Genomic DNA, 128,240 nt, shown 5'->3' with positions numbered 1-128,240 from the left:
TCATATTCATTGGTGGGTGTATAAATTCTTGATAACAACCATTTAGAGGAAATTTCTTAGGATTAGACAACTCAGGTCTCATAGTGTGACTTTCATGAATTTAGTCTTCATATGGTGAAAGATAACATATGCAATAATTTTAACTGCAGTTTTATTTTTATCAATAAAAACCAGAAACAGCTAATGCCCATAGAAGAGAGGTAGTTGAATATATTACCATACTCTGATGTGTCAGAAAGCTGTAAACAGCCATTAACCTTGTGAAGGAAAAGCAGGCTGGTCTAACAATATAACTCACAAGTCTAGGAATGTGAAGGAGAGGCTGGGCTGGGCTAACAAGATAACTCACAAATCTAAGTATTGGAATACTGATCTGAGTTCTGTGGACTAACTTGTAAATCTAAGTTAATTAGTGTTGGTTTGCTGTTCTTTTTTTTTTTTTTTTTTTTTTTTTTTTGCTAGCCAGCTGGATTTTCAAAGATATATATCTGGCTTTGGAGTGTTGGTTTGCTGCCTCCCTGCCTCCACTTTTGTGATAATGATGCTGCTAAAGCTGTTCCATGCCTATTGGCTGAATACCCCAAGCTTGTACTTTACCCTATAAAACCTCATGTGCACATCTTGGAGGTGCTCAGAGCTTTGGACCAGAAGCCCCTCTGAGCCTGCTGGCATAATACATCTGAGTACTCCAACCCTCCGAGTGGTGCTTGTTTCTTGGCTGGCCTGTCATTTCCGTAACAACCTGAATGCACTTTCTGACCTGTTCTGAGAAATGTTCATAATATATTGTTAAATGAAAGGCAATTGCAAAAAGTTATGTACCATTTTAATAGAAAGAGCATGTGTTTAAATACATGGAAGTGCAGTCATGGAATTGTTAACAACAGTTACTTCTGGGATGTAGAATTGAGGTTTGAGGAATAGACACTGACCTTTTATAAACAGTTATCAACTTTTTCTTGTTGTTTTTACATTTTAAAATTAACAAAAAGGGGGGAGGGTATAGCACAGTGGTAGTGTGTGTGCTTAGCATGCTCAAGGTCCTAGGTTCAACCTCTAGTACTCCCATAAAAATTAATAATAATTAATAAATAAATCAATTACCTTCCCCAAAATAAATTAAATTACAAAAAAAATAAATTTGCTTTATAGATTCAATCCATTTTAATGACTTTAATTACAAGTGTGTTGGAATGACAGGCAAAGAACTGTGTTAAAAAATAAGACTATAACTAGGATATAAGGGAACATTGTCAGAGTTTTTATTCTTAGGCACTTTCCTTATAAAAATTTAAAATTAGAAATGAGCATGATATAGTTTCATTCAGTTTTCATATAATCTTGGGGTTTTAAAATTTTGAAGTCAAGGACAAGACATCTACAGTCCACCAAAGTTTAGCAGATACACAGCACACAGCACCACCATTCATGAAGGTAATTAGACCATTTTGGTTGTTGTTCAAAAAAGCAGTAATTTTCAAGTTATTAAAACAACCTTCAAAATCTGTTTTCTGTTGTTGGCTAATTTTTTCCATCTTTGCATTTATGATAAAAGATTAATAGTCTATGTAATCATAATACTTACAATTCTCCTGAATGCCAAGCTTGTCTTTCCACTAGTCTATTATTTTCCTCTTTTCACCCCGACAATCTACACCTGCTGATGTCTTCTTATGTTAATAATAGCATCCAACCAAGCTAGAAGCCTGGTGGTCAACTATGATTTGTCCATCTTCTCTCACCTCTCACATCCATTAATCACCAAAATGCTGTTGATCCAGCCTCTTAAGTGTGGGTTCATCACCAGTTGTGGGTTCTGGTCAGCAGAAGTCCCACCGAGATGGAGTGAATTACTCAAGACTTTGTGGAAAAAGTCAAGAGAGCAAGAGGGAGTTGGAAGCCAACTCCAGGAGCCTCTCAAATGCTCCCATATTTATTGAGTACAGTTGAAGGAGGAATGCAGGAATTCAGGGAAGGATAGGGTGGGATCACAATGAGTACAAAGGCTTTGTTTATTGTTGGTGTTTGGCTCAAGGTCAGAAGACCCTTTTTGGTGAATTATGTTCATGTTGAGCCTTTCAGCTTATCAGAGCAGAATTTATGATAGTCAGCTGCTTAGCAACTTGGACTCAGGCAGCTGTGCCTGTCTTAGGTTGCCTGAGGATCTTACCCGTCATTGGCTAACCAGCCTTCTCACATTCTGAGTCTGCAGCTTTTTACCATTCCAGCCCAAGGCTGTTTTGGGGATAGAAGACTATCTAACAGCAGGCAAGCCCAGCACTTATAGCCAAGGGCCTGAGTCATTGCTAAAACCTCAACTATGCAAGCAAGGTGGTTACTAAGCACATCTTTAAGGAGATAAGCAGCTTGGGTCTGTTACATTTTGTTAACCCAATCATGGGCTCTCACAATTAAGTGTTTCTTAAATTATTAACTATAATTATTTATTGCCTAGATTACTCTACTAAATGCTTATTTAGTCTCTTTGCCTTTAGTTTTGCTACTTTTAGTCCAGCCTCCAGACAGCCACCCACTGGATTGTCTAAAATGTACTAGTGTATTGTCAAGACTTCTGCCGTGGTACATAGGTCATCTTGTCTGTGGCATGCTGCCTACCATTTTTCTGTTCTCATCTTTCAGTGTGCCACCTCCTGTGTCCCCTTACCCACCTCGTGTCTTGGTATTTTAAAATCCTGTCAAACAAGACTGCTTATAGCTCTTGAGCTCTCTAAAGGCTGGTGTTTCATGACCCTGTCAGATTGTTCATGCTGTGTGTTTGCTCTCCCATTCCCTGGAATGCTTTTCCTGACTTCTTACATGTTTTGCCACCACACCTAGTACCTCTAACATAATATCAAAACGGTTTCAGAAACTTAGTTCTTTGTGTATCTCTTTCCAATATACTGAAAACATTCAGATTATTTATATTTATCTTTATATATTTAGAACTTATATGGGGCCAAGTATATGAAAGGAACTCAGCAAACATTTAATAAATGAATAAGGTTTATCCTGTAGCAGAAATAAAAGACTGTGAACCTCAAGCCATTAGAACCCTAAGTCAGCATGTGACCTATTGACTTTTTTTTAGTATAGTTAGTTGTCTTTAAAGAGTTTCTTTATACTGATTGATGCAAGTATAGGGCCAAGTGTTGGTTTCCTAGCCTTTGATTATTGTTGTGTCTTAGCCTTATTCTTCACATTGAAAATAAACATTTTAAATTCTAGAATCTTAATGAATTTTTTGTGAGTGGTGGTTGTATCTTTGGGGAGTGTTTTCTATATAGCCAACTGATACGGATGTGTTATTTCTGTATTTAGGGGTCTCTTTTGCAGGACAGGATCAGACATTGAGAGTTTGGACAAACTCATGAAAACAAAAAACATACCTGAAGTTCACAAAGATGCATTTAAAACTGGTTTTGCAGAAGCTTTTCTGGAAGCTCAAGCACTAACACAGAAAACCAACGGTAAATTGATTTGACACCATCCACATCTGGGGAAGAAAATCTGAAAGGAGGTCCTAGACCTACCATTAAGTGTTATAATCCCTTTTCTAACAATTATCCAACTTTTTATTGGTTATGTTTTATTATACTTATATCTTCAGCTGTGTGGAAGTGGAAATATCCGCAGCACTCTCACTTTTTCAAGTGAGAACACAGAGTCAATGATAGAAGCATGAATGGCTTCATGAAGATTTTGGTAATAGGTGCTGAAAATTCCAAAATTATATGTGATGAAATGTGATTACCATCAAAAACTTACTATTTGCGTTTCACGGAGCTGTCATTTCTCATTGCTGTCACTTGATTTAAGGTGTTTTTCTTTTTTCTCCAGATTCTCCAAAAAGAACTCACTTGATTGTGTTTATTTTGCTGCTAATTGGCACTTATGGTCTCAAAACTATTTTTATCTGGTAAAGTTTCTTTTTGTTTATCTGGCTTTTTGTATCTTTTATATGCTTATTTCTTTTTCATAGTCTAAGGCTTAGAGATAAGGAAACATTCATGTTTATAGTTCGCAGATCTAGGTCTTTTACACATAAGTCAAGACTTCTGAGATTGGGTTGCTTTGAAATTGTTTTTTGCACTGAAATAGAAAAGTTTTAATCTCTTATGATTCTGTACCATCTGTATTGTCAGATGGCTTATTATATTTGCATTGTTTTGTGTATTACAAGAAAAATTCCTTCAGACACTGAAAAATTCAAGTTACACTTGTTTTGAGAAAATAAGTGATTTTTTTAGAGTTCCAAGTATTATGTTAGAGTGAAAATGTTATATCTACTTCTAGTAATGGTTGGTTCCCCAGATATTTAGAAAATGATATCTGTCCAATAATAAAATTCTAAAAACATGTAGAAGAATTTTATGATAGCAATACAAAATGAAATAGTCATCTATTTCAAAGACACAATAATAAACTGAATTTTTAAAAAATGATCTTATGTAGAAATTTACTTTAAATGGAGTCCCATATTTTCTGTTTACCAGTCTAAAATGTATAGAGTCAGGTTTAATCCATTCCCATTGGTTTTTCAACTACCATTCATGTTTTCAACTTTTTTATGATGGATTACCTTGAGAGAAAAAACTGATATACAGTTAAGAACATTGGGTGACCTGGATCAGGAATTTTCCCCAGAATTTTCATGTAGCCTTAGTTATTTTAAAAGTTATTAGTGGCATCAAAACTGAGATGAGGTTTTAACATTCAGGAATAGCCTTTTTATAGCTAGATCTGCCTTCTCTTGTCTCCTTTTTTTCCTTAAAAAAAAGAAAAAAAAAGAACCAGTAAAGGGGTGATAGGTGGTATCAGCAGGGTAGTGGAGGGGTAGGATGAGTTCTGATTATTCATTTATGATTCTTAATTATGTACAATGAAGTTTGAGAACCATTGGTTTAAATTTCTATTATTAGATATAAGGAGAAGAGGAAAATTCTTAGTTTTAATTGGAAAGGCAAAGACATCATTTTAATGTGAACATAGTCTCAAAATCCAGAAGACCTAATTTCTACTCGTCATGATGATTAAATATATGTGAAGGCTTTCTTGCATCTGAAAAATAAGGTGGCTAAAATTTTATGAATCTATCAACTATGTAAATAGTTTTTTTCTTCCCTTTAGTCTGCTTCCAGACAACAATGGGGCTTGATTCTGCTGTGGATCCTGTGCAGATGAAAAATGCTACCTTTGAATGTGTTAAAGGAATAAGTAAAAAAGTTTACCTTGACCACTTTAAACATTATCTTCATTGATTTTTTTTATTCTGAAGGTTGAAATAATAGAAAATATGTTTTGACCTCTGCCCTCAGTTCCTGAAGAGTCTCTGCTTTTAGGCAGTGAACTCTAGCTTTTTTTTTTTTTAAGTGTAGCATTTGATATTGTTCAGAATTTCTTCCGGATTCATCTCTCTACTTGCTTCCATGTATTTTGTACTTTTCCTTCCAAGTTCCTCGGGTACACCGAGATGCCCTGTGCCTAATCTTTGTGCTCACATTCTCATCTCTAAATAGAATCATTTCCTCCCATTTCTTTTCCTCATGACCGCCTGTTTATTTCCCTTCTTCTGTAAAGTAAAGCCTTCCTTATGCTCTCTTACTACTTTCCATATGTCAGCTCTTACATATCACATTGTATCATAATTGTATATCTGTCTTTGAAATAAGAATTTGTATTTCCTTGCATATCGTTGGTACTTCATAACTGTTTTCTGAATTAATAAATGACATAAGAGGATTAAGACTTGGAATTTTCAAAAACTGTGTTTTTTTTTTAACATATCAGTAGAATTATTTAAAAACATCGTTTTTTTCTTTTTTTCTTTTTTTTAAGTTTATTTTGTTGAGTTATAGTCAGTTTACAATGTTGTGTCAATTTCCAGTGTAGAGCACAATTTTTCAGTTATACATGAATATACATACATTCATTGTCATTCTTTTTTATGGTGAGTTACCACAAGATCTTGTATATATTTCCCTGTGCTATACAATATAATTTTGTTTATCTATTCTATATATGCCTGTCAGTATCTACAAGTTTTGAACTCCCAGTCTGTCGCTTTCCACCTCCCTCCCCCCTGGCAACCGCAAGTTTGTATTCTATGTATATGAGTCTGTTTCTGTTTTGTATTTATGTTCATTTGTCTTTTTCTTTTCTTTTCTTTTCTATTCTTTTCTTTTCTTTTTGATTCCACATATGAGCAATAACATATGGTATTTTTGTTTCTTTTTCTGGTTTACTTCACTTAGAATGACATTCTCCAGGGACATCCACGTTGCTGCAAATGGCATTGTGTTGTCTTTTATATGGCTGAATAGTATTCTATTGTATAAATATACCCAAACTTCTTTATCGATCGACATTTAGGCTGTTTCCACGTATTGGCTACTGTAAATACTGCTGCTATGAACATTGGAGTGCAGGTGTCTTTTTGAAGTAGGGTTCCTTCTGGATATATGCCCAGGAGTGGGATTACTGGGTCATATGGTAAGTCAGTTCCTAGTCTTTTGAGGAATCTCCATACTGTTTTCCACAGTGGTTACACTAAACTGCATTCCCACCAGCAGTGTAGGAGGGTTCCCTTTTCTCCACAGCTTCTCCAGCATTTAACATTTGTGGACTTTTGAATAATGGCTTTCTGACTGATGTGAGATGATACCTCATTGTAGTTTTGATTTGATTTTTCTGATAATTAGTGATATTGAGCATTTTTTCTTGTGCCTATTGATCATCCATATGTCTTCATTGGAGAATTGCTTGTTTAGGTCTTCTGCTCATTTTTTGGTTGAGTTGTTTGTTTTTTTCTTTTTAAGTCATATGAGCTGCTTATATATTCTGGAGATCAAGCCTTTGTCAGGAGAAGAGGAAAATTTTCTTTTGCAAATATTTTCTCCCATTCTGTAGGTTGTCTTTTTATTTTCTCGATGGCATTCATTGAAGGATAAAAAATTTTAACTTTGATGAAGTCTAATTTACCTGTTTTTCTTTTTCACTTGTGCTTTTGGTGATATTGAACTTTATTCTTAAAGAATGTCTCAAAGCATCAAAGCATTTTTGAATTGTTAATGCTTAAAAATTCATTGCATTTTTCCTGCAATTTGATGTATTTACTATACTTTTAGGGAAGAATTTCTAATGGCAGACCAGTCAACATTTTTCTATATGCTTTAAAAATATATTTTATTTATTTTGTTTGTGGGCCTTTTGTTTTATTTCATTTTGGGTTTTTTAGGGGGGAGGTAATCAGGTTTACTTATTTACTTAGCTATTTTAATGGAAGTACTGGGCATCGAACCCAGGACCTTGTGCATGCTAAGCATGTACACTAACCACTGAGCTATACGCTCCCCCTTTTCTATATGTTTTGAGGAGGGTGCAATTCATACTTATTGCTTAGGGCTGGTTTGAATTTAAAAATCTTTAAAAGAAATACAATGGATTTTTTTTTTTCTAACAAGAAAAACAAGAGTGACCAGGAAATGCATGACCTTGGAATCAATCTCAGAAAAAAAATGTTTGGTTGCTGATTGGCATCTGATTATCTTGGGTAGTCAGCCTAGTAATACTTACTAATCTGGGCCCCAGGCTGGGCTAAGTACTGTGGGAGGCTGACAAGCAGGAAGAGCTCTGTTCTGTTTATGATCTTACAAAGTAGGTGGAAAGGCTTATCTAACACTCAGGAAGCAATTTATGAACAATCTTTCTAATGCCCAGAGTACCCAGTTTAATGTGCTTTGAATAAGTCTTAAATAAAAATTTAGACAATTAGCTAAAAGATATCATAGAATCAAGGACTAAATATGTGATATGGATTATAATCATGGTGTGACCCTGGGCAAGTCTCTTCACCTTTCCGAGCTTCCATTTATTTATCTGTAAATGGGGACCATAATTACGCTTACTCAGAAGGTCATAAGTAGGGGCAGAGGAGACCTTGCTGATGCCAGAAGCACTTAAGTGTCACGACTCATGGTTGCTATGAATGTGGGAACAGAGGAGTGGTTCTGACCTGGGGTTTGTAATAAAATAGAATTGGGTGAAAATTTAGTATGTGTGCTCTGGGACAAGTCCTTATCTGTAAAAATGACTTTATTAGATTGTTGTGTAGAGTATTTTAAAGGAGGTAAGATATCCTCAGGACTAACACAGGAGGATTTTCTAGATGAAGGAGGCAAGAGGTACAAAGCATAGTTCTCCCAGAAGGAAAGCATAGGTTCTGAACTAGCAAAGTAGGGTTGAGAATACATTTGGGGAAGGACTAAAGACACAGAAAGCTTAAACTGGGCCCAATAGGGTGACGCCGAAGGACTTTGATCAACAACTATTTTGCCTGACACTAGAAAGAAGGCAAAGAGGACATTGGGAGAAAAACAAAAAACATTTCTGGGAAACTGGAGGCCAGGTTTAGGTCTGGTCCTGCTATGAGTTGGCTGCAGGTCTCAGACAAGTCATGTAGAGTCCCCGGACCTTATCCCAAGTAAGCTCCCCAAAGTGCACAGTGAAAAACAGTAGGCTCCAGATTGACAGATCTGGTTTTCCTATTGATGCTGCCATCAGACTGCTGCCAGAGTTTAGGGAACAAAGACTGTTTGGTCATCAGGGACTCACGGCAGTTTTCTAACACAGGCTGACTTGGTGCTTTGGAATATCCTTGATGGTTTGTAGCAAAACATACATACTCAGCATATATAGACACTCAAATCCAATCCAAATTTCTGCTTGGAAAAGCATACCAGATTGTTCATGTGCCTTTCTGTAGTGTGGCAGCCATTCCCATGAAACTTCTGCAGCACTTTTCTTGGTTTGTTGATGATGACAGACATAGAGAAAAGCTCTCTAATCTGGAGCAACCTGCTCTCAAACTGAGCACATCTGATGAATCAGGTTTCCAAATCAACAAACAGAACATAACCATGAGGCACAGAACAGAGCTTGCCAGGTCCTTATTTAGAGACCTTCACATGTAATTCAGAAATCTAATCCTTTGCTGGTGCCTGGGTAAACAGGTGCTATACTTTTGGAAAATAGTTTGGTACTGTGTCTCAAGATCTCTCAACACATTTATTCTTCTGTTCTTAGAAATTTAGCCAAGGAAAATCTGCTTAAGAAAGGGTGATTTCATATTCTTGAATATTTTTACTTTACAGTTTTCTATAATGATTAAACCAGAAAGTAGCTCAGACGTTCAACAATGGGTGAATCACTAACTAGCTTATATACACAAACCATGAAACATTAAGCAGATGTTAAAAGGGAAGACTATAACAGAGAAAGTATTTATCTCATAATGTCTAGTAAAAAAATGAAAGTTCAAAATTGCACTATGCTAGAACTATATCTTTATAAAACCCAAATGCATATGAACAGATACTGGAAAGTGGTTATGGAGAGATGTTGGTTGCTTTCTGTATCTATTGTGTTGTAAAATTGTTATTGTAATAGAAACCTGATGAGCAAAACAAGAACATGTAAGCTTTCTATTTAAAATTAGTACATGAGGACTTTTGAAGCATTAAGGATTAAGAAATTACAAATCTATCTTTTTAAATCTAAAAGTCAACCAACAGCTATGAGAATGACAAAAATATTAAAGTACATCCAATGTTGGCAATGATTCAAGAAAATAGGTACTTTCATACATTTTCATGATTGGTTTCCATGATGACACTAAACAAGTCCCAACTGCCTTGTCCACCCCTGCTGTGTCCACCTGACTCCCAATCTTTTTGGCTGCTCAAGAGTTGACAGTCCAGATGTGCAGATGTGATGGGCAGGTCACACATCTCAAGATGAGCAGCCCTGTCTTAGGGAGGAAGCCCAAGGGGCTTGGACATGGGGAGGGGAGACTCTGAGTTCTGGGCCTGGGAACCTGGGGATCAGGGTAGTTGTGATGTGGAGAACAGGAGACGGGGTCTAAGAAGCATAGATGGGGGTACAGGGATGGAGACATGCCAGAGGGAGACTTGATGTTCCTGTGTCCCCAGGGGCCAAAACTAGGACCGGCCCAGGAAAGAGACAAGAGAGGAATAAATGGGGCTCCATCTATATAGCAGGCTTTTGTTGGAGGAGTTGTCTTACAGTTGTTAATTTATGGAATTAGTCTGCAGACTAGATGATTCTTCCAAGTGTCTAACTTGGGCTTTTGTCCTTCAATCTTGTCTGCCATAGACACGTTGAATTTTTTCCTTGCAAGGCAGTATTAAGATTATTGAGTATTAGACAAATAAACAAGACTGTTTAATTCCAGCCTCAAAGTCAGAACCAAACTTGGTACTGACCTTTTGGAAACACTGAGTTCATACCATGGTTCAAACCTCCTGCACAGACACTAACAGATGCTTATGATCAGTTTCCACATTATCACCTGCAAAAGAGGATAGTGTTGAATTATTAGCCTCGATGGAGTTCATATGTCTTACTGTTTTTCCAAGCACACTGTTTAGTTCAACTGAATTTTTTCTTTTTTATAATAAGACTCTTTCAGTGAAGAAAACAGTACTTGATTTGCAATCTGGACAAACTCCTTACCCTGGATAATTATTGAAGAACATGGTCCTACTGCATTCAACAGTTATGTAGTGCCTACCTTCTGGGTCTCATCACATGAGTCCCTCAACACCCAGTCTATACCTGGTTCAGGAAGGCAGGGCCATCCACTTAGATGCTGTAGCACAAATAGCTATGAAAATTTCTAAACAATTACTGTATTTGTCTCATTCCACATATGTAATGAAAATTCACTGGTCAGCAGTGGTGCACAGACCACACTTTGAAACTTATGTAGACATTATTTTCTCCCCAAAGATGGAGAACCTCTAGGAGTGACAGTTAGGTCATTTTCACAGCTTGCACACGTCACACTATGGCATCCTGCACTGCTTTTGGCTTGCTTTCAGTATTTATCACGTAGAGTTCTACAGTAAGGCTATGTCATACTATACTCATGATAGGTCACGACCTTCTACATCCAAAGAGTCTTTTTCCATGGCTGCCTTTCTTTGGATTTAAATCCAAATGAAAATTTGTGTTGTTTTTGTATCACTTTGAGTGTGTCTTTTCTTGATGGGGACTCGGCAGCAGGAGGTTGAATTTATCTGAAGCTCCACTCAAAGCACAGTATAATTATTGATCCCTCAAAGTCTATTTTCTTATTTTATTCATTTATTTCAATTTGCCACCCCCTTTTCTCCTTATCTCCTCCATAGGAAATCATTATATATTTAATATTTTTTTTTGTATGAGTTCATTTAAAATGTGTAGAGTTATAACATATGCCTATGTTTTAATTTTAGTAAATGCTACTGTGTTTGATCTCATTTTGTTTCTTGCTCTTTTAGTCTTAACATCCTCTAGACAATGCCAAGAACATGGGCCTGGCTGGCACATTAATGTTCTTTTTTATTAAACAAACGAACAAAACAAAACAAACATACAAACAAAACCAAAAGGATCCAACTAGATTAGTGGTCAGGCAACCAGTGCTGGCAGGTCAGATTTGACCCAATGCTTTTTTCTTGAAAATAACTTCTGTTGGGACACAGCCATGCCCATTTGCTTATATATTGTCCGTAGATGTTTCATGCTTCCACAGTCAAGTCTAGCAGTCAGCACAGAAATCATATGAACTTGGTGTATGTTCTTCCTGATCCTTTACAGAAAGTTCACAGAGCCCTGAGCTGGGTGATCCATTACAATCGCCACACTCTCCTTTTCCAAAGTCTTCCTTTCTACTAACATTCTTACTGAGGAGGATTTGAGCCAATGGAAGGAGGACAAACAATGAAATCTTTACCATGACTGCAGAGATTTTCTGAAGGCAGCTTTCCATTTCAGAAACCCCACTTGTGATTATGTGACGGAGCCTCAGTGCTGGCAGAACACATCACACATTGGAAATGCTCCTTCAGCAACAAGCTTCATGCTTGGAGCATGTGAGCTAGAATGTGGCATCTAAGACTGCTTTTCAAATCGGTCCCTTAACTTATGCTGGCTGGAAAGAGGAGCTGATCTCAGTGAGAACTGTTTCTCATTCTTTATTGTCATCTTTTATTAATGATAGATGGCCTTGTTATCTGTATTATAGATTATTGTAAAAGGCTCCAGGTTATCAGGAAAAAAAGCATTTGAAAATACAGAAGGCACAAATGCTTGGGTATTAAAGTAGGGCTGGTGAGGACCTGAAGCTCTGAGCATCAAACAAAGGTCTATCAAAGCATCATTGCTCCTCATAGTGCCCTAGTGCTCTTTTGTCTTTCTATCCTGGTCTAGGCAGCATCTCTTATTGGGGTAGTTTAATAAAGACTCAATTGACAGCGGTTGTAGTACAGTGCTGGGCACACAGTGGGCACTTATTAAATGTCTGTTGGATGAATGAATGGGCTGTGATGGGTGCTTTCAACCAAATCCCAGCCCTCTAAAAACTTTAAATGGTAAAGAAAATATTGCCATGGTCATTTGGCAATGGACAACCAGACCACAATATAAAAAGAGTCCAGGCATAAATGGACAATGCATTATAATAAAGACCTGCACATTGGCCATGGGGGAGAGTGTTGGTGGACACAGCAAAAAAATGAAAAGCGCTAGCTTCACTGCAGTCGTATTCACACTCAGGTGGTGTAATTAGCTTCAAGTACACTGTCTTGCTATCATCAACCCTAGGAGTGTCTGTTAGTACGTACTTGCTCCATGAATTTTCACAGTGCATTTGGATTTCACTTGTGTTCAATTCCTTTGCAAGGATTCAAATGGAATCAAGACTTCATTACATAAAACTTTTATGTCCAAGTCCAAGGGCCAGCTTGCAAAGTTAAGAGATAACTATTTTTCCCAATAAATATATGAAAACCTGATCCATGCATATGGTATTTATCCTTCACTCTTGCTATTTGTTGCTTTTTTTATTTTGTTGTACAGTATTTCATATTTGCTAAATGGTATAAAGACTGATAGGACAAACACACATTTACACACTACCCACATTAACAAGTGAAACACTTTCAGTCCACTTGAAGCCCCTCATGATTTCATCCCTGATGACAGAATTCTTTCTCCCCATTAGATGTAACAGCTCTCTAGACTTGGGTATTACTCCCATGAGTCTCTTTATTCTTTTCTACATATATATTCACCCCTAAAAATATACTGTATTGTCTACACAGTTATAACCTACAGGTAACTGGTATCATTTAGGTATTTTTTGTAAATCATTTTACCTTAATCAGTATTATATTTTTTAGCTTTATCCATATTGATACAGGTAGCTGTTATATAATATTCCACTGTGTGAACATAGCATGATATTTTTACCCATTCCATTTCTGAATATTTACGTTATTTCCTTTTTTTTTTCTATTACAAACAATATTTTTGTGAGCATTCATGTACCTGACTCCTTGTGTACATGTGCGAGAGTATCTCTAGGGTGATATCTGATAAGAATAACATTGATAACTGCTAAAAACAAAATCTGCAATTTATAGAGAGCTAAAAACATAATTTCTAAGTATTTTACATACATGAAATGATTTATCCTCACATCAGTCCTATAAAATAGATTATTAGCTTCATTTTACATATTAGAAAGCATAAGTGGGCATGTGATTTGCAAAATTTCAATTTCAGCAGATACAGCAAATTATCTTTCAAAGTGTTATAATAATGTCCATTCCTATTAGAGGTATATGTAAGTCCCCATTGGTCCACATTCTTGAATCATTAAATAATGTCAGATTTTCAAAATTGGGTTTCAAAAATCTTTACAGAGATAAATAACATATATTCATTTCTGATTTGTGCCAGTAACTCAAATGAGAAAGAAAGAGATCAAAGTAATTTTTGTCTTAAGAGTGTGGATGAGTACAGAGGTCACAGAGGTTGGTAGTTGAGAACACAGTAAAATGCCCCTAAGAGAGTCAGACATTATTGATCATTCGGTACAACCCTGTCCAAAGGATGCAGCCATACACCTGCGAAGTCTTTGTTTTCCCAATGCTCACAGGACTATTGAACACTAAAGGGAAAGTTCAAACTAAAAATCAGAGTATAGAAAATCTCATCTCTAAATTTCAATTCTTTCTCAGCTTGAATATTATAACTTTATAGTGAGTAATGAGTCCTAAACACCCTCACAATCTCTTTAGTTGTGAATGATTCAAATAACACAGAGAAAACCAGTACTTTTTTTTTTAGTAGACTATTCACAGAAGCTGAACTTCACTGTTAATGAATGGTGATATAAATCCATATTTCAAAGAGTCTTCTAATAATTTCAAAATTGTTCTATCCTTTTCTTTCAGTTAATTATATTTACTTTTTGTAAACACCATTATTGTGGTATGGTTCTTGTATAGTAAACTACACATATTTCAGATGTACACTGCGATGAATTTTGATAGATGTATACATCAATGAAACCACTACCACAATCAAGATTGTTAACATTTCCATAACTCCCCAAGAGATGCAGTTTTCAAACTCCCAATGTATCCCTTCCCACCCCCTTTACCCACTGGTAACCATAAGTTTGTTCTTTATGTCTGTGAGTCTGTAGGTGAGTTTGTGTCATGTCCTTTTTTTTTAGATTCCACATGTAAGTTGTATTATATGGTATTTTTCTTTCTCTTTCTGGCTATTTCACTTAGAATAATAATCTCTAGGGATATCTATGTTGCTGCAAATGGTATTATTTTATTCTTTTTATGGCTGAGTAGTATTCTAGTCGTATAACTATACCATGTCTTCTTTATCTAGTCATTTGTCTATGGACATTTGGGTTGTTTCCATGTCTTGGCTATTGTAAATAGTGCTGTTGTGAACATTGGGGTGCATGTGTCTTTTTGAATTTTATTTTTCTCCAGATACATGCCCAGGAGTGGGATTGCTGGATCATATGGTAAGTCTATTTTTAGTGTTTTAAGGAACCTCCATGCTGTCCTCCATAGTTGCTGCACCAACTTACATTCCCAACTGTGTAGGAGGGTTCCTTTTTCTCCACACCCTCTCCAGCATTTATCATTTACATAATGTTGAATGATGGCCATTCTGACCTATGTGAGGTGATAATCCCATTATAGTTTTGATTTGCATTTCTCTAAAAATTAGTGATGTTGAGCATTTTTTCATGTGCTTTTTGGCTATCTGCATGTATTCTTTGGAGAGATGTCTATTTAGATCTTCTGCCCATTTTTTTATTGGCTTGCTTTTGTTTTTAATATTAAGATGTATGAGCTGTTTGTATATTTTAGAAATTAGTTCCTTGTCAGCCACATCATTTGCAAATATTTTCTCCCATTCTGTAGGTTGTCTTTTTATTTTGTTGATGGTATCCTTAGCTGTGCAAAAGCTTTTAAGTTTAATTAGATCCCATTTGTTTATTTTTGCTTTTATTTCCATTACTCCAGAAGCTGGTTCAAAAAAATATATTACTATGATTTCTGTCTAAGTGTATTTTGCCTATGTTTTCCTCTAGGAATTTTATAGTATCTAGTCTTATATTTCAGTCTTTAGTCCTTTTTGTGTTCATTTTTTTTATATAGTGTTAGAGAATTTCTAATTTCAGTCTTTTACAGGCAGCCGTCCAGTTTTCCCAGCACCACTTATTGAACAGACTGTCTTTTCTCCATTGTATTTTTGTGCCTTTTTTGTTATAGAGTAATTGCCTGTAAGTGCATGGGTTTATTTCTGGACTTTTTATCCTGTTCTGTTGATCTATGTGTCTGTTTTTGTGTCAGCACCATGCTGTTTTGATTACTATAACTTTAATCAGTACCTTTTTAAAACCAAAAATGTTTACTTTTCCCCTATAATTGATTCACTTTTCTTATCTCTCCTACAAAAAAAAAAAAAAAAAAGGTTTGTTATGTATATTTGATTGATGGAGTGTTCTACTCAAATAATGAACACAAGGAGATTAAGGACCTTTAAAACTGTATTCAAAGTAGGTGAAAATAAAATTTTCCAGTTCATGGAGGTTGTGGGAAATGCTATTTTCCACAAACACACTTATATTAACACTTTAAAGCACATGAAGACCTTAAAATCCAACCAAATGGAAAATTCCCACAGTGTGGGACATGGTCTTCTCACCACAGGGACTGCAGATTCCTCACTCATCAGAGGGCCCCTATGTGCTCAGTAGACTTAATAAACCCCAGCATTTTTTGTTAGAGAGCTGGGCAAACACACTCAAATGAGCAGGAGTATTAAGACTTACTTTGCAAAGAAATAAAAATGCAGGCCATAAAAAGTCAGGATATGCTCACAGCAACAAAACAAACTATTCTATCACACATCCTATGTTTTTATGATAAATCCCTTTCCTATGGAAAACTTTGAGGTACTATGACCTCCATAAACTGCTAGCCCCCAGTCCTCAGAACATTTAAGAACTCTGAGAATTCTAATTCCCTATTGAATTTTACAAAAGGTTTATGGGGCCATGGACCACACCTCCTGATTCTGCAAAATCCGGAGAAAACATCAACAGTAGCAACAAAAGCTCCCTCCTTTGTTTCTCAGTCCCACCCAGTTTGAAAAGGTCTCTGACTTCTTCCAACATCAACCTGGATTATCTAGTAGGCAAAATTAGAGAAATTAGTATCTCTTCCTGGTATTTGAGTTATAAAGAGGGGCCCAGGTTTAATGTCTGTGCTATTGACCAAATCTCCTGGCCTCAGGGATGGAATGTTTTATCTTCCTTTTGCCTAAAACAAAGAAAAAATATTTCATGGTAGAATTTTGGTTATGGAGGGCTTGGTTGCCAAGTGATTTAGAGATTATAAGCCAGTCCTTATTCTCCCATAAAACTACTTGAAGGTAGACGCAGTCTGCCATGATACTCAAATTGGAAAAGAAATGTGGTTCCTTTTTTTTTTTTTTTAAATACTGCTCTTTGCCTTGATTAAGGCATAGTCTCCATTGGGACATCTGTTTATGAGCTGTCTAAGGTATCTGAGGTCTCAGACTATAACACATGACTCCCAGAGAGCCCGTCTCACTAAAGAATATTCTAATAGCAAGACTTTGGCTCATGAAGCCCTTAGAAGCCAATGTCTATAATTAACTGAGTATTAAAAAAACAAAAACAAAAACAAAACAAAAAGAAAAAACCTTGCAAGGCTCATTGTTATCTGAGTATGATACTTATCTTAAAGTCAGGTGGGAAGTTGGAGTCCACAGAAAGAAAAAAGGAAGAATGTGGAGAGATAAAAGGAAGGGAAAGAAAGTGGGGAAGGGTGGATGGGAGAGACAGAAGAATTGCACAGTAGAATGAATCTCATCTTTTAAATGATTTCATTCCTCCCTGATAAATCAGTACAGTAGGAAATCTATTTTCCTTAAGGAAACAAACATCTTTGTTACCTTTAACACATTCTAAATTCTAAAGTTCTTTCTTTGGGGTTATAGTGAGTTCCAAAGAATTGGTATTTTGGGAAGGTGAAGCAACCTAAATGATGCTAAACAGTAACAATTCATTTTAGAAAGCATGTGAGTGAATATATGCATGTATCAACCAAGATAAACTAACACCCCATTTCCAACCCAGTCTTATCTCCTTTGATCCTTGGTCTGGAGCAAAGACAGCAGAGGAAATTACTATTGTAATGAGGCAATAATCCAACTTTAAGTCAGAAATTGAAGCCAACATTGTTCATCATTTTCTTGGCTTGGGACCCCCCAGAGGTGGACACTGAGACAGCAATTAGTGTATCTGAGAGGTGAAGGAAACATGGGTTGAACAGTCAGGAAGTGGGACAGAGAATGGAACCAACCCCAGAACAATATCAACCAGTTATTGCTGGAGTAACTAGTGTTCATTCCCACTGGAGAGCTCTAGGAGGCAACAGAGAACCCAAACCTCAGTGTCCTCTCTCTTCAGGGGCCAGGGAGATGAGACACTGAATGAGTGCTCCTTCCAGTCCCTTCCATGAGCAGGCAAAGCCAGTCTCACTCACTAGAGAAAGCCCCCCAGCACAGTGACACAGGAGCTGGGAGTTGGAATTTATGGGTGTGCCCTGAAGTGGTGGGAGAGAGGGAATCATAGACATGAACCAATGTCAGCTACAGTTGTGCAAGGCTGAATGTAAACAAAGGATTATTGCACTCCTTCCTTGTATCATCCCCAGAACAGTTGAATTCTACTTAGCACAGTCAATTTTATAGACACATCGCTTTGTGTCACATATTATTAAGCATCATTAATCAGGGGCCAATTGAGCATTAACATTACCAACACTGCTTCTTTAGACCTTCTATCAAAGTTCCAAAACCCCAGAAATATGAGGTTACCATGGAGTCACAGAGCACGTATATGTGCTGTCTTTCTTGTCTCGTATTCTGTCTTCTTTGGTGATCTGCAATCACCAAGAGGTGTCTCATAAGTGCAGTTGGAATGTCCTTTATTCTCACAAGGCTGAGGGGTGGTCAGATGTGAGGATTATCTCACTGGTGAGGAAGTAGCCTGAGCCATTGTGTTGTTCACCTTACAACTGCTAAGAACTACAGACCTGACCCACCTTCTTCCTTCTCTTTTCTCCTTTCCACTAGACCTTGCCATATCATGAGACTAATGTCAGTTTGGGGAAGATTTTAGACAAGGTTCATTTAAGACCTCCAAGGACATTGGAAACTATGTGACAGTTCCAAAAATATGACAAAATAACAATAAAATAAAGAAATGAATTTCAACTACTGACATGTATAGTATGATAGTACAGGTGTATCCCATATTATTGGTCTCCACAGATGCTGCATTTTTTGCAAATTGAAGGTTTACAGCAACCCTGCATTGAGCAAGTCTATCAGCACCATTTTTCCAACAGCATTTGCTCACTTCATGTCTTTGTGTCACATTTTGGTAATTCTCCCAATATTTCAAATTTCCTTCATTATTGTTATATTTGTGTGTGTGTGATCTGTGATGAAGCAATCCTTGATGTTACCACTGCAGAAAGATAAAGACTTACTCCAGGCTCAGATGATGCTTAGCAGGTTTTAGCAATGAAGCATTTTAAATTAAAGTACTGTTTTTAGGTGTGATGCTATTTCACATTTAATAGACTACAGTCTAGTGTAAGCATAGCTTTTATATTCACTGAAAAACCAGAAAAATCAGTGTGACTTGCCTTATTGCCTTGGTCTAAAACCAAACCTGCATTATCTCCAAGGTATGTTTGTATGCAGATATGATAACTGATCTCATCTTCATTTTCTGTCACCTGAAATCGATCCTATTGAACTTACCTCTCTAGAGAGTATTAAATATAGAACTAGCCCGAGTTTTTTTCTTATTGTATCCCTGCCACTGTATCTGCAGAGTCTTCCAGGTCTGGGGATCTTTTGACCCACTTTCTTTATTGACAGCACATGAAATGAAATCACACATTTACTCACAGTGTACTCAAATGTATGGAGAAAGGTAGCATCTTAATTTCTTTAAAAATGACTTTTTGCTTCTCACTAGCGCCCCCCGCTGGGTCGTGCCTCTGCTTGCGAATGTGCATGGAAGTTCAGAGGCACTAGAATTTTCAAGCAAACTTTTGTGTTGAAGTATAATGTACATAACAAAATGAACAAATATTTTAAGTGTACAGCTGCATGGATTTTCACAAAGTAAACATACCTATGGAGTGAGCAGCCAGATGAAGAAATAGAACATTACCAGGACCGCAAAACTACCTCCCTCATGCCACCTCCTTCTTACTAAACCTGGTAATTGATATGATCCAATCTGCTAACCTCAGTTCAATTCCATAATGGCTGCAACAAACTGCATTCCCACCAGCAGTGTAAAAGTGTTTCTTTTTCTCCACAACCTTTCCGGCATTTATCATCTGTGGACTTTTGAATGATGGCCATTCTGAATGGTGTGAGGTGATACCTCATTGTAGTTTTGATTTGCACTTCTCTGATAATTAGTGAAAATGAACATTTTTTTCATGTGCCTATTGGCCATTTGTATGTCTTCATTGGAGAATTGCTTGTTTAGGTCTTCTGTCCATTTTTGGATTGGATTGTTTGTTTGTTTGTTTTTTCTTATTAAGTTGTATGAGCTATTTATATATTCTGGAAATTAAGCCTTTGTCAGTTGCATCACTTGCAAATATTTTCTCCCATTCCATAGTCTGTTGTTTTGTTTTGCTTATAGTTTCCTTTGCTGTGCAAAAGCTTGTAAGTTTAACTAGGTCCAAGTTGTTTATTTTTGCTCTATTTCTATTGCCTGGGTAGACTGCCCTAGGAAAACATTGCTAAGATTTATGTCAGAGGATGTTTTGCCTATGTTTTCTTCTAGGAAGTTTAACATGTCTTATGTTTAAGTCTTTAAGCCATTTTTGAGTTCATTTTTGTGTATGGTGTGAGGGGATGTTCTAACTTCATTGATTTATATGCTGATGTCCAGTTTTATAACACCACTTGCTGAAGAGGCTGCTTTTTGTCCATTTTATGTTCTTGCCTCATTTGTTGAAGATTAACGGACCATAGGTCTGTGGATTTATTTCCAGGGTCTCTATTCTGTTCCATTGAACCGTATGTCTGTTTTTATGCCAATGCCATGCTGTTTTGATTACAGTAGCTCTCTAGTATTGTCTGAAGTCTGGAAGAGTTATTCCTCCAGTTTCATTCTTTTTCTTCAATATTGCTTTGACAATTCTGGGTCTTTTGTGATTCCATATAAATTTTAGGACTATTTGTTCAGGTGCTATAAAAAAAAATGTCCTGGGTAATTTGATAGGGGTCACATTAAATCTGTAGTTTGCCTTGGGCAGTATGACCATTTTAACAATATTGAGTCTTCCAATCCAAGAGCATGGGCTGTCTTTCCATTTCTTTAAGTCGTCTTTAATTTCCTTAATAAATGTTCTGTGGTTCTCCATGTATAAGTCTTTCACCTCCTTGGTCAGATTTATTTCTAAGCATTTTATTGTTTTGGACTTTAAAAGTGATTGTTCTTTACTTTCTTTTCCTACTGTTTAATTGTTAGTATAAAGAAATGCAACTGATTTCTGCATGTTAATCTTGTATCCTGCTACCTTGCTGAATTCTTTTATCAGCTCTAGTAGTTTTTGTGTGGAACTTTTAGGGTTTTATGTATATAGTATCATGTCATCTGCATATAGTGACAATTTTACCTCTTCTCTTCTATTTTGGATCACTTTTATTTCTCTTTCTTGCCTGATTGCTGTGGCTAGGACTTCCAAGATTATGTTGAATAGAAGTAGTGAGAGTGGGCATCCTTGTCTTATTCCAGATTTTAGTGGGAAGGCTTTCAGGTTTTCACCATTGAGTATCATGCTGGCTGTGTATCGTCATAAATAGCTTTTATTATGTTGAAATATGTTCCCTCTATACTAAGTTTGGTATGAGTTTTTATCATAAATGGGTGTTGAATTTTATCAAATGCTTTTTCTGCATCTATTGAGATAATCATGTGATTTTTGTCATTTCTTTCACTGATGTGGTGTATCACATTGATTTCCATGTATTGAACAACACTCGTGTCCCTGGAATGAATCCAACTTTATCATGGTGTATGACTTTTTTATGTGCTGTTGGATTCTGTTTGCTAATGTTTCGTTGAGGATTTTTACATTTACATTCATCAATGATATTGGCCTGTTGGAGAGTGGCCAATATGGTGGAGTAGAAGGATGCTCTTAGCTCACACTCTACCATGAATACACCAAGAGAGACATCCACAGACCCACCCAAGCACTCAGAACACCAGCTGAACTTTGACAGAACATCGCCTTCTTCAAAAGACAAAATTCCTCACAAATCTGATAGGAGAAAGAAAAAGAAGAAGAAGAAAGAAATTAGTGCAGGACCTGTCCTGCAGGGAGGAAGTAGCAAAGGAGATGAGCACTCTTAAGCTGGGACTCCTTCTCTCCAATGGAGAGGTCAGCAGGTGTGAAGGGGGAGCCTCTGAGGTTTAGATCTGTGCACAGCAGCCCTTGGCTGATAAAGCTAAGTGAAATGGGCACAGAGGGGCCCTGCAATCCCCATCCCTAGAGGTGAGCCAGCAGAGTGGGCGGGGACTGGCTGCATGAGCTGGGCAGAGGACTCAGGCCAACTTCACAGAGGCAGCCCAGGGGACTGGAGTGTGTTGTGTGCTGTGGCTGGGAGTGTATACAGGTCAGAATAGCCTGGGTCCCCCATTTTAAAAAATAGAAAAAAAGAAAGCAACACTGGTGGTGCACACTGGGGGAAGGGACACCATAGCCTTTGTCTCTACATACCCATGGCACCATTGCTGGCACATTCTCAGAAGAGAGGCAAGACTCAGAAACAGCCACCATATTCCTTGGTGTGTGGTTCCCAGGGGGAGGTGGGGTTGAGACTTGAATCTGTATCCAGGTGCTCTACCACTTCATACACAGGACTGAAGTTTGTTTACAGCCCAGGCAGAGGGGACTGTTTTGCTCCACAGGTGCCTTTGTAGATCTGTGTCTCTAAGACCAAAGAGCAACAAGTGGAGTTCTGGCACTCAGTAGGGGTGAAGGCTGATGCAGCCATTTTCTGTGAGCCTACTTACCATGAGTGGACAGAGTGCTGGATATGGCAATGATTGGTGGTGTGACCCACAGGCCTCTGGGACAAGCAAGCAGAGTTCACATAGTGGGGCAAGTGCAGAAGCAGCATTTGGTGCTGGAGACAATGCTGACTCAACAGTGCACTACAATCCAGGTGTGTGACCCAGAAGTTGGCAGAACTGCACTGGTAGCTCTGAGGGCAGAGAACCTGGGGGACACCTGAGCAGTGCACTGGCATTCCTGAGCCTGAAGTGGTGGCAAGGGCAGTCAACAAAGAGTACTTAGAGCACTCCAACTCCACCTAGTATGCACCACAGCTCAGAAATGGGCCCGGAAGCCTCATTTCCAACAAAAGGGGAATAGACCCACCCCTATCAGGGCTATGACAACCACAGAACATAAAGGAGGCCTTACTCAACAACCAGGGCAGGCTCTGATCACATCACCAGCCACACCCCCAATCAAAAGGATAAAAGCCAAGAAACTTTGAAGAAAGACATGGCAAGCATCCATACTAAAAATGGAACTCATGACAAAATTATTAGGGGCTCAGAGTCTACACAGGAATGCATCCTATTTAAAAAAAAAAAAAATCCCTTCAAGACCACAGTAGATAACTGATACTCCATAATCCATAGTGCCAGAAGATATAAGTGAAATAGAGAAGCAGAGGAGTTACTCCTAATTAAAAGAACAAGAGAAATCCCCTGAAAGAATGATCAATGAAATAGACCTCAATAGTCTACTAGAACAGGACTTCAAAAAGGGAGTGATCAAAGCACTGAATGAAATAAAATGGACTATGAATAGAGACAGAGAATACTATAAAATGGAAATTGAAACTATAAAGGGGAGCCAATTAAAAACAGAAAATTCAATGGCTGAGATAAGAGGTGAGCTAAAGGCAGTCAAAGCAGACTAGACAATGCAGAGGAACAAATAATTGACTTAGAAGACAGGACAACAGAAGTCACCCAATCAAAACAGCAGACAGAAAAGCAAGTAAAAAACTAGTGAAACTAATATAAGAGACCTATGGGATCATATAAAGCACACCAACCTACACATAATAGGGGTCTCAGAAGGAGAAGAAAGAGAAGAGGGGATTGAAAAGGTATTTGAAGAAATCATGACTGAAAACTTCCCAAGCCTAAAGAAGGAAACAGACATCCAAGTACAGGAGGCACAGAGGGTCCCCAAAAAGAAGAACCAAAATAGACCTACACCAAGAAATATTATAATTAAGATGGCCAATGTTAAAGACAAAGAAATGATTCTAAAGGCAGCAAGAGAAAAAAATAAAGACTTAGTTACAAGGGAACCCCCATAAGGCTTTCAGCTGATTTCTCTACATGAACACTGCAGGCCAGAGGGAGTGGCAAGATACATTCAAAGTTCTAAATGAGAAAATGTTGCAACCTAGGATACTCTATCCAGCAAAACTATACTTTAGAATAGAAAGAGAGATAAAGAATTTCACAGACAAGCAAAAACTAAAAAAATTCAGCAATACTAAACCTATGCTAAAATAAATATTGAAAGGTCTACTCTAAATAGAAAAGAAGCAGGACACTATAGAAAGGAGAAAACCGTAATTGGAAAGGTGATAACTACAATGAGTTGTAACAGAATAAACATGAAGGTGTAAAAGAGGACATCAAAATCATTAACGGTGGGAGAGGCGAGCAAGAAAATATAGATTTTTTTTTCCTTTTTTTAAGTTTATGTTTGAGCTTATATGACTGTCAGTTTAAAGCAAACAGATATAGTAATGGGTTAATATACTTGAAAAACAGGGTAACCACAAGTCAAAAGCATATATACTGTCACAAAAAACAAAAAGAAACCAAGATAATACAAAAGAAAATTATCAAACCACAAAAAGAAAAAGAAAAGAAAGGAACAAAGAGGAAATACTAAATCAACTGGAAAACTAAGTTCAAAATGGCAATAAATACACATCTATCAATAATTACCATAAATCTCTATGGACTAATTGCTCCAATCAAAAGACATAGAGAGGCAGACTGGATAATAAAATAAGAACCTATAATATGCTGCACACAAGAGACCCACTTTAGGGAGAAGGACACCCATAGATTAAAAGTGAGAGGATGGAAAAAGATATTTCATGCAAATGGAAATGACAAAAAAGCAGGAGTAGCAATACTGATTTCAAATGGACAACAGGCACATGAAGAAATGCTCAATATCACTAATTATCAGAGAAATGCAAATCAAAACTACAGTGAGGTATCACCTCACACCAGTCAGAATGGCCATCATTCAAAAGTCCACAAATGATAAATGCTGGAGAGGGTGGGGAGAAAAGGGAACCCTCCTACATTGCTGGTGAGAATGTAGTTTGGTGAAGCCATTATGCAAAACAGTACAGCGATTCGACTTACCATATGATCCAGAAATACCACTTTTAGGTATACATCCAGAGGGAACTCTAATTTGAAAAGATACAAGCACCCCAATGTTCACAGAAGCACTATACACAATAGCCAAGACATGGAAGCAACCTAAATGTCCATCCACATATGACTGGATAAAGGAGTTGTGGTATTTATACAACCTAATACTACTCAGCCATAAAAAAGAATAAAATAATGCCATTTGCAGCAACATGGATGGACATGGAGAATGTCATTCTAGGTAAAGTAAGCCAGAAAGAGAAAGAAAAATACCATATGATATCACTCATGTGTGGAATCTTAAAAAAAAAAAAAAAGACACTATGAACTCACCTACAAAACAGAAACAGACTTGCAGACATAATAGACAATCTTATGGTTACTGGGGAAAGGGGTTAGGGAGGGATAAATTTGGAAGTTTGAGATTTGCAAATGTTAGCCACTATATATAAAAATAGATTTTAAAAAAGTTTCTTTTGTATAGCACAGGGAACTATATTCAATATTTTATAATAACCTTTAATGGAAAAAATATGAAAACGAATATATGTATGTATATGCATGAATGGGACATTGTGCTATACACCAGAGATTGGGACATTGTGCTATACACCAGAAATTGAAACATTGTAACTGATTATACGTCAATTAAAAAATAAGATTAATAACATTGAATTTAGAGTTATTGTGAGAATTTGGGATTTTGAGAGAATCAGGGCAAGTTCCACTTTGTCCTTAGTTTTCTCAACTGTAAAATTGAAATAATAATCATCCCAGAATTGTAAGAATTTGTAAGAATTAAAATAAAAATTGTAATAAATTACTTAGCATTTTGTTTAATAAAAAGAATAAAAAGAATTAGTATAGACTCATTTGGTTTTGACAAGAATCATCTTCTGAATTACTTGTGTCATGACAGGTATAACAAACAGTGCCCCATTATTCTTTGGGTAACTGAACATTGGCAATGAAATCCAACCTGAATCCAAGTGCTTCAAAATGAGATGATAGGTTCCTTATGTTTAAACACATGACCAGCATGGCTGTGGGCAGGGCCATGACTGAAGAGCTTACGTGATGGGAATTCATGCTTCGCCTCCTCACAGAGGCAGTGTTCAGGGCCTTCCATCCTGGAGGGCATCAAAAGCTTGCACTTTTTTGGGGACAGAGCACAGGCCCCAGTACCTGGATTCAGCAGAGAAATCAAAGGGAAGGGGCGGCAGCTGATGAAGTCTAGAAAAACGGAATTTAAAATTTTCCCTTTGTGCAAGGCAGGGTCCATAAGTTATCCTCAAGTGTCAGGAAAGTCTCATTCACAGCCCCTGTAAGTTATGATTGACGGGATCACCTTTGTCCACATTCTTCGGCAGGACAGACCTGAGAGAGTAAGGACAGCGTGGCAAAGGGGTCAGAGACCAGCAGGCGGAGATGGAGGGAACTGAGCCTGAGCCTGGAGCAGGAGGTGTGAGGGGCACAGGTGGGCTGGAGGAACTTTCTAGCACTCCTTGGAGTCCCCAGAAACACCTGCTGGCACCCACAGAGGCTCGGATTAGAGATCACTGAACAGGAAAGGGGACCTCCCATATACTGGAAATTAATTGGACACAAAGTCAGTCATATTTGGGGGTAGATTTTACTTGTGTCACTTAGATTAGTCAAAAATAAATTTTAGCCTTTAAATTCAATTAAATAATATCACCATACAATCCGGAAAAAAAAAAGGGGGGGGTTTATTATTCTCTAGTCTCAGGGCACCTCTCTTCCCACGCGTTCTCCACCTGCGGGAGTCACTTCCCAGTGAAGCGCCTATTTCATAGTCAGCCACCAGATGTCAGGCCAAGCTTGGTCACCTCGGAAGTTTCCTGCCTACGAAATAAAGTTTCTTTTTTCTCTCAGTTTAGGGAGAACTTAGAGATTCCTAAAACCCTCAGCGACAAGTACAGTGACCACAGCGGCCACTGGAAGCTCTTCATGGGTGAGATCCACGCCTTCATGTCTCTAAGAAGGTGAAGACTGTCTGGATGTCGAGCACTAAGTAAATCTCCATTATTACCTTGAACTCTGGCACTTCAAAGAGCCGCCACTCACTCACCGCAGTTTGCAGCCTCAGGAGGAGCCGCCCCTCCTTCCCACCGCCTCGCGGAGTCCCGAGGCCCCTGGGCTGGGCCGAGCACCCGCCTGGCTTCCTGCGCAAGGGCGGCACCCGCCGTCCTGCCGCGGAGGGAACGCCGCGTACCTGCCTCGCGACAGGGGCGCCGAGCGGACTCCAGAGCGGGCTCAGCGATGCGTTCGCGGGGGCAAATGGCCTTCCTTCCTATAGCCCGTTCTCTTCCAATGTGTCATCAGAACTTCCCTCGTGGATGCAAGATGCCTGCGGAAGCTCCAAGAATCACGTTCTGGCCCAGCAACAAAGAAGACAAAAAAGAGGGCAAAGGACTGCTTCCACCCACTACCCCCACTCTGGTGGATTTTTGTGAGGGCAGAAATAACCTCTTCTAGACACCTCCCAGCAGATATAGCCTTACAGCTCCCTCCCGGGTCCTGGAAAGGTCACCAGCAAGAGGAACTGGGACAACCACGATAGGTGTAGATGGGGTAGAACCATCCCCAGGGGCAGGACACTACCCCAGACTCGAATAAAACAGGGCTCTGTTAATCAAGGCTGTTGGGGAGGTAGCTAGCAGAATCTGCCTCACCGGATGAAAAACGGATGCAACACAGACAAAAAGGCCTGCCAAAATTCATATGAGAATACATTCTCTTCTTCGGACATCACTTAAAAGTGTATATACTGTGTAGGTAATTTACAGTGAAACCTTTTAAATTTCTGTGTATAGCAGTATTGACTACTTGCAATGGCAATTTACAAACATTTAATTATTCGGAATGCATTTTTGCCTAGTTCGTTATATCTCAACATAGTGGGGTAAAAATAAAAGGTTTGTTTTTTTTTTTTTTTTTTCTATTTCCCACACTATTATTTTCCTTGGAGCGCTGCTGGCTTCCCTTATCTATTCTTTTAGATACGTCTTGGGTAGATTTAATGACTTTCTATTCACTTTCAATTACCAAGATTCCTTAAAAATTTTTAATCTAAAAATCTATTTAAATGTCGTCTCTCCTTTTCTCCAAGCTAAGGTTCCAACTTCAGGATGGACCAGATTGTGTTCTTTTCCTTTCTTCTACTCTGACACCTTGGAGCTGGTGGATGGGAAGACACAGTTGACGTCTGGGATTGCTCATGGTCCTCTTCTAGCTGAGAGCTACTCTAACGTTGGGTGAGGAAAAAGGGAATAGGGAAAATGGTTAAAAAGCCTTTTTATTAAGTGAGTTTGTCATGGTTTCTCTGCAGGGGCCACTGATTCTGACCTACCACGGACTGGCCACCAGCACAAAGACTTTGCAGCACCGGCTCTCTCACAGATTGCATGCACAAAATCTTTTGAAAGCCTTATTGAGGTCTCCCAACTACTCGATTTGCTGATACGATAGTTCTCTTTGACACCTTTCCTCTTCCCTTATCTTCCTTTCCTGGTGGAAAATTCCACATGCTTGTTACTGAAAGGCAGCCTTTGCTTTTAAGCAATTATCTTCAGTGGAGATTTGATAAGATGACACAAAACTGGCTCTTTGCTGTCATGCTGCCATGGGCAACTCTGCATTCCAGTTGTGGGTGTGCCAGTCTCTCCACCAGTGGTCTTTGCTTTCTATCCTGCTGCCTTGTCTTTTCTCTCCCTCTTCAGTTAGGCTCGGGCAGATAGGCCAGCCCTCTGGCCTGGGGAGATGTCCATCTGGGGAAGAGATCCAGCCTTTCACTTTTGCAGGCACCCCTAGTCCTTACAATCAGTTTTCTCAGAAACCCCATCACTTGGCTCCAGAGATGGGAAAGCATCACTGTCATGAACACTTGCTTCCCCACGCTGACACCCACACTTCTTAAGAGCCCCCCCACTTCTCTCAGTGCTTGGTTAGTAGGCTGGGAAGGGGCACTTTCATGGACAGTAGGGATGATGTGTCTCCCTCCTCATGGTAAGCTTAGGGGAGGACCTGGCCCGGCAGTTTTTATGTAACTCACTTTGTCCTTAATATATCATGCTGTATTAAAGAAAAGACAATAAATCTAACATGTTTTGAGTACTTACCTCATTTCATCTAACTGTCACAATAAGACAATGGGTTGTCATTTGATAAAGGAGGAAACTTTAAGCTCAAATTATTCAATGACTTTCCCACTGTCTTACAGCTGGTAAATGGGACAGAAACACAGGTCTGTCTGATCCCAAAACCCATACTTTTACCAATTCTGCTGTTTTTTATACCAATAGTATCTGGTGAGTGTATCTGAAAACCTCTCTGAATAACTCATTTTAAATAAGCTGACACCAAAGTAAAATTCAATTGAAAGGGAATGCCCACCACTGGTCATAAACAGCATTCACCATTTTCACTCCGACTCACTCCACTTATTCCTTCCTTCTGTTAAGAGTTATTGAGGGCCCACTGTGAGCAGAGAAGGAATGGAATATAGCATGTTCTCGCCTTCAAATGAGCTTGCAGCTGAGAAAGGACCTAAAGGCATAGAGAAAATGAACTATCATAAAAAGTGAAAGTGGAAGATCCCAGAACAAAGGCAAAAACCAAATTCTAAGTGGATTCTGAAGTTCAATGTCATGTTTGGGGGAGTGGATGTCTTAGAAAGTTACAACCTGAGCTGAATCCTGGGGAATGGGCCGTCTGTGGAGATAGGAGATGTCAGGACAACTTAAGAATAGAGAACAGCATGAAAAAAAGCAGAGAGGCAGGAAATCTTTCAGCAGGTTTGGGGAAAGCTAGTCTGGCTGGAATGTATCCAGTAGAACTTATGTATTAGAGATTGGGAGATAAAATTAGAATTTAAGTAAGGGCCAGCTCTCAAAGAACTTTCACTGTCAGGCTAAGGTGGTGACTGGGATACCACTGAAAGAATGTAAGCTGAGTATTATTTCACTAGAGTTGAGCCTGAGGACAGCAAGCCTTGAAAAACCGTGTAGGATCAATTAGATTGGGAGAAAATTAAAAAGTAAAACTAAAAGGTAGAACAATCAGGCAACTATTACAATTGTCATGGGATGCATTACAAGAGTAAATACTGGCAAAGATGTGTAGCATGTGGAATCTTGGTACACTGCTGGTTGGAGCATAAAGTGGAACAATCATTTTTCAGAGTTGTTTGGCAAATTTCTTATAAAGTTTAACCTTACCTTATGGCCCAGCAATTTAATTCCTCGGTACTTACCCAAGAGAAGTGAAAACACATGTCCACAAAAAGGGTTGTATAAGAATATTTCCAGCAGCCTTACTCAAAATACTGAAAAACTGGAAACAATGCAATGTCCAGCACCAAAAAGTAGATGAACAAATGGTAGCATTTTAATATAATGGAATGCTATTTAACAAGCAAAAAGAATGAATTCTTGATATACACAATAGCATTTTTGAATCTAAAAATATAATGTTTAGGAAGCCAGGTAAGGGTATTCACATGTGATTCCATTTACTTGAAATCCAAACTCAGGGGAAGTCAATCTATGGCAATAGAAATAAATGGTGTTGAAGGAGGAAAAGAGAGGGAGGAATGGAAAGTGGACTGGAGAAGTGCATGAGGAAACTTCCTGGATGGTGCAAATGTTCGGCATCTTATTTTTGGTGGTGGTTACACATGTTATACAATTGTCCAAAGCTCATCATCTGAATATGTGACAACTCTGCATTTTATTTTGTATTAATTATATCTCAGTTTAAAAAAATAGGGCATTGAAAATATAGAACCCACTTAACCTTCTTAAAAAAAAATCTAACAAGTCAAAACATTCAAATATATTCTCTGAGGAATCAATCAAAATAAAATGGCAGAAATAATGGTTGAAAAAGACTTAAGGGCGAGCAATAAAACCAATAAAAACCTATAGTAAAGATAAAATAATATGCTGTGATTTAAAAATCAGTCTTACGACCTGTGCTAGAGACATTGAATGTGATAAAATTAATACTTAAAATGCTAAGTTTTGGCCCAAAATTCCAAAAGATCAGTAGGAAAAGATAAAGCAATGAAATATTTAAAGAAATTTCTAATTAAAAGGACTAAAATCCTGTTGTGGAAAAAGCTAGTATTATGCTCAAATGTCATATTTATATATTCAAAAGTATTCATTCTAAACTCTTTGTAAGGAATACTCTTCAGTGAAGTTCATGGTTCATAGAATTTGCTTTAGGAATGAAACTAGTCTGGCTGCATTTATTTCTCACACTGAGAAGTAATATAGTCTTACTGAAGTGTGTCCTTCTATCTTTTGGGTAGACAGAACTCATATAAAAAGACAACATGTAGCTTTATATAACTAGCTTAGGAAGCAAAATTAAATTACTGTTAATCATCTTTCACCCAATAAGTTCTAAAAAGTGTATACTTAAGGTTACCTGTTTGAGAAGACAAAAATTGTATTTCCTGTTTGAAACCAAGATAGACATCTGTAGAATCTGTTATTGTGATTTGCTTGAGGAGTAAAAGTCAGTTAAGGGCAATAGAAAGTCCAACTGAGAAGGGTAGTGTTGCCTTGCACTGTGTCTAACTCATGTACCTCTTTTTAGAAGGAAAGCTAAGCTGTTACCTGGAGGTGTATTTTCCAGTTATAAGTAGATGATGGTTCTGTGTAGAAAGACCAGAATTCTGTGAACATACCATGTAGAAAGTTGATACAATAGAAAGCAAAACACAGAATGCAACCTCTTTTTTTTAACTGAAGTACAGTCACTTACAATGTGTCAGTTTCTGGTGCACAGTGTCACAGTCATGCATATACATACATATATTCATTTTCATATTCTTTTTCATTAAAGGTTATTACAAAATATTGAACATAGTTCCCTGTACTATACAGCAGAAACTTTTTAAAATCTATTTTTATATATAGTGGCTAATATTTGCAAATCTCAAACTCTCAAATTTATCCCTTCCCACCGCCTTTCCCCAGTAACCATAACATTGTTCACTATGTCTGTGAATGTCTGTGAGTCTGTTTCTGTTTTGTAAATTAGTTCATAGTGTCCTTTTTTTCTTAATATTGATGTCATATGGTATTTTTCCTTGTCTTTCTGGCTTCATTTAGAATGAAAATCTCTAGGTCCATCCATGTTGCTGCAAATGGCATTATTTTATTCTTTTTTATGGCTGAGTAGTATTAGGTTTCATAAATACCACAACTTCTTTACCCAGTCATATGTTGATGGACATTTAGGTTGCTTCCATGTCTTGGCTATTGTGTATAGTGCTGCTATGAACATTGGGGAGCATGTATCTTTTCAAATTAGAGTTGCCTCTGGATATATACCCAGAAGTGGTATTTCTGGATCATACGGTAAGTCTATTTTTAGTTTTTTGAGGACCCTCCATACTGTTTTCCATAAAGGCTTCCCCACACTACATTCCCATGAGCAGTGTAGTAGGGTTCCTTTTTCTCCATAGCCTCTCCAGCATTTATCATTTGTGGATTTTTGAATGAAGGCCATTCTGACTGGTGTGAGGTGATACCTCACTGTAGTTTTGATTTGCACTTCTCTGATAATTAGTAATATTGAGCATTTTCCCATGTGCCTGTTGGTCATTTGTGTGCCTTCATTGGAAAATTGCTGTTTAGATCTTCTGCCCATCTTTGGATTGGGTTGTTTGTTTGTTTTCTTATTAAATCTTATGAGCTGTTTATATATTCTGGAAATTAAGCCTTTGTCAGTCACATCATTTGCAAATATTTTTTCCCACTCTGTAGGTTGTCATTTTGTTTTGCTTGAAGTTTCCTTTGCTTATAAGTCTAATTAGGTTCAATTTGTTTATTTTTGCTCTATTTCTATTGCCTGGGTAGACTGCCCTAGAAAAACATTGCTAAGATTTATGTCAGAGGATGTTTTGCCTATGTTTTCTTCTAGGAACTTTATCATGTCTTGTCTTATACTTAAGTCTTTAAGCCATTTAAAGTTTATTTTTGTGCATGGAGTGAGGAGGTATTCTAACTTCACTGATTTACATGCTGCTGTCCAGTTTTACAACACCACTTGCTGAAGAGACTGTCTTTTCTCCATTGTATATTCTTGCTTACTTTGTCAAAGATTAACTGACCGTAAGTCTGTGGATTTATTTCCGGGATCTCTATTCTGTTCCAGTGATCCATATGTCTGTTTTTATGCCATTACTATGCTGTTTTGTTTACTGTAGCTCTATAGTATTGTCTGAAGTCTGGAAGGGTTATTCCTCCAGCTTCATTCTTTTTCTTCAATATTGCTTTGACAATTCTGAGTCTTTTGTAATTCCATATAAATTTAAGGACTATTTGTTCTAGTTCTGTGAAAAATGTCCTGGGTAATTTGATAGGGATTGAGTTAAATCTGTAGATTGCTTTAGGCAATATAGCCATTTTAACAATATTGATTCTTCCAGTCCAAAAGCATGGGATATCTTTCCATTCCTTTAAGTCATCTTTAATTTCCATAATCAATGTTTTGTGTTCTCCATGAATAAGTCTTTCACCTCCTTGGTCAGATTTACTCCTAAGTATTTTATTGTTTTGGATGCAATTTTAAAAGGGATTGTTTCTTTATCTTCTTTTCCTGATAATTCATTATTAGTATAAATAAATGCAACTGATTTCTTTACCTTAATCTTGTATCCTGCTACCTTGCCAAATTCTTTTATCCAGTTCTAGTAGTTTTTGTGTGGAATTTTTAGGGTTTTCTATATATAGTATCATGTCATCCACACATAGTGACAGTTTTGCCTCTTCTTTTCCAATTTAGATCCCTTTTATTTCTTTTTCTTGCCTGATTGCTATGGCTAGGACTTCCAAGACTATGTTGAATAGAAGTGGTGAGAGTGTTCATCCTTGTCTTGTTCCAGAATTTAGTGGGAAGATTTTCAGTTTTTCATCACTGAGTATTAAGCTGGCTGTAATTATGTTGAAATATGTTCTCCCTTTTGTAAGAGTTTTTATCATAAATGAATGTTGAATTTTAATAAATGCTTTTTCTGCATCTATTGAGATTATCATATGGTTTTTGCCCTTTTAGTTTTGTTAATGTGGTATATCACATTGACTGATTTGCATATGTTGTACCATCCTTGTGTCTCTGGCATGAAACCAATTTGATCCAGAATGCAACCTCTTGAATTACACCATGATCATTTGGGTCTCCCCAGCTCTCTGCTGTGGATACTTGTTAATTATCTTGGCTTCTACTACTCCAAGAGACTAGCACATTGTTATTGGAAATAAATGGAATAACTCTTAATGGACAAGTGGCTGAATAAATTGTGATAAATGTTTCCAAGGAAATATTAGACAGCTCAGAGGTGGAATTAATTAGATCCATATGGACATTGTGTACTTACCTCCAAGGACATAGAATCCCCATCATAAGGACATGTCCTAATGGACTTCCACTTTAGGTGAGCCTGAAGATTTGCCTCCTGTGCGCTCTTCCCCAACATACCAAACTGAGAAACTCAATTCTCCTTGTTTCTTAGAAACTCCTGGAGAAGGTCTAGCTGTAGCACTTAATCTAATTCATAGAGTTTCTGCTTACACTTCAGTTTAGAAGCCACAAATGTCTTTTTTTTTTTTTAATGCCAGCTCAATAAGGCACTTAAATTTTTAAAAAATATTCCATCCAATATTTTCCTTGTTTCAATCAGGACTGTTATTCAGTATATCTAATATAATCTGGCAAGTTATGTAACCTCACTTCTTTAATCTTTACCAAAGAGACCAGCGATGTCCAACAGAACTTTCTGTGATAATAGAAATCTTCCACATTTCTGTTGGCCAATATGGAAGCCACTAGGCACATGTGACTGCTGAGCACACAAATATGATTCATGCGATTAAAGAAGTGAATTTTAATTTTCATTTAACTTTTTGAAATTGTTTTAATTGAAATTTAAATAGCCTCTTGTGGCTAGTGGCTACCATATTAAACAGCAGAGAAATATTTCTTTATTCATCCATACATAAGTGCTATTTTATGGTATAACTATTAGAATTGTATATAAACAAGGAGATGAAATTCTTGGCTACATAATTCAGAATGCTGGAGCCAAAGAATAGTCTAAAAGGAAGTTTAAATGAGATCCAGTCATCTTCCTGAATGTACTAAGCTTCCGGCTTCATTTTCTTCTTTCTTTGTTTTCTTTTTCTTTTTCTTTTGTTTTGTTTTGTTTTGTTTATTTATTTTATTTTATTTTTTTTTTTTTGGCAAAGAAGAATTATGTTTGTATGGTATCCACCTGACTATATTACAACAAAGGGTTTAGCATAGTTTGTGGGACTGGACAAGTCAAAAACATTGGCAGTACAGGAAATGGCATGAGGCACTCCCCAGAAGGTTTCATTAGAATAATCTTATCTCAGCTGCAGTGGCCTTGCCTGCCAACCCTAATGAGTTACTCTAACTCAGACTGGCTCTTAAATTCATGCCAAAGACAGTACGTATTCACAGCTGAGCTGTCATCATGCAGCTTCTTGGTTTTATTTGTGGCACTGGATCTCTCCTTGAATGTCAGGAAATCAGCCATTTAGTGCTAGAATCATCCTTAAGGCCCATCCTTCTCCCAAAGTTGTTGCCACTAAACACACAAAATTGATATTTCCTCTTAATAATATGAAGGAATAATTAAACCCTTCCTCTTTTAGATGTATATTCTGCATAGGCTAGGCATAGTCTTGGGGAAAGAGCACTGGGCTTATGAGAAATGGATTTTAGCCCCAATTCTGTCATTAGCCAGTTGTGTTCCTCACTGCAAGTGCAAGTCACTCAACTACTCTAAGCCTCAGTTGCCCCAACTGCAAAAGCAGGGCATCCCACTCCATCTGCATTAGGATCCTTACTGCAGTCTAACTGGGAAGGTTGAGTTACCCAGAACAGACCCATGTAAATAGGTAGGAGATGCAACAGGGTGAGGGTTCTGTTTCCATGCTGCTGGGTCCCCAATTTCAGTCATCCCAGTAGAAACAAAATCAACCTTCTACCTGGTGACTTGATGGTGTTAGGGACTTCGAGGACAAAATTCTGTGTCCAGATTAAGTAATTTCTCACAGCAAGACACTAATCAATGACATGTGGAGAAAGGCAGTACAGGTCTTGTAGGCCTGATGGAGACTCTACAGGCTGAGAGCTCCTTCCCCGCTACATCTGGAGCTTCTCAGCCTGGCCATGGTTGGTGGTGGTTTTGAGCTCTCAGTGTCACTGTGGGCATCTTACTTCCACACTCATAATTAGCAACCTATTTACATTTGGTCCTTTCCCTTTTACCCTCAGTAGCCTGTTTTCAGGTATAGAGAAGACTAAACACTCATAGTTCCTAAGAATGTTTCTGAGTCAGTTTGGGGGGTGGTCCATGTCCTCTCTGTAAGGACAATATTTTATTCCCTATCCGTATGCATTACACTTCCATAAATGGAAACCCCTTGCATTTATAGGACATCTGAAAAGGTGGAAAACATGGAATAAAGAAATTTTCAAACAGCATTCTAGTTTCACTTTCAAAAAAAGTTTAGAACAATGGGTTTTTTAGTTGGAAAAATACAATAAATACACCACAGAACGTCCAAAAGTCTGGAAACAGAGGAGAAACAGTGTATTTATTGTACATTATACAGATGGGGAAATTAAATCTCTAGATGACTGAGAGCTCAGAGTTAGTAAGAAGTAGATCAGATCCAGCATCCAAGTCCATATTGATCTACCTCCAAAGCTCTGTATCTCATCCCACACTAGGTATTTATATCTCCAATTAGAACCAGCTGCCTAACACATTTGTTTTTTTTTTTTTCTCATTGAAAGCTTATAAATACCAAGACAGCAACCAGCCGACTTTGAAGGTGGTTGGATGAAGTGGTCTGGACATTTTAATGTATGGTGGAAGAATCTATTTGAGCTTTGGTGATTCAAGACTTAAAAAGATATTTATTATCTTTTTATTATTTTATTTAAGGAATTTTCTGAAAGTATTTGTATACTTTTCAAAAGAAAATTTTTTATCCTGAAGCTCATTCTATGTATAATGAATGTGTCTTCATTCTCTGACATTAAATATACATGCATGTGAATGTCCTTTGCTTAAATCAGAAAGCTAATTGCAGGATGTGTCATGTCAAACCTGTGTATACAGCATATGGCACAAAACCCAGGGCAGCTATAATGATGAAGACTTAAAGAATCTTCAAGTGTTTGGACTAAACAAGAACTTATACTAGGCTCCTCCAACCTCCTCACTTCACTAACGAATAAACTGGGCTCATTCATTCACTCAGCACACCTTTGTTGGACGTCCGTTGTGTGCCTTTCATAGGATTTAATGCTATAGATAAGAAAAAGATGAATCAGCCCAGAAAAGTCAAATGATTGCCCAAGAACACTCACAGCTACATGCCACATCTGGGGCAATGGTGATCACAACACCTAGGATTTAAATGAGCTAGCACATGCCTGACATCACTTATGAGGGAGCTAGTGATGAGTGGCTCAATGGAAACAAACTCAGTGAGTAATAATGGAAGTAAGTCTGGGGAATGTTTATAAATATTAAGATCTGAGAACTTTAAAGAAATATTTCTGAGCTCATACAGCAATGTGACTTGGGTTGGAGAGACAAGACCTAATGGAACAACTGAACATTTAACGGAGTCTTCAGAAAAAGCCAAGATTTGAGGTAGTGTGATAATGTGATATTCATAAAGTACCAGTGGAGCCCATTAGGCTCTCCAGCCTCCAGACATCAAAAAGCCATGTCTGCCCTGGGGAGAGACAGACACTCCAGACTCACATCCTTCTCCATTCTACTCTGCAAGTGAAAGCTAAGGGCATTCCTGCTGAAACAGATATCAAATTACAAATGGAATCAAGCCTCCTTGGGAAAACCAGGAGGTTATGGGGGGAAAAAATAAAAGCAAATCCAGTTCTATATCACCTCCCTGCCAAGGCAGCAAACTCACAATAAGAACATAGAACACTGAAGGTTCTAATGAAAACCTCCCACACTTATCCTAGAAACAACTAGAAGAGGCACTCCAGGCCACCATGGCCCCCAAGACATCACTGATTCCCCCATGAGATACTTGGCCTCTGGACAGACCCAATTTATCCTTCAAGAAGAATGAGATCCTTAAAAGACTGAATCACCACTGTGTGTGCATCCAAAGTCTACTCACTATTAATTCTGGGGGGCAGGGCTTCTACTAGGGAAACTCTTCCTTTAGACTATTGATGGCCTCAAGAAGGTTGCCCTTGGAACTGGAATGCTTCTAATGACTGAGACTCTAGTTCATGAAGAAGGGGCCCAGTTTGAGTTCAAGCTGTATATAATCTAAGGATCCCAGTGTATCTGAACATGTTTTGAGGGCTTTTAAGGGAGATCCACAAAGATAAATTTTAATGGAGATCTGAGCAGGTCTAAATCACCACTTTGGTTCCAGAATACTGGAATAGTATCACAGGATTGTGGCCGCACAGTGGTGACGGTGACACTTCAGTGTAGCCTCTGAGTATGCTGGGGACCTAAGGGTAGATAGAGACCCTCATAAAAGAACAAATGAAAAGATAATGTCACTGGATAAAGAAATTGTGGCATATTTATACAATGGAATACTACTCAGCCATAAAAATGACAACATAATGCCTTTTGCAGCAACAAGGATGTCCCTGGAGAATGTCATTCTAAGTGAAATAAGTCAGAAAGAGGAAGAAAAATACCATATGATATCACTCATATGTGGAATCTGAAAGAAGAAAGAAGACAAATGAACTTATATATAAAACAGAAACAGACTCAAAGACATAGAATACAGACTCGTGGTTTCCAGGGGTGAGGCATAGGGGAAGGGATTAAACTGAGAGTTTGAGATTTGCAGATACTGACAGGTATATATAAGATAGATAAACAAGCTTATACTGTGTAGCACTGGGAAATATATTCAATATCTTGTAGTAGCTCATGGTGAAAAAGAATATGAAAATGAATATATGTATATTCATGTATGACTGAAGAATTGTGCTCTACACCAGAAATTGACACAATATTGTAAACTGACTATAACTCAATAAAATAATAAACATCAAAAAAATGATAATGTCAACTCAGTGTACCATCTGTGAGACTGAGAGAACAATTAGCCAACAGTATCAGGGCCATTAGGACCAGGAACTGGCATCCTCAGCATAAACTTCGGCTCCCTTGATAGCTTGACTCAGGTGCTTCCATGAGGACATTGCCAGGCACTGGAGCAGGGCAATGCCCTGGGACAGATGAGGACTGATTACCCTAAGGAGTCAAGGCATTGGGAGAGGAAACAGGAAGTCTGTCCTCACCCTTCCCTTTCCTTGAAACAAGAGGATTTATTTGCAGAATGCATGCGAGAAACCTAGAAGAATATCCCAAAAAGATTCAGGAGAAATTTGAAAGAAGGTATTAATCTTGCAGAGACATTGGGAGGTGAAGCCAGAAAAATGCTCTTTGAAGATGATTGTCATGAACTTATTAATTCCTGTGCTGCTGTAGCCTCTAAAATACAGGTTAAGTAAGAAAAAAAAAAAAAGCTGTGCCTTTTTTTCCTTTAATAAAATGTATTTGTGTGATTCTATAGCTTGATAAATTATAAAATAGCATTTCAATCCTTCCAGTCTTCTGGTGGCTCCTCTTGCATCTTCTCTGTATGTTGCCATGTGAATTTCCTCACAAAAAGACCCAGTCTGGATGAGAACAATAATTTCTTTGAACAGAGCAAGGTCAGTAGACTTCGAAAAGAAAGTGGAGCATTTCTGCTTCATTGAGCTGCCACCAAAACAGCCACATAATTTACTCTGTCTGTTACCATCAAAACATATCTGCTGGCCTTTAAACGTTCTACTTAAAAATTACCTCTGAATACAGCCTTTACTATCTCTTTGATTAGGGTCAGTTTTTATGTGACTATAAATGTGTATACGTTTGAGTGAATAAATGCCACGTAGATGTTCCCATTTATATTTTTTCCTTTAATGAGTGGGTTTGTTCAGGCAATTTCCAATGCAAACTACACCACAAACCACCAATACATATGAACATGAAACAGAGGCATTTAGGTGTGGAATGCCATACCTTGTTGCTCCAATTCAAGACACTGATGGAGGTTCTGGGCCTTATAGACAGAGAACCAATAACCGATCGGTGTTCAGAAATGTCATTCCTTTCCCCGTAGGCTATTGTGTGGGGAAGATGACTATTCACACTCCAGGTAACAATGCATGAAACTCATTCACAGGGTGCAATCCTGGGCAATTAGCTTAACCTCTCTGGATCCAATCTTTTCTGATTTATGGAATAAAAATAAAATTTCTGCCTTTCTCTCCCTAATAGGATTGTGTAAGACATTATCACATAAAGTAGAAAATTTTGACACATGTCTTTCTGTTTTATTACAATTAGCCTCATTTTAAAAGAAGAAAGAAATGATCACTTAAAAGTTAAATGACCCTGGGAGATATCTTCATGAGTGACCTAAGTAAAAAGGCAAAATAGGAAGTCCCAGTCCTTGACTCCTCACAGAAACATATTTCACAACGGTATACAGACCAAAATACCCTTATGAAAGGTCTAAGGTATAGTACTCAAAATGCAGTAAAAGGTTACAGTACTCAAAATAAGCACACCTGTTAGAATGGCCATCATCAAAAAAATTTAAAAATAAATGTTGACAAGAGTATGGAGAAATGAAACTTCTTCTATACAATCTCACTTTTCAGTATTTATCCAAAAGGATTAAAAGCAGGATTTTGAAGAGGTTTGTGCACCCCCCCCCATTCATTGCGGCATTATTCACAACAGCCAAATGTGGAAACAACTTAAATGTCCATCAAGGGGTGAATGGATAAAGGAAATGAGGAATATGCATACAGTGGAATATTATTCAGCCATAGACCCGAAGGATATCCTGCCATATGCAACTGCATGGATGAGCCTTGAGAATAGTGTGCTAGGTAAAATAAGCCAATCTCAGAAGAACAAATACTGCATGATGCTACTTACATGAGGAATATAAGATAGTCCAACTTAAAGAGGCAGAAAGTAGAATGGAGGTTGCCAGGGGCTGGGGGGAGGGAGGACATGGGGAGTTGCTGTTCAATGGGCATAAAGTTTCAGTTATGCCAGATGAATAAGTTCCAGGGATCTGCTGTACAACATTGTGTTGATAGTTAACAATGCTGACCTGTCGACTTAAACATGTGTTAACAGAGTAGATCTCATGTTATCTGTTCTTATCACACAAAAAAATTTAAGTATCGGCCCTTTTAGGATGACTCCTCCTCACAACCTAGAATATTGTAATGCTGAATTCCAAAGTCACTAACAAATAAACTTGGAAAAACAAAATCTGTGTGGAATATTTGGTATGGCAGGAGGAAGAGGTTTAGGTCAAATGCTCCCTGAGATCCAAGGCAGTAACTCCTCTTTTTCTGTAATTCAGGCACTTCATAACTCAGTATAATGCACAACTAAGTGTGTGCCCTACGATCTGGAAGAGAAAGAGGCAGAAATAACACGCCAGAGTTTTCTCAGCTGAATAGTAAACACTGGAAAAGAAATGCATGTTAAGAAAAAATTCACCAAGTTTTCGCCCATAGGGAACAATTTTTCTGGTGCATCAACAGTGCTCCATCAGCTGCCTTGGCTGACGGCATGAGGCCCATGGTCACTCTACCCTTTGGCAAGAGGAACATGTGAATCTTAGGACCATTGCCTGGGAGAGAACCTAGGGTCCACACACCCAATTTCTATGCATCCGAAAAGAGTTTCCTCTGTTCTGTTTATGGCCCCAATACTATACTTGCTGGAGAACTAAGAGCTTTTATCCCACACGTCATCATGAAGCAGGTGGTTGCTAGGGACAAAGATGACGGGAGTCCTGCCCCTCCAGTAAAGCAAGTTTGGAGGATGTGAGCACGGTTGAGAACTGGGGAATGTCAGTGGCCACACCTGGATGCTGACACCCCATCCCATTCTGAGTAAACAAAGGAGAAAATGGTAGCATTTTCTAGGTGAAAGTAAGGCTCAGACGTTGGAAGACGTAAGCGATCAGGAAAGGCTCCTCACACTCACTTTATGCCATGATGTTGTTTTTGAACAATATTTAGGAAAATAGTGAAAATGTTAGGGAGTTATAGTCAGTTTACAATGTTGTGTCAATTTCCAGCAAAGAGCACAATTTTTTAGTTATACATGAACATACATATGTTCATTGTCACATTCTTTTTTACCGTGACTTACTACAAGATTTTGTATATATTTCCCTGTGCTGTACAGTATAACCTTATTTATCTATTCTTTATATACCTGTCAGTATCTACAAATTTTTAACTCCCAGTCTGGTAAGTCTATTAAAAATCAAAACATTAAAAAATTAGCCCTCATAAACATCAAAAATGAGCAATCTATGAAAGGAATATTCATAATTAGTTTTACATTTATTCTAGAAGTGTTTGGATTCTCCAAGAGACTGCACAAGAGGATCATTCGTAGATTCTTGTATGTCATTTGGTATTAGATCAAATAGCCTCATTAGTAATAATTGTACACTTAACAGTGTGTTACATCAGAGAAATTATTGATCAGTATTCAAGTACAAATGCTTTGGGGAAATCACTAATTTAAAAAATATTTTTATTCAATTTCTTTTCAGAAATTATGCAATGACACCTATTCAATAACCTATTCAATTCATTGATGTAAAGATACATTAAGAAAAAAGTTTATCTTCTTCCCATTTTCCCAGGTAACCAGAGAATAATTTCATATATTTCTTTTCTTTATGCACCACAAGTGTGCATGATATTTTGTGATGTTTTTACAAAACAAATTAGTATTATTCTCACTAGTCTTCAATCTCATTTTCTCACTTATTATATTATTCAAGGGTTTTCCTTCAAGTCATTCTCAGAGATTTAAGCTCTTCCTTATCATAGCTGCAAAATGATTCGTTCTAAGAATGTACCAATTTGCCCAATCATTGTACAGCTGATGAACATTCAGTTTGTGTCCAGGTTTTTGTTTGGGTTTTTCTGTGTCTGTTTGCTTCTTTTTCTATTGTAAACAATGCTGTGAGTAGCATATAGTGACTCAGTCAATCCGAGGGTCCACAGACCTGACTGGCTGCCTACCTGTGCCCATTTATTATACCCAGCACTAGAAGGAGAGGTTAAGAGCATGAGGTAAATACATTGTCCTTCTTAAACCACAAGAGATTTAATTTTCCCAAAGCCCTGTTGATAGAAAAATGCACATATTGGAATCTTAAAGTTCGAACAAGCTTACAGATTGACAAAATTTATTGAATTATACCCTTAAGATTTGTGCATTTCACTATCTGTAAATTCCTTTTAAAAAAGGAAAACAACAGCAAACAAACAAATCATAATGAAATACCACTGTACATTCACTTGAATGGTTGAAATACTTAAAAGACTGACAATACCAAGTGTTGGTGAGCATGTGGAATCACTGAAATGCTCATGGTACAAACACTTGGAAAACTTGTCACTCTCTTCCAAAGATGGACACATGCACACTTTATGTCCCAGTGAACCCACTTCTAGGTTCATATCCAACATCAATGTGTATATCTGGTTACCAAAAGTTATACCAGAAAATTCACAGTAGCAATAATTTTTATAGTTAAAAACCAGAAACATCCCAATTGTCCACAATAGAATAGATATAAAAATTACGATATGTTCATAAAATGGAATACTATATACCAGTGAGAATAAACTTGACTATTATACATTACTACATGGAAAACTCTCAACACAAGAATTCAATAAAAGAAACCAGACTCAAAAGGATATATTCTGTGTAATTCTATTAACATCAGAATAGGAGGCAGAACTAACCTATGGTGATAGTAATGAGGACACTGGCTATGGTTGGGGGGAGAGAACAATGAGTGGGGCAGGCATGAGACAGGCTCTGGATGCTAGACAAGTTCTATGGGGCTGGTTCTCAGGCAAATTCGCTATTGGAAAATACATTGAACTGTACACTTAGTTCTCTTTTGTCTATGAATATTAGACTGTGATAAGAAAAACTGCTTTAAAAATGTTTGGGATGGTCACTTGAGGATGAATCTATGAAAGTCTTAAAAATACACATTTACTATATTCCTTACAAAATAAAAGCAAGAAAATAAAGAAACCCTCTGTGATTTTTATACATTTTAAGCTAATACTAATAGGTACTGTGGGAGGCAGACTAATGGCCCACCTGAAGATGTCCATACCCTAATCCCTAAACTTGTGACTCTGTTCTTGTCCAGGGAAAAAGGGACTTTGTAAATGTGATTGAGTTTATTCTGAGGTTATCTTGAACGATCCAGATCATCACAATCTAATCATATGATTTCTTGAAAGCAGAGGACCTTCCCAGCTGTCGTCAGAGATGTACCACTGAAGAAAGGTTGGAAAGATGTGACGTAGCTGGCTTTGGAGATGGAGGAAAGGGGCCATAAGTCAAGGAATGTGGGTGGTGCTAACTAGAAACTGGCACTTGCCATCTGCCTCTACAAAGATTGGATCATGTTGGCACTTGCCATCTGACTCTGCTTGGGTTAAATTATGAGCCATTGCAGCCACTGACCTCCAACACACCCTGAACAGAGTTCAGGATGGAGGTCAGGAGTGAGGCACTCTGTGCCCTCAGAAAACTGGCTGAACAGACCTTCAGATAGCTAGACATTTCCAGGAAAAGATTTCATGAGCCCAATTCTTGCATCTCCTCCTATCTAGAAAAGTTCTCACACCATTAACAGTGACATCTGCTTCTCATGACCAGCAGCAGCCTCTGCCTAAATGTGTGCTTGACTGCATGTCCCCTTTTCACTGAAACCATATATAATACTGAGTTTTCCCCCTGGCTCTTTGGAACAGTTTCTCGGAGTTTTCTGGGATGCTGTCTCCTGGGCTATAGCCCGCATTTTGCCCCAAATAAAACTTAACCCACAATTCTAATATTGTGTGATTTTTATTTCAGTCGACAGTGGCTTCTAGAAGCTGGAAATGCCAAGGAAATAGATTCTCCCCTAGAGCCTCCAGAAAGGAATACAATCCTGCTGACTTCTTTATTTTAGCCCACTGAGACAGAGCTCTACGGTGAAGAATATGTGTTTCAACTGAGTTTATGAGAATTTGTTACAGCAGCAACAGAAAACTAATAAAGATACTGAGCATATAATTCCCATTCCCTTGCCAGCTCAAAACAGAAGGGTTTCTTTCCATCAAAAGCTTGAAAGAAAGGACAAGTTAGTTTTACTTTTTCTGCAGATAAAACACATTCTAAAGGAATTTGTGGAGCCTATTCCTTATTCAAATGTTCAGTGTTCTTATGATATTTTAACTCAAAATCCATCACTTTCCTCCCTTAACTAGAGTGCAGAGACCCTCTTACATACATCCCACAAGCCTTTCCTGTGGGGACGCAAGAGCTTCCTTGTCTCTCTCTCAAATTTATTGTGGTTTTATTCAATGAACATACTATATTTTTTCACATGCTGTCTCTCTTAATCTTCAGAGCAATATATTAATCATTCAAAAGACCCAATTAGATTTCTGACTAACAGATCTGATGGACTGCCTGGGGCTTGTTTGTCTCTGTTTATGTTTTCCCAAAATAGACTCTGAGACAAGGATTTGGGTGCAGGCAGTGTGTTTTGGAGAGGTTTTCAAGAAGAGTGGATAAGTACAAGGAAGGGAGGAAAGCTAACAATAAGTGTTTTCACATGAGGGCTGTAACTGAGCAGGATCCTGCGGGGCCTTCCAGGGTCATACCTCTACCCCATATCCTCTGCTGTAGCTCCTCTCTGAAGTACCCAGATAATAGTATCTCATGTAAATTTCCTGAGTTTTTCAGATGCTAAAAAAAGCCACCACCAAAGGGAAGAAATTAACTACTTGATGATTGAGAGCACCTGGCTCCCAGACCTTCTGGCACCTAGGGGTTGATAGTGTTGACCACTCTATTACCTCAGCATTAACCAGAGAATTGTGCATGAGCTGATCACATACCTGCAACTCCTCTCTTACCTGGCCTTTAAATATGCTTTGTTGAAACCCTTGGAGTAGTTTGGGGTTTCCTTGGGCATGAACCACCCCATCCTCCTTGCTGGGCCCTGTAGTAAATCTTTCTCTGCTCCAAACAGTGATGTTTCAATTGTTTGAAATTGGCCTTGTGGTGCTTCTGGCACATGAACTTCCCTTTGGTTACAGGTTACTGCTTAGGGGAACAGGACATGATCCCACTGGGTACTCTAGAGAAACTGAATGCACCTCAGAATTGTCCCATAGAGAAGGAAAGATATGGGGCATTTCTACACCATCTGCTGTCCCCCAGTGTTTGAGGACTGCTCCCAGGGATATGCGTCCCCAGCACGTCTGGCCTCACTGCACAGGCAGAGCACACCTCCTGGTCAGAGAACCTGCACAAGCACAGTGAGATGTAGGAGGGAGCTGGGAAGTGAGGAGACTGTCTGCCGGGGCCCCCAGGGAAGCCAAAGGCTACAAATGAGGCACTGACCATGTTCAGCATGGTGGGTACAATCTGTGTCAGAGCAAAGGTAAGTGGTGATAAATTTGATTATTCTTGACTTTCCTAATCACAATAGTGCACAAAATCCAGAGGTGTAAAAACTAAACTTAATTTGATCTTGGTTAAAAGTAACACGTTACCAAGCTTCTGAACACCCCTTTCTTGCCTACCCGTGGATGCTAGCATCTGGGCATAAAGAATCCCTTCAGGAAATACCACAAGATCATCATTATTTAATTAGATCTTTGCTTTCAATACACAAATGGCTGGTTTTTGTTGTTGTTGTTGTTGTTGTTGTTGTTGTTGTTGTTTAATCTTCAACAAGGAGACCTCTTGAGTAGAAGATATGCAGGTGCTACTAACTCTTAGTTCCTTGAGGGTGGAAACTACTTATGTCTTGTTCATTGTTGTGTAAAAGAAAGCTTAGCAAATACCTTAATATATAGCAGTTATTCAACCATTTATTGAGTTTGCTGGTTGATCTGAAATACATTTAGTTATTTAAAGACAGGGAATCATATTCAACAGTTAGTCTGTGTTTCAGTGTTGATCAATGTCTTAGCCTGCTCAGGGTAAACTGGGTAGCTCATAAACAACAGAAATTCAGTTCAGGGAGCTGAGAAGTCCAAGACCAAGGCATCGGAAGATTTGGTATCTGGTGAAGGATCGCTCAGAGATCGCCCTTTCGAATGTAACCTCACCTGGCTGAAGGACTAAGGGAGCTGGTTATAAAGGCAATAATCCTATCATCAGGGCTCTACATTCCTGACCTAATCACCTCCCAACAGCCTCACCACCTAAACCATCATATTTGAGAGTTAGGATTTCAACATGTGAATTTGCAGGTGTTGGGGGTGGAGGTGGCATACAAACACTGAGACCAATAGCAATCACTATCTTTACACTCAAAGCTACCACTCACTCAGACAGACCTCCACACTTATTTTGACTGGACATGACATGAAACCATAGCCATCACTGTTTGTCCATATCCACAGTACCTGATGTCAAGTGTGTGGTGCGTTAGGATGATTTTGGGCACAGGGAAATTCACATCTTCCAATATGGCAAGGAGAACAGTTTCAGAAGTGAGAACATGTAGTGGATACTCCCTGAAGGTCAGTGTATGATGATCTACACTTGGCAACTGAGATTAGGAGGTGGTGCTGTTTGCAATGGGACTCTTCACAGTCAGAGCGATGGCATCACAGTGAAAACGGCACAGGGAACGGGACAGTGAGAGAACCCCAGGTAAGAGCCCGGCCCCGCCTTGCTCTCAATGACCTGAACTTTTCAGTCTTACTTAGCAAAGCTGTTTGAAGCTCTCCTAACTGAAAAGCCATTTGGGGAAGTGTTTTGTATGTTTTGACTCTCCACTTCAGCTAATTTCAAACACTTGGCTACCAGAAAGTTTGGGCATAGGTTAAGGAGGGAATGTATTCTCTCAGAGAGAAAGGACACACAGAGACTTGAGAGCCTTAAACACTCAGCTGCACACACCCCGGCTAGACTTCTATTTTCTCTCAAGTGTTTTGGGGAGCATGGTTGTGAAGGCTAAAACCCTTCAGCTAAACTTTGGTCCATCAAGAAATCACACCAGACTGAATTCATCCTGCTTCATAAGAGAAAGAGAAAGTGAAAGTAAACACAGCTGAGATCCTGGGGGATGGGGAGTGGATGGCATCTCCCCTGGGACAGGAAGAATGCCTCTCTGTTTGAAAAGAGACTTCTTTTTGGTGTTTAGTGGGGCATTGTTATAGCTTCCAGCTTGATTTGGGGCCACAGTCTCTCTTTGAAACTTGACATCACAAGCATTCTTTTCTAAGACACTCCAGAAAGGGTGGCTTACTGTTACAGGCTGCACACGGGAACCCGTCTTTGAGTTGTTTCCCCTCTTGATACTTTAAAAAAAAATTCTGGCTCCTGCTGGGACAGAATGTTTGATGGGAACTTTCTGAGGAGGAGGAGGAACCCAAGAAATGTTTCCAGCTCGTTCAAAGAGGCAGCTGGTCTGCTGGCCACTGGTAAACAGGCAGTCCCCACTTCCCACGTGATGCCCAGGCCCTGGGCTCCACGCAGCTGGGGTCAGCTCACCTGCTTCAGGAGCAGATCAGCACAGCCACACAGGTAGCTTCACTGGTGGAACCGAGAAGCTGGGCAGGGGACCCGTGCCATGCTCCATCACTCATCCATGCCCAGAGAACCAGGGGAAGTCAGATTGTTCTAAGATCACAGGACAGGTGCAGCTGGCTGGTGGCCAACCAGTGGAGGGGCCAATTCAGTGGAGGAAATCCATGCATCCAGTGAAATGAACAAGCTGAGGGAGACTCTGGAACCTGGGTGGTGTGTGAAGAGGCTGTGGTCTCCAGAATGTGTTCTCCTCTTAACAAAAGGCATTACCCTAGACTTGGAAGTGTCCACCATAACCCTCAGGGCTGGCCTGTCACAGCTGAGTATCCTTTGAAGAAAAAGCCCTCAACTCTCATCATTCACATGAGGACAACCATGCTAATACCCACCACCTCTCCATCACTGCCTCGAATCAGACCACTGCCACTGCAGATGCTCTTTGCCCTTGAAATGCCCGTAACACTGGCCACTGGCCGACTCCTCCTCTGGAGCACTCTGACCTTGAGGGCTCTCACTTGGGTAGTGATGCTCTCAAAGCCATTCTCGTCTCTCCTTTATCTTTGTTTTGCCACCACCTTCCAGTGTCTGAGTTAGACACTTAGCTAGATGGTTACAACCACTCCTAAGTAAGGACAAAAGCCAGGATACTAAAGGTTCATTACTAAGTGCTCCTACAAGATTGTAAGGAACTTTGGACACTGAAGCTTCCCAAGGATCAGCAGGAAGTATCAGGGCAGCTGCTGCCTTTTCTGACAGTTCCTTCTGGAAGGACATCCAGAGCCTGTTGGCTCAGATATATTTAGGTATTCCTGAGTTGAAACTGGCCTCCACTGAGAGCCTCAATTATGGCTTAGAAAATATTTTCTGGAAAGATGAAACCTTGCTGTGTTTTTAGTTTAGTCAGACAGACAAAGGCCCATTTTCTCTCCTGTGATGTGGATGTAGTTGTCTTTACTATCATGGTCCTTAGTCACTGGTTTTAGTTCATTTTGCTTTGGGGACCTTAAACAAACTAGGTCTTGACCCAAAACCTTGCAGTTTAAACCTAGTCCTCTTAGAGCACTCACTCTTAGAACCCAGCCACCAGGTTTGAAGGAAGCCCAGGTGCCCAGGAGAATCCCAAGTAGAGAAACATCGTGTCCTTGCTGTGCTCCTAGCTGAGATGCAGCGCCAGCTTGTGTGCTGTGTGAGTCAGCTGTCTAAGAAATGGGTCCTTCAGCCTGGAGGTCTGTCTACTCTGAGACTTCCCCACTGAGCCCTGCCCACATTACAGATTCTTAAGCAAACAAATTATTCTTCTAAATATGGTGGTGGTTTGTTAAGCAGCAATAAGTAAGCAAACACATAGCTATTCTATTTCATTAAAAATGTCTAGAAAATCAATTTGCAAACTCCTTATAACCATTTTCAGTGCTGAGATTTACCTTTTGAGGAGACAGTTTGTTTTCCAAAGATGCCTTTCCCTATGCTTTATACTTTTGTTCTATTTTGTGTTTTGCATAAAGCCTGTTTGCTTAAGATGAGTGTCTAGTCTAGTCAAATACAATGAACTCAAGTATCAGCACTGCAAAAGTTTGATCATTTGAGTGCTGTCAAATCTGAAGTGTGATTATTCAGTCTGAGGAGGATGGCAACTTATGTTATCTATGGAGAAATAGCAAAGAAGCTGTGTGTGTTTTCAGATAATTTGTACATTAAATGAATACTTGTGTTTAAGTATATCACTTATTAGAAATTAATTTTAGCTGTTTGTAAATTTGTAAATATCAATTTTAAATTAATTTTAGCTCTTTGTTTCTCTTCAGAAACACTATTAGAGTTAGATTGACATTGACTTAATTATTCTCAAGGAATCTACTACATTTATTTTGAAATACACTTAATTTAATATTTTACTAAAATTTTTCACCTCTATCTCATTTGGCCTGAACTAATGTAGTTTTCCTGGAATTCTAAAATTTACCAACTTGTAAATTTGTGTGAGAAGACGTGGTTGCCACCATATTAGAAACAGTCATTGGCTTGCTAATTCACACTTTAGATTAAACATTTGGGGGAAAAAACAACCAAACAAACACTACGAGCATAGCTCCAGGAAGTATTCAAAATGGTTCTCCACAGTCTCCTTCATCTGTCCCATTCAAGAGTTTTGCCACATTGAAGATCATATGATTGCAGCAGAGGCTGAGATTACAAATGCCTTAGAAGGCTGGCAGGGCCAGGTGTGGACAACAGGAAGTGGTAAGAATGGGTTTACCTGAACAAAGCTCATTGTCACCTGAGGGAACTCAGGCTCTGTGTTGACAGATCTTTTAATTTTCGCAAGAAGCTGAAAATCTAGATGGGGTGGGAGTTTTAGGTGTTTACATCTAATCTTTCAAAATTCCAATGGTGTAGATTTCAAGGAGACATTGCTTCCAGCCAGAAATCTGTCATCTCTGAACTACAGGCAAACAGGGTGAGAAAAATAAGAGATGATAAGTAAGGTCCTATTTTCATATACACATTTAGGAAGAATGATTCAGGGAATTTGGACCTTCTTAATTCAGACTTTATATTTTTTAAAAGCAATACATATGTATTACATCTTCATTTTCCCGAATGGTTGTATGAACACATGATCCTGGAGTGTGCAAGTTTAAGGAACAGTTATGACCGACCACTTGTACTAGGTTTCCCTGACTAGCCCTGATTTCATATATTAGGTGCGAAATTGTCAAAGAACTGCACTGTTTTACTGCTCAAACTTCATTCGTTTAACCTCATAGGAAGTGACACACAAACCTTTTGTTAGACGATGCATTTGTGTAGCTTGGTCACCATTACTGTTCTCCAGATGTGGTACAACTGGGCCTTCAAAAGTTGCCCAGGAAAATGGCCACATGCAAGTCATGATTGCCCTGTTAACTCCAAGCCATCCCTGACTGTTCTTCCTTTGCCGTGTGAATCTTAGCTTTTGGAAGTCAAGTGTCCTTTGAGAAGCTGATAGGCGCTGCTATAGAAAAATGAGTCTGTCTGTGTTACAAAATTTTCCATGTAGAGGGTCCATGTCTTTCCAGACTTTCTGGACTCCCCAGGTTAAGAATCTCAGCTTTCACAACCCAGTTAGAAAAACCAGCAAATCAGCGTTTCCAGAGAATATAAATTCATAAGCTGATATACCAAGGAGAGAAACCCACACATTAGCCAAAGTGACTCAGACAACAAGCCCACATGTGTTATTCATTTATTTATAGATTTGTATTAGAATTCTGCATTCCACTTTATAATACATTCATGTTTCTTTTACAATAAAACTACTTTTATATCCTCCCTTAAAACCTTTAGTTAAACTTGAACTCCACAGAAAAATATTTCTTTCCTGATAGCTTTTCACACCCCAGAACCCCTCATGATTTCCCAAAGAAATGCTTAAGGGAAAATGATAGCCGAAAGACCACAAGTTTTGACATTGGCTAGAACTGGGTTTGAGTTTTAGCTTTGCCCTTTACTAGCTGTGCTGCATTGGGAAGGTAGCTTCATGTCTCTGATCCATATACCTCACAAGGCAAGGGGAAGATTAAATGAGATTGCATATGTAAGGCTCCCAGTAACTATCACATGTAGAGTAGATACCCAATAAATGGTAGCTATTATCAATTAAAGTTAGCCTCCAGCTCTCTCTTCCTCCTCTGTTGCTATTATAGATGAGTGTTCAGGACAACGCCTGGCATATAATAGGCACTCAGTAAGTGACAGTCTTAAAGCCTTGAATTTCCTCAATCAAAATTGACACCCCAATCCTCATTTCTCTTGGCCTGTCAGTAGCTCTTGACACAAGTCATCACTCCTTCTCCTTAAAGCACCTTCTCTTGGCTTGCAGGTTGTGACCCTCCTATATCACTAGCCATTCCTCTGCAGTTTCTATTCCTGGTTTTCCTCTTCTCCTTGACCTTTCAACAATGGAGTGACCTATTGTCAGTCCTTGTGTCCTTTCTCTTTTCTAACTGTATATCTCTCATGATGGTCTGACCTTGTCTCATCACTATATGTACATATACACACATACCTATACATATATATTATACATATATGTTATATATATAATATACACATGTGTATATACACATATGTCATTTCCAACTGCCTACTTGATCTTTCCACTTGGATGATCAAAAGGCATCAGAGTTGAACACTGGACCTCCAGATACCCCCTCCGTCTGTCCCAAATCTGCTTCCCTTATAGTTTTTCCCATCTCAGTAAATAACAATGCTATCCTTCCAGGGGCTCACACCAAAAATCTGGGCATGGCTCATGACATCTCTCTTTCATTCTACATTCAGTGAGTCACCAATCCATGATCCTACCTTTAGGCACCTCCCAAATCTGACCATTCCTCACCTTCCCCACAGCAGCAACTCTGGTCTCAGCCACCACAACCTCTCACCTTGATTGTTACGGGAGCCTCACTCCTTCTCCTGGTGCCCCAGTTACTCATTGCTGCATAACAACCCATCCCAGCTCAGAGTGGCATTAAACAACTGCCACTTTGTTATGCTCATGGGTTCTGCTGGGCAGGAATTCAGAACAGACAGTGGGGCAGCTCTTCCCTGTTCCATGATATCTGGGATCTCAGTTGGCTTGGCCTTGAATGGCTGGACCAGGAGGATTTGCCTGCAAGATGGCTTCCTCACCCTCGTGTCTGGCACCCAGGCTGGGATGGGTGAGAAAGAGGACAAGCCCGGACTGTGGACTGTGTGCCCCGCGTGGCCTCTTCAGCAGGGAGGGCTCCTCGAGGGTTTTCTAGTAAATAAAGTGGAGGTCTCCAGGCCCTTTATAACTGAGCCTCAGAGGTCAGCTTCACATCCACCCTGCTCTATAGGTTGAAGCAGCTCCAAACAAGCCAACCATCTCTGGGGGATGGAATTGTCCCACCTCTCAGTGGGACTATGATTAAAGAATCCATGAACATGTTAATCTGGCCATACCCCACCTCCACCTCCACCTCCGCCCGCCCCTCCGCTACCACCAGCAAGACTCTCTCAACACAGCAGCCTGCGTGACCCTGCTGAAATAACGTCCAGATCTCACTCTTCTGCCCGAATCTTTCCCATGGCTTCCATTCCAGTCAGAGTAAAAGCTCAAATCCTTACAATGGCCTCAAGGCCCTGTGGCTTGGTCCTCTGACTCACCTCCTGCTCTTTCCCGGTGCTCCCTGTATTCCAGCCACACTAGCGCCCTCAACCCTGCATCCTCCCACCTGGGGACTGCTGCACTTGTTTCACGTTTGCACTTCCCAGACTTCCCAGTGCCTGTGCCTCCCTCCTTTCAAGTCCTTACTCAGATGCTACCTTCTTTGTGAGATTAAACTCACAATCCGATGAAAATTGCAAACCTCCTTGCTTCCGGCTCTCTTTCCAGCTTGTTTCCTTTAGTATTTAATACTATTTACACACACACACACACAAGCACATACACATGTGCACACACACGTGCATACATTAACTTATTTCCATCTGTTGTCTGCCTCTGGCTCTAGATTGTGAGCAGAGGTTTCTATCTTACTGACCACTGAATCCCCAGACCCTAGACCGGAGTCTACATAGCTGCTCAGTAATAGTTGTAGAATGAATAAAGTCCACCTGTTCTTATTAATCTATTGTTTGTAAGAACTCTGATTTCAGCTTGTTTTGTTTGTTGTTCAAATTGCCATTTGCTGTCCACAGGCCTGGTTCTTTAAAAGACTGAAAAGGCTGCGCTCATATGATACATGGGCTTCTTGTAGACTTCTAACATCTGACTAATTGATATATTAATTAATTAGTGATTTAATTAATTAGTAATTGAAGGTTTCCTGTCCTTTGTTGGAGAACATGACCACTACTCACTGCCTTCTTTTTAAAAAATCACTAAATCACTAGACTATTTTGTGTAACCAGGTAGCTACATGGTTTTATATCGATATCCAGATATTTTGTATACGCCAAGCCTAGAGTCAGGGAACATGCTTTAAGCAAGTGGAACTTTTGGAAGAAAATGAAAATAGAAATTAAATGTTATTGATTTATCCCAATGATTCTACTACCTCTTAGCAAGAGATGAAATGTGCCTGGATTAGAGGGGAAATGACTAATACCCCAGGGTATGTAAACCTGTCATCTAGTCATAATAAAATTCTGCATTCTCAGGGTTGAGTGTCCAATAAAATTCATTATAATCTGCTTTCCCACCCATGACCCTTTATATGAGATTATTTTTTAAATTTTGTTTAATAAACTTTTGCATCATACTCTATGCTAAAAATTTTATAAATACAAACTTACGTGATCCTTACAAATGCATGCGTTTGAGACTGTTCCTATCCTCATTTTTTTATATGAGACAACTGTTCATACAAAGGTTAAGTCAGTTTGCCTAAGATTAAACTTCTAGTTAGTAGTACAGACTGGCCTAGGGTCTGTATTTTTATCACTAGAAAAAAATGCCTTTTCTTCAAACATTTTATTGTGACTATTTGCCAACTTACAGAAAAATTAAGAGTTCTACAATGATTGCTCATATTCTTACCACCTAGATTCTACAATTAACATTTCACTATGTTTATTTCATCACATGTCTGTCTGTCTCTCCCTCTAGCCAGCCATCAAGCCATACGTTTAGTACATTTTGAAGAAAGAGGAAAAAGTAATACACTTCACCCTTAAACCCTTCCACATGAATGTCATTAACCAGGCTTCAATATTTGCCCATAGTTCTGTTTTTTTTTTTTCTTCTTTTGAGGCAAAATTTGCATATAATGGAAGGCACAACTCTGACATATATACCATTCAATGATTTTTGACATTTTGGTTTCTCTTGTGGGGTTTCACATATAGTTTTAATGGTTGAAAGATGTTACAAAACCATTCACCCAACATTGGACAGTTTAATCTCTAGATAAAAGAACTGAATAATGTATGAATTGGCATCTAATGAGGTAAAGGAATGGTTTAGCAGAAGACTGCCTCACTTGTGAAACTCTCCTGTTGTACACCTATAAGTCCAAAGGGATCAAGAGCCATTTTCCACTTTGGTCTTTAGTCTAATCCAGCTAGCAGACAGGGAACTTACTTTCGAAATTCTCATGTTCTGCTTCAGAGCTGGGGGAAGGTCAGAGTCCTGCTTCTCTAGGGGGACATACCGGCTCTGGGTAGGGAAGTAGCCTCTGGCCTTCCCGGCCTTCCTCTTCCAGCATGGAATCTCCACCCTACTGGTGAGCTGGGGTAAGGGCAACTGAAGCCCCACTATTCTCAGCATTCCATGCCTGGAGTAGCGCCTCTGCCCTAAAAGTGGGTGTTGAGTGAAGGGAGTGAGCCCCCAATCTTTCAGTCATGCTTGCATGGAGGTTATGGCTTACTCCTCTCAAGGAAACAGCATAGTCCTGGACTGGAGCTGGGGGAGTTGAGCCTCATCTTTGTGACCATACCTGGACAGTGTGGAACTTCTGCCATGCTGAGTGAGTGGAGGCGGGGGAGGGAGAGAGTCATGGCTCCAGATCCACAGGGGCTGCCAGTTGTTTTCAATACTTAACAGATTTTCTTCAATAAATGTTTCTTTATGTGCTGTGTGCCCTTAAGACAATGCTCTGATATTTTAAATGGTTATATTTTTATCATTCGTCCCAGTTATGTTTGTACAACGTAATCGCTAGAAAGGTCTCATATTCCGTATTACTCATGGTAATTCCATTTCCCTATTAAAAATCTAACAACTGCAGTGTAGATAGAGACTCATTTGCAGAATGCCAGTATCCTTGGAAGTTTGTGTTCTTCCCGGGAGACCTCAGGGTAGTATCTACCCAACTCTCAAAATGTGGAACATTCTGTATTCATTCCACTTTAGAAAGGAAGGTGGCCCTCTCCTTACCTCCAGTGTTCTAGGTTTCCTTCAGCACTTCCTTATCACAGGGGCTGTCTTATTCCCAAACATCCTACTCTTGTAGTGACAAAAACCTGAAAGCCTCTACATTCTCACCTCAGCTTTTCTTCCCATGGACCAACCCAACAGCATAGGAGGGTGTGCCATGTTACACAGGAAATCTCAGTCTGAAAACAAGAATTGGCTGGTGAATGGGTGATTAGTCTGCGGAATGAACTTGTTTGCAGATTTGCTCATCCCTTTTTATCCTGCCCCAATGAACTAGAACAGAACAATGGTCTTCAGCACAAGCTTTTCAAGTTCTGGGGGGGAGAAATGCTACTGAGGCCATCTGTGTCATGATGATGAGAGTAATCACATGGGCTATTCATCCCACTTCCCTCAGGGCCCTTGTTCCAGGAATTACATTACCTCTTACCTTTATCCCATTACCCTAATCTATTGAATACTTTCTTCAGTTCCTAAATATGCTCCATGTTCCTTTGTTTCCAAACATGCGTCCCCCACTGTAAGTATCTAAATCCCCCACCTTCTCTCTACCCCTCTTTCATCAGCTCACTTGTGTAGTCACAACTCCCTGTTCCATTGCCTCCACACTCCCTTTCTTCTTAAATCCCCGCTGTCTGATAAACCCACTGGGAAAAGGAGCTGATAACACCACCTGGTGTTTTCTCATGAGAGTCCTCATGTACAGTGGTCTTTCTCAGTCTCATCATCTCAGCCCCCTGTCCATGCCTTTTACTCACCTCCTCCTCCCCTCTCACTCTGTCTCCCAGTGGGTCCTCATTCTCCTGCTTCTCCCTATGTGTAGGTATTGGCCAAGGTTCTATACGTATTCTTTCTCTTCTTTCCCTTTCTCTAAAAGCAGCAGCATCTATTCTAAGAGTTTCATCTATCATCTCAGAAGATTTCATAAAAATCAGAACATTTAATGAGTATTTATTCTGGGGGAGGTACTTTGCATATATTATCTCATTTCATTTTCAAAAGAACCTTATTTGCTCTATTTTACACTTGAGGCATTTGAGGGCAAGAGAAATTAAGTGACTTTTATAAGGTCATAGAGTCAGCAAGTGAAAGTGCCAGGATTTGAACCCAGGCAGTCTCCCCATTGCCTAAGCCCTCTCCACCCTCACGCTCTACCGCCACCAAGACTGGGATCAAATGCCACCTCCTTCAGGAAGCCAATCCTGATCACCCAATGGGATATGGTCCCTCCATTTGTGTTACTTTTGGGATGTCTATTTTTGCTCTGTGTTATGGTCATTTACACTGCTCCCTTCCTCCCACCACATACGCCATTACACTATCAGCTCTGGGAGAAAGAAACCATATTAATTGATTTCATATCCCCTCTAATGTTAACCTAGGGCAGTAAAAATAGGCAGCCAGTAAAAGACTGGCTAATTTGAATGGAAGAGTAATGGTCTTCCCAGCACATCCCAACACCCTGTGTATGTCTAGATGTGTCAGGAATGCAGGAAGTAGACACATCCCTGGGGTGTCACAGTGTCCCAAATGACCAGGCACCCTGGGAATGGGGCTCAGGATTGATTCATTTTCAAGACTCTGAAATTAAAAATAGAACATAGAAGGAAAAATGAATTACTGGTAGACAGAACAAAGAAAGGAAGAGTGTTAGCGATCACCGTGCTGTGTTGGCCTCGGCCAGCAAACTTATCAAGAAGATTTAGGCTTCACTGACTTTGATGGGACTAAATCTCATAATTTAAAAGAACTATCCAACTCCAGATTGAGAAATCCTTCTCAAGAGTTGTGACTGACATCAGTTTTAAATAAAGACATATGGTAAATGAGTCACTTTTCCTCAGTTAAGAAAGACCTGTGATTTCCAAATAGCTTTGATCTCCATGAAGGCATCTCATTTTCTCTCTGCCAAATAAAATTACATCAAATTAAATTTAAAATAATAAAGTTATAGAAGAGCGAGTAAAGTAGATATTCATTTGGGTCAATGGACATTGTTGGAAAATTCTCCTATGTAATATAACTATCTTCCAGAACAAGTCATGGGGCAAAAAAAGAAAAAGAAATAGTTACACAGGTCCAGCTTATGCACCCAACTGAGGGTCTGATTTGCATCTGTAGGCAGTCTGTTACATACAGCACAGGTTTGCCTCAGAGCCAATGCAAGCAGAAAGTTCCCATAGATTTCAGGGGAGATGCCCTGCTTGATTCGGCCACATATGGAGCTCTGAAGTAGATATAGGGCCAGGGAAGGGAAAAAGGAGAACCCGCTGAGCCTCCTAGGATGGCCTTGAATGTCCTGCAAGTTTCTCTTCCATGTGTGCCAATGGGACTTCGCCATCCTCTAAGTCAGCCAAAGGGGTTAATTTGAGTGAGCTGCTAAGTCAGGGCTCTGAAGTCACCCACCCTGGGCACCCTTCACTCACCATTTGTCTATGGCACCCTTACCAGCAGGGAGTCCTGAAGCTTCCTGCTCTTTTTATTTTGTGCTTTATCACATTCACCTTCAACTGTGGTGCACACTGGGCCTCAGAGTCATTGAGGACCAGATCTTCTATTTCAGTGAGGCCTCTCTTACTTCCTGCATATCTAACTGCCCAGCAAACGTGTCCACTTATGTGAGCAATCAAGACTCCAACTCAGCAGGTCTCATGCATTCTCATCTTTCCCCTTGTAAGTAGTCCTCCTTCTAAGTCCCTCTTTCTTCTTACCAACACTACAATGATGCTCTTCAAAAATACTTCTATATCCTCTCCCTTGACCTCACACCTAACCAGTTACAGCATTTTATCACATCTTTTTCATGAGGATCTCGGTCCTTTTTGTTAGAGTCTGGACACATATAGGAAGTAAGGAAGCCCCTTGCACAGATGTGGAAAGAACCAGGAGGTGGATTTTAACTGGGTCAGGAGTTAACCAAAAATGCTGGAGACAGATGTGGTCCAAAGATCATGCACAGAACAGAACCAAGAAAGGGAGCCAAAGGTTGGCACTAGAATACAAAGATCGCCATCCATCAGACCTACAGGACAGGTGTGAGGACCTGGAGGGAGGTCAGGAAGTCAGGAGCAGGGACGGGGTCTGTCTTGTTCATCCTGGAAACTAACACGTTGCCAGTTCATGGAAGACATCCAGTAAGTGGCCTATATTCCCAAATACACAGCATTTGTTATAACCTTTCCTTCACCTTCCATTCAAGACTTCACATTAAGCAATGCTTTCTCATTTTCATCATTTTAAACCACCAGGTAGCATTTGGGGAAGAAGCATTAGACAAAAGCAACATCCGTTAATGTTAGTCTGGCTTGTCTAGAGAGTAACCTGGTATAATGGATAAATAAAGAGTCAAGGAATTTTAATAAGATTTGATAATATTTTGTGAGGTTTAACTTAACAATTCAAGTGTAAAGTGTCTTTATAAAATGAGTTTTTAAAATTGTTTTAAAAACATGTAATGTAGATTAAAAATATTCATCTACCAGATAGATTTTTTTTTGATTACTACATATTTTGTGACTTGTGATAGAACTTTTAGTGACTAAGTCACATAGAGGCTCCAAAAATACTGCATCTCAAACAGTGTGGAGGAAATGAAAGCAATACAGTCTAGAAAACTGTTGGTGGAATCAAATGGCGCTTACAGTATGAGAGCGGGAAAAGCAGTATTTCTAACTGGCATGATTTTATATAATGCATCATTCTAAAAATTCATGTGTAAGCTAAATTAATAAAGTAAGTATGAGTAGACATTTGACAATTTTCCCTAAATCACTAAGTTATACATTCCAAATGGTCAAAACACTTCTTGAGGATCATCTCGTTGGGAAACTGGGAATCTGATGACTGCATTATATTTGTTGAATAAAAAAAATGAATGGATGTGTAAATATTTATTAAAGACAAAAACTTAATTAGGAGGTTTGGGAATAATTTATTCACTAATGCACTGAGCAAAAATTGAGCTACTATCTGTAAACCAATTAAACAGGAATAAGAATGGTTTGATATTAAAAGTCTACTTTCCACTGGAATGTTGGCACCTAGAAAAAGAGAGAAATATTTTCTTTAACTTTATACTATGAAAAATTTTAAATATGCAGAAAAGCAAAAAATATATGAGAATAACCCATATAACTCCCATCTGGATTCAACAGTTATTAACATTTTCACAAAGTTGCTTTTAGTATATGTTTAATTTTTGATGAACCATTTAAAAGAAAATTACATCTTCACTTCTCTTAATACTTCAGCATGCATCTACAAAGATTAAAACATTCTCCCATGCAAGTATAATGCTATTATCACTCCTAACAAAATGAACAATTCCTTAATAATATATTTTTTCAGTCCCCATTTGGATTACCACAGTTATTCAAAATATGTATTTTTACCAGGTTTTTTACAAAAACCAAAAAAGAGGATCTAATGAAAGAACTCACAGTAAACTTTGTTGTCTCTTAAGTCCCCTCCCCCACCCTTTTTTCTTTTTTCCAGCTTGATTGAGTTACAGTTAATATATAAAAATTGTATGTATTTGAAGTGTACGACGTGATTTGATATATGTGTACATTATGAGATTATTACCACAGTCGAGCTAATTGACACATCCATCACTTCACTTAGTTACCTGTGTGTGTGTGTGGGAGGGGGGTAATGAGAACATTTTAGATCTACTGTCTCAGCACATTTCAAGTGTGCTATACAGCATTACTAAGTATAGTCACCATGTTGTACACCAGATCCCTAGAACTTCTTCATCTCAAACTGAAGGCTTGCACCCTTTGAACAACATCTGCCCACTTCCCCCACCGGCCCTACCCCAGCCCCTGGCAACCCCCACTTTTACTCTCTGTTTCTATGAGTTAAGCTTTTTTAGATCCCACCTATAAGTAAAAGCATGCAGTGTTATTCTTTCTGACTTATTTCGCTTAGCATAATATACACTGAGTTCACCCATGTTGTCACAAATGACAGAATTTTCTTTTGTGTGTGGGAAGCTGAATAATATTCTAATGAGTATGTGTGTGTATGTATACACAGACCACATTTTCTTTATCCATTCATACATCGACGGACACTTGGGTTGTTTCTGTTATCTTGGCTGTTGTGAATAATGCTGCAGTGAACATGCGCGTGCAGTTATTTCTGCATGATACTGATTTTATTTCCTATGAATATATACCCAGAGGGAGATTGCTCCATCATTTGGTAGGCCTTTAATTTTTTGAGGAATTTCCATACTTTTTTCCATAACGATTTTAACAATTTACATTCTCACCAATAGTGCACAAGGGTTCCCTTTTCTCCACAGCCTAATCAATGCTTCTTACCTCCTTCCTTTTTGATAACAGCCGAGCTAGTAGGTGTCAGGTGATATCTCTTTGTGACTTTGATTTGCATTCCCTGATAATTAGTGATATTGAGTGCTTTTTGTGTACCTGTTAGCCACCTGTCTTCTTTGGAAAAATGTCTATTCAGGTCCTTTGCCTATTTTTAATTGGGTTATTTGGCCTTTTTGTGTTGTATGAGTTCTTTATATCTTTTGGCTATTAACCCTTTATCAGATATGTGTTTGCACATGTTTCCTCTCATTGTGTTTCCTCTCATTCCCTTTTCATTTTGTTGATCATTTCTTTTGCTATGCAAAACCTTTTTATTTTTATGTAATCCCATTTGTTTATATTTTGCATTTAAGAACCAGGCTTGTTGTGATGTAGAAAATTGCACATTGTGAATTAATTTATCTGGTATTTCTTGTGAAATAGAATTTAGGTATTAGAGTTTGCTTAAATTCAGGTGAAATATTTCATCAGTGTACTGAATATCATATCATGTTAAGAGCACAGAATGGTGAGCTTTTCTAACATCTGTGATGTAATATGACCACCTGGTTAAGGTTGTAACCCCAGGTTTGTGATTGGGGAAGTAACCTGCAGAGTCACAGTTTGGCATCTTGCAAAAGCCCTACTCTTTATTAACTTTTTCACTTAATGGATTTGGAATCTGTTGATAATTTTTGCCTGAATCAATTATTTCATTAGGAGTTGTAAAATAAAATGGACTTTTCTGATTAGCCTCTTCAATGATCAGTTTCTACTTTTCTCCAAGCAGCTTTTACAATCTTAAATTAAATATGTTCTTGAAATGTAAAAGGTTGAAAGTCCAAACTTTGAAGGATCAGAGTTTATCGTAATGGGAGAGTTCTAACCTTCAATTTTCTTTTGTCTTTCCAGCAAAACGGAAATTCCAATTTCTATAAGCCAACAGTTGAATCCTTTGAAGAAGTACTTCTTTATGCTGTGGTTTTAACTTACATGGGATATGGAATTAGAACACTGTTTAGCTATCTTAGAGATTTTTTGAGAAACCAGGGAATAGAAAAATGCAAAGCAACTGTAGAGTGAGAAGAATCAAAGTTAGTTATGAGCACCTCCCTGGATCTCTGTCAATGCCTATGGTTCTTGAAAGTGTTCTCACAGTGGTGAGCATGTTCACATCCTAAAAAGAGTGACACACTTAGGAACTATTTAGTAAATTTTATTACTCTGTACCCTCTAGAACCCTCTAAATATCCCTTGTGTATTCATGGACTTGTTCTTTACAAGTATGTATTGAGCAACTACTATTGGCCAGATTGAGCTAAGGGTTTTCTTGTACATTATTATATTTATTTTTTGTAATAACCTCATGAGATATATATTAAAATACAATTTTAAATATGAAAAATGGAAATATAAAAATGGGCACATCAGTGCTCTGATCTAGTTGTAGGTTGAGTATTATTTATGTTCCTGGAATAGAAAAGTAGGTTTGAATGAAATGTGTGATTATAATTTCATCTACATCAGAGTTTCTCAACTTTGGCACTACTGACATTTTAAACTGGCTAATTCTTTGAAGTGGGGCTGCCCTGTGCATTGCAGGATTTTTAACAGCATTCTTGACCTCGACCCACTAGATGCAATTAGCACTCTGCCACTTACTTATAACAATCAAAACGCCTCCAGACATTGCCAAATGTCTCATGGGGTGCAAAATCACCCTCAGTTTAGAACCACTGATCTAGATCCTTTCAGTAGTTAACCTACAAAAGTCTACATCATCCCCTTTTCACACAGAGCTAACAGGACAACCTGGAAAATACTCAGAGATCTGGGAAGAGCCTGTGTCCTATTAACATGTTTTCCAAAATTGGTTCATATGATTTATGATGACATGAATCTCTTTTTCCCAAAAATTGCTTTGGAATGTATGACTGTGGGCATGGATTATCCCACGTGATGGAGCCGTGAGCACATCCAAGCAAAGAACATAGGTGAGACATGGACTTCCATGTAATGAGAGAACCTCAAATCCTGTAACTTAGTGACTAGTGCCTGCAGTAAGATAAACTCCTGTATGAAGTAACACAACCATGAACAAATCATGCAGAACACTTATTTTGAAATTAGCTTAGGTCAAACATATTGCCCTCACAAGGAAATCAGGCCCAGTTTTATCACTTCACTCTCTCCTACCTTTGGCTGGTATTTGAGCACATGCTCTACACCACCTAAGGGCAGCTAACAGAAAAGAAACGAGAAGTCCTTCATCAGAGAGTTTGAAGCCTGGTGTGTAAAAACAGACTCTTGAGCAACACAAATGATAAAAGTGATGATGAGGGGGAAGGTGATATGGGAAAAAAGGATCTGTGCCCTGTGATTCCCTTAGGAAGTCACAAAGGCATGATGCTGGGACTTTAATGTGAGCAGGAATCTGCTGAGTGAGCAAAGGTGCAAAAAAGACACTCTTGAAGAGTCAAGTCAGATTTGTTTTGAGCATGTATTTTGTGAAAGACACTGTGCTACAGTCTGGAGATAGAAGAATAACTAAGGAGATACCGTTCTTACCTTCATAAAGTTAACTATAAAAAAAGCAGTTGCAGCAGAATTTGATAAGAGATACCACAGAGGTAAGTAGATGCCATCAAGGAAGCAAAGAAGAGAAACATTTAACCTAAACTTGGTGTTCAGTGAAGGCTTCTGGGAGGAAGAGGAAGTTAAATTGACATCTAAATGCTGAAGAGTAAGTAGTAAGATAAAGAGTGAGGCAAGATGTGATGGAAGGCGTTATCAGGGAGAGGAAATATGGTGCAATATAGCCAAGAAGTAAGATAAAGCATTGTCCACTTAAGGAACCAAGGAATTCTAATGACCAGAATGTTGCGAGTGAGGGTGGGAGGACGTGGGGAGAAAGATTGTTTGAGAGGCAAGCAAGAGCCACACACTACAGTGGGTTTTTATAAGCCATGGTCCTTTATTATAAGAACAAAGGGAAGGCATTGAAGGATTTCAGGCAGAAGAATGTAGATTTGCAGATTAGAAAGATCACGTTCCCTGCCCTATGAAAGATGGATTGCAGGAGGACAACACAGGGACCAGAAAACTAGCTATGAGGCTGATGCAGAAATCCAGGTTTAAAACAAACAAACAAACCTGTGCACAGGGTAGTGATAATAGGGATGGCGATAATAGACCAAGCCAAGGGATGTTTAAGAGATGGATTAGGGATGATTGATTTGACTTGGGGAATTAGGGAGATGCACAAATCAAAGACCCCACTAGGTTTATGACTTGAACAGCTGGGTAGAAAGAAGGTGATATCATTCATTGAGATGGGGAATAGAGAAGGAAGGGTTGGTTGGAGGGGGAAAGTGGTCTATTTAGTTTTCACAAGTTGAGTTTAAAGAATTGGCAGCTGGATATAGAGGTCTAGACTTCCAGAGAAAAATCTAGAGGTGCCCAGAGATGGACATTGCGGCACCTTATGCAAACCTGGAGCATGTTAACAGTAATCAAAGCCACAGAAGCCAATGAGATTTCCCAGGGAAGTTTCATAGAAGGAAAAAGATAAAGGGTGAGAAGAGAACAAAGAACTTTAGAGAATTTAATGAATGTTAGAGATGGAATTTCGATTCAAGACTGAAAGCAAAGTGGCGATAAAAAGCCTTAAAATTGTCTAGGAAGAGATAATTTGTGCTTGAAATGGGGAAGAGGGAGATGGAATGAAGGAAAGGAAACTAATTAGATATATTGGAGGTAGAATCAATAAGCTTTGGTGCTGGACTGTATGAGAAATAGGACAGTGGGAGGAAACCAGGATAATCCAAAATTTCTACTTGGGTCAGACACAAGAATGGTTGTGGCACAGCCACAGCCTGTATTTGGCAGAAAGATAGCCACAGATAGTTTTGAGAATATGAAGGTTCTTTAATGATAAAGGACTGAAATGGTTAAATCAAGCTGGAGACAACCCAGTGCACTTCAAGAGAAGAATGCAGGTTTCCCAGATCCTAGCAGAGCTGATGGTGAAACTGGAAAATTGGAATGAGAAAGCAAGTTCCTTTTCGCCATTTTCACAAGGATCTCCACAGCCCCTCCCTGCCACCAGCTGGTGTGTTCTAGAAGCTCTCATCACAAGTCTGTCTGTCCCCAGGCATAAGTAACTGGTGCACAGTAAATCAGCACATTCTGGAATACTTACTGGAGCACAGGGTAAGTCAAATATACATTTCTCAGACGTAGCATCCTTGGCAGGAACAGGCTTTATATCTGCCATCTATTTTCCAACATATTGCAATATTTTTGCTCTATCAACCCAGCAGGGCTTGTCATTTTGGTTTTCCTATAATGTTTCTTACATTTCAAGCAGAGTGCATATGTGTGTGTGTGTGTGCGTGTGTACATACATATAAACATACATGTGGCAAGCTGGTTGTCAGGAAAGCAGACTCTGAGATGGAAGGCTGAGGGCTGAGAGGTGAATGGGTGTGCTCCTGGAATCTACACTTAGACACCAATGAGGAATGAAAGAGGCAAGATGAGGCAGATGAATTGTGACACAGTCCCAGTGGAAGCCTCAGGGGATTCCACAGGGCTCTCTGGTGATGAGAGGGCCTTTCAGAAGCATTCTTAGTTAAAGGAAGAGGTGGAGCCTTCCATGATGCTAGATGGGGCTGCCACCAGAGAGGGATGTGATCTTGAGCCCGGCAGTTCCCTGCAGTGAGCTGTCAGGCTCCACACTCCCTGCATCTGGGGGTGAGGTGCTTGAGTCCTAAATGATGGACGTACACAGTGCACAGCTGTCTGTACCACAACACCTGTCACTATTACCGCAAGAGCTATTGAACCACTTCCCAGGAAGAAGGCAATGCATTAAACAGACCTGTGTCTCATATTTCTTTACAAAATGAACAATTTCCATCCTGTTTGATCTCTGTGAGGTAGAGGGCATTGATCAATTGGCTTGCCTTGGTAAATACATCTTCTATATAACACACTTGTTATGATGTGTTTTTCCCTCTTGAGCTGCTTTAGAGACTGAGAACCTTTCGGAGTAACAGGGTCTAGCAATCAGCCATGGCTGCAATCATGTGTTCTTTTTGGCGAGACTTGTCTTCAGAGTGGGCTTCTCCTTGTAATGCTGCCCCCAGGCTGGACTTCTTGCTGTATGTTAACAAGCTATCTTAGGCGCATCTTGAAGTCTCTTTCTTGAAAACATGGAATGTGCTGCTTTACAACGACCCCTGTTTTTTTGTAGTAGAAATGAGTGTTATTTTAGTCTAAAATCCGGACACTGGGCATGCAGAATAGATTGTCCTGTCAGACAAACCAGACCTGAGCAACGTGACACCAGGATAGAGAGTGCATCCGGGAAGGGCTGGTGGAGAAGAGCTCACGGGTGTTTTACAAAAACCGTCACTGGATGCTCTCATGTCCTATGACACTCATTTACGCTCATTCTTTTCATTTTCAAATTGTTTTTCATAAAGTTGTATAGATTTAGTGTGTACAACAGGATGTTTCAAAATACACATACGCAACGAAAAGGTTACTACAGTCAAGGTCATTGTGATGTCTGTCTCCTCAGTTCTTTTTCTTAATCAAATAGAAGAATTTATGAATCCACTTTCCCTCTTGTCTCTCTCATCATGATGACTCCTCTCACACCAAACCAGCCACTCAAGTAAAATGTTGCTCAAATTTAGAATCTATTTTTCCTATTTCTACTCTTTGATCTCTAGCCCAAACACCTGGAAACTGATCCCAAAACATGAAAGCCTTGATAATCCTCTTTATCTGAATCACTTGATATCTGATTCACTCAGTTTTTACTGAGTCAACCAGTAATGCTAAGTAAAAAGAATAGACAAACCAAAATCTCCCTCCAGGAGAGCACTAAGCAGAGCACAGAGAGCACGCATCCCAGAGCCCCTGCTGCCTCCACAGACTTCAGAGGTAACCAGAGGATACTAACGAGGGAAAGGACAACACAGACAGATACAACATTAAGTATTTTGCTTAATTTTTCCCTTTAACCCTTCAAAGGCAACTCTAGAGTTGAATTGCACTTTATTAAAGACTTCTAGATAAGTTACTTTCTCAGTGATATAATGGCCCAACTTTGCTTAATTCAGAAGAGGAGGTCAGCAAATATAGTCAAAGGAATGTCAAGCATCATCAGAGATTTTATAAACTTCAAGGGCAGCCATGTTTCTTAGTCCATGTGGTTTGATAGCAGGTTCAGCACAACCCAGGACACATGGCACCAGCCTGGTGTAAAACATTGCAGTTGCAATTCCATGTTCACATTAGTTCCAAATAGTCTCAGTGTCCCTACAAGTAAATTTCTGGCCCATCTCCAGAGATTGTTACTCCCACATGAAACAAAGGGGGTTTAGAAAGTTGTAACTGTAGAAAATTTGAAGATAAACCTCCAAATGTTTGCATGAATTAAAACTTGCTCTTTTGCACCCACACTTGGTAGCTGAAGCAACAGCAGGATTTTCCCAGAGGAACATTTTCTGAGTAATTTGAAGGATGGGGTCCATAACTGGGTATGAGGTATGGTTTTGTCCAAAGCAAACAGATGGCCCAAGCACTGGCTTTCCTGTTTGGATCTGGGTGGGTCCAAAATGAGAGAGTTTTCCCTGGGGTTTCCCTAGGAACTGAACGTACTAGCCAGCAGCTTGTGGGTGATCATACTACTTGGTTACGTTCAATCTCTTCTCAACTAACAGCCAACGTGATTTTTTTAAACCAAAGTCAGTTCACAGGACATGTCTGGCCAAAATCCTTTCATGTAAATGTATGCCTGTTACAAGAAGCATCTAGATTTATTTTTATAACCAATGTGGAAGCTTCTGTATTTTAATAATATTGTCTATGAACAATTACTTGAACCATATGAATTTGCTGTTTTTATAGGTCAAAAACAGTCAAACGTTGACAATCCATATGGCTAAACCTAATATTTTAATTATTCATTGTTTAAACTTATTTCTGCCATCTGTATATTTTACATTCACATTTTCTGTTGCTTATTTTTAATTTTATCTATTTCTCCTTTCATATTTTTGGTACATTTGATTGAGTTTTCTTTGTTCTGCATTTTTTCCCCCTTGTCCTATTAGGAAGTTATATATAGTATATCCCCTACTATTTTTTTAATGATTCTCATGAAAATTTAACAAATATATTTGGAATTTAGCTATTATTATTTAGAAACTAGAGTCTTCCCCTGACCAGGAGAAGAATTTCATAAGGTTTCACTTTCTTCCTCCCACATACTCATTCTCCTGGTTGTCATTTATTTATAAATTTAAGTTTCTGTTTCTTTATACTACATATGTAGACCTGCTTGAGCCAAATCATATTTGATCAGTTTCTTCACTCACTATTTTCTCTGGCATCTGTCTTCCTCCATAGTTATTTCATTGTTTTATTGAGGTACATGCTCAGTTATTGCAGAAAAGGCCTGTGGGAGTTAAACTCATGACTCCTTACATATATCTAAACCAAGTGTTCACTCTATTTTGAGTAAGAGTCCCCATAAAATCTAAAACCCTATTTCCACTCAGAGTCCAGAAGTATTACTTACAGACTTACGTTGCTCTTTCCTCTTGACAGGGTGAGTTTATGTGATGCCATTTCAAATAAGAAATTAAAAATTGACAATAGAAGGACACAAAAGCAAGTTTGGGGATATAGAGTAATCCACCAATTAGTAAAAAGTCTGGGGAAAATGTTATTAAATCAAAGAGGAAACTGGAAAATATTTTCCTAGAATTACATAATCTCTTCTTATCTCAAAAATATATCCGTTCTCCTGTTAGCATAAAAGGGAATAATTGATTGTCATAATGCTGCAATATTTAGCTGTTTGAGAGAAATGCATTTGGTATGAGATATTCAAGTTACAAGTGTAACCAGTAGAGTTGCTCAACCACCCTTCAAATTCACATGCAGTAGATAGCCCCCAGTGTGTGGTTATGAGCAGTCTTTCTTATAGATAATCACAGTATTCCTCCAAATATGATGCCATTGCCACTAAAAACCAGATTCTATCTTTTCCTTCTGGGCTGGACCAGCTTAGAAGATGAGCGGGCCAGACCAGTAGCATAAGAAAGTCTTCCATAAAGCTTTCCCCAGGGTCTTCTTTGTTCCTTCAGGAAATCAGCTCCCTTTCCTAAGGGGAAGGAAGCACAGAACTCAGAGAAGATGGGAGGGAGGATGGGAAGCTCACTCCCAATTATTCAGTGGCTCCCTGCGGCCTCCAGGATAATGCCCAAGTTTCTCCTATGGACACGTATGCCTCCCGTGCTCTGTGCCCAGCTGACATTGCAGGCCCACCTGCACCACAGGGAATTGTAGGGGAATCAGAGTTGAAGCAGGGACCAGACCAGATGAACCTTGGCTTTAGCTCCAAGTGAGTTGGGTGCCATTATAGGCTCTGGGCAAAGAATGACAAGCTCCACCTTGTGTTTTATTCTACTCATTCTTCTCAAATACACCCCACATTTCCATCAGAAAGACCCATTCACTCCAAATGCCCTCTCCAAGCATCCCTGCCCACGGAAACCTCATTCCACCTTCAGTCCCCATCTCCAAGGCCCCTCCTACATAAAGCAACCTTGATTCCTCCAGCAAAATGTGCCTCCTCCCCTGGATTAAATCTTAACAAACACCCCCAAGTACTTGGCTTTGGCCAGGATTTTGCATTCTCTGCCTTGTACTATTAGTGGTTGACTGCCAAAATCAGATGTGTCTTGCTCTGAGCCTCAGCTGGACAGCAAATCCCTTGGACATGGATGAAACTTTGTACAGCAAAACAATTCTGTGATGTGAGAGAAGCCAGGTGTCTCCATAAGCTCTGCAACTTGGATTTTGGGCCGTGAGTCACCTGCCAACAGTGATGCCAGCAGACCCAACAGTTCAAGTTCATCCCCATGTCTAAAAACATAATGAGTGGGGAGACTCGTGGTCAAAAGGGTTAAGACCGAATTATCATCCAACCAATTTTTTTCTAAGTAAATTGCTTTAGACATAAACACCTCCTGTTATACTTCTGGTGTCACTGATAGGGGCTCCTTGTCTCCTGCCCTCATTTGGGGGCTTGTATGGTGCTGTCATCTTTGTGACCCTTGTTTGTCGTGTTTTTCACTTCCCCCACTATAATGTAAGTTCTTTTAGGTGAAGACCTCACAGAGGTACTTGTGGACCTCACCTGTCCCCTTCCCCACAGATCCTTGCTCAGAATATTTTCAGATGAAATATTTTCATAGATTCTCCAGGTCTGTTAGCCTTCAACTGCAAATAAACTACAAAAAATGAGGGACCAAAGGTAAACTTCTGCCTTTGTTATAATAGGATTTTGCGCCGCTGTATCAAAACTTTGAAAATATTTATACATGGAAACTTTACATGAGAGTCAGAGGCAACTGGAACTGGCCCATCTGCAGTGCCTGGGATTCTATTCGATGTGATGGAGAGGGTTTCAGTTGACAACAGGATGTTTAGGTGAGGCAGCCACCTGGAGGGGATTTGTTGAAAATAAATCCTTTCAAAGAAATTCCAGCATGGGCACCAGATTACAGATCTGAAAAAACAAGGCGTGGAACAGCAGGTCTTCCAGCATTCATCATCATTCAAAGCCCTTTACAAGCCCTCCTGAGGCCAGTGGGGGAAGTCGCAGTAATTACGTGGCCAAGGGAGGCTTGTTTGTATTGCAATGAGAGATCTGTGTCAGAGGGTGCAGGGTACACAGAGCCAGCTGGGAAGAGTCCTTTTCAGCTTTATTGACAAATTATACCCTCCTCCTTCTTGCTGCAGGAAACAGTGATGACCATGGTGACCATTTCTTGCTGAAATTTAAACCACAGTGCAGATGTCACAAAAGCAAGCACCCAAGGGAGATCGGGGCCAAGTAATACTCCATGGCCTGGATACTTTTTCCCGATTCTCTGCCCAGCTTCATGTTGGGCTTACTCTCTTTTAAGGGCAAAACAGTTTGTGGTGACAATGTAAATCAAAATCTAAGAGAAAGTAAATATGTGACTCGGGCCAAACCTAAGATCTCTTTGAGAGTCTTTTACGGGCACTGGAATGGCATTATGTGAGAAAGCCCCTGATGTTCCCCGGCCCTCATCTCTGCAGGTTTACTGGAAGAATCATCAAAGATGTCATCAGCATGGGTTCCCATAACTTCCTTCGCCAAGTGCGATGAATCCACGAGGGCAGTAAAGGGTGTGTTAGAGACGTACGGCCTAGGTGTGAGCAGCACCAGTCAAGAAATGAGTATGTGCGGTCAGTATTTTGAAATTTTGTCCAGTCAGGTCTCAAATTCCTTGTGACTACTTCTCAAATCCAGATGATATATAGACTGTGTGCCTCAAAAAGCTGTTAGAAAATGAGAAAAGAAAAAGTTGTATGAAGGTCTTTTTAGAAATTTCAAACATAATGTTATTACCAAGTAGCTTATTAAGATTTTAATTCTCCATAATAAATAAAAATGGTTCTTTTTCTGAACACATTATCTAAAATAGCAGCTATTGTGCCTCTTCCACCTGGTCCTTTTCTGAGTTTTCTTCTCCTACTTTTCTTTTTCTTTTTTTGACAGCTTTGTTGAGGTATTAATTGATATTCTGAGAAAAACACTGTACTCATTTAATGTACATAATTTGATGAGTTTGGATGTATTCATACACCTGTGAAACCATCACCACAATCAAGGTAATAAACATATCTATCGCCCCAGGAAGTGTCAATGCCCCCCTTTTTTGTGATAAGAATACTTAACATGAAATCTACACTTTTTTTCTATTTTTTCCTAAATAAAATTTTATTTCTATTTATTGAAGTATAGTTGACTTTTATATTAGTATATTAGTTTCAGGTGTATATCTAGTGATTCTATATTTAGAGATCTACCCTTTTAACACATGTTTCAAGAGCACAATACAGTATTGTTAACTACAGTCTCTATGTGGTAGGGCAGAGGTCTAGAGCTTATGAAACTTTGTGCCCATTGAACAACAACCTCCCTTTTGGGATGGCTCTTTTTCCCATTCTTCTTAATGATGCTCGCCACTGATCTTGCTTTTGTTCTTCTGTATCGCCCATCTCTTCTACTAAAACATAAACTTCATGAAGGGAGGAAGCAGTCTTGTTGACTGTTGTGTTGAATGAATGAATGATAAATGATGAATGAATGAATGGGAAAGGAGAACCAGACTGCCTACTTATTTCTCTTTTAGCTGAAACATTTTTCTCTTATTCAAAGGGACAAAATCTCTAAGAAGCAAACTTCTGCTCCCCCCACTTCAGGGAGGATGAGCAGACAAGCCTGTGCTGGTAGAGAGCTTGGCTCTTCCAGGCACCTTGTCTCTCATATAGCATCTCATTCATTCCTCACAAAACCCTGTGCTGGAGGGCAGCACAGATGGTGTTGTTCCCATCCTCAAGGAGGACACTGAGGGTCACAGTGACTAAGTGACGTGCCTACAGGGCCGGATTCCCCGTCCTAACTCCCAGTCTAGCTCAGCTTCTCTACTAAGCAGTTTCCCATCCAGGTTAATCTATGCAGGACTCACCAGGTCAGTTTCAGGCCTGTCTAAGAATCAGAGGTAAATCTGCTAAAAATGGATTTACCATTACTGAAAAATAAGCCACATGCTCCTCTTAGATAACCAGTTGACTGAAGGGCTTTAGAAACATGTAATTACTCAGACCTGCGCAACAAATAACAGTTCAAATTGAACAAAGTAAAATTTTACCTACATATCAAGTCATCACTTTGCTAAAACTCCAGAGTGTATAAGTGGTTGCCCAGATTTCTTAAGAAAGACACTGTATCTTTATTTTAGGCATGAGGGCTGCAGAAATAAGGAGGAAGCAGAAGGAAGGTTCTACTATTTTAGAAGAGCTGGGTCGCCATCAGGGCCGCGTTTGGAGATGGGGCAGAGCCTGGAAGGGTTCCCCAGTTGTAGAAACATGAAGTCAATAAGCTTTGGGGATTTTTCCTGGTGTTGGTGATTGTTCATCAGAAAACACATTCCTAAAGACGATGACTCCCCAACTCACTGAGAACACTCCCCAGTCACAGCCACCAAAAACTGAAGGGAGGCAGCTTGACAGTGGAAGACAGATGTAGAGGATGGCCCCCTGAAACCACAGGCTCCACAAACCCAGAGAAACCAGGCAGAGAGGATGAGCTTGGTTTGGATGCCTGCTGCCTAGGTTCTTTTTCCACCTCCACATCCTTCTGAATTGCTGGGCTTTTAATATTGCTTTCCTTCATTGAGCTCTCCAACTCAAGCTCTAGTAAGAAGATTTTAACACTTTTCAAGTAAATAATGAGAGGGAAAAATAAAACCCACCCACACTAATTTTAGGCAAACAAAAGAAGTGAAAACAAGGATATAAAGAATCACAAAATAAATGAATAAACAGAGTACATTTGAAAGTATTCTGTAGGACATATAGTAACCTTAACAAAGCATGCACAAATTGGTAGTACAATTTGAATGCCTCTTATTTCAATAAATACAAGTAACTTTTGGAAAATGTATACTACATAGTCTTAAGAAGATGTTTAACAGGATCAACGAACTAACAACGAAAATTTTGGAATATAGAAACTTAAGAATTTCTAGTTACCAATATAGCTTCTTGAGGAATCAAAAGTAAAAGTTTAATCACTTAAAAGGACTTCCCTGATCTTTTAAAAATAGTTTCCAATGTTCTAGAGGAAAAAGAACACAGAAATTTTGTTACAAAATAGGAAAATAAAACAAAAAAAAAGAATTCAAGAGGAAGTATTTAATATACAGTAGAAAGTAAAAATCACACATTTAATTTTGACCAAAAATATACAATTAGATCATACTTGCCTATGGAAAGCAAAGGAAGGAGATCTGGCCAAAAACTAAACTCAGTCATGCACTATACAAAAACAAAAACCAAAACAAAAACAAAAACCAAAACAAAAACCAAAACCAAAAACAAAAAAATCCTAAATTAAAGTTATTCCAATGGGTGAAAAGCAGAAAGATAGGTCCCAGCCAGGCACCTGGTTCCTGTCTCCCTGCTGAAAACAACATGGAATGCCCTCAGTGCCCAAGAGGGAGGTCAAGTCAGTGGAAGGGGCAGCAAAAAGAGCCCAAGAGTAGGGTTCTTTGCTAAATCTGCACCTGCAAATGTTAAAACTAAGACCAAAGTAGAGCTGTAAGTGACACACTTCCAGACAGATATGCACAGATTTGCAAGCAGTATTTTAAGATGTGAAATGATGTGCTACTATTTATTTTCATGTACAACTGAAAGATGGCAGGATATGGAATTCAGGGAGACTCTGACCCTTGAGTGGATCAATTTAATGTTCCACAAGCTGACAGGGATAGGACGATTGTGCTATTCTTTTTGTGCTATTCTTTTTTCATTTTTAAAAACACCTTTATTGTGATATGCTTTCTGTACAGTAAACTACACATATTTCAGATGTACGTGTTGATGAATTTTGATAGATGTGTACACCAATGAAACCACTACCACAATGAAGATAGCACCCCAAGAGGTGCACTTTTCAAGATCCCAATATATCCCTTCCCACCTTAACCCCTGGTAACCAGAATTTTATTCTCTATGTCTGTGAGTCTGCTTCTGTTTTGTAGGTAAGTTCATTTATCCTTTTTAAAAAATTCCACATAAGTGATATCATATGGCATTTTTCTTTCTCTTTCTGGCTTACTTCACTTAGAAAGATGATCTCCAGGTCCATCCATCTTGCTGCAAATGGCATTATTTCATTCTTTTTTATGACTAAGTAATACTCCATTGCACACATATGTGTGTGTGTGTGTGTATACACACACATACACACACTGTGTCTTCTTTATCCAGTCATCTGTTGATGGACATTTGAGTTGTTTTTGTGTCGTGGCTATTGTAAATAGTGCTGCTGTGAACACTGGGGTGCAGGTGTCTTTTTGAATTATATTTTTCTCTTGGTATATATCCAGGAGTTGGATTGCTGGATCATATGATAAGTCTATTTTTAGTATTTTAAGAAACCTCCATGCTGTCCTCCATAGTGGCTGCATCATCTTACATTCCCACCAACAGTGTAGGAGGGTTCCTTTTTCTCCATACATTCTCCAGCATTTATCATTATAAGATTTTTGAACGATGGCCATTCTGACTGGTGTGAGGTGATACCTCATTGGAGTTTTGATTTGCATTTCTTTGATAATTAGTGATATTGAGCATTTTTTCATGTGCCTATTGATCATTTGTATTTCTTCCTTGGAGAATTGCTTGTTTAGGTCTTCTGCTCACTTTTGGATTGGGTTGTTTGTTTTTTTCTTATTAAGTCGTATGGGCTGCTTATATATTCTGGAGATCAAGCCTCTGTCGGTTTCATTTGCAAAAATTTCCTCCCATTCCGTAGGTTGTCTTTTTGTTTTATTTATGGTTTCCTTTGCTGTGCAGAAGCTTGTAAGTTTCACTAGGTCCCATCTGTTTATTCTTGCTTTTATTTCTATTGCTTGGGTAGACTGTTCTAGGAGAACATTTTTGAGATGTATGTCAGATAATATTTTGCCTATATTTTCTTCAAGGAGGTTTATTGTATCTTGTCTTATGTTTAAGTCTTTGATCCATTTTGAGTTTATTTTTGTGTATGGTGTAAGGGTGTGTTCTAACTTGATTGCTTTACATGCTGCTGTCCAGTTTTCCCAACACCATTTGCTGAAGAGACTCTCTATTCCATTGTATATTCTTGCTTCCTTTGTTGAAGATTAGTTGACCAAAAGTTTGTGGGTTCATTTCTGGGCTCTCTATTCTGTTCCATTGGTCTATATGTCTGTTTTTGTACCAATACCATGCTGTCTTGATGACTGTAGCTCTATAGTATTGTCTGAAGTCTGGGAGAGTTATTCCTCCAGCCTCTTTCTTTTTCTTCAGTAATGCTTTGGCAATTCTAGGTCTTTGATGGTTCCATATAAATTTTATTATGATTTGTTCTAGTTGTGTGAACTATGTCCTGGGTAATTTGATAGAGATTGCATTAAATGTGTAGATTGCCTTGGGCAGTGTGACCATTTTAACAATATTGATTCTTCCAGTCCAAGAGCATGGGATATCTTTCCATTTTTTAAAGTCTTCTTTAATTTCCTTCATCAATGGTTTATAGTTTTCTGTGTATAATTTTTTGCCTCCTTGGTTAGATTTATTCCTGGGTATTTCATTACTTTTGGTGCTATTTTAAAGGGGATTGTTTCTTTACTTTATTTTTCTGTTGAGCTCATACCAGTCCTTCTCAAACTCTTCCAGAAGACTGAAGAGGAGGGAATACTCCCAAACTCATTCTATGAAGCCACCATCACCCTGATACCAAAACCAGGCAAAGACACTACAAAAAAAGAGAATTATAGGCCAATATCACTGATGAACATAGATGCAAAAATCCTCACCAACATATTGGCAAATAGAATCCAACAACACATAAAAAAGATTATACATCATGACCAAGTGGGGTTCATCCCAGGGACACAAGGGTGGTTCAACATACGCAAATCAACCAATGTAATACATCACATCAACAAGAGAAAGGACAAAAACCACATGAGCATCTCAATAGATGCAGAAAAAGCACTTCATAAAATTCAACACCCATTTGTGATAAAAACTCTCACCAAAGTGGGTATAGAGGGAACATATCTCAACATAATAAAAGCTATATATGACAAACCTACAGCCAGCATAGTACTCAATGGTGAAAAACTCAAAAGCTTCCCACTAAAATCTGGGACAAGACAAGGATGTCCACTGTCACCACTCCTATTCAACATAGTCCTGGAAGTCCTAGCCACAGCAATCAGACAAGAGAGAGAAATAAAAGGGAACCAAATTGGAAAAGAAGAGGTAAAAGTGTCATTATATGCTGACAAGAAATTACTATATATAGAAAACCTTAAAAGGTCCACACAAAAACTACTAAAGCTGATCAAAGAATTCAGCAAGGTAGCAGGTTACAAGATTAACGTTCAAAAATCAGTAACATGTATCTTTTTGAATTATAGTTCCCTCTGGACATAAGCCCAGGAGTAGGATTGCTGGCTCATATGGTAAGTCTATTTTTAGTCTTTTGAGGAATCTCCATACTGTTTTCCATAATGGCTGCACCAAACTACATTCCTACCAGCAGTGTAGGAGGGTTCCCTTTTCTCCACAGGCTCTCCAGCATTTGTCATTTGTGGATTTTTTGAATGATGGGCATTCTGACTGGTCTGAGGTGATACCTCATTATAGTTTTGATTTGCATTTCTCTGATAATTAATAATATTGAGCATTTTTTCATGTGCATATTGGCTATTTGTATGTCTTCATTGGAGAATTTCTTATTTAGGTCTTCTGCCCATTTAAATGTCCATCGACAGATGACTGGATAAAGAAGTTGTAGAATATTTATACAATGGAATACTACTCAGCCATAAAAAATAATAAAATAATGCCATTTCCAGCAACATGGATGGACCTGGAGATTGTCGTTCTAAGTGAAGTAATCCAGAAGGAGAAAGAAAAATACCACATGGTATCACTTATATATGGAATCTAAAAAAAAAAAAAGACAAATGAATTTATTTAGAAAATTGAAACAGACTCACAGACATAGAAAACAAACTTATGGTTATCAGTGGGGTAAAGAGGTGGGAAGGGTTAAATTAGGATTTCAAGATTTGCAGATACTACTATATATAAAAAGGTAAACAACAACTTTATACTGTAGAGCAGTGGGAGCTATAATAGTATCTTGTAGTAACCTAATGAAAAAGAATGTGAAAATGAATATATATATGTATGACTGAAACATTATGTTGTATACCAGAAATTGACACAACATTGTAAACAGACTATAGTTACATAATAATAAAAAAAAGAAAACAAGAGCTTGAAACATCTTGCAGAAAAGATCCCTGATTTCCAGTAGGACCATCCCAAATAATCCATCATGGGATTGAAAAGCCCCAGCAAATCCACAACCCACCAAAAATCTTATTAGTTTTCCTGTCAGACATCAATCCTTTACATGCTACCTGGTGCTTAACCGAGATCTTGAATGACATTGTCTGCCGAAAACTATATGCAAATGTTTCAGAAAGATGCTATCCCTTAAAAGAATCCCCATCTCCATCAGCTAATTTCTCTAGAGGATTTTATCCATACAGACACCAGTTGAACTCTTGGCCTTTTAAAATTAAAGAGGGTTTGGGGAATCTGTGTTACACATCTTGAAGTGTCTTCCTGTTTCCACATGTGTTTTCCCTTCACTTTATTGGCCTGTGTTTTGTGTGCTTCTTTTCCACACAGGGGTGCCTCATTTAAGTGATGAGTTAAACCATGCATCTCTTGTGCTTGGGGCTCGCCTCTCAGGTGCATCCATAAGGATCTTCAAACACAACAGTGAGTATCAATGTCTTTATCCAACATGTACCGCTTGCTTTTAGGTAAAAGTAAAGATGACTGATGGAGCTTTGTCCTTGCTCTTCAAACTGGGAGCTTAGCCTACTGATACACAGTTATGTTTATATTCACTACTGGCTTGTTAACCTCTGATGACCTGGGACAAATGGTTAAAATGCATTAAACACCCATACTGCTAAGTGTAACCCAAACGCATTAGTGTTGCTGTTATTAGGGGTCTTGTGATGTTACTTCTGAGAACATGACTGATCTATTAGGCTGTGTGTAATTATCATAAATGTAAATTGATTCCTTTTTTTGTAACTCTATCTTGGAAAATTCTGAAGACTTAAACACTCTGTAATAGGTAAAAAGTGATCTTGTTCCTTAACATAAATGCCTCCTTTACCCCCCCACCCCTCACACACACACATACAAACCATCTAGTCAACTTCGTTGATGTGCCCTTTCAGGCTCCAGGTTGTGAGGCTCGGTGCTGAGGTCAGAGCAGCATGGGAAGTACTAGGAAATACTTAGATGGAGGTACTGGTGGACACCTGAGATCTCTCGTCCAGCTCTGCACCTGATCTGTTTATCGCCTTGTGTAGATCCTTTCATATTTCTTGTACTCAGTTTTCCATCTGTGAAATGGGAGTGTTGAATTATACGATGTGTAACAATCCTCCTAGTTCCAAGTTCCTGATCCTAACCCTTCATTTTTGTCATCAGAACTGTTCCTTCTCTCTGTGCACATGCACATGTACACAAGCACACACACACACGTTTCCTCTCTCTTCCTTCTCACCGCTTTCTCTCCTGCTTTCCCTTTCCCTCTACTTTTCCTTGTTCCTCTTCATCAGCACTTGCTCTCCAGGGAAGCAACAAAGATTGAAGTGAGGAGAAGAAAATAAAGTGAGGGGGAAGGAGTGTTCCCATCTTTATGTCACCTCACAGAAATCTCAGACCATGGACAGCTGTCCTGTGGGAGAGGAGAGCAAATGTATGGGAGCATTCTAAAGTGAACCTCCTTTTCCAGCTAGTAGAGTTATTCTAATGAAAAATCTCCTCTCTCACTGAGTAGGGTGAGGTCTGGCTACACGTTTACTGAACCGCCTTCAGCAGCTGTGCAAAGATGAACTCTTTGGAGTGAAGGTCAGGGCCAGGTCCTCTGCAAGAACCACACTTGAGACCCCTCAGACCTACAGCTTGATGATGACATTAAGCTCAATGTTAATTCAAAATACGTTGGCTCCATTTCTTAATTTTGCATCAAACACTCAATCTTTGCTTTAGTCTTTTATAAGCCAAGTTCAGTTCTTCCACTTCTGTTTCATTTATCACCGATTGTCACTTCCAGATTCAAATTACCTACACAGTGTGGGCAGTAGACATCTTTTAGGGATTCAGTAAGTGAATTTGTTAGGAGATGAAGGAAAATGCTTTTGATATTAGCACAATGTGCTATGCCTTTTTGATTCTTTGACAAAGCAGGTAGTTGGTGATTATTCCGTCTACTTGGGGAAAGATAAAGGAAATAGTTGATAATTATTCAACTGTAGTTCCATCCATGGGTATGGTTAAATGTGATATGTCAACCTCTCATTTCCTCACTCCATTCTACTGAGAGCAGTGGAATGCCATTCCTCTAGATGCCCAGTAGAAGCATCTAGGGAATATCTATGAAGGATCAATGACTTAACTCCCCTCCAGACCAGCTGAATCCAAATTTCTGGGTTGGGACCAAGGTAGCTGCATTTCTTCAGAGCTCCCCATGTGATTCTGACACATTATGATGGAAACAAACCCTAGAAATGTATTTTTTAACCTCACTTATTCTAGGCTGACCCTGTATCTTGCCAGTGTGCCCTGAGATATATCAGCAGAAACACATTGTCATATTAACTATCCTCACTCTTCCTCTCTCTGTGAGGAGCTCTGTTTTACACTCCTGGTCCAAAGTTGGCTAAAGTTGGCAAAGAAAGTCACAAAATGCAGAAAAACTGTTCTAAACCAAAACTTGTTGAGCATTTATCGAACACCTCTTCTGATTCAGGCACTTTATTAGGCCTTTGGAGAACCAGAAAAATGATAAAGTAGTATCTTAGCTAACTGAGAGCTTATAATCTAGTTGGAGAGGCAAAATATACAAAGGTAATTATCATGGATTGTAGTGGAAAAGGACCACAATGATATCAGGCAGTGGTTAAGAGTAAAGGTTTTAATCACTGTACCTTTTCACACCCACTAGAATAGCTAAAATCCAAAAGATGAGCTAAAATCCAAAAGATGACAACATCAAATGCTGGCAAAGATTTGAGCAACTAGCAAATGAGAGCAACCAGAACTCTTGCCCATTGCTGGAGTGTAAATGACACAACTTCTTTGGCAAACTCTTATAAAACTAAACATATTCCTGTACTATGACCCCAAAATCCCACAGTTCAGGATTTCCAAGAGAAATGAAAGCATGTGTTCACAATAAAGGCCTGTACAGGAATGTTCAGAGCAGCTTCATTCAGAATAGCTCGAAACTGGAAACAAATATCTATCAACAAGAGAATAGAAAAAGTTATGCCTTATTCATATAACAGAACACAATTCTACAATAAAGAGGAATAAACTACTGATACACACAACATGGATGATGCTCAAGAAGCATCGTTTTTGATGAAATAAACCACACATAAAAGTGTACATACTGTATGAGTCTGTTTATGGAAAACTCAAAAACAGATGAAACTAATCTATGGTGATATAAATCATAACGATACTTGCCTCTCCTTGTATGGGATGAATTGGTAAGAAAAGGCATGAGAAACTTTTTGCAGTGAAAAATATTTGATATTTTGACTGGGGTGATGCTTATATTCTTATTAAAATTCATTGAATTATATACTTAAGATCTGTACATTTCCTTGTAAATAAATTTTCCTAAAATTGTAATTACCATAGAGCTTACATGAATTAAAAACCTTTAATTTGGCATTTAAAAAGAAAAACTAGACTTTGACCCAAGCATTTGTGTCATTGTTCTGTAGACTATTAGCATGTGGTCCTAGGCAAATTACTTAACCTTCTTGGATCTCTATTTACTAATTCCAAAAATGAGGATAATTATGATGCCTGAGTCATAGTATGTTGGAGGAGGACTATCAGGTACTTAGCACATGCATGGTTATGGAAACCACTGAATTGTTTGTGCCTGCTGTGTTACTACAATTATTATTACCCTCATCATTGTCATCACCAGTGTCACTAAGGGATAACAGAAAACATTATGGTGACCCAGAAGAATGCAGAAGTCACTTCATTCTGGGGATTGCATGAAATGGATAGAATTTGCCATAGACTTTGAAAGATTAAGAGAATTCTAATCAGGGATGTGAGAAAGGACATTTCAAACAGAAGGCTAATCTGGAGTGTGCAAAGACAGCAAGACTTTCGGTGTGTCCTGAGTGTGGGGCTGAACTACTGGAGAAGAACTTTGAAGCCTTGGCCAGTTAACGTAGGGCGACAGAGACATGTATACGAGCTAAGATGTATGTACTTCAAGAAGCAATGAAAGGTGCCTGGGCAGCTCTGCTTCGTGACATGTTGTTCCTTGGATGAACCACCTTTGCTCAAAGCATTTAGAATCCTTCCCATATGTTCAGAGGAGATGAAAATAGAGATACAAGTGGCTTTGAGTTAAGTTAAAGCTTTGAAAAGCATCAGATGGAAAAGACTTTTCTTTATGGATTGTAAAGATTGGCTCACCTCACGGCATTTCTTTTACAATGTCTAATAATTTAGGAGCCAATTCCAACGTGTGGAGGGTTACCTCACACCACCAAGCAATTCCACAACACCAGCTGGGTGTCCTGTAATTCAACTCACTTCTGACACTACCTACCTGGAGACAGCACTAGACTCCACGGGTTAAAGGCTTAGTCCCTCAAGACTGTCCCCACTTCAGATGCCAATTGCAATTCCAGGTTGTCACTTGTGCTTCAGACTGACCAGCTAAAAATCAGAGGTTCCCCTAACCCCCTCCTTGGGTTCAATTAATTTGCCAGAACAGCTCAGAGAACTCAGGAAACCAACTAACTTACTGAATTACCAGCTAATTGTGAAAGGATATAACTCAGCAATAGCCAGATGGAAGAGATGCACAGGGCAAGGGAGGTGGAAAAGTATGCAGGCGCTTCCATGCTCTCTCCCTAAGTCTCCGTGTTGGTGGTCACCAACCTGGAGGCTCTCTGAACCCCATCCTTTGGGGTTTTACAGAGGTTTCATTACATAGGCACAATTGATTAAGTCATTGGCTGTTGGTAATTGAACTCAATTTCCAGCCTTTTACTGTTCCCCAGAGGTTAGGAGGTAGGACTAAAAATTCCAACCCTCCAATCTTAGAGCTGGTTCCCCTGGCAACCAGCTTCCATCCTCAGGTGATTTCCAAAAGTCACCCCATTAATATAACAAAAGACAATAAAGCTGTCATCACTTTAAGAAGGTATGTACCAGTAAGAGTGGATGAAAATCAAAAATATATATTTCTTATTATAAATCACAATATTGCACCTTCTTTATCCTGTATTTATTACTGTTTGGAATTCAGCCCAAGTTGTACCATTCATACTAGTCTTCCCTTGGAGGTTCTATAGAGATGATGATGATGATAGATAAGTAGATAGATAGATAGATAGATAGATAGATAGATAGATAGATAGATAGATAGGTAGATAGACAGGTCAGTCGATCAATAGGTAGATACAATGATGAAGCAAGTGAGATGAAGTGTTAGTAGATGAATCTGGGTAAAATGTAGCTGGGTGTTCTTTGTAGTGTTTTTATTCTTGAAAATTTTGTGTTAGGTTTGAAATTATTGTCAAATAAAGTTTTACATCCTTAACCTTTTATTGAAATTACAATTCAAGAATTTCATTTTATCTTCTAGTTTTACAAAGCTCTTAAAATATTCAGTAATTCCTCATGCTCTCTCTACGTACCCCCAGCTAATCAATAATAGTTCTTATCTATATCTTTATAATAAATGTGAACTGTGGTTATTTTATACCAGCAACTAGCACTTACTGAGAATTTACCCTGTGCCAGATGCTGAGCTAGTGACCTTCTTTTAAGTACTTATTTAACCCTGGGGATAGCCCCATGAGACAAGTACTAGTTTATAGATGAGGAAATTCAGGCTTACACAGGTTGTTTAGTACCTGTCCAGGATCATAGCTGCTCAGTGGTGACGCCTGGAACTGAGCTTGTGACTGAGCATATGACTCCGGGAACTGGAATCACAACACGTAAGGCATCAGTTACTGGTGGCTCCCTTTCGTGCTTTGCTGCTCCCAGGATCATACTAAATACCTCAGTAGAAAACGATATGTTAATTCCTAATGTGCATCCATACAGATTGGAATGATAATGTCGAGATTTTTTGAAGGATCTGCAGAAAATGTCGCCTTCTTGTGTGTGTGTAGGAAGGATGCAACCAGCCCAGACAGGAGCTTGGGATAACTTGTGAGATGGGTTCTGAAGAATGGCCACCTAAACTGGAATGTTCATAAATATCAGGATTATGGGATTTCATGCAACTACATTTGTTCTGCTTTCCTGGACTTTGCTCCGCCTATGTCCTCTGCTTACACATCAAGGATACACTCCTGTCATCAGGGTAGAAAAGGTCCCATTTTGATATAGATCAGTACCAGAGGATCCTGGTTTGATATTTAGAGCAACTGTAAAGAAATTAGAATTCTGGATCTTTGCAAATACACCTAAAGTTCAGTTAAAACTATTCAGACCATCATAACAAACTTTGAATCCTATGTGAACAGGCTTAACCAATAAATTTGAGCTATTCATCATTTCTATATTTCCCAGAAAATCAGGATGAGGAGCTGAAAAGACTAAAAGAAGGAAAATTCTGAAAGGAAACCAAATCAGAACACCCAAGGCCTGTACCCTCCAAGAATAAGCAGAGGACTCAGAAGTGCATTTCTAGCAGAATGTATCCCCACGGATTAGTTCTTCTTGGATAATAAATACGGACAATTGCAGTCAGCTCTCCAGTTTTGCAGATTCCGCATCCACCAGATTCAACCATCCACAAATTCAAAATACTTAGAAAAAAATTCTAGAAATTTACAAAAAATAAAACCTTAATTCATCACATGCTGGCAAATACTGACACAGCATTTACATTGTATTAGTCATTATGAGTAATGTAGAGATGATTTAAAGTATATGGGAGGATGTGTGTGGGTTATATGCAAACACTATGTTATTTTGTACAAGGGATCTGAGCATCCACAGATTTGATGTCCACAAGGGGTTCCTGGAAGCTACCCCCATGAATACCAATGGGCAACACTATTGAGATCATAACTATTGTTCTTTCAGCATTCACTGTTGCCAAGCACTACTTCAAGACCTTTATATAATTAATTCATCTAAATTTAACAAAATCCAGATTCATATTTCTCTTCATTATTCCCACTGATTGAAAGAAAACCCATCCTCAAAGTGGTTAAATGACTTCCCTAAGGACACAAAGATGACATATGGTGAGAGTCAAAATTCAGACCCAGGTTGGTAGCTCTAGCCTTTGTTCATTTCCCCAGGAGCAGATCTGAGACCTAGATGTGAGGGTAAGTCATTTATTTGGGAAGTGATCCCCAGGATGCACCAGCAGATGAGCAAGGGATGAAGACAGGGAAGGGGAGACAGCAAGTAAAGGGTGTGCTGTGAAGCAAGTTACCATAATACACAACTGGAGCTACGGCCTACTCGGAAATGCTGGACATCAGTATACACATGCCTCAGTGTTATGCCACCTGAGGGGTGGGAGCTGGGGTATTTATCCACCAGTTCTGACCTGTGGTTTTTTGAGGGCTGTCCCTACTCAGGCTGAGTATGCTCCCATGGCTAGAAATAAAGCCTCTTGGGCAAAGAATGGTCTGTGTTAGAAGTAAGGAGCTGGGCTGGGAGGTGTAAGTGTGATGTACACAGCTGGGGCTGATGCTCTCATCCACTGGCTGAGTCCAGCCACTGCCAGGCCACACGCAGGACCTGGAGAGCTGCGAGTTCTTGTGTGAAAACCAATCTAGTGTGATGGCTTGTCCTGTTAGTAGCCTGAATTTCAACCCACAAGCTGAAATTTGGACTGTGAATGCCTCTGGCTACATGCTAAGGGGATCTCCTTGCACTTTCTACCATGGGCAACCTCAGTGAAATGGCCAGTCCTCAGTTTGCCTTTGTGACTCATCAGTGCCTCAAAACAGACTCTCCAGCCATTTGACAACACAAGCTAAGGACTCAACTCCAACCAGGGACCCACAAGTTCATTTTCCTCAATGGTTCTGGTGCATTTGAGGAAATGAGTGTGAGCCCATGGGGCACCTGGAGGTCTTTGGTAAACACATCCTTGGGGCTGAGTATATCAGCACCCTGACCATTCCAGGACCTCAAACCCTGAGTGAGTTTTCACTCTGTGGAAAGGTCAGCCTCTCTTACAAAGACTTGGGAAAATCAGAACTGAGTTATTATTTTGCCTGAATCTGTTCACTCTCTTGGTAATTACATATAATATAGATTCCAGAACAATGTTCATGGACTTAAATATACACAGGCATCACTGTAGTGGGGGGTGGGGTGGCCGGGGAGTCTTGTAAAACGCAGGCTGTGATTCAGAAGATCTGGTGGGGCCTGAACTGCATTTCTGAGGAGCTCCCAGGCGCTGCTGCTGCTGCTGGTGCAGGACCACATGTGCGCCACGGGGCTGTGGGTAATCACCTCACTCAGGTGAGTCACAAGGGGCTTCCTGAGCTGGCCTGGAAGAGGAGAAGCCATCTTTTCAGCTAAGAGAGTTTCCATGAGGTCAGAGGGCTGGGCAGGCCAAGAATTTGGGGTGGTTGAGGGGGAAAGTGCAGAACAGAAGAACCAATATTCTATCTAGAGGCAGTTGAAGGCCGAGAGGAGGAGGAACCAAGCGCTCAGTGTTGGTGGGAACATGCTGAGCTCCACCTCTTCTGTGAAATGAGGGCTCACAGGTGTTGTCTGGTGAAAGGTCAGACCTATAAACATCCCTTAGCCCACTTTACAAGCCATGACCTTTTAGATCTCAAGGTATGACTCGGCCTTCTGAACCAGGTTGTTTGCTTTAATAAATAAAACAACTGCCTCTGTCTCTTCTAATGATAAAGACTTGAGCCCTCATGGAATGAAACTTTCACAGGCACTGACTCTGTTTACCTCACAGCCACACAACAAGGCACCTGCTGATTATCCCATTTTTGCAGATGAAGAAACAGAGGCACACATGGAGAGGTGACTTGCTTAGAGACACAGAGCTGGAAAGAGGCAGAGCTGGAAAGAGGCAGAGCTGGGGTTTTAATCAAGGAGGTCTGACCTGAGAGTTCCCATTTCTAAGCACAGTGAACTTTTACCTCCTTCCCACCCCCTGCCACCCCCAGATGGTAGCATGATGCTGTGCAGGACATGGTACCCTCCGTCTCCCAGGCAGCTCTCCTGGGTCAGGCAGTCGGGTTAGGCAGGCACAGCCAGATTCAGTGGTTGTCCTTGCTGCACCTGGACCTGAGCCCCCGAGCCCTGGGCTCCCACAGTGTCCCTGAATCCCGGCTCACCTCCTGCACTGACCCCACTCACTCCGGGTCCCAGCTCAGTACTCTGTCTAGTTCCACAGGCCCTTCCCTGAGGATCAGAGCTCTCCATGTGACATTGGGCCCAGAGCCTGAGCGCACAGGACACTCTGTTCCCATGCGTTAGGCTCTGCTTGTTCTTCATCTCATGTCCTCAAGGCCAGAACTTTCTGGTGTGACCCTCTCCCCTGGGGAAGCAGGCCCTGCCTCCAGCACCTGCCTCACCCCCTGCCCAGCCCAGCTCTGCTGCTCCCAGCTGCCTTTTGGTCTCTTCCAAGAAGGTTACCTTGCTTTTTAACCTACTAAAGGACATGTGACACCTGCCTACATATTTACAGACCCATCCAGAAAACCTGAACCAATCACTTCTCGGCCTTTTGGCTCAGATCAAGTGCAGAAAATCTGAACCAAAGTATTTACCCAAACTGTTTTACAAAACTTGAGGCACCGTATTTTCGATGCATCAGAAATGCCCTCATTGATCTCAAGGAAAAAAGACTCTATAAGCGTGACTTTGAGAAAAATATTTGCTTTGCTCGCCAGAGTTGGCCACTATGATGATGTTTTCCCCCAAAGGCTAAACAAGAGGGAAGTCCCCCCACAACCATCTTAAAAGGAAGAATAATTTATCACTATTCACAGTTATTTAAGTACCTATGGCTTAATAGTTCACATTTGGGCTCAGTGTTGGAGGATAAAACTGAGTATCTCTGAGGGATCAGGAGGGATTAGAAAGAATAATGTGGCATTTCTTCATCATTCAACCTATCTTTTCACTTAAGAAGTAGCTGTTGGGTGTCTATCATGTGTAGCCGTGAAAACGGTTTTGGCGAGCTGCCACGGAACAGGGCAGCCGAGGATGTATCCAAGTGCACCTGGAGGTGGGTGTCGCCGAGCTTTGGATGACGTCGGGTGAAGCAGAAACCACACTGGACAGCGCATGGAAAGTGGAGGCTGAAGTTGAGCCTGACTGGGGGCTGGGGATCCAGAACTGGGAGGGAGGTTCTCACATATTGGCTCACATACTGGCAAAGCTCAGTCGCACAGGAGAGGAGGAAACAGGCTGCCAGGGAAGAAGAAACAGTGTTGCTACTTTGCAGTTACTTTGGTTCAGGTTTTCTGGATGGGTCTGTACAGGGAAGCAGGAAAGAAGCCAGAGACCTAGTTCTTATCTTCAAGAAGACACTTTTTGAACTATACCGAGCCCCCTTTCTGAGAAGATTAGATTACTTTTCATTGTTCGCCTGTGTCCTCTTTTCACAGGATAGTTCCTGTCGTTACCCCAGATCCTAGAGGCTTGCTGATATTATTAGGGCTTGGAATTTAGGGACAGGCTGGCAAGGTGTAATTGTCACCTAAGTCTGATAGTAGCTTTGGGCACAAACCAGCCTCCCCTACTATTTAGTAACCCATAATCCAGTTAGCCGTGCCTGTGACAAAACAGGACTGCTCTGCACCAGAACATAGCCCCCAGGGCATGATCCATCACCCACCACGCCAGCTCAGTCCTCTCCACGTTCACAAACCAAAGGGACCAGCCTTGGTGATCCAGACTTGGTGGTGAATAATGTCTAAGGTGTTAGTGATACTCACATTGGTGGTGATTACAAGTGCAAAGGGTGTCTTTATAACTTCACAACAACCTTGTACAGTAGTTCTATGTAGGTGTGCCTCGATGGCATCAAATTTATTCTTTTAATTTTCATAGCTCAGAATTTTCTTTATAGGCCAACAAGAAACTAGTTTGTTTGGTTGTAGGGATTTATTTGTTTGTTTGGTTTTGGTTTTTGGTTTTTGTTATTGGTTTTTACAAATCTTCTGACATTAGTTTGCTTATCCGAAAACAAAAACAAAAACAAAAACAAAAACACTTCATGGTTCTTCTGTACTTTTCAGAGGTGTCAGGAGGATGAACATAATGCCAGGATAAGTGCTTTAATAAGCATCATTATGTAAAAATCCCCTGCAGTTGTGAGCATGCGCTTTGCTGAAACAGATGACTGTCCTAAGGCCTGCAGAACATAATCCACAATCTCCAGAATCCTACAGGTCTGTACCCCACACACTGTAGAATTATAGAGCAAGGGCCTAAGAACCAGAGAGGAACTACTGGATGTTAACACAAGTCCAGATCCCATGGTGAGTGAAGTCATTCCTTTCTCTGTCCAGTTTCTGTGATTCTAAGAGGTTAGTGAGTTTGTCCCTCAAGAGGAAAAACAGCTGATTGATTTTCCTTCTGCTCAGGGGTGCCAATGTGTGGACACCAGAGGTTTCTGAATTTCCACTGAAAGCTTTTCCTCATGGAGCTCTCCTTTCACATCGGAAACAAGTCCCCTGCTCCATTTCCATCTGCAAAATACGTAAAATGTATCAAGATTATTTGAAGGCTGTTTTCTATCCTGCCTTTATTTTAGTTAGTGAGCTTCACTTAAACTCCCGAACTCAACCTTTAATATGTATGTGACTGTTCTGATTGCATAAACAGTACAATAATCTCTGCATGAACAGATTTTTCAAAATCTTATACTATTCATTATTAAATGACAGCTAATTAATTTCAGTGGGTTTGCTTTTATTACTGTGGCCCTGGAACCACACTCATCATGTGTCATTTCTGTACAAAATCTTATAAATTCCAAATCTCAGGAGGAGAAACTCTTTAAACAGGAATATGTATATTCCTCATCTCTTTATTCTATTCAGAAACTAACAGGCCTGCAGTAGATTATAGAAAATGGAGCTGGTCCCCCCAGTCCTTGGATTCCTTTAACATTTTAGGAACCCAGCCTAAAGCAAAACGTCAGTAAAGATGAAGGTTTATCATCCCTGAAAGTCTCAAAATGAGAACGCTGTTTCCTTGGCTGCCATCTAGTGGTCAATGGTGTAGTGTCACTAAGACACAGCATCTTATGTGAAGACTCAGATGTATCTGCCTGTCCTTAAAACAAAAGCCAAAAACACAGTTAATTAAAAAAATATGTATCATTGCAGGCATGAGGCAGTTATTCTTTCTCATAATTCCTATTTAGATCCAAAAATGCCATCTCTTTCCTGTTTCCTGGTCTACAATCTTCTCCATGAAAAGAAAACGTATTCAATTCATGAAAAGAAAAAGTATTCAATTATCAAATATCAATTTAGTGCTAATGTTGGGCATCAGGACTAAGGCTAAAAGGATGACTAAGATAAGGTCCCTGTCTTCCATGGAGGGAAATGAGATCAAACAATGAGCAACGTCGGGGGAGGGTAGAGCTCAGTGGTAGAGTACACGCTGTACCCAGGTTCAATCCCCAGTACCTCCATTAAAATAAGTAAATAAATAAACCAATTATCTCCCCCACAAAAAAGAAAAAAAAAAACAAACAAATAATGAGCCATGGAATGAGTGCTTAAAAAAAAAGAATCGATGAGTCATCAGGGACACTGACAAGGAAGAAAATCTGTTTTGTTGGCTGGAAGAGTGTCAGTGGTGTGTGGAGGTTCTGCAGGCGGATGAGAGGGGAAGCACAGAGGACCGAGCACTGCGAGGCTGTGTGCTGGGGAACACTGAGAAACCACATCAGGAAGGTGGCCAGGGGCCAGATGGGAAAGGGCTTTTGAGATGACATTAGGTAGCTCTTACCAGCCAACAACCTAAAACCTCAGTGGCATCCAACAAATAGCACACACTTCTCACTCATGACTGCAGAGGGCTGGGCTGACGGTGCCCTTCTTGTCTCTCAGCCTCTCTGGGACTCTCCCAGGGCCAATGGGCTAGTCTGGGAGTGCTTACTTCATATTACTGGTAGAAGCTTGAGAGGAAAAGCAGGAACATGTAAGGCCTCTTAAAACCAAGCTTGGGACTAGCCTGCTGTCTTCCCTGGCTTCTGTTCGCCCGAGCAAGTCACTTGGCTGAACCCACATCAGAGGCAGGGATACAGCCTCCACCCTTTGGTTGGAAGGACTGTGAAGTCACATGTCAAAGGACTGGAATGGGGGGGGGTGTAGGAATTGAGGCTGGTGGTGCAGTCTGCCGCAAGATCTATCTCGGAAATGCTGAGTTTCAGGTACCTGTGGGTTTGTCTAAAATGTGGTAGGAAAATCATTATATAGTTCAAAACAGAGGTCTGGCTTTGAGTGATGGACCCAGGGGTCCTAAGATCCTGAACATGCACACTGCAGAGCCCATCCCACACCGACTGATTCAGAATCTCTGGAGTGAGCTGGGGAATCCACGTTGTAACTAGTTCCCCAGAAGATGACTCATGTTCACTGAAGTGAGAGACCCACTGGCAGGTAAATGACAAAACAGAGAAAAGGACCAGGAAGGAAGTTTCAAAAGGAAAAGGGTGAAAAAGAAGAAATGGCTCCCACAAAGGATACTGGAAGAGAAGAGGGATAAGAGAAAACCAAAGAATTTTCCAGACACTAGAAAGGAGAAGCTGAGAACTCAAGTGTGTGTAACTGTGTCACTTGCTGCCCGCATGTCAAGAGGATGAGGATGAAAAAAGTCTGGTACATTTTGTAATGAGGAAATATTGTATGACCAGGACACAATACTGACTCCAGGAGTATCATTATGCCTGTTCTGCAGATGAAAACACAGGACATAAAATAAAACGAAGACCCCTTTCTCTTCCATTTCTTCTTTCACAGCCCTTGTATTATCTTGGTGAAATGGATTGATTCCACATTCAACCTGATGCATCAGCTGAAGAATCAGTCTCTGGCTTTTGTTAAAGAAAGAGAAATGACATTTTATGTGTTCACTGGTTCCCATATCATGCCAGGTACTATCGACAGCATACTACACAGAAGCTATTTCCAATAACTATTCCTCTTCTTTCTTATTTATATTGTTAGTTTTCTTGTCAAAGGATATCAAAGAGTATGTTATCACTAATGCTTGGATTTCCAAGAAAGATTCCTAGAACATAGCACCCCCTAATCGTGTCACACACATTTTCTCTGCTTCTCCTGCCAGTACCCTGATTTAAATGTAATTTGTTCAAATGTATTCGATCAATTTTAAAATATTACATCCAAGTCCTATTTCAAAGAAATATCTTGTGGACTCATTGCGGGTAGAAGATTGCAGTATGGAAATGTGAGAGCTTCCTATGTGAAGCCTAGGACCCACATCATCTCTCTGGAGTGATGCAGGAAAAATGGATGTGGGCATGAGGAGGGCCATGTCCCAGGTCTTGATGGAGCCCCTGGGACATGCCCTGTCAAGTCTGGGTCCTTGGCTTTGAGCAGGAAAAGAATTCAAGAGCGAACCACTGTTGAGTAAAGGTAGATTTATTTAGAGAGATACATACTGCATGGAGTATAGGCTGTTTCAGAAGGCAAGAGAAAGGCCATGAGGTGTGGGGGTTGGGTGCTCAGGTTAAAGTAAAAGTAGGTACACACTCCATAGAGTGCAGGCCATCTCTGAAGAGGACGGAGTGAGAGAGATGACCACGAGATGCCATGTTGCCAGTTTTTATGGGCTTAATAGTTTCATATGCTAATAAGTGGGAGAACCATTCCAACTACCCTGAGGAAGGGGCTGAGATTCCCAGGAAGTTGGCCATTGCTCACTCTTTGACCCTTTGTGGCTAGCCTTGGGACTGCCATGGTGCCTGTGGGCATGTTATTCACCATGCTAATATTTTACTATGAGTGTATAATGAAGTTTAAGTTCTACTAGAAGTCAACTCTCCCACCATCTTGAGCCTCAAGGCCTACTGGGAGTTGAATCTTCCACCATTTTGATATTAATCGCTGTGTCATTCCTTGAATGGCTGTGCCTGGTCCCCTTCCTTCTGTGTCAGAATGAGGACTTAACTCCCAGCAAGGAGGAGTGTGGCTGCAAAGGATGCTGGAGAGCAGAAGCAGCATTTCTTTCAGGCAGGTGATCTAACCAGCCCTGAGTGCACCACCCAGGCAGGCTGGGCGATTCTCATCTGACACAACTGCAACAGGGGACTACTGGCATCTGGTGGACAGAGACCATGGATGCTGCTAAACCTCCCGCAATGCACAGGGCAGTCCGCCAAAACAGAGAATCGTCTGGCTCCACATGTCAAAGGGTGCAGGCTGAGGAACCCTGCTGTAGAAGAGTTTAGCCACTCACTAGCCCTGAACGTGCTCCTTTTAGGAAATAATCTCATCTTGACCCTGGGCTACTGTAACCTCAAGCCTGGGTCTTTCTCCCTGTGTGATGTGTGCCAGATGCCAGTCTGGGACAGGAGCCCTTGTCTAAACACCTGTCAGCCAGGCCTGGGTCCACTGAGGGAGGGAAGCTCCTTTAACTAGAGTAAACAGAACCCAACTGCACATAAACAGAACTCGGCTCCACTGAAGGGAAGTTGTGTTCTCAGTCCTTTGATCATGACTGACGTTAAGTGGACTACCAGGGGTTCACTGTCAAATATCCCCACCAGTTACCCAGAGAAACCACTCCAGTGGCGGGGCTTGTTAATGGCGGTGCTGGGCCTGGGTCCTACTGTGATCTCAGGAGAACAGGGGAGCCAGGTCTGGACTTTGGCTCCAAGACAGTGTGGCACCAAACCGCAGACGAGGGTTCACTAGCAGTGGTGGTTGCCCAGTGAGACAAACTACCTCAAGGCACTATAGTGAGTGATGACTTCTCATGCTGCAGTGTGGTATCTGGACCAGCTGGGCAGTTCTGCTCCACGTGGCATGGCTTGGGGTCATTTATGGGGCTGCATTCAATGAAGTGTTCAGCTGGGGCTGGAACATCCAAAATGACCTCACTCACACATTTGGGCTCTTGGTACTGGCAGTAAACTGAGGTGCCTTATTTCCTCCTCTTCCTGGGAAGCTGTTGTCTCTGTCATGCAGGCTTTTGTCATTCAGCAGTCTAGCCAGAGCTTCCTTACAACACGGCAGCTGGCTTCCAAGAGGAGGAAAGCAGAAGTTGCCAGCACTTAAGGGCTAGGCCCAGAATTGGTACAGCATCACTATGCTGTAACTTATTGGTCACCAGGGCAGCCCAGCTTCAAGGGGAGGGGAAATAGACCCCACCACTATGTGGGAAGCTTGGCTTGTGTGTACTGGGCTGGCAAGACTTGCAGATAACCACCTTTGAAGGCAGTCTACCACAGCAGCTCAATCAACCTGATCTATATACAGACAGAAGTCTCCACTGTCTATGGATGTGGTTCACAGAGTGGTTTCTTTTATGTCACTTGCACAGGAATCTTGTCTCTAAATGAGATTGTGACCTAAAAGACTGGAAACAAGGCATCTCTCAGACAGGCCTCCGTACCTCTTGTGGCCTCAGTTTCCTCATCTGTAGAATAAAGCTAGCCTAGACTAGAGTTCAGGAACATGTGGGTGTTCTTATTTGCTGCTATCACCAGAAAATAAAATTATTTCGCACAAAACTTTCCAAGGGGTCAGGGTTAGAAACATGAAATCAATGGTTCACAAATACACTTCTACTTTTTAGAGACGTTATGGACACATGCCTTGTGGATGTCTACACAAAGCCTCCTCAGAGTTTTCCCTCCCAGATCCTTTTTATCTCTGACTTGTGGTTTGCCCCAATGGGCAAAGTCTCCCCACCACAGACAACTCACATAAATCAATTTTCAAAACTCAAAAAAAGAGCAACCAACCAAACCAGACATTTTCAGGTAGGTATCAAAATAGAAAGGCTACATACCAAGTCTGGGAAGGCAATAAATTCCACAAAAGCAGTTACGATAATAGTAACAATAATAATGTCACAATCCATAAATCATGTACGTATTATTATTTGTATATAGAATACAGGGGAGTCAGGATTTAAGGGGAGGCCTGGATCATGGGCTCAAATCGTGTGTTGCTGCCTACAGATATGTGCCCTTCATAGGGTTCTTTTGTAAGAATTAAATGAAACTAGTGCTTGGCAGAAGCCCAGCCCACAGTGAACCCACAAACAAGGGTAGCTGTCTCCATCATTAAATTTATTTCTGGTTGAAGAAGTTGCAACTTGGAAGACAATAATCCAGCTGCACAGTGAAACTGTTTGACACATGGAGGACGGGTGTCAGAGGACAGGGCTCACATTTATCATGTGTCTGCTCCTTGTTAAATATTTCAGGTGGGCCGACCCGGGTCAGCTCCCCCAGGACTCTTGAGGTTATTGTGAGGATAAAGACACTGAGGTTCCATGGCCTAGAGAGCTTGCCCCAGGGGAGATAACTGAGATAAAACAGAGCTGGGATTCAAACCAAGTGGCCCTGCTGGGGCAGAGGCCCAGTGTAAACAGACAGTCAGCCCACATGTCCACATCCAATGAAGTAAACATGGAAAATGCAAGGTCATCCATTTGACTTTCTCCATTAACCTCTCTAGGGCTCAGCTTCTGCACCTGTAAAATAGGGACATTGAAATGTGAAGTCTAGAGTTCCACGATTCCATGATTTGGGGTTTAAAAGTACAATAGTATTATTTTAGTGTTCTCAACTTCATTTTCCTTTGTGTTGTTTTAGCCACACTCTTCTACTTTTGTGTCTCTGAGAAGTCTAGTTGTCAATTCCTTGTGGCTGAGAAATCTCAATATTATTCAAAAATACACTAGAGATGGGGAGAGGGATCCCAAATATCCTGGGGTAGAAACCAGCACACCGGAGCCCGAACTTTCAAAATAAAACTGATCAAGAAATACTGTCCAGCCTTTTCAAAAAACACATATATAAACAAACATCGAAATCGAGGATTGAGAACCTCGGTGGTAAACTCTAACCCATATCTATATGTTTAAACAAATAAAGACAAAGAAAAAGAAAACAGTAGTTACTTTACTTTTAATCAGTCTTAACTCCATTACTCCCTCTCTCTCCACCTCCCTTTCTTCTCCTGGATTTTACTTCGGGCCACCAAGGAGATTTTCCCACCATGTGAGTTGGCAAACCAGTGGTTTAATTCCCAACCCTACCAGTGGGTAATATGTTTTTTATGTGGAGGAGAAGGTGGTGAGAGGGAGATTTCTAAAAGGAGTCTCATCGCTTAGCTAATACATTATGTAATAGAAAAGATATAAAGAAATTACTCACTGGCTTGCTGGTGTAAGAATAATTCAGGTTCCTGCACAGGGCTTCAAATTAACTGGTGGAATTATCTTTACCTACAGTTGTATTTTAGTGGGTTTTTTTCTATTGAAATCAAAAGAAAACACAAACTTCCAATCAGGAAGAAAGAATAAAATGCTGTTCTTGTTTTCTTTACCAGTTTTGGCACAGTTATTTGACAGCAATCCACAGGAATAACACAGATAGCCTTGTTATGCACACAAACTCCATATCCCACTGTAGGAAAAGGTTCAGTTCAAATCTGGTCACATTGAGAAAATGAAAACTTAGTGTGGGTGAATATAACTCTTTATAAAAACTGAATTCTCTCTGGACTCATGTGTGCCCTGCATTAACTCCAGAAATTGGCAGTATCGTTGAGTCATTAATCTTAGAGGAAGAAATATAAACCAGGTGGGCAGACTCCTAACATCAGCTAGGCCAGCCCCAGCAAGGATGGCTAATTAGGTGCCCTGAGTGTCTACAAACTGTTGAACATTAACTCTGGCTCCTGCCAAACTCAGTTCCAGAACAAAGAGTGGCTATTTGCGACATGTCCATTTCTGGCCTGTTTGTGTTACCAACTCATAACATTTTAAAAGATGAGAAGAAGATTCTAGAATTTTGAAGGCATACAGCCACTTACTATGTAAGACACTCATATGCTTTTTTCCTAGAAGATTCAACACAGAGCATTGGCAAGAGTTCCCAATTTCTCAGATTAGGCTTCCTCTTTGCAACCACTTGCATCTGAACTCCTCCTGAGAACAGAGAGAACCCAATGTGAGCTCATTGCGTGTCAGACACTTTACCAGCATTGTTTCTAGTCGTCCTTATAAAGACTTTAGGAACAGCGTGACCCCATCGTGCTTATTTTACATCCTAGGGAGCTGAGGCAGAGAACATCGTGTAAGTTGCTCAAGTCCTCAGTTAGTAAGTGGTGTGGCTACCATCTCAGTGTGGGCCATCAGACAGGTGTAAGCTCTTCCTTCTCAATGGAAACAACTTTAACAAGCAGTTCCCTAAGGAAATACTGGAATTACCTTGCAAACTTACATAAGAGAACTCTATTTGAAGAGAACTCTATAACACAATTTGATCTTCATTCCATTAAAATCTGAAAACAAAATCAATCAATCAATCAATCAAATCTGAAAACAGCCATTCAGAATGACCTTGTGAAAACACAAATGCAATAAGCTGGTCTGGATTAAAATTAAGAACCTTTGCTCTGAGAGACAATGTCAAGAGCATTAGAAGAAAAGCCACAGACTGGAGAAAATATTTGCAAAAGATACATCTGGTATAGGAATGTTATGGAAAAGATATAAAGAACTCTTAGAACTCAACAATAAGAAAATAAACAACTGAGTTAAAAATGGGCCAAAGACCTTAACAGATACTAAACCAAAGAAGATTTATGGATGGAAATAAACATGTCAAAAGATGCCCCACATCATATGCCAATAGGGAAATGAAAATTAACACAGTAAGATACCACTACACATCTATCAGAAGGTCAGGAACACTGACAACAGTAAATGCTGGCGAGGATGCAGCAACCTGGAGCTCTCGTTCACTACTGGTGGGAATGCAAATGGTGCAGCCACTTTGGAAGACAGTTTGGTGGTTTCTTACAAACATACTCTCACCTTACAATCCAGCAATCCTGTTCCTTGGTATTTACCCAGAGGAGCTGAAAACTTGTGTTTTCAAAACCCTGCACACCGATGTTTATAGCATCTTGATTCACAATTGCCAAAACTTGGAAGCAACCAAGATGCCCTTTAGTGTCAGTGAATAGATAAATAAACTGCGGAACATCCAGACAGTGGAGTACTATTTAGCACTAAAAAGAAATGAGTTACGGAAGCATGAGAATCCATGGAGGAAACCTGAATGCATATTACTAAAGTGAAAGAAGCCAATCTGAAAAGGTATATAGCATATATATAGTATATGATTCCAGCCACATAATGCTCTGGAAAAGGCAGAACTATGGACACAGCAAAAGGATCCCTGGTTGCCAGAGGTTGGGTGGGGAGAGGGATGAAGAGCTGGAGCACAGTGGATTTGTGGGGCAGTGAAAATGTGGGATATTATAATTATGGATACACGGCATTATACATTTGCCCAAACCAACAGAATTTACACCACCAAGAGTGAACCCTAATATAAACTACAAGCTTTAGATGATGATGTATGGGTTGGATGATACGGGTTTATCAGCTGTAACATATGTACCACTCTGGTGGGTGACGGTGATAATGGAGGAGGTTAGGCATATGTGGGGCAGGGGGTATGTGGGAAATCTCTGTACCCTCCACTTAATTTTGCTGTGAACTTAAAACTGCTCTGAAAAATAAAATCCTTTAAATTTTTTTTAAAATCATAACTGCTACATCCAACACCCATAGGTCTGGGTGACTATACAAAAGCCGGACTGTTTTCATTGAATTGACCCAACACTTAATTTGTTTAATACATTAAATTTAATAAATAAACTAATTAAGAAGAAGGGAGAAATTCAACTCTCTGTATCAATTGACTAGTTCTTGAATTAAATCGATGGGTTGTTTGAATTGTTTGACAACCCCCTTCGTGGGGTGAGAGTGTGAGTCTGTGTATTTTCTTAGAACTCACCTGTCAGGGCAGTCAAAACTGTGCGGTGTAGACACAGCTGACAAAGTGTTCTGAGAACTGATTAAAGACAAAAGTTCTTTTAAATCCATTGGTTTCCAGAGGTGCCATTTTTCCGTGCTTATTTACTCCCTATTTTTCCTTTTGCTGGAGGACTTGAAGTATTCTTGCAATTTACAATACCGTGTAAATTTACCAAATTACAATAATACCATGAAAAATAAGCAGCTGGGACTAAAACAAAAGTTTATCTAGAGCAGTGGTTCTCAGAGTGCTGTCTCCAACCAGCAGTACTAGAATCTCCCCGGTGCTTGGTAGAAAGGCAAATTCTCAGCCCACCTCAGATCCTCTCAGTCAGAAACTCTGGGGGTGGAGCCCAGCAAACCATTCAAGGGATCCTGGTGCTCACTTAGGACTGAGACCCACTGCCCTAAGGGAAGAGAAAGAAGGGACACCGCCAGGCGCCACAAATAAGCATTTGGGCTCCTGAGGACTGAACAGGAGGGACTAGGGCGTTCTCCTATGCTTTAATTAATACTGTATTTCTTAAAGTTCTTTTGCGGGTTTTTCATTCATCTTTCTTTTTTTTTCATTTATATGGTGTATTGAGATAAACACCAAAGGAAAGAGGGAAGAAAAAATGACCATATGACCATAATGGAGAAAATCACAATTTTGTTACAAACCTCTCCTCTGATACAGCCCTTCCCCCAACACTGACAAGATCCCTGGCCAATCCAATCCAGGGTGTCAGTTGCTGGCTGGGTTCCAGGTGGAATGTTGGTGTGTTCCCCGGGGGCTTGTTGTGGCTGGTGGATCCATGGTAACAGGGCAGAGTCCTGTGGTGGATCAGTGCCATGGAGGGGCTGCCATCCTCTGTGGAGCTTGGCTTAGGGCTCTTCTTTGGGAAGCTGAGTGAGGTCGTGGTGTTGCTGCTGCCCAGTGGCCTGAGTTCATGGTTCTCTTTCCAGAACCTAGAAGGGCAGACATTGGCATGTCTACCTGTCATCAGCTTATTGGTGAGTGTCTTATGTACTTTCAGACTTGTTCAGTCTTATAGAAGTTGACTTTATGGAAGACATGAAGAGAAGTTGGCAAAAAACACTGGCTGCACTGATTGAGGAGAAATGCCAACTCATTGACAAGATTTGTGCTGCAAAAAAGGAGAATGCTGGGATGGAGACATCTGTAGAGAATGCCAGGATCAACAAAGATTCAGTAAATATACTTAGCCTCGCTGATACTTACAGAAAAATGATGAGGGTCAACCTGAGTTTGAGGAAGGAACTCAACTCTCTGGTGAAAGAACTGAAGAAAGGGAGATTCCTGCAGTCTAAACAAGAGGAGATGGCAGAAATGCTAAAAGTACTCAAGTTCCTGGTAGAGGTCATGAGAATCAACACGTCCCAAGAGGCTTTTACAAACCATTCAGGGCACCAAGCACCAAGCCCTGTTAATCCTTTTCCCAGGATTGGGCCTAGATATTACTTACTTGCGCTTTCCTCCTCTCCACTCAGGCATCCATTTCAAATGATCAACACCTGAGATGCAATGAAACCGGTAGAAGCAGGGCAAGCCCCTCCTTTAAAGAGAGTTCCTCCAACTTTACATTCTGTGCACAACCGTGAACTCCTCCATGGTCAGCTTCTCTCATCTTAAGTATATTGGTTAATTCCGTCTTTTAATCTTCGGCAATTTAAGCACTGAATTTAGGTCAGATAGAACTGGCCAAATATGACAGTAGCAGGCTGATAAAGAAGGATCACCACAGAGCAATGTAACTAAAACTAGCAAAGCACCTAGAACACAACGTGATCAGTCTGGCTACGCTAGGTGGCTTTACAAATAAATTCATCAACAAGGCCGTGAGCTAGTTGTTTAACAAGTCAAGGCATGTAAATCCATCGAGTGTAAATTATTTTTTCCTGGTAAAATAATGCCAGAGCAGCCTTACAAGACTGGGAAGGTTTTCTTAACCAAATAAAATATGCGTTAAGAGGAAAGGAATGGCCTGTCGCTGTCATCCCTGTAAGGTGTCAGGCAGGCTGTCTGAGAAGTACTGAAAGGGAGGTGACACAGAGCTTCCCAGAAGGGTGCACCCTGGTGACTAGAATTTCTTCTTATGCTCTAGTATGGAATGTTCCATCGTGTGTCTGCCCCAGATCGTGGCCCTAAAGAAGAAATACAAGGCTTACCTCTACATAGATGAAGCTCACAGGATCGGATCTGTGGGCACCAGCAGTCGTGGTGTGATGGAGTTCTTTGGAATGGACCCCAGAGATGTTGATGTGTGTGTGCATGGGCACATTCGCCAAAAGCTTTGGAGCCGCAGGAGGTTACACAGCTGGAAGGAAGGTAAGAGAGAGGTCCCTGTGTCTGGGAAGGCAGTCTTCGGGGTTCTCTGATTCCCAGGAGTGCTCCAGTTCAGCTCAGCACACCTTGCTCCATCTGCTCAGGGTAGCTGCAGCATGGTCACAGCCAAGCCAGGCCCAGAAGGTCGAGGAGCTCACCCTCTGTCAGAGCAGAGGAGCCTGTGATGAGTGATCACATGAGCATAAAAAGACAGCACTGTGTTCACAGGCACAAACTTAGTACAAAGGAGAGGGATGACGATCTCTGCTGGGCAGAATCTAAGAAGTCTTAGAATAAATGTCAGTCTTGTAGACAAATGATGGGGGGTTATATTTCAGAAAGAGGGAATAATGAATATCACGCCACAGAAGTGATAAGGGGATGTCACAAAACTGTAAGTAGTTTGGTTGTGTGGCAAGAAAAACACAAGGTGGGTGGTAGAAACAGTGGTCAAAGGTCAGGTGTTAAGAAGGCCTGTGCTATAAGTTGTGGGGTTTAAGAGTTTTCATCAAAATAGTAGCAAGATCAGAAATGTCTTTTTTTCAAGATTTTTCTCTGTAAAATAATTCTCTCCCACAATTTTGGATAAGCCATGGGTCAAGTCATGCCATCTTCCAGCTTCTTATCTACATGACTTCAGATTCTGATCTGATGGAATTAGACTGTTACCCCTGTCTTTCTAGTGCCAATATCACCAAGGGGGTTACCAATATAAAAGAAATGTTCAAGAGAATTTTAAAAGAAGAGGGAGGGGAAGGAGAGAAAGAAAACAAAATGTTAAAACCTAGGTTTGAGGGATAAAAGACTCAGTTATCTGCTCCCTTGTACGACAGTTTTGTCCAAATCCTAGTAGCTATCTCTACAGGCCTATGCCTGTCCTGAGAGACTGTCAGGATGGTGTTGGCTCCACCTACAAGGGTACAGCAGGCCTAAAAGGAGTGCATGCAGGTGGTGGCTAATGGCTCATCTGAAATTCTGAAGTCCTTACTCATTGTCACCAGCAGGAACAGGAGTTCAGACTCTTGGGAAACCAGTTAGACAAACCAGGGAGTACAGCCAAAATCCATCTGATTGCCCATGATTTAAAAGGACAGATTTTATTGTGGCCACTCACATTGCCACGTGGTGCACAAATGCTTAAAACGTCCAGAGCTTTCAGTGGTCTTCACCCTTCCATAAGCATCACTATCTTCCGAGCTCAGCACATTGTTGTTCATCCTCCCTCCTCTGGCCGAGGGAGTTAGCTGGGAGATGCTAAAAACATAGGGAATGCCCAGGATGCCACAGAACTCGGCTGAATATGGTGAGAGGTTAAATGTTCCTCTCCTCGACTGTCAAAGCCATGGGATCAGAAGGTCTCAAACTTAAGAGCGCCCTCACCCTGGCTACTCTGCTCTGTTAGCTTGTGGTTTTGTGATGACTTTAGCAGCAGTTCTGAGCTACAGATTTTTTTCACCAAGTGTAACTCTACTTCCTGAACCAAAGGCACCTGAATAAACTGAAGTGAGTGGATCCTTGAAATGTTGTTAAATTTGGTAGCTGTCACAATTTTCCCCTTCGAGTTCCTTCATTGAAACCCACTTGAAACAAGGACTCCTGACAGTCCGAAGTTCCGACCAGTTCAGTGTCGTTCTCTCTCGTACTCTCCATCCTGAAGTCTGATGGATTACTTTAAAAGTGTATTTGTTCTTGTCTATGTAACCTTTATTGATTTGGGGTTGATACTGAGCAATTGTGATTATTTACATTAATCAGGATGAAGAAAAAGTATGTAAAATATTTTTGCTCTTTCAAAACTCATTCTGTGCATACTTGGACCCAGAGGGCTGCATCATTCTTCCTCCTCTCCTTCCTTCTCCCCGCCCCTTCCCCTCCTCATCCTCCCTCCCCTACCCCCTTCCTCCTCCCCAACTCCTCCGTCTCCCCGCCTCCGTGTTACACTGCAGTCTCTGAATTTACCACTAGGTGGCAGCAAGAATCAGAGCGCCTTTGGCGGAGGCTCTTTAGCTGGTTCTAACTTTTAACTTTTAACTAACTTTAGCTGGTACCTACTGGTCTGAAGTAGCAAGACATAAAACCTAGAAAACAGGGCAATCTTCAAGACGTGGTGCATGCGCACGAGATAGGAGGCCCCTTGAGAAAATGTCTGCATATGTTGTTTGCTGGTGATTTTAAAATCAGTCAGGTAAACACCTGTCGGGAATCATTTGGTAAGACTGTGATAAACCCAGGGAAACTGTGGTTTCCTTCTAGCCTCAGGAGCCCATGAGTTAATGGAACTTATGCATCTGCTCCTCTGTGCCTTTAATTTGTTAAATTATGTTAATTTTAACTTATGTATAGTTTCAATTTAAATCATAGTTTTTATTCTCTTGGACTTTGAAGAATTTTGTGAAGAATTTTTACTTAAAGTTTGTTTTAAAGTATACTTTTTGATAGGACGTAGGATTGGGGAAATGCTAAAGATCTTTGTTTGAAAAAAATCTTCCTATTGTATATTTAAATAATTAGAGTTTAGTTTTCTGAGTATCGTTATACATATTTTTTCTGGATATTTTAAAATATATATCTCAATTTGAGGGAGTATTGCAAAATATCCAGCATTATAGGTTCCAAACCAATGAGTATAAAAGCAACAAAATTATCCATAAAAAATGTTAAAGGACCTTCTTTACATTTCTCCAAAATTTTAATAATTCCAGTGTTCATAGGGTTTCTAGTAAATCTTGAGATCTGAAAATAATCACTTGGGTCCAAAAATCTAGAAGACTATAAAACTGCCTAGCTCTTCACTCTCCTTTTAACTGTCAACATCCGTGTTAGTGGTAGAGGGACAATATTCTTAGTAACAGTTTCTAGGAGGCTCTAGAAATCTTTATGGAGCAGATCAAGGTCGGAACTGCACCCATTAGCAACCAGATGTGTCACATAAGAAAATATATTTGGAAACACACAAGAGAAAAAGTGGTTTGGTGCTAAGATATGACAACAGAGAGGAGAGATTTTGTCTTGGCTTCAGCCTTCCAGTAACAAAACATCCTGCAAGTTCATCTCTGCTTCTTGGAGTTTACTGCCCTGGCCAGACCAACTCTCCCCACCTCAGGGAACCTACAAATACAGTCTCTCAAGAGCCAGAAAGGTTTTGCTGTTTTGCTCCCTGTGAGTTTGGAGCTGTTGGAGATGACCTGTGAACAACCCAGCTTGAAGTATTCCGTCCTTTCCAGACCTTCAGTGAAATGCCAGGTCCCTACTTCTCTCCACCTCTCAGAGCTCCCCACCATAAACAGCTTCTTTGAAGGAAGGCTGAGTTGACAGGGCTAGTTTCCTTATTTTATTTTTTAATTTGTGTTGCTCCAGTCTCTGAGATGTGGATGACACTGCAGACCTCAGGTTCTGGATCCAGATTTTTCTCAGGCAGGATCCTGAGTCCCCTTGCCTGCCTGGGGCTGACCACTAGCTTTCACAGCCTCCACAAGCCCAGGCACTGGCAAATGAATGGGGACAAGGCAACCCTCCTGACTGCTAGGTTGCAAGGCTGGGATTCTGAAGGAGGGAGGTGGGGAAGAGCAGCCAGTTTTGGAGTGAGTGTTACCCCAGGAGCCTGGGCACCAGACCAAGGCAGAAGCCAGCTGTGCCCTGTGTGCTCAGGCCTGGCTGTTTTAAACAGCACTTTGAAGTAAATGGGGGTCGTGCAATGAACACCAAGATGTTTATTCTGAGAGTCTCCTGTCTGATTTCCTCAGAAAAGCCATCTTTGTCCTTGAACTCTAGGCTCTAGTTTTGCACTTATTAATGGCCTTGGAAACTCAGTCTGAGGAGACCTGTAACACCCCCACCCTACCCCACTCCCAAAGGAAAACACAACCCAGACCCGCCTTGCCAGAGACAAAAGCCAACTCTTAATTCATTGCTCATGGTGCCCAGTGGGTGAGTGACAGGAGGGAATCAGAAACCAGGAGCCGAGTCTCCCTTGATGCTCTGCAGAAGTTACTCCAAGAGACCTACTTTCTGAACCACACAAGCAAATCAGCTCCCATCCACACACTCAGACTCTGAGAGAAGGTGGACTCAGTCTGAAAGAAATAAGATTAAGGACAATACAGCTGATGCAGGAAAACAGATATGGAGCATGAGAAGGGCTGTGTCCCAGGCTTTGGTTGAGCCCCTGGGATGTGCCCTGCCAAGCGTGGGTCCTTGACTTTGTACAGGAAGGAATTCAAGAGCGAGCCACAGTTGAGTGAAGGTAGATTTATTCAGAGAGATACATTGAAAGGCAAGAGAAAGGCCATGAGGTGTGGGGGTTGGGTGCTCAGATTAAAAGTAGGCACACACTCCATAGACAGAATGCGGGCCTTTTCCGAAGAGAGGGAGAGAGGGGAGGCTGTGAGGCGCCATGTTGCTGGTTTTTATGGGCTTGGTGGCTTCATATGCTAATAAGTGGAAGGACCAGTCTAAGGGGAAGGGGCGGGGATTCCCAGGAAGTTGGCCATTTCCACGCTTTGACCCTTTGTGGCTAGCCTTGGGACTGCCATGGTGCCTGGGGGCGTGTTATTCACCATGTTAATACTAACAATGGGCGTATAATGAAGCTCAAGATCCACTAGAAGTTAAATCTCTCATCATCCTGAGCTCAAGGCCTATTGGGGTTTGAATCCTTCACCATTTTGGTGTTAATTGCTGTAGCATTCCTTGAATGGCTGTGCCCTGCCCTCTTCCATCCTGTCTCACAGTCTCAGTGTCAAAAGGAAGTGATACTGAGTTGATGAGGTACTAATTCAAACTAAGGGTACACATGACCTTGGCTTTGTGAAATTCCTTGATTTGCAAAGGAAAACTGGGGGCTGGGGACATAAGGAGCCCTTTAGGGATAAAAAGCAGCTTTGTTTTGTTTCTTTGATCTTTGTCAGTGATGCCCCAGCACTAGGAGAATATTGCTACGTTAGAGCAGGCAGGTAGCTAGATACGAGCAGAGAAAGGGGGGCATGAGCAAATGGTAGAAAACCATACATCTTGTAAACAACAGGGGTCCTTGGACAGACTAAGAAAACAGAGTCCTCTGGACTGATAAAAAACCATACCTTCTGGGTTGATAAGCATCCTGGAGGCAGAAGGGTGGGACAGGACAGGAATCCTCACCATCCAAATGTAACCTTTTGTTCATTATGACCTCATCCAACTTCCCAATCAAGACTAAATAAAGACAAAAGATCCCTCCTCCCCACCTGGGAAGGTGGAGGTGGGATGAAGATCAGGAAAGACAACCCCAAGCCCCTCCCTGCCAATGAATATTCTGCCCATTCACTTTTACACCCATATAACCGAGCTTGCCAAGGAAACTCGGGGCAGCTGCTCAACTGAGCCTGCCCACTCTCCCCTTGAAAGTGTACTATCCGTCTCTTAATAAATCTTCACTTTACTTTCTTAACCTCTGTGTCTTTTCTCTGAATTCTTTCTGTGACAAGACAAGACCCTCTTGCCCACAATAGCTACACCTGTTCCTAAGAATGCAGCTTTGTGCCTCCTCTATAATTCAGGGACCCTCACCATCCTTCCTCAGTCCCTAAACCCCTCTGCTTTCTGTTAGACCATCCAGTATTTACCAGACCCCCACGAAGTGCCCATCTCTATGGGTTTAAGTGAGGGTGTAATAAAACGTCTAACTCTGCTCCTTGCTCTCAAGGAGGTTCCAGTCTCTTTTCAGAAGTAAAAGTTAATACATGTGAAACCTTTTGAGACTGATGCAGTTCATTCTGTGGTTTGACTATGAACAGTTGAGTATATTAAGAATGCTCCCCTTCCCCTCCTCCTCCAGAGGCACAGTCTGTGGATTAGGGAAACATCACAGGGGTAAGTATCAGTGAAGGTGATCTTCTCTGCTTCCTGAGCCCTCCCTCACTCCAAGCCAAGCCAGCTCCTCTGGTCTGAAGAAGTCATATACTGTGGTGCCAAGGTGGGGTGGGAGGGGGTTAATCTATAGTCAGACTCTCTAGGTCCAGATCCTTATTACCCAACCACATTTTCGTCAGATAATTTTCTAAGCTGTTCTGTGACTCAGTGATCCCATCTATAAAATGGAGATAAAAAATAGTGCCTACATCATAGTGCTACTGTGAAGCTAAAATGAGTTATTACATGTAAAGTTCTTCAAGTGAAGCCTCAAGAAGCCAATGAATATCAACTCTGGGCCTGTCAGTGAATATATCAGCTCTCCTATCTCTGCAGAGTCATACAATCTGCCATCAGGTCTGTGCTGTCCTTTCTTTAAAATGCCTCTCTTTTCCTTTCCTTTCACTCCTACTGCTACTGCCCAATAAGGATGGAGGAAGTTCTGGGCTGAAAAATCTTTGGTTTGATCTCTAAGGCTCCCCAAGTGCAGTTACATAACCTACAGCATCACCCTCTGCAAAATGAAGGAGCTGGAACAAAGACATTCCAACAAGTTTTTAGTTTTTGGCCCCCTCCTCCCACTCTGCGCTCCAGTTTTGAGAAGCTCTGAGTCGGCAATCCATTAACAGTCATTGCCAACAGCGTCAGGTCTTCACTATGTACCTGCTGCTTTTCTAAGCACCATATCGGTATAAACTTATTTAATCTTCATAACGTCCCTGAGATAAATGTTACCATTATCTCATTTTTCAGAGAGGACAAGTAAGACGCAGAGAGGTTTAGTAACTTGCTCACGGCCACATATCAGTAAGTGGCAGAGTGAGGATTTGAACCCACGTGATCCAGGCTCCAGATCCTGTCTCATAACTTTGCTGTCAGACCTGCCATCAAGGGAACAAGCCCTCATTACCTTTCTTGGAGGCAGTAGTTTCTCCCTCTACCCCCATTTGCCTCCTCCATGCTTTGCTGATTAAGACATCATCTTCATTCCTAATTTTAGCATGTGTCCCTGCCCCTGTCCTCCTCTGCAACAATCTCCCCATCCTTCAAGTTCAGATCAGATCCTCAAAACAGCCCTTTTCTGACTCAGGTCTACATGAGCCCCCATCATCCTGTTTTCTGTGTCCCACCCACTCCCTCCTCATTGACTTTCCTGGCATCCTGTGGGGAGGCACCTGCTCTCAACAGAGAAAGAAAACCCTGCTGCTGCTCACGGAGAAGTCTGAAGGGCTGCCTGGCTGCAGCCACTCTGGAAAATGACCACCTCTCTCTCCCCAATCCCTCCCCACTGCCCCCCATCCTCCAAAGTGGGATTCCTGGGTACCACATGACCTGGGCCTCAGGTCAGGCCAAGATCGTGCACGTCCTTGTCAGATATGGTGAAACACACCCAACCGTTTTTATGAGATTCGCTAAACAAAAGAATGGACAGGAATTTAACCCTGACTTAATCAAGAGGAGGGCTGCCAGGGACCAGACTTTCTGCCCTCCTCTTCCTGGACCCCTGCATCCACAACAGAGCCCAGAGCAAGGCCTTGTACCAATTTGCAGGAAGGAAAGATGGAAGGAATGAGAAGCTGAGGGTAAAGGGAGAGAAGAGAGAGGGGGGAAAAAGGAAGGGAGGGAGGGAGGGAGGAAATACTTATGAAAGGAGAGAAGAAAGACTTACATGGAGAATTTAAAATGAAAGGAAGTGAAGAGGGAATCAGAGTAGGCAGGATGGGGAAGGAAAGATACAAACAAAACAAGGCATGAAGAGTGTGAAATGAAGGAGAAAGGAAGTCGGGGAGGAAAGAGTGTGGAGGAGGGGGTTTAGGATGAGGGACTTGTTGGAGGAGGGGGGGACAGAGCAAAGCTGCCAGGTCCCCCTGGGGGTCCAGGTAGCGGCACCGCATCACCAACCACCCGCGATGCAGGCCACTCACGTTACTATGAATGTTTAGTAAAATTCCTGCTAACCTTAGGTACTCTCTACTTACTGAGCTAATAACTTTAGTTACTAGTTCATACAAAGATGAATTATGAACATTTAAAATGTTTGGGTAACTAGGGTGGGGAAGGAGTGGGTGGAGGGAAAAATTGGGAGTTTGGGATTTGCAGATACTTATTACTATATATAAAATAGATAAACAGGAAAGTCCTACTGTGTAGCACACAGGGAACTACATGCAATAACTTGCAATTGCCTATAAAGATGAGAAAGAATATGAAAAGGAATATATATATATATATATATCTGAATCACTATGCTGTACACCGGAAATTAAGGCAACATTATAAACTGACTATACTTCAATTAAAAACAATTTAAAAATAAAAAAAATAAAATGCTTGGGTAACAACCATGACACCCACACCCTCAGAGAGAGAAAGGTGAAGGCGGGCACAGGCCCAGGGGCAGAGGAGGGAGTGGACGTGGCCGGTGAAAGAGGGCTGGAGAGCAGAGCTCCTCCAAGTTCATCTTCAAGGGGATGATCAGAGAAGACATGTAAGTGGGATTCTCAGCTGCCTCGTTTTCCTGGAAGAGAAGGTGGCTGATCCTTTGCAGACCCTACTGCTAACTCAGAGCCGTCATGTGCCACTAGCTTTCCTGCAGGACACCCCGAGGGTCCCAGGCTGTGGGCCAGTGCAGGTGGGCTGATAGATGGTCTGCCCAGCCAGGCCTGAGGGCTTCCAGATGCCAGGTCTGAGGCCCCTCCCCCACCCCACTACATAGAATTAGGTTACTGGAGCTTCTTTGGGCTCCTAGAGGGCTTACCTGGGACCTTATGTTTGGTCTCAGAGCCCAGGCCTGCGGGTGGAGAATCATGCCCACCACAGCACAGAGCAGAGTCCTGCAGGGGGTCAGCACTCCAAATAGTGTTGCAAGAAAATTCCAGTAGCTCCCTCCTGGCCAGGCACAACCAGAGTTCATCTGGTCCTCACCTCCATTCTGGTTTAATTTCTCACCTCTCCCTTCTGCCACTCCCATCCCCTGGACGTTTCTTTTTATCTTTATCTGCCTTCTTTCCTCAAGACTTCACTCCAGGTTCTCACTGGAGCCTCCCTTATCTACTCCCGCTGGCCATAACCCGTCTCTATCCCCTGCAGTCTCTTAGCCTCCCTGCATATACGAGTTTGCATATCTTGCTACTTTTCCTGCCATTACCCCTCCATGGACACCATCAACTGTAGCATGCTCAGGGCAAAAATCACGCCCCATATTCCCTGGACACTCCTGAGTACTAACCTAGTGTTCCTATAGGCCAGGTACTCAAACAAATGTTGAGGAAACCATTTTTCCTTTACACATCTGGTTTTGCCTTACAGACCTCAACTCCAAATTTGCAGCATCCCATTTTTGTAGATCTTCTAGGCTCTTAAGGGAGAGACTAAGAAGAAGGGATCGAGAAAATAAAAGTTTGGTGATGCCCATTGGAAAGCACATCACACTCAGGACTTAAATACCTTGTGCTATGATGGATGGAGACAGGACTAGATGTGATTCTTACCACCAACATGGATATTCATTTGCCTTCTTTTTAGATTTCCCTCCTTTATTAAAGGACCTTGTGGATTATTTACGGGTTTACTTGCACAGCGCTGCTTATGCTACATCCATGAGCCCCCCGACAGCAGAGCAAATCATCAGATCAATGAAATTCATCATGGGACTGGATGGGACCACGCAAGGTAAGAGGGTCTGCAGTGAGCACACCTCCCCTGAACTCCTTTCCTAGACCTTTTTCTGTCTCTCTTCTGCTCCATCAACCTCCCACCTTGTCAAATATACACCTTTTTCTTGACATAACCAATTTGTAAACCATGCCATGTGTACCTCAACAGTACATAATACATAATAGTACAGGGAGAAGAAAATGTACTAGAACTGCTGTCAGCACAAAAGGGGGGGGGGAGCTTTTGAAAGCAAAGAAAGCTTTCTAATTCACCACTTAACATGATCAGCAAATGTGGATAATCTTGTTAAGTTGTGTTAAAATGGAGCAAACCTTGGTGTTCTTGGTTGAGACTGTATATTGTGTTTCCCCGAGAACAAACTAATCAGTTTAATATACATTTTTTTTCATCCACTCACCCATCTATCTATTCATTCATTCATTATTCATTCATTACCAGCCAGGGATGGGGAAGAAGAATTCCACTGCTGCCGTTTAAGGACACATGGACAGAACACTCACAATGGTAACTTTCCAGCCATTTCTTTGATGTTGGGTCCCCACAGCCAAGGTGGCTACTTTGTTCAACTCAAATGAGCTTAATCTTTTTTTGAAAAACTGTTTCATCAAAGGCTCTGGGAACTCTCCTTCTATCCTACAGTTTATATCCTACTACAGTGATGAATAGTGATGAAGAGGCAATCCAGTGAATGCATTTATGGAAGCAACAAGTCATCCCAGCCCCAGACCTGCCCGCTGGGCTGTAAAAGCCATGTTCTGCGAACTCCCAGCTGATGAGACGCTCTGCCTTGTTTAGTGCAAACTTCCAAGTCTGCTATTTGAGCAGAAGTAAGAACAGACCCATCATTTTTCAATTTAATTAAAGCAGCAGAATGCCTTATTCACAGAAGCCTGCTGTATAAAACGGATTACAACGGGGCTGGTCTGGATGAAGTTATATCTCCACCTTCCTCCAAACTGATTGTCCCTGAAAGCCCTTCTCTGGAGACACAGTGCTCCCCAGGTCACTGGGTTGAAAAGAAAGGAGAAACTTTTCTTTCTAAAGCAAAAAAAAAAATGCTTTCAGGGTGATTTTGTTCCTCCATGTGAAATGAAATGATTGATTGATCTCTAAGTTCCTTTCCAGCCTCGTCTTTTGGGATTTATGATTCTGTGTCCTACTGAATAGTGAGAAAAGGCAATCAGAACCCAATTTAGGTTACACACATAAATGGAAAGCAGCTGCCTGGACTTGACCCCTGGGAGACCACTTGACTTGCTGTGTGGCCTTAGGCATGTGACTTAACTTATCTGTTCAACCCTGAGCAAGTTTATTTCTCTGTGCTTCAGTTCATCCAGCTGTAAAATAAGGAAGAGAATATCGATGAGTTAAGGTTTTTGTGAGGCTTAGGTGAATTAAGGCATATAAAATACTTTGCATTTTGACTGAAAACAATGTTACATATAGTAAGCATTATATAATGGCCTGCTACATTACTTGGTCTTATTCCCAAGAAGTATTTGGGCTGTGTCTCAGGAATGCTGTAGGAAGGATTCCTCTGTTGGAAGTGAGGTAAGACTAGATTTCCTTCAAGGTCCTGGATTAGTGAGGAGGAGTGAAATTAGGCCAGTGTAACAGATAAGCCCTGACAATCTCAGTGGCTTAACTGAACCAGGGTTTACTTCTTGCTCACATCAGATCTTATACAAAGTGGACCCCTCTCTGCACACTGCCCCTCCGTCGGAAGTGGCTCAAGCTGCTGCTAGCTTGAGGCTTGGCCATCTCACCACGTGGCCCCCATGATGAGAAAGAGCATCAGCCTGGAAGTGACACTCACCACCTTGCTTACAATCCATTGTCCAAAACCAGGCACAAGGCCCACCCGAGTTTCAGGGAGTGGAGGTAGTAAAGTAAGGGACATGGATATAGATAAGAATAAGCAGATAGCTTTCAAACTTTCAAAACTGAAGCTAAAAATAGAGCTGTCTCTGTTCCCACAGAAGCTGTCAGGTTGTGTGAAAAAACTGGTCTGGAACCACTGGCTTCTCACAAGGTCATCTTAATGATCTTCTCAGTCTTGTGCATTTCTTACTGGAAAGCAGTGATCTGAGACTTAAGCTAAAATGCAAGCTAGATATATTGTCCTAAAATGACCAGAATTATCCATTGGTCTTATTTTAGAGATGAATAACTAGAAAAAAGTAACTCTGAAAATTGTCTGTGTCTCAGTAAGGATCACTAAGTTCTTAAGCCCTGTAGGGTGTATGTAATCAGAATCAGTTGATTAACATGTACCCAGTTAGACAATCATTTCCTTCCAGCCTCTGCGCTGCTTTACCGCTTGATCACAGACAACTCACTCTGTTTATCTGATCAGAAAAGATCCACAGAAAAATTACATTTAAAGATGTGATCACAGGTCCGTTGATAGCTGTCTATCATCAGTTTTCCTTCCTCCACGGTGGGCGATACTTCCCTTGATTCTCTCTCTTAGCCTTATAATGAGAGAATTGCTTGGTTATTATTTTTAACTTCCCATTAAAGTTTCTCCCTTCATTCTTCTTGCCATCTTGAGAGAGAAAAGAAAGAAATAAACAGCAGGGGAAGCTATGTGCACACAGACTTGTGTTCTTAGGGTTAAGATAGGAGAATCAGGGAGAAAGATTGGGCAGTTTCTTTTCAAAGGAAATGGACAAAAGAAAGTGGTAGGAAAGAAACTGACAGAAGCATCAAAGGCACACAGTGAGTGACCATGCCAGCCGCACTGACGACAATGCCTGCTTTAAATAAGATAAACATGACTGGTAGGGAACTTTGCATTAACTCACCCCTTTCTACAGAGACAGACCAACTCTCAGGGCAAAGTTGCCCAGAGCTCAAAGGGGCACAGTATACCAAGCCAGAGCTGCCTTAGGACCTGCGACAGAGCCTCACCCCGGCCTTCAGCTTCCACCTTCTCCCCTGCAGCTGTGATTGGAGCCTTCCGAGGCTTTGTTTTGGGCTGAGTTTAGGGAGCTGTTGGCTGGGTCTTTTCCGTGATGAATGTCTTCACTTTCATCTGCAAGGCAAAGCCATACGCTTCAAAGAAAGGCAGGCGACAGGAATAAGGTCAGTGTTCCTTTGAAGCCAAGGTTCAAAGATGAAATAGCAGTCCCAGTGAAATGACAGTGTTTATGCACAAACAGCCACCCTCACCCTGCCGCCAGGCTGCTGGCAGCGTTAATGCACTCGAGCTGAGGGACTGCGATCGCCCGTGCCTTCCCCAGGCCCGGAGGCACTTTTAGTCTCCCTGCTGTCACCCTATGTAGCAGGGTGAGTCCAAAGTGGAGACTTGGTTCCTCCATTCTAATGGATGTTGGGGGGTCCACCAGCCAGACTAACACTGCAAACTCCTTAACAGCAAGAACTGTGCCTTGAATTAATTTGGGGTTCCTCTGAGTGTCAAACCCACTTGCCAGGCTTAATAAATATGTCATGACTCAACTTCCACCTTGCAGATACACCCGATTTCAGGTCTGTTTATGCTAAAAAGATGGAGGGGTGTTTCTCTCACAGGACAGGGAGCTGGGAGTCAGGCCCACACCAGTTGTGGCAGCTGCAGGGAGCCCTTGGGCACAGGGACCCCTCGGGCACAGGGACCCCTCAGGGAAAGACATCACTTTTGAAAAGACCCAGAAAGATGGCGGCTCGGTCATTTTCTTCATCTAGATGTGGCACAAATAATCACAGGAGGGTGAGCCCCAAACCACGACAACCACTCCCCTAAAGAAAGCACTGTCAGCATTCGTCTTTTATCTATTTAAATCTTTGATGCATATTTTTCAGTTAATTAGTCAACATTCTTTTTGAACTCCAACTTTGGCCTTGTGTCCCTACCCTCCATTCCCCCAACTCGGGGTAACCGTTCACTTCTCAGAGAAAATAAAAGTTGGACGGCGAGGAGGACTTAGGGCGCGTGCTTTGCAGCCAGACTGCATGGGGCCCAGTCCCTGACCCACCACTGGCTCCATGAACGGCAAGTTGCCTACCCTCTCTAGCCTCAGTTCAATGCTTGTAAATTGGGGTTGTGGGGGGGATAAAAGGATGTAATATAGGTGGTGAACTTCCTTTGATGCTGGATGCTTAGTGAACACTCAGAAAAGGTGAACAATTACTGTTACTTTTAATGCATCTTCCTTCTCTAATTTTTCCAATATTTTTTCCTCATCCTGGAATCTTCCTGTCTTTCAGGCTCACACCTACTCCACCAGCAAATCCTGCAGCACTACCTTTGCCATATTCCTGGAATCTGGTCGCCTCTCCTCATCTCTGCCACGGCCTTCATCAGCTCTCCCCTTAATCCCTGGAGCGGCTCCTGAACAGTCTTCTCACTCCTGCCCTTCACTTGTTCTCTACACAGAAGCCAAAGTTATCTTTAAAAAAAAAAAGGCTGCTCTGACCTCCACGCAGAACTTTCCACTGCTTCCCATCTTACTCAGTGTAAAGTCCAGACTGAGCCCTTCAGGGCTTCTCGGGGCATGGTTTCCATGTTTCCCACCACTCCTGCCCTTGCTTGGTCCACTTCCAGCAGCTGGCATCCTGGTTTTCCCTAGAACTCGGGGAACAGCTCCCACAGAGGGCCTTTGCACTTGCTGGCCTCTCTAGAACAGCACGTCTGCCAACACCCATGTGGCCCACTCCTCACTGTCCTCCCATCTTTACTCAAAATCAGCCTTAGGAGCAGAGCAGCTGTATCCTTAATGGCACACACCTCCATGTCTCGCCAACTCTCCTTACCTTGCTTCACTCTTCATACCATTTGTGAACAGCTGACACATCATATATGCCTCTGCTCACTTTCTGGTTTCCCTAGGGTATAAACTCCAGGAGAACAAGCATTTTGTCTGTTTTGTTCATCACACTGAGAACAGAGCCTGGCAATGACGAGTTCTCACCAAATATTCATTGACTCCTCTCTTTCCTTCTTAGCTCAGCAGATAAACCACCTTCATCCCCTTCACATCTCTGTGCTTGATTCTCTAACCACCTTCTAAAGGCACCAGCCCCTTTGCTCAACCATGAACTCGTTCATTTCCTTCATCCTAAAAAGCTGCACCTTATCCCTTCTTCCATTTCAACAGCCACTGAGTCACACCCGTTTCTTTGCTGCAAATCTTCTCAAAAGAGTGGCCCATTCTGCCCACTCCCCCTCATCCTCCCCACTCCGCCATCAGCCCTCATCCTCTGCCCGTCTCCATGCGTCTGCTCCCTCAGGGGTCCCAGATGCCCACCTACCCTGCTGGTCCTCCTCCTTCCAGACTTGACCGAGCTCTTCATGTCCTCCTCTCTCCTTGAGAACAGTCTTCCCTTCATTGTGGAAGATGCTTCTCTTTTCTGGTTCTCTATTTCTCTGTCTGTTCTTCCTCCCCTTTCCTGCTAGGTCTTCTTCCCTGTTTGCATTTGTCAGTATTCTGTCCTCTACTCACTTTGCATTTCCTCCTGCACAAATTGCCCCTCTTTTTCCTTTCTGTTACGTAGAAACGTGCTTCTGAAACTCGAGCCTGTATCAGAGTCACTGAAAAGGTGATGAAAACCTCTCCACGTCAGAGCAGACAGAGGACTGCTCCGTGCCTAACGCGTTCCTTATCTCACCAAAACGGCTGTAGGAAAATAATCCCTTGATTCAGTCAGCTTTTCCTGCTGTGACCTTCTGGGAGAGGCTGATGGGATAACCACCAACTTTGTGAATCGCAAAACCGCCCTTTGCTATCACATGCATGAACATGTTTGATTTGTTTATAATTGAGTGGTCAGCAGTGTTTCCCTGGAGAGGAAAATAGTGGTGGGAACACACTTACAAGTGAAAATAAATACAGAGTCCCAATTCCCAATGTATAGGATCCGATTTCAGTAGACTACACCTTCATCATCACTTATAAAATCTCCTGTGCTTAAAAAATCACACCTGCCCCTCTTTGCCCTTTCCTTAAAGGGAAGGAGTTTCTGGGTGGCAGGGTGGGAGAGGCGGGCAAATGTGTCTGCATGTTGTATAGGTAGAGAAAAACTAAAGGTCAAATTAAGATGGAATAATGAATCATGTTCTTCCTGGATATAAAGCAATTAAGTATCAGGTTCCTCAAAAATATACAAATTTGACAGGATGGGACACAATGAGGCACTTTATCTTTTTAATTTAATGTGTTTTCTGAGTATAATATTCTGGGATTATTGCTGTAAAAAGATGAGACATGAGCTGAGGGGATTTCTGCATCCCTCCCCCATCATCTTTAAATTATCAATCAAACTTAGATACTATCTAGATAATTACCTCAATTCTCCACTTTCAGTATGAAGGAAAAGCTTAATTAGCCTGTCAGAGTATGGAGACCTAGGCTTGGGTGAATTTTAGTAGGAAAACCAGTAAGAGAGAGATGGGGAAACTGAATAAAAAATTAGAGCTAAGAACCCCCATCCACTGTAACAGTACAGGGGATCTTCCTCAAGCTGGACATCCGCTGCCCTTTAGAAAACCAGAATTGCACCAGCCCAACAGAGGGCCTCCTCACACTGACTCTAACTGAGGTTCTACTTCTTGTATGACTTGAGAAATGTTCAAAACATTCTGTCTGTGAAGAAGCTGCTACCTCAGCCCAAAAGATTCTGTCCTCATGTCCCAAGCTGTCTTTGTTGAGGCTGGGGAGTGAGGACTCTCAGCTCATGGGATCACTCATCTTTTTCACTCTGAGTTTCAGCCTCTGGGATGGAGAGATTTGGGTGAGGTCTTTATATATATATATATATATATATATATATATATATATATATATATATATATATATATATATATATATATTTAATTGAAGTATAGTCAGTTTACAATGTGTCAATTTCTGGTGTACAGCAAAATACTTCAGTCATACATGAACATACATATATTTGTTTTCATATTCTTTTTCACCATATGTTACTGCAAAACATCATATACAGTTCCCTGTGCTATACAGCATGAACTTGTTGTTTATCTATTTTATATATATCAGTTAGTATCTGCAAATCTCTAACTCCCAATTTATCCCCTCCAACCCCTCTTCCTCCCTGGTAACCACAAGTTTGTTCTCTACGTATGAGAGTCTGTTTCTGTTTTGCAAATAAGTTCGTTTGTTGGGTGAGGTCTTTTAAATCCACGTTTGGTTCTATTATGGAAGTCACTACTTACCATGATGTTGCCCATTCTAAAATTAAAACTGAGTATTCTGTCCCTTCCCTACAAAATCCTTGGTTCTGGTCTACAAGAATATCCACAGGGTGAAAGATGACTGTGGTTTCTGTGCAGAAAGGAACAGCAATGGAAAGGGGGATGTACTTAGTTGAAGAAGTTCAGATCATGTTCAAACCCACAGATTAGTCAAAATTAAAATCCTAGAAAACAATTGGCGTCCTCTCTGATTTCCTTCCCTCATTTTGGCCCCTTGGCCACCACAAAGACCTTCCTTGCTCCTGACCCCAGACACAAACGCTCTTGTGTTTTCTGCTACTTCAGCTCATCTCTCAGAACAGGCTCATACCCAAATTTGGGGACCAAGCAAAATCTGGACTCAGAATAGCTTGGAACAGAGGTTCATGATAGAGTGACACTTCCAGTTCCTGCCACTAGCCCAGGGAGACCTCCCCTAACCACCCTTTCTAAAAGGTCACCCCCTCCCTCATGGGTGACTCTATCTACTCCCTTATTCTGCACCATTTTCCCTCACAGCACCGATCACTACCTGGAGTTATGTCCTTGGTTCCTTGGTTATTGTCTGTCCCCCATAGGAGAACATAAGTACCATGAGGGCAGGTACACTGTCCCCAACCTCAAGCAGTATATGTTGGCTGAACGAATAATCCCATTCAATATAAGCTCTGGCCTTATCCCATCAACTATTCACAAAAGGCACTGGTACCACCCTCCTGCACAGGTGTGGCATTTCCTCTCTCTGGAAGACCCTCATCTCTCCCCCCACAACACTCTAAACCCATTCTTTATCTCTTGAACCCTTGTTCAGCCTTCTTATCCCTATTTTAGTAGTCTCAGTCAGGAAATAACCCTTCCCTGCCTGTTTCATGCAAACTTTGCTCCTGTGTTCATCACACACTCTCTAACCCAGTCCTTCAAATAGTAGTGATTACTTAATGGTGTCTTAAGCATCAAATATGTGAATGAATGAATACTGAATGCCTGATTTGGGGTCAAGCAAATTTCTTGGACAAGGCTTGGAATCTAATCACCCTCTATAAGCAATGACCATATCATTTCTTTAGAGGTTACCTATAGAATTATTATGGTTCAAATACTGGAGTTAAAAGCACTCCCTTGGTAAGTAAATGCATAGGCCAAAATCTCGAATTCCTCTTCTATTCTTTCAATAAGCAAATGGTTTTGCATTATTACGTTCTCTAAGGCTTTGTCTAGAACCATCTAAAACAGAAGTAAGCCGGATAAATCAAGCCAATGCTACTCAAATAGCAGAAACAGAAATGGAGTTTTTCCATTAATTATCCAGGCAGTTAGCTGAGTCCCTCACTTAAGGTTTCCTATGGAGACACCATCCAAAGCTCAAAAGTGCATTTGAGTCTTTTATATCCAGTAATCAGCAAGGACTGGGCACCAGCTAATCCTCTCTGTCCAAGTTGAATTATATTTCCAAATAGAGGTGAGTAGGTTGATTCTTAAGCATCCAAAATGGCATTTCCCACTGAGTACACAGGAGGGACCTTCTTCCCTCCTCTCCCCCGTCTTAAAGATGACTTGCACTTAGGATCTTTTTCAGTCAAGAAACTTCATGTTTTCATGACATTACTGGTGACTAGTAATGAGAGGTTGAGAAACTAAAATTCCCACAGAAGATTTAAGAATTTACGCCATTCAGCTACTGAAAAGTAAAAAGGCATTAGGGTCTTGAATCCTTGAAAATTTTCACGGTATCTTTCTTTACAAGGCCAGTATTGGTCAAGGTTAATTAACTTGTAACCAAGGTTAATAAGCTGTTGTAACAGACAAACTCCAAGATATAACACAATAGATGCATGTGTTGCAGATATAAAGTCCAAAATGGGTGCTCCTGTCAGGCAGATAGTTCTCTTCTAGGAACTCAGCCTCTTCCTTCTTGTGGCTCCTCCAGCTTCAACATATGGCTCCCAACATTGCCACCAAAGGGGTAAGGAGCATACAGGATCATGTGTGTGATGTTTTCAGGGGCCATAAAAGCACATTTCATTTCTGCCCACATCCTATTGGCACAACCCAGTCATGTGACCTTGCCTAACCACAAAGGATCCTGGGAAATGAAGTTAACTGTCTTCCTGGGAGAAGGAAATGGCTTCGGTGAACAGTTAGCCAGTCTTTGCCACAGTGCTTAACCTCAGTCCGGGACATTCTTTCCCAGACATTCTGATGGACGTAGGCTGTGGGAAGACGTCGTATATTTTAGACAGTTTCCCAATCTTTCTCTATTGACTTAGTAAATAAACTCTTGACCTGGAATGGAATAAAAGTAGCTAAAGGAAAAAAGAAAAACAATGTTCAAAGGACTGAAGATGAATCTCTTCCTTTTACAGGGACTCTCAGGGCTTCTAGGTTGGCTTTTACTACAAGCACGTCTGCTTTTTTCTCACAGAACCTAGTCCCAGGCCATGGCAGATACTGAGACTGTTCCCATTATTATGGTGCTAAATTCCCCCAATACTGTGTACTTTTTGGAGGCAGAAAGTGGACCCTGGGCATAGTGCTTCCCAAGAAAAAATTTAAAAGATGAGAAATTGGAATAGCTCTGGAAGTCTGGTCAGAACAGGAAAGAGTGTATATTTTGGAAGTAGTAACACACTCTTAGAAATTCAGGACTTTTTTTGGAACGGAGGATGTGATGAGACAGAAAGTTATAAATTGCATCGCTATCAGTAAATTGTAAACTATAATTTAAAACATGACATTTAAGAGCATGGACATTTAGGTTAGTTATCTGAATTGGATAGGGTTATTTTGAGTCGCCCCAACTCTCATTCAGCCACACTGTGGTTCTGTTGAGACCATGGACTGAAAAGAGGCTAAGAGGCTTAAACAACTATCAAACCTCTGATGTTCATTACATCGGCACCCAGCACACGACTAGTCAAAGTAACAAAGTCACAAGAGAGAACTGAATTCTGAGCCCAGGTAGAGAAATAAAGCTAGCAACTTCATAGCGAGACTGGATTTACATGAAAATATGATTCTGATCAACATCCCTTTGAGTATTTCATCTGCTTTGGGAAGTAGTAGAAGCTGTGTGCCTCTGTTGTTATGTCCACTCGGGCAAGTTCACTCCAGATAACTCATTCTATACCATTTCTGGGTACAGAATTTATTAAAAAGTTTTTATATTTTTATACATTTATAAAAGCTTTTTATAAATACAAAAGTCTTAAATTTCTGTTTTCTTTTAAATTCAGTTATTAGAAGGAGCTGAATAAAATGGCAAGGTCTTTCAAGTAACTTCATTAATTCATGTATCTCAATCATTTTTCTTTCTTTACCCTCTGGAGAGGAAATTAAGATAAAAGATTTAAAATATAATGCATTTGCACTGAAAAATACAGCCAGGCTTCCTTGTTGCATTATTTTGTCTGGATTATTTCTTTCATCCTGATCATTTATGAAATCTTATCATGAAATTGGCAGGTGAGGTACTGACCCTGCTTGTAACCCGACAAGGACTTGGAGAAAGTGGCCCCCATGCCTTCCAGCTGTGACCTTGGACCTTTGCTGTGATCCCTGGAACAGGGCACACGTATTTTTACACTTGAGTTTGATAGGTTTGAAAAAATGGGAGTGACTGGGAGGATTTAGGGCTTTGAAAGGGGAAAGAAAGGAGTACACAGGGTGACAGCAGTTCTCTCTCCCGAGTGGAATTTTCTCACTTTCCTACTGTTTATATTTGACATGAGATCCATTCACAAACTACTTTTGTAAGCTGATGCTCTTCTGCAGAGCCAGCTGTTTAGGGCTGCAAACTACCCTTTTCCATCGGAACCATCAAGCTTATCTTACAGATGTTCTTGGTAAGTTACTCTTCACCCAGGATCTCTGTGAAGAGGAGACAGTGAGGACCATAAGGACGGTGATCAGTGAGTTGAAGCTAGGGTCATTAGACGCAGAGTTTTTAAAGGTCTTCTCAGCATCTACCTTGGTAGAGAGTTCAGCGGATAAAAAACAGAATTCCTACAAGTTCGTTTCTTCCCCCTAAACCCAGAAACATTGTTAGTTCTACCCCTTTGAAATCCCTCAATGAAGCAGAGGAGTCCAAATAGAATCCCACCCAAGATGGGCTGTCTGAGGCCCCCAGCATCCAAGGCTCACCGCATCACTGAGGGAGGACAGAGCTGCTGCTCCCGAAATATCTTTGTCACTTGGTTACCAGCTGGAGATGCAGAGAGAGGCAGAGAAAGAGACAGAAGGCACGGAGAGGGGCATTTTCTAAATCGTTTCAGGCCACTGGCATTTCAGTAACAGCTAATGCAAAACAGATGGTGGTGCTATGCTCTGCTGGCTTTCAACTGAGGGGCTCCTCCATCCGTGATTAATCACCTGTGCTGGGGGTTAAAGACTTCTACCTGGTCTTTGTGTGTGTGTGTGGGGGGGACCTAAGGTGGGGGTTAGCAAGCAAAGGGACAGGCATTGCCTCTTTGCCCTATTGCTTCTTATGTGTTTGTTGGACAACTGGGGTGAATCCCAGAAGCACAGAATGAGCCCACCATTGGAACCCCAACTAGGAGGGGAAGTTTGTCTGATTGTGCAGAAATAGCTCAAAAAATGTTCCACAATGTTCTGTCAGTTCATTTACTTCATATGAAGAGTTAGCCAAGGGTAGAATTTTATGTTAGATCAGTGAATTCTGCACTCTCTTTGAGCCCTTAAAAAATTTTCCCAGCAAGAGTGTAGGGAGAATCTGTTTGTCTTTTAAATGGCACTAGGGCAAAAGGATAGCGTTGCCACTTCCTTCCTTCTGTCCTACGAACGAGATATCCTTTTACACCACATGTCCTACAGAAGTGTCCTCTTCTCTTTTGTTTCCTCTGTGTGGACTCTGAGACAGGGCGTTGTGATGTAACCCACCTGGAATTCCCTGCTGGTTTTGTACAATGGACAAGGAAAGGACATGATTCCAGCTGTAGGATCTTTGAGGGTGAAGGGGATGGATCTCTGTTTCCCCACCACGGGTTCATTGTCAGCTAAGCAGCAAAATCCCAAATGCAACGGTGACCATGCCCCAGCTTTCCAATTGTCTGCAGAGGTTTGTAGAGAAAACCAGCTCCCCCACCAGCCACAGCTGGGGAGGATTAAGCAGGTGGATTTGTGCCTGGAGAAGCCCAGCATGTGCTCTGGGCTAGGGATAATGTATTAGGTCTCTGTTTCTGCAGAGCAGACTGCCACAAACAGCGGCTTAAAACAACACCCATTTACTATCTGCCAGTCTCCTGGGGTTGGGAGTCAGGCAGGGTGGTTTCTTCTCTGCTCAGGTTCTCACGAGGCTGGATTCAACACTGTCAGCAGCTGCCCTCTGTTCTGGAGCTCAAACTCCTCTCTTAAGCTCACGTGGTTGTAGCAGGACCCAGGTCCCAGGGCTGCAGAAGTGAGGTCCCTGCTTCCTTGTCAGCTGTCAGCTGGGGCCCCTCCCAGCTTCCAGAGACTTGAATTTCTTACCCCGAGGCCCCTCCATCTTCAAACCCAGCAGTGGAGACTACCCATGTCACATCCCTCTCTTTCTCCTTGAACCTCCTTTTGCAGGAAGAACCTGGTCCTTTCTCTGGGCTCACCTGATTAGGTCTTAGGTTAATGTCCCTAAAATTGACTGTACCTTTGTAAAAGAGGAGGATTTAAGTAATGAGATTTCCAGGGATCATATACTTCAACTTGAATACTGATAATGAGAATCATTCTGGTGAACACTTAATTCTGAGAGACAAGCAAACATCAGACGATACGTCCTGGGCACCAAAACAAACAAACAAACAAACTGAGGAAGGTACAGGAACAGCCAGATTGGCTGCAGGTGCCCCAGGTCACTTCCACTGATCACGGAGACCCAGCCTTAGAGGGAAAATCCAAGCCCTAGGGGGCAAAACCACCGCAAATGAATGGCTTTCAAAATTATTGAACCATAAAATTTTTTTTAAGAACCTGTACATGGAAGTCCATTTTATAATTTTTTTTTTAAATTTTAGAGCACTCATATAGGATTTATTGTGGCCACTCTCCTGAGTGCTTAATACTGAATCCTCAACGGTATGAAATGGGCACTGTTATTATTATTGTTGTCATTGTTATTATTCGCACTTTACAGTTGAAGGACCTGAGTTGTAGAAAAACAACAACAACAACAACAAAAAAGAAGACAGCTTCTGGATAAAATTCAACATGCAATTTTAGCTTTTGTTGCATTTTGAGTAAAAATAGTTGGCTGAAAAAAAAAAAAAAAGAACCTGAGTTGTAGAAAGATGAAACATTTTACCCAAGATGGCAGAGCTGATTCTGAACCCAGGACACTGGGCTCACAGTCCTTGGGGACTTGGTCATGATCTTGTTGTAGTGGAAACAAGTTGGGGGGAGGGAGAGATTGGATCTCCCACCTGCTGAGCCTCTCCCTCAGTCTTTCCCTGAACCCCCTCCCCTGAGGCTTCCTCAGTGCACCCTCCCCAGCAAACACTTTGAAAACCAGAGGGTTGACCTGTAGGCACTGCCCCACTGGGGCATCCTAGTGGCCACTTTCATTTATGTGGTTTCTCAGAGCCCTTCCAGGGGACCCGGTGACCAGATGACTCATCCAGGACCTGTGCTTGTCCTTGTTCCCACGGCAGATGCTGACACGTCTCCTCTCCCACTTCTGCTGTCGCTCTGGCCCCTTTATCTATCCTGCCACTTCAAGATTCTCCCTTGTCCCACTCCACACACCACATATTGTAAATCCTCTGCCCAAACTCCCTCAGAACACTGAGTGTCCTGCTGGTGATCCTGCCATGGCTCCCTGGTCCCCACCAACTCTCCAGTCAGCATCTGCAGCTCTCAGGGTCCGATTCCACTGATCTTTCTCACTACTGTAAACCAAACATTCTAGGCAAGTGAGCTCCCCATTCCCCCAGCGCACAAGGGGTTAATTTACCACCTCTAGGTCTTTGCTCCAAACTCCCAGAACATTTCTTACATAGGGCCTTCAGCTTTCTACCTTCTGTCATTATTACATTCATTTTTCTGGTCTGTAAGCTCCTTGGAAATAGTAGATTTCTGCATCTTTTCATCCTCCCCCAAGTCCTGGGAATTAGAAAGAGCAGCTGTCATCATCCCCATTGAACAGATCAGTAAATTAAGGCTCAGAGATGAGTGACTTGCTCATCTCCATAGAAAGGAGAAAAGGGCAGGTGGAAACTGATACATGGATCTGTGATGGAGCAAAAATGTTTAGAGACAAAATTGCTGTCTGGCGTCTTCAATTAGAATCAGCCTTATTATCTTCATAGAATCAACAACCATGATATAATTTATGACTTCAAGTCATGGTTCTAAAGTGGGGAGCACACCACAGTTATACAGGGTTTTTTTTCTAGATGTTCCACACCAGCCCTTCTGGAGCAGAACCTCTGCACAGGGGGTCTTCTGTGAGTTTTCCAGAAAAAAAAAAAAAAAACTCCCAGAAGCCTCTTGTGTGCACCCCTGTTGAAGAATCACCAACTCGCAGGGTTCCCTACCTGGTCCTCCAAAGTATCCTATTTGATGTGCAAAATTCCATAATTTAGTGGTTTGCTAAGATACTGCTCTCTATTTAAGTGCAGATTAACATCAAATCTTGTATCTTGTCACTCCTGTAAGTATTCGAGAAGTACTGCTATGAAATAGGCCTGCTAACTCTGTCTAGAGCTGTCCTCTGGCTCTTCTCATGTGTATGTTATCTTAAAACTGCACCGTCTTCTATTAGATTATTTCTTTCCAAACAGTCCCAGAAGTTGTTCACCCTCTGTTCCACCTTGGCAGGAGGCTCTGGTACATAGTGAGTGCTTTTCATCTGTGAAGGATACGAATCCACGAATCATGGGACTCACACCTTGTCAAGAAGGAGTTTCCCAGCTTCCTTCTCAGAGCAGACTTTGATAGACCCAGGCGCACAGCCAGTGTCCAGGTCAGCTGGGCGATGCAGTCATGATCTCCAGACTTGGTTTCCTCATCTGTGAAAGAGGCCCCAAAACACATCTCCTGGCTCATAGTAAGTGCACAGGAGATGTCCATTCTCATCCTTCCTTGTGGATTAGCCCACAGTAGTGTATTTGAGTGGTGGGTGGGAGTGGATGGTGGAGGCAGCGTCGTGAAATCTGGCCATGTAGACAGCCATCCTCCCCCGATGTCGGGCCTGCTGGCTTCTGCTCCTGCATGCACTCCACAGAAGCCCAACTGAGTGGGCTGGACAGTCCTTGGAACACGTGTCTGTGACTATAAAACATGCCGTAACCTTGGAATCCGGACATCAAAAGGGAGAGCTTCAGTGCACAGTAAAAATGTGTGCTCCCTCAGCAAACCCCTGAAAACACTGCTTTCTCCATCCCACTGGGGAGCTTGTCGCTGCTAATGGGATTCTTATGCTTCTTGCCACTCTGTAGCCTCTTGATCTTTACTGAGCTCCCTCTGCCCCTGAGTATGCTGGAAATAGACTGTCCTGTCTGGTGTCCAGAGCTTAATATAACAGAAGCTAGTTCCTGCTGCCACGTTAAAATTTGACTCCAAGGTCTCTCCCCAGCACCCCTCACTCTCCCCAGGCCAGGAGGAGAAGCTAAGGGTGAGCATCAGACAAAGAAGGGGAGGGAGGCCAAGGGCAGGAGGAGGCCTTCTCAGACCACTGCAAACACTCTTTAGGGTCAATTTGGTTGTTCAGAAAGGTTGAATTCATGAATAGGGTGCCAAGATGGCAGAGTAGAAGGACATTCTTAGCTCACCCTCTCCCACAAATAGACAAAGAGAGACATTCACAGACCCACCCATTCACTCAGAAGAACTGCTGACCTTTGACAAAACATTGCCTTCTTCAAAAGACAAATTTCCTCACAAAATCTGGTAGGAGGGGAAAAAAAAAACCAAAAAAGAAATTAGTGCAGGACCTGTCCCCTGGGGAAGGAAGTGGCAAAGGAGGAATAGCACTCTTATGCTGGGACACCCATCTCCAACAGAGAGGTCAGCTGGGAAGGAGGGGGAACCTCCAAGTCTTGGAGGAGCACACAGCAGTCTCGTGGCCAACAGAACTGAGAGAAACAAGCACAAAGGGTCCCTGAGATCCCCAGCCCTAGACATGAGCCAGCAGGGGTCAGCTGGGACTGGCTGCCCAAGCTGGGTAGAGGGCTGGGGCCAACTGTGCAGAGGTGGCCTCAGGGGTGTGGAGTGTGCTGTAGGCTGTGGCTGGGAGTGTATACAGAACAGAATAGCCTGGGTCCCCTATTAAAAAAAAAAGCAACACTGCTGTTGCACATTGTGAGGAGGGGCACAATGCAGCTGGGCTGTAGCCTCTGTCTCCCCAGTCCTGTGGCACCATCACTGGCTAGAGAAGAGAGGCGGGGCTCAGCCATGGCCACCATATTCGCTGGTGTGCAGCTCCCAGGTG

The 128,240-nt window shown here is 40.9% G+C and overlaps 1 protein-coding gene and 1 pseudogene across 1 annotated transcript; both read left to right on the top strand.

The window, feature by feature from the left end:
* Positions 1-26,286: 26,286 nt before the first annotated feature.
* Positions 26,287-72,364, top strand: LOC102512300 (annotated as a pseudogene).
* A 28,430-nt stretch (positions 72,365-100,794) lies between these two features.
* Positions 100,795-118,376, top strand: LOC116656658 (8-amino-7-oxononanoate synthase-like). Its single transcript, XM_032462341.1, is given in 6 exon segments — positions 100,795-101,147; positions 101,846-102,005; positions 102,007-102,069; positions 111,498-111,624; positions 112,069-112,134; positions 115,840-118,376. Coding segments are annotated over 6 exon segments (897 nt in total). The 3' UTR covers positions 115,968-118,376.
* The last annotated feature ends 9,864 nt before the right edge of the window (positions 118,377-128,240 follow it).

The sequence above is a fragment of the Camelus ferus genome, chromosome 19 (genome assembly GCF_009834535.1).
Source record: "Camelus ferus isolate YT-003-E chromosome 19, BCGSAC_Cfer_1.0, whole genome shotgun sequence".
Classification (NCBI taxonomy): Eukaryota; Metazoa; Chordata; class Mammalia; order Artiodactyla; family Camelidae; genus Camelus; species Camelus ferus.
The sequence above is the reverse complement of the archived record's forward strand: the minus strand, read 5'-3'. Positions and strand labels throughout refer to the sequence as shown.